Here is a 135,592-nt window from a genome sequence, read left to right as displayed (position 1 = left end):
CAGCCCCCTGAGTCAATACTTTGTAGATAAGGCAAGATCTGAAAACTGCTGTTCACAAACGCTGTCCATCTAATCTGACTGAGCTGGAGCTGTTTTGCAAAGAAGAATGGGCAAGGATTTCAGTCTGTAGATGTGCAAAGCTGGTAGAGACATACCCTAAAAGACTGGCAGCTGTAATTGCAGCAAAAGGTGGTTCTACAAAGTATTGACTCAGGGGGCTGAATAATTACGCACACCCCACTTTTCAGTTATTTATTTGTAAAAAATGTTTGGAATCATGTATGATTTTCGTTCCACTTCTCACGTGTACACCACTTTGTGTTGGTCTTTCACCTGGAATTCCAATAAAATTGATTCATGTTTGTGGCTGTAATGTGACAAAATGTGGAAAAGTTCAAGGGGGCCGAATACTTTTGCAACCCACTGTATATATTAGTATAATATTTAGTCAACCACCAATTGTGCAAGTTCCCCCACTTAAATGACAGAAAAAAAAGATGAGAGAGGCCTGTAATTTTCATCACAGGTATTCCTCAACTATGAGAGACAACATGAGAAAAAAATTAAAATCACATTGTCAGATTTTTAAAGAATTTTTGTATTTGCAAATTATGGTGGAAAGTAAGTATTTGTTCAGTAACAAAAGTTCATTTCAATACTTTGTTGGCAATGACAGATGTCAAATGTTTTCTGTAAGTCTTCACGAAGTTTTCACACACCATTGCTGGTAGTCCTCCTTACAGATATATGTTCTCTTACAAATATATGTCTATATAGATAGATAGAGATGAAACCAAAAAAAGAAGATAAAAATCACTAGTAAGGAAAAGCAACAAGCTGAAGAGATTTGTTTGGGCTTTGAAACACAAGCGGAAATCTGTACTTTGGCCGGATAAGTCCAAATTTGAGATCTTTGGTTCCACCCACTGTGTCTTTGTGTGATGCAGAAAAGGTATGGTCTCTGCATGCATGGTTCCCACCATGAAGTATGGAGGAGGAGGTGTGATGGTGTGTGCTGGTGACACTGTTGGGGATTTATTCAAAACTGAGGGCACGCTGAACCAGCATGGGCCTTGCTTGTTCTGTTTGCCCTCAATTTTTGATACTGTCAACTTTGAAACTTTTTGATACTTCTACCTGTGGCAACCATACTGCAGTGACATGCAATCCCATCTGGTTTAGTTGGACCATCATTTATTTTTCAACAGGACAATGACCCCAAACACACCACCAGGATGTGTAAGAGTTGTTTGACCAAGAAGTACAGTGATGGAGTGCTGACCTAAACATGCTTTCATGTACATTTTTACCTCTTTTTTACATCTTACCTCTTCAACTTCCCCTCGGGTCAACGGCAGGTACTTCTACAAAAGAGAGCTTATTTTTGTTGTTGTTTTTCTACAAAACTCAAATTTCAGTTATAAAATAAAATATTTTAGGATAAATGCTTAAAAAGAAAAGTCCAGGATTATACTGATGAAAATATTAACTTCAGGTTGTGCATTCAAATTGCATTAATTTTCAAGTGAAAGCAAAAGCACACTTTTCAGTTTTATTTTTGTTTTCTTTTTTGGCAACTTTGTGATTTTTATCTTGAAAGGTGCTATATAAATAAAATTTTACTTACTTACTTTACTTTAAAGTTTCTTCATTTTCATTGATTGCAGTCTTTGTTTCTCCCCTCATTTGAAACATTTCTCATGATAGTAAATGGTGAGAAAACCACAATACATTAGTCACTGACAGTCAGGAAAGAGGAGGGGTTAAAAAAATTAGTTTTAAAAAACTTTAACATCTCAGTGTATGTCAGGTTTCCACCAAATTAAAGTTAGAGCTAAAACTCTTAGAGAGAAGAACTGCAAGGCCAGACTGATTCATTAAACCACAAATTCTGGTTTCTGAAAATGTACTCGGTGAAACTACACTGTAAAATCTAATTAGTTCCCAGAACTCAAAAAAATTATGGAAACTCGTTGCCTCAAAAAAATTGAGTAAAGCTTAGCTAAACATGACTAAGTTAGGACAACTTATTTACTTTGAGTACTCTGTACAAGCTCATTTGTTCCCAGAACTCAAAAAAATTGGATCAAGTTTACATAAGATGACCAAGTTAGGGCAACTTACTCATTTTGAGTACACTGTACAGCCTTGTTAGTTCCCAGAACTCAAAAAAATTATGGAAACTCGTTGCCTCAAAAAAACTAAGTAAAGCTTACTTAAGATGACTGTTAGGACAACTTATACATTGCAAGTCTGCAGTATTAACAATAACTTGATATTTCTGACTGTACAATACTAATTGTTTACCTACTGACAAACATGTTAAGTTCAACTAAATGAAAAAACAATTTGTGGTAACCTGAATATGATTAAAAATAATTAACAACAATTTTTGTAATGATGTTAAAATCAGCCCAACTTTTATTTTCAAACACAACAAAGTATAACAGCCAACATACTGGACACTGTTCTGCTGAACAAGAAACAATTATATTGCCATCACTGTTATAATCTTACAATGAAACAAAGTCTCAGATGTAATTATTCTGAAAATAAGTTTAGGTCTACCACAGTTTGTTTTGTACTTACATTACTTATATAATCAAAATAAAATATTTATTGTTCTGTCACAAGTGCAGTCTCTAATTTAAACAACACATTTGTTTTCCATTCCAACACATGAGCTTGGTATGTTGTAATATTTTAAGGATGGCTTGTTTCCAGTCCAGGCATTACTGCCTGAATGACTGTCATGGATCGAGGTGATCCAAATGTAGGTGCAGAAGAAAGTCTTTAACTTCCCTTAAGTACAGTGGCAGTGGATGTGGGTTGGAGATGCAATGAGCTTGAACCTGCAGGCGACCATCTTCACTGACCACACCATCTGTGACGGAGGACTCATCTCTCCTGGTGTCCTGCAAGCAAACAATCATATTTTTTGGAACATGAACTTAATTGCTTTCTTAAAACATTTTTTTCTGCTTTTGGTATAGAACAGACTCCAATTTAGACGATCTCAGGCTCCCTCCCCACCGCAGAGGTGACATTCAATGTCCCAATTGTCAGTCTGCATAGCCCTGACCACCACCCAACACACAATAATGTCATGAAAGCATCATTTTAAAAAGGCTATGCAAACATGGCCAATAACTTTCATTCTAATGATGTGCAAAATGATTTTGGGCACAAAACAGATTTTGCTGTTAGAAAACTTGCAGACTTCACTATATACAGTGTAGACCCCCTAAACTAAGTTTGGGGGATGTGATCTTTCAAGAAATGCAGACCAAACTGTTGTTGTTTGTTTACTTACACAGCATGTCTTGTAGAATTAACTGTGGTCACCAGCAACAGCATAGTGCAGTCATATCTCAAGTCTAATAACAGAAAACAGGAAAAGATCAGTAAAGAAACAACTTCCCCAAACCAAAGCACAAATAAAACAATAAGTAAAACAGGCTGATCTAAAGTATGATTAAAGTTCAGCCTGATTAATATAAATGTCACTGACAGTTGCTAATATATTGGAAAACCAAAATACTTACTGATGTCTTTCTGTCCAACAACAGGAGTGCTGGTCCCGAGCCTCAAAGACAGTAAGAAGCCAGCAGAGGAAGAAAAAAACAGAACATTTTTCAGAAACTGATTTGATCCTTAATGGCTGTGCAATCATTGTAACATAGAGTTTGCTTATGTTGTTAAATAAAGGCTAGATTTGACATTAATAGATGCCACAGATGTTCTAAAGCTGCCACAAAGCATGAAAAAAAAAAATAGACGTCTCCGAAAACGTCGGGGCATTTTTGCCAATATGTGATGTCTTGATAAATCGAGCAGATATTTGAAATTTACACAGCTACATTGTCACCTGAAAATATCTTAAAAGTTTATTTTGTGACCCAGAAAAAGTAATAAGTTTTTCAGCGGCGCTCCTCCGCCATTGCCGCGCTTACAAGTACGCACAGGCTCCGACAACCGTGCCGACAAATGCGATCCTCCTTTTCCCCAGACTAACCTTTCTGGGTCACAAAATAACCTTTTAAGATATTTTCAGGCAACAATGTAGCTATGTAATGCTCAAATATCTACTTAATTTATCAAAATATCACATATTTGCAAAAGTGCTTCCATGTTTTCGGAGAGCTCTGTTATCCACCCCCCACACCCCACCCTACCCCTAACGGCTGCACCTCCCGAAGAATTTTGTCTGGGCTCTTACCTCACTTATTTATTTCAAACGATCAACAGAAAATTTCACCACATAGTTTTATGTAAGGTTTTTAAGGCTGTGGTGTTAATTTTTAAGTAACATGAGCCCAGCGGCAGCAGCAACGCTAGGCTAACACTAACTAGCTAGTAAGATTTTAAACCTAGTGCTAAACTAAGAGAAGCCACAAAATCAGTTTGAATAAGAGTAAACATTTACTCACCAAGTCAGTGTATCAGGTAAAGATCCACAGCAATGACAACAATAATATCTTGAGCTGACGCTTCTCCAGGTTTGCTCAACATATTCCATAAAAAATGCACCGTGAACATGCGGACTGATCCAGAGGGAGGAGGACGGTAGTCACGTGGCATTTTCAAAACACATCTTTCATCCTTCCGCACTGAGAAGCAAAACTTCCAGCTTACTTAGTTTTTCTAAGTTAAGACAACTCAAATAAATGGAGTTTATCAGCGTTTTTGCATAAAAAGTACTGGTAACTTATTTAAATTGAGTTCTAATAACAAATTGATAAAAATTGAGTTCAGCCTATTTAATATTTTTAATTAAACACAATATTACATTTTACAGTGTATAACCATAAGTGTGTCTCTTGAGACCAGACGGTGGTTAAGAGGTTAAAAGCTTTTATTTTAAAAAGAGTAAGATGAGTGAAAAGCTGGATTAAGCCCCCCCCCAAAAAAGAACAACCAAAACACAGTCCCACTCTAACTTTAATCTGACAGAAGTGGAAAGAAAAAACGTTGGTGCTGTTTGAGTGTGCACATGTTGCAGACTTGCAGAATGCTTGCTGTGCATTAAGTAATCATCTGTTGTGCCAAGTGTGAAACCTCAAACTAACCTGAATTTCTCTTTAGTTCTGACCTCACTGCTGAGCTGCACAACACACCAAGGTCAGTAACCTTTTGTCACAGTTTGAAACCTACAAACTTTGATTCTGTGTGAGACATTACTGATGTGGTTTATGCCATGTCCACACTAATACGCTGTGTTTAAAAATGCGTCTTTTTCTCTCTGTTTTGGCCTTCTGTCCACGCTGAGACGGCATTTTTGGTCAAGGACATTGGATACATTTGAAAACACTGTTTTCACTTCGCAGTGTGGACTGTGAAAACCATGGCTTTCGAACACGATGATGCATTTTAGTCATATGATGCAGTCATGTGACCAATTCAACTAAGATGGTGGATGGCATTGTACAGCAGTTGTTTTGTTTGCTCTGAATTTTGACAGCCCTATTAAAGATTAATATCATTTTGTACATGCTCCAGGTAGCTCCAGATAAAACTCAGCACTTTTCCTCTGCATTTTGCCGCGACATTTCAAAGAGCCGGAAAGTAAATAAACCACAGGTAGGAGTGATGCAGGTCGAATCTTCTTACGTTGCACGCATGCGCAGAACTGGAACGAAGCGTTTTCATTGTGGATGAAAACGATTAAAAGTGATAGTGTGGAATCGAAGCGTTTTTAGAAAGATTTATCCGGATTAGTGTAGATGTAGCCTTAAGGTACATACACTAGGTAGCACTGTACTGTTGGTCTTTCTAGCTGAGGTGCAGCTCAGAGACATGACATCCTACGCCCTATTGTCACTTCATGTAAGAACAATAAATCATGACCACTTTTTTAAATAAAACAAGCTTGTCTGCTTATGTCTGATAGTCATTTAAGATAGACATCCAGACATCAAGACACAGATGTCTTTGAAGGCATCCAAAGAACACAAATAAATGAAATAAAAAGAATACAAAAATATTTCTGAAGTTGTCAGCACATTCACAGCCAAATATTTTTAACTGGGAGTAAACAATTCAATTCAATTTTATTTATATAGCACCAAATCACAACAACAATTCACTCCAGGCACTTTACATTGTTAGGTAAACATCCTACATATATACAGAGAAAAGCCCAGCGATCAAATGGCCCCTTTGAGCAAGAGTGGGAAGAAAAAACTGCCTTTTAACAAGAACAAACGACCAGCAGAACCAAGCTCAGGGAGGGGCGGCCATCTGCCACGATTGGTTGGTGATGAGGGGAGGAAAACAGAACAAAGGCATGCTATGGAAGAGATCCAGAGATGATTAAATTCAGAAGAGTGGATAAATGCACTAGTCACACACACCATGCTTCCACACCATGCTAATTATAGAGTTCCACAGGGTTCTGTGCTAAGACCAATTCTCTTTACATTATAAATGCTTTCCTCCAGCCTACATGTTATCTGCTTTAAGGTACACATTTGAGAGTTATGCCAGGGATTCAACTCCTTCTGATCTGAGTTTTTTTTTTTAAGTCATACACAGATAAGCTGTAAAATTAGTAACAAATGTCAAAGAGGGCGGACATACAGGCAGGGATCCAAGTGACCACACTACATTTATTTACAGTGAAAGTTTAAAGGTCCAATCTCTTTTAGGCTTAAATCCAGAAAATGTCAATTTTCTCCCAGAATCCACACCAGATTTTGCTCATCACTTTGTGTCTCATAATCCTTAGGGATGGGAATCTTGAAACAGTTGTTTCAAGACCGTGTTGAGCTTCTGAAGCACAGATGTTTCAAAACACTGCACGGAAGCATGGTTCAACACACCCAGGTCACATGACTATGACTTAACAAAGTTTTGATGTGTTTCACGAGGCAGTATGACTCACCTCAACCTCGAAGTGTGTGGAGCAGCGGCTCCCCATAGAGAGCATTTTTCACCTGCACAAATGCCACCTGGCACTGATCCATCCATGAGACCAGATCTAGGTCAGGTCCACGAACCCAGGCATGAACCGATGACCACCAGCCAGCTCCATGAACCACCTCACTTCCTTTTTTGTCTTGGGGTGTGGGCAGGATGCAATGGCGGCTTACTTCTCTACCTGTAGACACACCTGCCCACCCTCCAAGTGGTACCCCAGATACTGTACCTCCCTCCATCCAACTGCACACTTCTTTAGGTTGGCCGTGAGGTCTGCCTGCCTGCTTTAGGGACTCCAGAACCACGGCCACCTGCTGCACATGGTAAACCTAGGTGTTACTGTGGATGATCACATCATCAAGGTAGGTGGCAGCATATGCAGCATGCAGCCGCAGCACCCGGTCCATGAGGCTCTGGAAGGTAACTGAAGTGTGACAAATTGGTACAAACCGTACAGGGTAGAGAAGTGTCTCCTCCCCAGAGTCAGCGACCCAAACAGCTGTTCTGCTTCTCCCAACAGCAGCGGTAATAGCTGCAGGCCACTGATATGCCTCTGTGTTGGGCTAAAATAGGGGTCAGCAACCTTTAAGACCCCAAGAGCCATTTGGACCCGGTTTTCATGGAAAGGAAAACACTGGGAGCCGCAAATACTTTTTGACATCTAAAATGAAGATAACATATGTATTTTGTTGTGCCTGAAATGAACAAATTAAAAAAAAACAAACAAAAAAAAAACACTGCATACATTGTTTTTTACCTTTGTGCTTTATATAAACAACTATAGTGTGTTGTTTATGAAATCCACAAAAGGCTACAAAGTAAATGAAATTTTATTTATGTAATGAACACATTTTAAAGTCTTTTAAATGAATTAAAAAGCTGGACTTTAATTATCCATGTAGCAAACAAAAACTGATCCTTATATCGCCTTTGGGCTTTCGGAGTGTGTAGAGCAGGGGTGGGCAATCTCAGTCCACGAGGGCCGGTGTCCCTGCAGGTTTTAGATCTCACCTTGGGTCAACACACCTGAATCACATGATTAGTTCATTACCAGGCCTCTGGAGAACTTAAGGACATGTTGAGGAGCTAATTTAGCCATTTAAATCAGCTGCGTTGGTTCGAGGACACATCTAAAACCTGCAGGGACACCGGCCCTCGTGGACTGAGATTGCCCACCCCTGGTGTAGAGCCTTGACCTGAATTTTAAAAATAATTGGAAAAAAGCACTATGCTCCTAAAAAATGAATGATAAATATTCACAAAATCTCTGAATAAATATTTATTTTACCTGGTTAATGAGTATGGCGGGGCGTGGCCTGCAGTGCCGCTGCAGGAGAGGTGGTTGCACCTGAGCGTCATCCGCAATCACGCCTCGCCGCCTTAAAGTCTGCGCTCTCTCTGTTGTTGTGTTATGTGTCGGGCTGTGTGCTGGAAAGCTAAAGCCAGCTGCATGTGTACAGCAACCGTGTGTGAGAAGTGGTCAATAAAGAGAAGCTGTAAAGCATGTTCATGCAAACATCATCAGGTATGCCATGATATGTTTACAATGGGATTCTGCTCCTGAACCTCTGCGCACAGCGTCTGCAGAAAACACAAAATATTAGCTGGAAAGGTTCAAGGGTTTATCACTTCACAACACTATTCATCTTGAAGTACTTATGTAAAGACCCGACAAAATGAGTTTTAATCTTAACATACCTAGAGTTGTAAACAGAAGTTTATATACACTCATCATGGGCATTTTAAAAATTTTAAAATGCCCATGATGTTTTTAATTTTAATTTAATTTTTAATTTTAAAAACTTTTAATAATTTCTTTGACTTATTCATTTTACAGAGTGGAATGATTGAACAAAATACATGTTTAATGACTTAAAAATGGGTGAAAAATTGTCAGCACTCATTGAACTGACCAATACTACGTACAGTCCAAGGACTCAGTGATGACAGTAAAGATCTCAGAAGGAAAATTATATATTTAAAGAAGTTAGGAAAATCTCTTGGAGAGAGAGAAATAGAGCCATTCCTAAACAACTCCACATTCCAATCTCAACTGCTCTGACGTGTTATTTGGATATGTAATCACTTTGCCAAGGCTTGGAAGAAGACAAAAACTTTGAGCCTTAGTTGAGAGGAAAATAGCTAGGCCACAGTCAAATGAGTTTTACAGCACCAGGGGTGCTGACCAAGAAAGAAGCCCCTGATCAAACACATTCAAACTGGACAGAAATGTGCAAAAACAGAACAAAAAAAGCACAGAAGTAGTTCTTCATTTGTAATAAAAAGGCATGGGTGGTATTCAGCTAGCATTTAAAAAGGTCCAGTTAGAGAAAACTTCTTGAAGCAAAGGACCCAATAATTATAATGTCTAATTAAAGGAGTAAATATTCTTATGGATCTGCTTGGTCTCTACAGAGTACTAAACAATAAGAGGAAACAGAGCCATTCTGAACCCTTCAAAATAAAAATGTTAAAGAAGCATAGAGGCTGGTGCAGATGCTGGATGAACAACTACTGAGTATTAGGGACACATTAAGAAAAAACAGTATTATTGATCAGTTTGAGAAAAAAAGTCAAAATGTGGATATTACAGTAATTGTTTCAAGACAAACTGCGATGCTTGCTGTACCCTCATACTTCAGAATCAGTTTCAGGTACAAGGAAGGAAATTGGGGTTTTTTTCCTCCCGGAGAGTAGATCAGAGTGTGGAAATTCAAAGAAAGGTTGGGCTTGTTAGACGGCTACCTGTTAAAGTGGGAGTTATTAAGTATCTTTTGTGTTCATCCTCAGTTGTGTTCGAGTCTGTCTATGACCCAACTCTCTTTGTTTTTGCCTATGTTTTGTCAATTCTGTCTGTGCTGTAAGAGTGAACTTATTTTCAATAAACTATTTCTGCAATTTGAAGTAGCATCTCCAATGGTTTTTGCATATGTTTTTTATTATACTTGAAATAGATGACAGTTAGCTTAGCAAGTAAAATTTGATCTTCAGCTCCTGTATTTGACAAAACTCTAAAACATGTGAATTTTGTTTTAGATTACTCAAATAGAAATGAAATGCAATTAACATCTAATCTTTGTGTTTTTTGTTCAATAATCAGCGTGACCTGTATAAATGCATAAACTTTATTATAGATAACATTGGTGTTTCCGTCATGTGGTAACTGTTAGGTTTAACTGTACAAAGCTTGGTCGATACTATGAGAAACATACAAACTTCACGATGTTCAACTAATATTTTTATCTTAATGAATAATTTGCATGACTTAATATATTTATTTATTTCATTTTTATTCTGATAATCGTTTGATCAGTCAGATACATTTGATTATTTTCAAACTGATGTTTCCTGGGTCATTATTTTAATTTGCTGCGGGATGAGACAACATTTACATATTTACAGGTGAGCAGAGTTGAACATTTTCATGTATATATTACGGTCCGGAGAGTAATGATTCTAACAAATACATACAGTTAACAAGTGATTACTTTATTTAATTTATTAATTTTAATTAATTTATTAATGTTTAGGAAATAAAACCATCCCTATCTTAATTGATTAAATCGATTCAGGTCATTTTTAGATCTCGACATAAACACGTGTATTTCAATGAACTGAAGCCCCGCCCTCAGCGTCTCTTGCCATGGCAGCGTGTCAACAGCGCTCCATGGAGACAGCGAAGCCTGAACCGGGGCTGTTTTTCCGCGTTTCTCCGTGATTTGGACACAGCTGCCTGCAGATGATAGGACGGCCCAGGTACTTCACTCCCTCGGAGGTGGCGGCTCACAACACGGCGGAGGACCTGTGGGTGTCCTTTCTGGGCAAAGTGTACGACCTGAGCCCGCTGATGAGCCAATACAAAGGTGAGCCGCAGCAGGTAGATTACTGCGTCACCAGTTGAAGACAGGGCAGGCTGAAAAGCACAAAGTGCCTCTGTGAGAAGTCAGAGTCAGTGAGAGTGATTCCTGTTTTTGACTCTTTAGTTACACAACAGGAAAAAGAGTTTCCGGAAGTGTCTGTTCCTGCTGCTAATCCACACAGCCAGCAACCAGAAGGAGTTGCATGAAGACTGGCAGAGTACAAAGACACAAAATGACAACAAAGGGGAAAAAAATAAATAAAAAATAATCCCTGAAAACGTGGATCACAGTTTTTCCACTCAGTTCATTGATTTAATCCATAGACTGTATGCAATAGATGGTGCTTGCTGCATATTGTTCTTCTTCTTCTTCTTCTTCTCATCATCATTATTATTATTATTATTATTATTATTATTACTACATTTATTTATTATGTATTATGATGGCGCTCGTGGATGAAATGACACACCTCAAGTCATTTTACTGAAAGAGGGTGCCCTCTGGTGGTCATTTCAGGCATTTCTGCACTGAAGTGTCAAAGACCTTTTTTTTTTTTTTTTTTTTTAAAGTGTTTTTGCTTTTGATATTTTAAAGACACAACTAATGATTGACTGTAACATCTAAAGATGAACTAGATCAGCTACTGTTAAAATGATGTATATAAATGAAATTAGATTAACTGAAAAAGCCGAAGGTGGGTAAATGACCCAAATAGTTTGAAAGAGAATATTTAAACCACTTGGATGAATTAACTTTGTGTGGAAGTTAATCTTAATATTTCAAGGCATCCTGTTTCCTCTGATAACTGATTTTACTCTGACAAAATTACACTTGTAAGCATTTTGATGCATTCATATAACTAAAGGTGGAATTTCAGTTTGAAAATCAGAGATTTTAGAGCATCCTGTTACCATCCCCTATCTAATACACTTTTATTTTGAAAATGATGAATTATTTTAACTAACTCTAGGTTTTATTTTGAAAATGTGAGATTTCATAACATTCATTACCTTACCTCACCTAACATTACCTTACAATTACTAATTGGACACTTTTATTTTGAAAACAAAGACACTAAAATAATCTTTCCTTAAAGTTGACTCGCTGCTGCAGTCTCAAGTGGACATTAGAGGAACTGCAGTTTTTGTTCCATCAACACTGGCTTCATGCTTTAGACTATGATCAGCTTGTTTTGTTGCTGTTTGAAAGCCTTTGTAATATTAATTTGAAAGAGTATAAGTAAATATCTGTGTAGTATTTCCTCCTACAACTTTCTTAAAATGTGAGTGGGTTAAAATCAGACACCACTGTGGGAGTTCTCAGGTGGAGAGTATTAAGAAAGATGGTGTTTATGAGGGTAATGTGTGTTTCTGTCTGCAGGTGATGTTCTGCTGTTGCCCATCATGGAGTTCGCAGGGAAGGACATCAGCAGCTGGTTTGACCCCAAAACTGAAGACGTGAGTGCCGATCAAACTTATGTGGACTGGTGTTAGACTGTGTAGAGCTTTTCTGCTGTAGCACAGACCCAAGAGTTCATGTTTACTACAAGCTACATTTACGTCTTAGATTTTACTTCATTTTTCAACTTTAAGCACTTCCTCACTGCTTGTATGGATGCTTCTGGGACCATCCTGAGCCACAGTCACACTCAGTCATCTCCTACACCTGTCATTAAGGGCAGCTTGAGTAATAGTCGTGCATTCCTAATCCTGCTGAATAAGAGTGTTTTCACCTGAATGTACTCGCCTACTACTGAGTTCTGATTTGGAGAAAATTGAAATACTGTTGTTTAATCTTCTCTACAGGAAGCTTCACTTCAGGTTTAAGCCCAAGTCACACAGGCCTCGAGGCTCAGTCAGCCCAAATCCTTGCAACCTCGAGCAACTTTCAGGAAAAAAAAAAAACACTTTTTCCTAGAGACCTGTGGTTTCCATGGGAGTGCAGACTGCTCTCTAGGCTTGTGTGAGTGGTCAGAATCAGTTTCCAGGTCACATCATTTTCTTTACATCTTCTTGTATAGAAAATGTAGAGAAATAAAAATTCTTATCACAGTTCAGCTAAAGATAACCAGATAGCATTTTCTGTTGCTTTGTACTTGGACAGTTAAAGTAAACACACTTCACTGTTTTCTCCAGCAGGTTTTGCTCTTACTTCATGAGGACATTTCAGTTCTCTGATCTGGAGTCTGTGGGCAGTGGCCCGCCTCAGACCTGAAACCTGAAACAGCATCTGGTGGTTTTATGCTCTTGTGCTGTCAATGTAAAAAGATAATAAATTAATTTCCCATCTTTCCTCAGATCCTGAAGTACGTGGACCCTCTGACCTGCTGTGTGGCGTACTACACCCCCAGGGGGCGTTTCCTGCACATCCCCCCCACCGGTCCGCGCTCCGACTGGGACAACGACATCGGACAGCCGTGGTGGAGAGATAGCCGATACGAGGTGGGGCTGCTGTCCACTAAAACCAGGTGGATACGAATCATCAACACGCTGACGTCACAGGAGCAGCAGATGGAGGTGAGCACATCACCTCAGCCAGATGCACTTTGGGTAACTGCGCCTTCATGATGTGGTCACAAAGACATTTAGCTACAAACACAATGTGTGTCCTGATGCCCTCAGGTGTGCTCAGAGGAGACTCTGAACGAGATCCTGCAGCGCTACCTGCGATACAACTCGCATGCCCGCAGCTACACCTGGAAATATAACGGTGCCGTCCTGGACATGAACAAGACGCTGAGTGAGAACAATGTCCCAGACAATGACCTCGAGCTCGAACAGCTGCGTCTGGACCGAGACGCATTCACCCCCGCCATCCTCCTCCACTACAACGATGACCTCACCGAGGGCTGACCTCTGACCCTGAACTGTGGACTAGAACATACAGTAACAGTTATTTTATTAAAGCTGTGCTAACAGGTGCCTTTTCTAACTGTCGTTTGATGAAAGTTTTAACCAAAGAGAGACCTTAAATTCTCTTTAAAGGCCAATCTGAGCTGCACATTAGCACAGATGGACTCCCACAAAGTCACCGGAGACTCAGTTAGGGTCAGCTGAGTTCCCTGATGGCTAACTGAGCTAAGCAGTTTGCAAATTTTGTGCATAAAGAGGCTGATCCAGAGCCAAACTCTGTTTGGTCTATATGTCTATATGTCGTTTCTTTGCATTTAACTTAATTTTACATCTTCTTTTACATCTATCAGTTCAGCCCCTCACATCTTTAAATAGCCCTAAATTTAAGTAAATATGACGAGATGAATATGAAGAGAAAATGTTGGCCACCCCTGGTTTAAACCTAATTCATTTGCAATTCCTTCAATGTCCATTCCAGTGAGTCAGGCCCCATAGACTCCCGTGTTAAAATATTCAACTCTTCAGGTGAAATTAACATGTTTACAACCTTTACAAATAATAGATTTCAGGTAGAATGAGATATATATTAATATCATATAACGTACAACAATTAAAGGCTTAAAAAAGTGGAGGTTAACGTCAGTAAAACACATGTATAACAAGCCTGTAAAAGTCAGACCTGAAGCTTTTTAGCCTATAGTTGGTGTATCTCTGGATGGCATAACCATCAGAGAACACTGTGAGTAACAAAACCTAGAATGGGGTGTCACAGAGTGTTTTCTTACAGGTCATGGAGTTCCACAGGGCTCTGTTATAGGTCCTTTACTTTTGTTCAGATTTAAATTATAATCTAAATTCACCTGTTTAAATTGTATTAACACTTAAAGTTTCCATTAATGGTAGTGTGGCCTGTTTGCTGCTGTTGTAACATTATGTTTAACGCAAACATGTGACTAAAATTTTACTTGAGACCATCCCCTAAAACCTTGTGAATGTTAATGTGATTATGAATTAATGTCATAGAAAAACTGATCCAGATGGTTTTCCACAGTTTAAGGTGTTTCAATTAAACCATTTAAGGTTTAGATGAATGCTGTGTCCTGAGCATCTCTTGTTTTATATCGAGCTTTGTGTTTATGGTTATCTTGTGTTAAAGTTTAAGACCACATGTCTGTGTTTGTTTGTGATCTTGCATTTACACATAGTTTGAATTTGTGAACACTGTGGTTGATTTTAGGGAAGTTCAGACTGAGGAATGCTTCCCTCCCTGGAATAAAATGTTTCTGAACAAAAGGGAAATTCTGAGGCTCATTTTACAGAAAATACTAAAATAGGATGTGAGACCAGGAGCTAAATCCTCAAAAATAATTATGATACGCTTAATAAAACGGGTACTTGCACATAGTTTCTTACTTGGTGGGTGGGAGGGAGGAGGTGATGTAAATTTTTATCTGATGCTTTCCAGCTGAGTCTTCACAGGCAGAGCAGAGGTGAGGAGCACTTTATTTCTTTCTACATTATTAGTTTGAATTAGCTTTAATATTTAAGTGAGTTTGGTAGAAAGAAACAATTTGATTTTGTTGAGATTAGCATAGGTGTATTTATATACTGAATATCTACATAAATCCAGCTATAGGTGTATCATTTAAACTACTTTGATGTGATTTATATTTAATACGTTTAAAATAACTTTACGGTTTAACCTGAAAGTAATAAAGGGAGGCATCACGAGGTAGTTTTTGAGACTTTTGTTTGTTTTAACCACAGTAAGAGGTGAGCAGAATGGAGGAATCATATTATGAGAATTACTGGGACAAGACAACGCTCTCTCTCACAGGTATCCATTTCATTTAAGTTGGGAATGTCTTGGTTGTAGCGTGCACCTGTAATAACTGAGAGTCTGTCAAGCAGACAGTCCAGCACCCTCATCTGCATCCAGGTTCAGACGGTGGCTGTTTCCTGGTTTGATTGTCATGGTCCTGCTGATTCTGATCATAGTGATGGGAAGTACCAGTAAGTACACACACACACACACACACACACACACACACACACACACACTCTAGTTTAGGTTAAATGTGGTGGTCATTTGCGAGGACCCCCAGTTTATACTTTCATAAACAGACACAACCACAAAACAGTCAAGTATTTTGTCACCCGGATGCCTCTAGCACTAGAATTACTGAGCCTTTTTTCCCTGGTGCAAGTCCCTACTACTAGATTTACTAGCCTGCGCAAATTTGCGTAAATTCCCCCCGACCTTAACACCTCTTGGCACCCCGCTGAGATTTTCACAGGTCTTCAGCTCCATTGTTCTCCTGCTTTTGTTGTGCAAACATACCCTCCCCCAACCCCTAACCATGAGAGATTCAGGTCTTTCCTTCCCTGCAAGGCTACTTTCCTTCCTTACCTGCAGCGTACTGTACACCATGGTAGTTTCTATGTGCAATATTTCTCATATGCAATATTAGTTCTTGTCAATCCTTGTCACTACATTGGATGCCTGGCCATAAACATATATACACAGAGTTGTACATATATTTATATATTTATATAGCCACACCTTATATAATATGCATAAAGTCTAGTTATACACACAGACACATCTATATCATATATATATATATATATATATATATATATATCTATATCTATCTATATCTAATCTCTATATATATCTATATATCTATATCTATATATCTATATATATATCTATATATATATATCTATATATATATATATATACACATATATATATATATATATACACACACAGATAGATGTGTGTGTATACATACACCAATATTTTTGAATACTCGTGTCCATATATATGTTTCCAGATTGTTTGTATAGTGCACTTTCTATACCGTGCTCTGTCCACTTTTTTGCAATGACAATGCAGATTTTCCACTTGTGGGACAAATAAATGCAGATTTGCTGTGTGTGTGTGTGTGTGTGTGTCAAGGACACACTGCCACTTCTAAGCACTGAAGTGGAGAATACCTCTCGCTTTGCAGTATCTTTTGCAAGTTGAGGAAGTTCACGCCGGACTTTATTCACCGTGCCCAGTAACCTTGTTTTGCGCTGCAGCAGTCTGTGCGACAGTGACAGTGAAGTAAAGAAATTGTCCGTTGTGACATTTCTCCCATCATCCAAAAACGGCTCCATCAGTTTCATGACCACGTTCTCTCCCAGCCTCTCTCCCTTCTGACGACTGGGGTCCTTTCCCAAGTAAGGAGATGCACTGCAGACATATTTGGTGTCCAAATCCGTGGCCATCCAGAACTTGATCCCAAATTTGTCTGGCTTGGTTGCCATATACTGTGTGAATGGACAACGAACCTTGGTAGGGAACAGCTGTTCCCTACCAAGCATTTCTTGCAGCTGGCAACAACAGTCGTGCATTCAGTATAGCTGTGACTTCCGCAAGAAATGTGGTCAAAATCTCATGAGTAAGTTGAAGCATTTCTACCAGGCATTTCTGAAAGTTGTAACACAGAGGTTTGGCCTGCCTTGGATCTGAGCAACTCTGAGTGAGCAAATGCAAATGTGCCAGACCTGAAGGATAATGGGTGGTTTGCACAACAAAAGCTGTAGGAGAAACAACCTGACGACCTGTGAAAATCTCAGCAGGGGTGCTTAACACCTCGGGACTTGCACCAGAAAATAAAAAAGCCAGTAATTCTAGGGGGTGTTGGGTTTAGGGAAGTTACGCAAATTTGCGCAGGATAGTAAATCTAGTGCTAGAGAGCTAAACTTTTAAAATCATTGCAGCACTAGCATCTTCATCTTTTTCTGGCTTCTGTCTTTAGAAGTTGCTACATCTCAGCCTATCCCAAGGATCCTCCTCTATCACACCAACTCTCTTCATGGTCATGGTCCTAGGTCACTGACACAGTGTCTTGACTTCATAGTTTTGTTTTATTTTGAATATTTTCTGGTGATTCTAGGTTTCTTTTGCTTTTCGCTTCATGTCTGTAGTTTTGGTTATACTGTTCTTTTCGTATTTTGTTTGTTCCTGTTCTCAATTCCCCTGTATTATCTTTATTCATGTCTCTTTTTCTCATCTTGTAACAACATTTCACTTCCTGTTTTATTGCATGACTGTGACTCACAGTGGATGCTTATCCCCTCCTGGCATGTTTCTGTTTGGTGTGGTTTTCTGTTTTAATGATTCTCCTGAGCATTTTTATACCTTTTTGTATTCAGATTTCTTTTGTATTTTCCCCCACACACACTACCAGTGTTGGGCAAGTTACTTTGAAAAAGTAATTAATTATTGTTACTAGTTACTTCTTCAAAAAAGTAAATGAGTTAGTGAGTTACAATATTCTAAAAGTAATTAATTACTTGAAAAGTAACTATTGCGTTACTTTAACAAAACGTTTAACCCTCTGGGGTCCAGGGTATAATTGGCCATTTTTAACTACTTTTGATTTCCCCTCCACATTTTACCTTTAAAAACTATTTACTTTGCCTTGTTTGGTATCATTCTTTTCAGCACAACCTCTCGTGTCTGAATTTACAGTTATGTTTTCATGTTGACATACTTTATTAACACAATTGATCTAAAATCAGACAAAAACATAAAATCAGAGTAGAAAAAGTTATATTTTTTACTGTAACAACCACAAATATGTTTAATGAATTATATTTCAAAACTTTAAATGCAAAAATAAATTGTCAATTTTAAAATCCTATGCACAAGTTTTGCAAACAACAAAGTTATTTGCATCCATTTACCTTTTACCCCTTTTTTAATAACCATTTCAAACTATTTACAGAACAATCAGCTGTTCTGCATTCAATAAGATGCCACACAAATTATTTGTGCCACTCCAAATATTTCTGTCCACTATGGAGAACATCACAGCCTGATACCTGCAGGTCTGACAGCAGCAGGTGTATCACTGCTGTTTCTACCTGGAGGCAGCAGTCGCCTCATTGTTCTGACACACAACACAAAACTATCCACAACACTGCACACTAACTACACAAGACAACACATTAACTACACACTCCAAACACACTAAACGTCACAAATCTCTCACATCTCAAAACTCGCTCTCCCTCTTTTTCTACTCTCTCTCTCTCTCGCCGTCACTCCTAAAACTTCCCCTGTTTTTTTTGTTGTTTTTAATTTTTTTTTTTTGCTCATAAGTAGAGAGTGCTTGCTAGCGCTGTCCTTAGACATTAAACGTGACGAAACTATTGAGGAAAAAACGCCGCGTATATATTGTTTATCATGACTCTGGTTTTACGTGGCCTATCAACACAATTTAAAAACTGGTATATATCACTTTTATTTTTAAGTGGTCATGTGATTGACTTACCACGACTACTTTATTCTTCTGCTTCAGTCAAACAGCAGCACTCATGCGATTGTTTTGCCCCCTGAGCTCCAGGTGTTGTGCTGGACAGTGATGGTGATTACCGTCCGCGGGAGCGCGCAGCTGCTTAAAGGTGTAGCGCCCAGATTACTTACAGCTACTTCCGTGCAACTGATATAAGATGCGGTAAGATGAACACGGCTTCAACCGTCTGTTTGTTGAAAAATAGTAACGGACCACGTTTTCTTGTTAGTAACTGTAACCAATATTATAAGTAGGCTCTGCGTTTTCAGTCTGCCTTTTAAAATAGAATAGAATAGTCTTTTGTCATTTTTAATGTACAACTAAATTCTGGGTGTCCCACATCAACTGTGTTGGAATAAAATATAAATAGTAGAAAAACACAAAAAGGTGCACAGTAGTTGGAAGCACTGTGCCCAGTAGCGGTTTTAGATACGGGCGACACGGGCGGTTGCCCGGGGCGGCATCGTGGTGGGGGCGGCATCACTGGCATCGGCAAAAAAAAATAAAAAATTGCTCGTACTCATGCTGCCCCGACATCATGCCAGCGCATATTGGGAATGGCATAGGCACCGATCGGTTTTCTATCGCCCATTTGCTGGGAGTAAGGGCGCCCTCCGTTTGCGAGGTGCGCCTGCTGCTTGCGGCACAGGGAGGAGAGGGCGGGGCGGGGCGGCGGGGGATTCTCTGGCTGGCTGGAGCAGCATATAATCAACTCGCAAAATAAAACAAAATAAAAGCAAACCAACAACACGAAAACACCAGACATCATGACACAGACTTATAATTTGCACCGATGTTTTTCTATATTTCCCTCGGGATGAATAAAGCATAATCAATCAATCAATCAATCGATACACGAAAAATGAGCGCGAGAGCCCTCGGTGCGCCTGCTCGCTGCTGAAGTCAAAGTAAACTTTATTGTCATCTCCGCTACATACAGTCCAGTATAGAGAGAGAGACGAGACGACGAGGCTCCAGTTACAGCAGTGCAAATAAACGAACAATAAATATTTAAGAGTAAAAAAATAAATATACACTTTTGGACTCGGGGTAAAGGGATCAATAACAATTTAAAATGTATATTTTATATTTTGTTGATTCAAAGTCTCACACACAACACGTTTTTAAAGTTTAAAAAAAGAGAAAAGAAGAGGAGGAGTGTAGCGACTTCCACAGTCGCTAGAGGCCGGGGACTGAGCCTATTTTACGCAATAATGCGAGAGGTGGAATTGCTTGCTTGTTCATTAAAGTGCTTGAAAAGTTTACAGAGCAATGTGATCGGCTCGCGATTCAAACTCTTAAAACATCACAGGCTCTAATGCAACAAGGGGAAACTCGTTGTGCTGCGGTCAACAAAAACTACGGCTGCCCAGCCCTCCTCTCAGCCCTCAAACCAGTGAAATGACTGACTCTTAATGTCACCACTACCACCCACTGACTCCCGTTACACATCACCATAGCAACCAAACAAATAAAAACCCAGTGATCATTAAAATTCAATACATTTAATTATGCCTCCTACAAGGAGAAACAAGCAAAAGATACAGGTAAGCAGATGTGTCATTGGATAATGGCAGGTCATGTATCCTAAAACTTTCAGAATACTTTCTTAATTATGTGGGTTACAGCTCCTCCAAGAAGAAATGGTAAAAATAGTTACAGTAACAGACTAAACTCCAAACAATATATACAATAATATAGTATTAATATAATACTAATTAGTCAGTGTCAATTGTTGATTTGTCCTGTTCTCATTGTATGACGAATTATGATGTCTGTTTAGTAGCCGTTTGCATACTATATTTTCTCTGTCTTCATACGTGTGTGTGTGGGGGGGGCAGAGGGAGTGTTCGCCCAGGGTGCCAAATAGGCTAGGACCGCCACTGACTGTGCCACTGCATATGTGCGTACATGCCACCATCTTGAGCCGTCCATGTCTAGGTCTGCATTTGGGGTCCAAATCCACATGCTAAATCCCACCTCTACATCCATAAACATCCTTTGAGGTCTTTCTCTTTTCCTATATGTCCAATATATCAATGATCCCTCCACTGCACACTTTCCAACCATCTCAGCTTTCTAGTGATGGGATTTCCGGCTCTTTTTAGAGAACTGGCTCTTTCGGCTGGGCTCACTAAAAAGAGCCGGCTTTTTCAGCTCCAAACCCGCTCTTCAGGTTGTTTTGTTGCTTTAATTAATTTATTATTAACAATAATATAAAATTATGCACAAAAGGAATTACTAATGTAAAAAAACCTCTAATCACACAATAGATATTTACATGATATCATCTTGAAATTATATTATTATTAAATAAATACAATTTTCACCCATAGAAAGATAAAAGTAATTTGATTTACAGTTTTTGTTATATTGAATCTACATTATGTAATAGAGCCAGTTTTTAAAATCAGCTTTTTATTTTATCATCTCTAGTTTTGTTTCATTTTGTTCTTTTAATTATTTTGCTTTACAGAACATTTTTTATTTTTGTCTTACTTTGTTGAGCAAATTTCATTATTATACTATTAAGATAAGATAAGATGGCCTTTATTAGTCCCACAGGTGGGAAATTTGTTTTGTTACAGCAAAAGTGCAAAGTTATGTAGCAGAAATTAGAAAACACTGGAATGCAATAAAATAAAATAAAATAAAATAAAATAAAATAAAATAAAATAAAATACTATGTACAATAATTATTGTATTATAGAGTGTTTAGTTTGCTATACTACAACAATTTCCTCTTTTTGGGGGATGTGTACAGTAGACCTTGTCCATCTCTTTTTTCAGACAGGAAGATGTCAAATCGTCTGGGGACTTTGGAGCAGAGGGTTTCCAACCTCAGTAACATCATCCAATCACTGAATGCCTCACTGCATCACACTCAAGGTAGTTAATGTCTTTTTGGAGAACACTCAAAAAACAAAAAAACAAAACAAAAACAGGACACAGTTTTAGCACATTACATTACACTTAAAATCTGAATGTGGTTAGCTTATATAGATTTTATACGTCAAACTTAAAGGTGTTTAGATCCACAGCATAACTAGTTATTATGCCAGTTCTGGGTCATTTTGACCCAGCATTTTCAGTTTCTTGTGTTTTGGTATTCTTCCGTTCCTCTGTATTATGATTTATGTTCTGATTCTTTAGTTGTGCTATTTTAATTATTATTATTCTAGGCTTTAGTTTGGTCCTGGTTATGAGTTTAGTTTTTAGGTTTTGTGTGAAGTCAGTGTCAAGTCTGCGTCTTGATGTGATTTGTTTCTTGTTTCCTGTTATACTTTGAAGGTCCATGTCTTATGTCAGTGTATTCCGTTTTACTTCCCCCTGTCGCGTTAGCCCTAATTTCTCCCAGATGTGTCTCCCTCCTGTTTCCTATTCCCTGATTACTCCACTGTGTATTTAAGCCCTGTGTTTGCCTTTGCCCTCTGTCGTGTCGTTAATGTTTGCTACCCTCAGTAAGCTGTGTGTTTGTCTTCTACTTCTGTTTAGTTGCTCTGTTTCAGTTCCTATGTTCAGAGTTTTGTTTTGTTTTTTTGGAAGTTTTATTTATGTGGAGTTTTTTTCCGAGCAACAAAGCTGTGCTTTAAGTTTAACCTGCCGGCTCTGAGCCCTGCTCTTGGGTCCACCTTTCCAGCCTGCCTGCCACACAGCCTATCATGACAGTTACAGCTATGTAGTAGAGGTGGAAAATGTAAACAAAACAAAACAAAAATCAGAACAATGTGGCAGCGTGGAGACAACAGCATCCATGAGTGTAAACAAAATGAAGGTCAGTTTTTATAAATGAGCTACCCAATGCAAAATGTAAGTCCTGGATCTGAGTCCAGGAGTGGAGCTGGTGTCTCACCAGAGGTCTTTTTTTTTTTTTTTAACACTAGATATTGAAACATTATATATTTAAATTAAAAATGACACATTTATATTAAAGCACTGCTTATTTATAGTGGAGTAGATTCGGTACCTTTGTGTCAAATTAAGATATTTGGAGGGATTTTCTTGTTTCCCTTGTTTTCCTTAAAACCACCTGATTTAAAGGTTTAAAGTAATTCCTCTCTATTTCTGAAGTAGGACCCAAACGTTAAACTCTTCAGTTTAGACAGTGTTTATTTACAAGGTGGTGAAGTAATTCACCAATAAATCCCCGTGTGTCCCAGACTCCCGTGCCGTGTCTTCATCCAGTGTCAGTGCATCTGCTCCGTGTAACCCATGCTTGCTGCCCTCTCATCCCGCAATTCTCCTGAGAAAATAACAGAAGGAGCCGTAAATGCACTACACTGCGACAAACTCACACTCACTGACTACCAGCTGGGAAACTAACAGGAAGTCTCACAAAACGATCCAGCATCGGAGGGAGCTCCACCACACTGCTAAGTAGCTCCCTCGACAAGGCTTGATCATCTGCAGGTTTGTGTGAACAGCTTCCTCAGGTGTGGCCAGCCACCTGGCAGGGCACACCCACCAGGCCTAATGGTGCCCGTAAACCAGCCTACCAGATGCACCCACACCCATATACACACCCACACACACATACCTGCAATCAGGGAAACCAGTGACAGCCATACCATACATCAAATATACTTATAACAAGTAATATAAGTCCAAAACTGCAGAGGACACCTGGGTCATCAGACCCAGGTCCCTGACACTAAAATATTTATCTCATAAGGGATTTAGGCAGACTTACATTAACAATGTGAAAGTCTAAACCAAACCTCATCGTTTTAAGTGTTCCAGTTGCCAAACATGCTAAGTCTTCTTGTTTCTAGAAACAGCTAAACAAGTTCAGCAGCTTCAGTATGCTGTTGAGAACAACACGAACCAGCTTAACTCAGGTTTGTCTGCCCCCCTGTATATTATACTGCTGGTGATGACTCTAAACATCATGTTTAACCTGTGTTTGTGCTGTGTGTTCAGTGTCAGAGGCGCTGAAGCAGCTGTCGGTCATCAACTCTCTGAGCAAGAGCATCGCTGCCATCAAATGTTCCCTTGAACACGTCATCAACAACAGTGTGTTTACCATATTTATATCAGGAAAATACACATCTGCAGACTGAAGCTCACACCTGTGTACCTGTTTCTCTCTGTCAGGTTCAACTACAGGTGGTTGTTGTCCTGTGGGTTGGACTGTGTTTGAGTCCAACTGTTACTTCTTCAGCAGTGATTCTCGGTCCTGGAACGAGTCCAGAGACTGGTGTGAAGCACAACAAGCTCACCTGCTCATTCTGCACAACGACAAGGAGTGGGTAAGACCTGCCACACCTGTCACATGATTCAGCATGAAATGCATGAGTCTTTAGAATAGAATGCCTTTATTGTCACTATACAGTTGTACAATGAGATACAGAGCATCTCCTACTCAGTGTAAACATGCTCGGGGGGGGTACAGTTCTCCAGCGCTATGTACATATGGACAGTATTAACATAGGGAAAAAGATATAGATAGATAGATATATATATATATAGATATATATATATATATATATATATATATATATATATATATATATATATATATATATATATATATATATATATATATATACATATATATATATATACATATATATATATATATATATATATATATATACATATATATATATATATATATATATATATACATATATACATATACATATGTACAATATACAAGCCGTATTTTTAAGGAAGAAAAAAAAAGTTATGTATATACAGTTGAGTTATTGCACATAGAATTGGTATTGCACAGTGGTGGTCCATAGAGGAAGTGGGAAGTGGGGGGCTGTGTTATCGGTGCATGTGTGAGTTCAGGGTGGTTATCGCTTTGGGGAAGAAACTTTATTTGAATGGTAACGTTTCCTAATTTGTAAAAATGTGTCTGGTTAACAGCATCTCAAAGATTCAGACAGCAGAGACTTCAGAGCCTCAGAGGTATCAATGGACAATGTCACGGGCATGGCACACTTTTTAAAACATAATTTAACTCTTTCACCCATAAAGACAACATTTTGAAACCAACCCTTACCCTTAACAAGGAATTTTAACACCTGAGCATTAGAATATATTCTGGGTTTATCCAAAGGAAGCTGCACAGGCAGAGACCACCCTTACTAACTTCTGATGCACAGTCAGTTATTTTTTTTTGCAAGCAGGCCTGAAGTAGGACAGAAACACTTAGAAAAGAGCTTCAAAATGACTCATAGATAAAAGAGTCAACGTTTAAGATTTAAATGCACTGTCTGACATTTTCTGGATTTAAGAAAAGATTTGAAAACTTTATGTGCACACAGTCAAATACATCTTCAACTAAGCAAGTAAGTTCTTATTTAAAATGGAAGACCGAGAAAAGGCAAAGTCACATGAGGACATTGCACCAAGGCTAATGTTAGCAAATCCACTGCTTAAATGCTGCCCCCTAGAGGTAAAAGTGGAATTTACACAAAGGACCTTCAAGTTATGAATATCCTGCATTTTATTATTTTTTTCTTTAGTAGTTGGCAGACAAGTAAATAACAAGAAATTACTTTATACTTCTCTCTGTCCAGGACTTTGTGACCCGCAGGAGCATGCCTCGCTTTTACTGGATCGGTTTGTCTGACTGGAGGACTGGGAGCTGGGAGTGGGTGAACCAGACGCCGTACACTATGGAGCCCAGGTCTTTAAAAAACAAAAAACAAAAAAAAAAACGATGTGTGACCTCTTTTCTGTCTTGCATTAATGATATGGAAAGAATCAAAATCAAACAATTCCAAATGAAAGAGGATGAAAATCATAAAGTCATACTGGCATCATACTAGCCAAACCAGCCATTCCAAACTTTTTAAAAATTCTTTTCCATTTTTCTTTAACTTATTTTTTACATTTACTATTTTTCTGTACTGTGCTTTGTGACTGCAAGTCTGTGAGTCTACAAGTCTTCTTTACTTATTTACTTACTTTCCTTTTTCCATGTTTCATCCTGCTTTTTATTGAATTTAATTCCCCAAATGTTTGGGCCATACTCAAAGACACACCATCCCTTTATTAGCATTTTTTTTTCAAATAGGTTTTTCAGAAATTGCAAAAACATGCACACATGTCCACAGATTGCCCTTAAAGAGACTGACTCGACTGAACAAAAAAAGTGATCCAGAGTTGGCGGGAATTTTATATCAGGTTTCCAGCTGCAAATCCCTCCTGTCAGACACTGTAGCAACAAAATTAGCATGTTAGCAGAAGCAGCATTTTCCCTGTAGATTTACTCAGTGTTAGCACAGCTTTTAGTGCAGAAATGAGCCATGCCAGCTTTGACAAAAGCTGCTGTAACCCTGAAGACGAAAATAGGACAGTTATGCTCACTTCTGCATAGAATTTGCTCACAAACATAATAAGTAATGTATGTGTGTTTTTCCAGGCGGTGGAAACCCGGGCAGCCGGACAACTGGACCGGTCTCGGTCACGGAGATGAAGACTGCGCTCACCTTTATGATGATGGACTCCTGAATGATGTGCACTGCTCCACCAAGATGCAGTTCATCTGTCAGAAACCTACCGCGAATGCCTGAACACACCTGCTTCCCTGGCTTTGCCCACATCTGCTCTCAGATTACACCGCATCATAGAAAACTTGTCATATAATGAAGATATCCCACTTTCTGGACTTACTGCTCTACAGGGGGCGCTCTCCAGCAGAAAGACCTTTAATTGCAACACATGAGCTCTTTAATGAGCGTCCTGATGCCCTCAGGTGTGCTCAGAGGAGAATCTGAGGAGATCCTCCAACATTACCTGCGCTACAACTCTGACGCTCAATGCTACATCTGGAAATACAACAGCACTGTTCAGGACATCATGAAGATGTTGAACGAGAACAGCACTCCAGTGAGACCTGCTCAGCCCCGCTGTCCTCCTTCCTCTTAAATGACAACCTCACTGAGGGCTGACCTCTTGAACGTTGGACTTTCACTAGGTCATGAGTTGGGTTTTGTTTTAGCTACATACTAATGAGGAACTTTATTTTAAAAAAAACCTACCTTTTGAATGAATAAAATTATGTATAAAGAGGTTAATGTTAGCCAAACCCTACCCTCAACTCTTAATGGGTTGCTTGTGACCAAGCGTATGCTAGGACATGACATTATTATTTTAGCTATTTCCAATCATTTGTGGCTGCGCATTTGTTTTTCTTGTTAGTTTGCTTTAATCCTTTTGGTCATCATGCTGTATTGTGCACATGTGGGTAAAACACACATCAAGGGCTGGACTAGGCCATGTAACATCTCAGTAAGGTGTTTCATCAGTGCCAAATAATTAGCAAGATCTAATAATATTTTAACAGTATTTTCACTGTAACCTTTAACCATGCTTCCAGTCAGTTAACCATGATGTGGTAATTTTTTATAAACTTATCTAAGTCTGTGGTCCTGAAGTAGAAATGCTGGCCACTCCAACCTAGGGGACGAACCTAGTGGACATTAAAGGAGGACATCCTTACCCATAGACTCTCACATTCAAATGTCCAAGTTCAAAGCAGAAATAAACATTGTTACAGCCTGATTACAAAAAATTGTTTTGGTCTCTATATCTACACCCCTGCTTTATAGCAATAAACTTACTTTTTTAAAGCATCTGAATAAAGCCGTGTCAGTGTCAGATATTATGATTGTATCTTCACACATATTGCATACAGTTTTTGTAGGTTTTGGTTGATTTTAGGGAAGTATCAACTGAAAAGTGGCTCTTTGGCAGGGAATGGCTGCCTGTTTCCCATTAAAAAGGAAGTTTTGAAAGCAACTTCTGTAAAACTTGGGCTGATTCACAGAAATCTAACGAATAGGATGATAAACACGAAGCTAAGACCCCCAAAATGTTGTGACATACCCGTAAAAATGATGACTGAGTATTTTCACACAGCTAGTTGCATGAAGGGCAGGAAAGAGGAGGACATATCAATCTTTATGTCTGAGAATCCCTGCTACTTCAGAGGCAGAACAAAGGTGAGAAACTCTTTCATTATTAATTTGTTTGAGCAGAAGTTCTCCAGGCTTTCTTAAGGTCTTTTTTTTTCTTCCATTGGCTGCTTTTTCACCCATTTTCAGTCCAGTTCCTTAACATTTTCAGCATAGACACAGGCTGGATACACACACACACACGACAGACAAGCATTTACCGATGGGGACATAAAGAACTTCCATCTTTGGGCACATTAAGGCTCAACAAATGTTGCTGACTTCTATAATTAGAACAAGGGTCTAACGAACCCAGTTTGAGATTAGGATAGGGGAGCATACGAGACGTGTACCCTGTAACTCAGACCATTTCAGGAACAGCAGGCCCGGGGTAGGTTGAGGTCAGGAGACCTCCAGCAAGAGAAGGGTCTTCAGCATACTCATATATGGTATCAAAGGTGAAGCAACAGCAGGTATAAATGTAAATGTGGAGTGGATGTGTCTTTGTCACATGGGAGCAATAAGACCCACGCATGAATAAATATCTCAAACCACATTGGAACTATCCTTTTGATTGTCTCCTTCCACAACTACATCACCGTCATTATAGAACGAACCAATTTTAAAACTGTATCTTTAGGCACATTGTTACTAGCAGCCTGCTGCAAAAACACACCATTAGTTCTCATTTCTGTGGCTCAATCTATGAAAATTATCTGATATAATACAGTTTGACAGGAATCAAGTATTTTTGCACCAACAAGGTGATTCCCAAATAACTATTACCTGAAAATTTTGACTTAAGAAAATCAGGAAACTGGCTGGACAAAGAAGTGGCAGGTCTAAAAAACAACAAAAAACGGTGTGCTGCAGATAAACAGTATCTGAAAATCAAATCATTGAGAAACATGAAAAAATTAAACACTTCATTTTTCAGCATGACAACAATCCCAAGCACACTGTTAATGCAATAAGATTAGAATAGCTATTTTTTGAGAATCTTTTTGTGCGGAATTCTTTACTTTTTTAAATTTCTTATTTAACCAGACTAGGTGGCCGCGATGTCTGACGTACCTTATGAGAATAATTGGGACACCACTGTCCTCTGGACCAAAGGTATCTGTTTGAGCTTGAGTAGGCAACTTTTTTGATTTTAGGATTTTAAGATCTAGTTGTGAAGCAGTAAGTATGTCTGTCTCTGTCTGTCAGATTCTCCACCGTACTTCGTCTCACCGATGTCCAGGTTCAAACGCTGGTTATTTCCTGGTCTGACTGCTGTGATCCTGCTGATTCTGATCATAGTGCTTGGAGTTACCAGTGAGTATAAAACAGACACAGACACATAAACAGAGATTTCTTTATGACTAATTTTACTCCACTGACCTTTTTGTGGTTATGCTGATCTGCTTTGTAAGGCTGTCACTTTTATTCCATTATAGGTTATGCTCACTGTTTTAGTTACTATAACACAAGCTTAGCTAAATATTATTTTTATTTGCTGTCGTTTTGTGTGTTCAGACACGAAGACATCAAAACATCTGTGGTCTGTGGATCAGAGAGTTTCCAACATGAGTGACACCATCCAGTCATTTAACACCTCACTGCATCAAGCTCAAGGTAAAATGCCTGTTAGTCAATGTCTTAGTAGTATTAGAAAACTAAATGTGGTTAGTTGATATGTAAAGACTTTATAAGTCAGACTTTCTAAGTTAACAGATTTGGGGATTTACAGTGTAACCCACAACATCCAGAATTTTATGGCTCCCTAAAGACAAGCCCTGCTCCAGATCTTTCCAGTCATTTGGGACAACTGGGTCTGACCAGCAGCATTCATCTAATCCAAGTCACCAGAATGTAGTGATCACTTGACAGTGCTGCTTTTCTCTCTGAGTGTCTAAGACATAAGATCAGAATATATGACAACAAAGTTAATTACTGACCCTTAGCCTAAGGTGCTCAAACACCATATGCACTTATGAGCCACCTTGAACATGATGTTTGTACCCATGCCTGGTACAGAAGTGAAATAACAAAATACCAATCTGGTTCAAATCAGACTGGGTAGTCCTTGCAATCTACAGGTGTCTACTATGTCACCCACATGAGCTTTTGAAGGCTCCACAGCAATTTATGTAGTCCCCAACAAGGACTGTAGGATTCGATCAAAAATTCACCAAGAAGGTTTGGTGCTCTCAACTGCTGCACAAGTATGCACACTCAGAGGATTACCCTCTGTGAGCTAAATGTTCATAGAGGTGACTTTCACTTTCTGAGATTGTGATTCCACAAACCTTCCTTTAGAAAGAAGTGAGGCCAACTATAAACAGCCCATGCCACTCCACCTTCTTAACAAGGTCAGGTTTCTTCCTTACGACTGTAGTGATGTTCCAGATACAAAGAAGTCTGTTATTCTGAGGGTCAGCAGGCCAATGGGTCTTTGCTAAGCCAAACCCCATTCAGGCCTAACCACCCAAGGCTACCAGTTCCCTTGAGGCCCCGGTTAGCCAGTACTGACTCAGTACTAGGTGCTTTTAAATAGCTGCCTTTCACATATTCCATTTCATATTAAGACATTTTTAGGGGTTTTCTCATAGCCCTTGTGTTCCTTAACAACATCTTATGTAAAGGATTTTTGAGATATTCTAATTTAATCAGTGAACTATCCACAGTGTCAAACATGCTAACATGCTAAATCTTTTTGTTTCTAGAAACAGCTAAACAAGTTCAGCAGCTGCAGTTTACTGTTGAGAACAACAAGGACCAGCTTACCTCAGGTCTGTTTGCCCCCTGTAGATTTTACTGCTGGTGATGACTCTAAACATCATGTTTAACCTGTGTTTGTGCTGTGCGATCAGTGTCGGAGGCCATGAAGCAGCTGGCACTCGTTGACACACTCGCCAAGAATATTGCAGCCATCAAATGTTCCCTTGAACACATCATCAACAACAGTGCGTTTACCATATCTTACCATTTTACACATCTGCAGACTGAATTTCACATCTGTGGTAACTGTTTCTCTCTGTCAGGTTCAACTGCAGGTGGTTGTTGTCCTCTGAGTTGGACTGTGTTTGAGTCCAACTGTTACTTCTTCAGCAGTGATTCTCAGTCCTGGACTGAGTCCAGAGACTGGTGTGAAAAACAACAAGCTCACCTGGTCATTCTGCGTAACGACAAGGAGTGGGTAAGACCTGCCACACCTGTCACATGATCTACTATGAAACACTGCACACTGGGAGTTAACTGTCAGTAAACATCTTAGACTTATTTTGACTGTGACGTATCCTAGTTTCTGAAAATGTGCCTGATGGATGTTGAGAGGTTAACGGCACCCGAAAGTTTCCAAAGACACACCTGGGGATTCTTTAGATATTAAAGACTTTTCAGAGCCTAAATTAATTTGACCAAATTAGCAAACACTCTGGTCTTTAAAGAAATCACCACGGTTGATGCTTTTTAATATTTACAAAGGAAAACCTTCCAAAATTTAAAGAGAATTTTAAACCTTCCAAACTGCCATAACTTTTATGGCAAAAGTGTATTCATTTTGTATAACTAGAGCCTTTGTGCAATATTGTATTGTACCACAAGATGGAGTAGTGAGTCAATGGAATTTTTATTTAAACAGGTTAGTCATCAAATACAAATTCTTATTTGCAAAGATATGCTGGGAAAAGGCAAACACCTCCTGTTGGATATTTATCTGTCTTAACAGAGATAAATATTCAAAACAGCAGGAACACATCTCACAACAAATCGAGACACACACAAACAAACAATAATTTTTTGGGGTTTTTTTGTTTTTTTCAAAATGCTCTCCCTGTCTCTTTATACAGGACTTTGTGACCCGTAATGCAATCCCTCAATTCTACTGGGTCGGTTTGTCTGACTCCAGAACTGGGAGGTGGGAGTGGGTGAACCAGACACCACAAAGGATTGAGCGCAGGTCTATTTAAGTAACAAAAAATATAAATTCTCTGTTATTTTCTCCTGTCATGCTGCATTAACTGTGTACGGCCACTTAATATCAATTAACTCAAGACACAAGGATAAATATGACTATTTCTTGCATTTATAACATATTCTCTAACCTGCAATTTAAAACTCAAGGTCCATGTGGAAATCTGAAAACTTTGTTACATTTTCTCCTGTTTACCTGTGTTCCCCTTAATGAATGTGCACATTTTCAGGCGATGGAGACCTGGGCAGCCTGACAGCTGGACTGGGCACGGTCTTGGAGGGGATGAAGACTGTGCTCACCTTCACAGTGATGGACGCCTGAATGACCAGCACTGCTCCACCAGGATGCGCTTCATCTGTCAGAAACACAGCCTGAATATTTGAACACATTCGTTGTCCTGGCTCCGCCCATAAACTGCTCTCCATCTGTTGTTTATTAAAACAGAAAATTTCTCTTTAAACTATAGGACAGAAAAAAGTTATCATATTAAGTAGAATTCCTCTAATGTGGACTTCCTGTTCCATAGTGGGGCGCTGTTGAGCTTGACCAGAATGAATGGGACTCCATGATTTTACAGGTTGTGTTGTTGTGGTAGTAAAATACCTTTCTGTGAATATTAGGGACATCACACCACCAGCTCCAGTTTATTCCAGATCACTAAGCCTAACCCTGTTTAGGTTTGTCACAATCTCTTATTAACTAAAATATACTGGATTGGATATTTACTATAGAAAATAGAAGAGCATTATGTTAGCTCTTTAAAATGAACCTTTATATTCAAGCGCTGAGCAAAAGTATCAGAAGGCTTCACCCACCACCATTCAAACTGAACAGGCTTACTGTGTGCATGTTTTAGATAGTATACAAGAGTCACTGTGATGTCACACATGGATAATAGACTCACCATGTTGGGTTTTTGGTGCCAGAAACAATATGCAGAATGGGTGGAGTGTTAAGTTATCAGTTGGGTGCATCACACAGGCACATATGCCTGTTAATTACTGCCGAGGAAGATTAAGATAAAATCCTAGAATTTCACTGACCAAAATTGGAGCTCTGACTTCTTGGATGATTTGTTAACTGGAGCCTTGTGTTTGTTAAGATAATTTCATCAAATGCTCCACAACACAACACAAACATAATCCAGAGCTGGAGTTCAGAGTGCCTAGCAGACAGTAACTGTTTATGAAAGGGCCCACCTTGAGATAATTTAAACAGGTGAATTACAAAATTTTCCATTCTACAGTAGTTACAAAAGGTCAAACATCTTTACAAACAAGGATACAATTTCAACCTAAATAAAAAGTATCCTGCCATCCATCCATTCTCATCCATTCTTCTCAGGGTTGCAGGGTGGGGGGTTGGAGCGTATCCAAGCTACCACAGGGCGAGAGGAAGGGTACACCCTGGACATGTCACCAGTCTGTCATAGGCCCAACACATACAGACAGACAACCAGAATCACCAAATTAACCTAACCCCACAAATTGAATGTCTTTGTACTGTGGGAGGGAGCTGGAGTCCACGGAGGGAGGATCAGCAATTGAACATGAAAGTTATTTGTAGTTGTGGTTGCTCATTTTCCTTTTGTTTTTCTTTGTTTATTTGTCTCTTTTTAATTCTATGTTGTTGTACTTTTTCAGCATGTTCAAAATAAAGATTCAATCAAATCAATCAAATCAAATCAAATCATACCCTGTGGAACTCCACAACCTGTGAGAGAACACTCTGTGATGTCCCATTGTTTTCAGTAGGAGAAAAACAACATCAAGATGAACACAATCAACTTTCTGGGACTTCCTTGCGAGGATGATTGATAATTGCATCAAGAAATTCTGTGGGTGTTTTTCTTTTTTAGGATTTCTTGAGTTTTGGCTTCTAATTTCCTTTGTTAGATTTCTGATGTTCTTAGGTTCGCTCAGTGCTTCCCTGTCTTTGTTTTGTCTGTTGCCTTTGACCTCTTCTCTCGGTTATTTTGTTTAGGGCTGTCTTCATGTCTCATTATTATCAAAGTTAGTCTCTGATGGGTTTTTTTTTCTAGATTTACTTTGCTTTGTGTTTCTTTCCAGTTATATGCCCTGCCCTCATTGTCTCAACCTTTGATTGCTCTTACCTGTGCCCTGCTCCCTCCAGCATCCAATTGCACACTTAAACTTCAGCTTACTTTAAAAAAAAAAAAAGTCTGTCCTTCGTTTTTGTAAAATTATTTGTCAATATTTTTTTCAGCTTGCATCCTTTCTATGTTGGATGACCCGAGTCACCTGACAACTTTTGCAGTGTTTTTAGTTTACATTTTCACTTGTAATAAAGTTGCTTTTGCATCTCTCCCTCAACATCCTGATAGTTTTAAAATTCCTTTACTATGATCATAACAAAGTAAGTGCTTTAAGTAAACATTTACCAACCTGCTTCTAGATTCTCCAAATGTCTCTGGAATTACAAAGTTAGAGGGAAGTTATTCCCTCATTTCTCACTGAGTGCTCATATTTCTTCTTATTGTTTATTGTTATAGGTGTGTTAACCTTACAGAGCTGTGATGACTTGAAGCTAATTCAAATCACCATCAACAAGCTGCAATGAGATTATACTGAAACTTTTAGTGACTCCGACACAGTGACGCTTTCAGCTGACTTCTCCCAATAATATATTATTCATTTATTAGTTCCACAAAGCTGCAAGCTACTTAACTGCTGAGGAAATTTAATAAATATCTACTTACAGTGAGCATATTATAAATCTACTGTAGTCTGACACAACCAATCCTACCAGCGGGAGGTTTCTTTCTATTAAAAGGGAACCTTCGCTCAAGGGGGGTTGTTTATTGTTGGGTTTTTCTCTGTATTATTGTGGGTCCTTAAGGTGATTTGAGGTTGTTGTGATTTGGTGTTATACAAACAAATCTGCATTGAATTGAAAACAAAAAAAGGCTTTTTATTAATTTGATGTTTTCAATAATTTAAAATAGGCACACCAATCTCATGGAAGTTCCTATATCAGATGTTATGGTGTCATTATTTTGCATAGGAACAACATGGCAATGGCTTATTTTTACTGTTGTTTAGTTGTCATGCACTTATAACACTTCATAAAAGCATCATATCATAGTTATAGCCACAAGTTATAAAACCTGGTATCACTGTAATGAAAAAGCAAAGTTAAAGTTTTTATAATAGTCATAAATAAGGTAAAAGATTTGAATTCTTTTAGTAATTTTTTTTGTGTGAAAGCTTAGGGTGTGTTTGTGAACTATAGTGTTCTGTTTTTTTTAGGGAAGCAAAACTGAGCATCAATTCCCTTTCTGGAAAAAAAGTAAAATGTCTTACAAGCTGATTCATAGGACTCGGAATGAATAGCATGTGCAACAGAGAGCTGATATTCATTACTGCATGGAGCCAGATTGACTTAAAATTATCATAAATATGGTAAAAGACTAATTATGTACACCTATACATATGGAGGACCACAAGAGCCACGCGCATCGAAATAAAGATTTCTGTGCTTAAATAATGAATTGTAGAATAAATTCTGCATTTGTAATTTCATTTTTGAATTCCAATTTAATAAATTTAATAATCCATTTCCCTTTCCTGTTCGCTCGGGGATTAATTTCTGGATTAGCTGTTGGATTAACAACTTCATTTTAAAAATCGTGCGGCTATTCAAATTAGCCACACCGTGGGATGTAAGGAGCTCTTTTTTTTTTTTTTCTTGTCCCGTTTGGCTCTTTTGCCATCAGAATTATTGTCTAAAGGTGAAGAAAGATGCCCAACGGATTTACTTTACCAAATGGACCATCCCAGCCTTGCCGTAATGGTCCATTTGATTCACCTTTTATTGTTTATTTTATTTATTATTTTCATTTGTTAAATATGGGACAGACTTAACAGAGGAAAAGAAAAGGGAGAAAGAAAGAGGGGGTAAAAAAAAACAGCGGAGAAGAGGGACGGGGATAAAGGGCAAAAAACAAAAACCAACAAAATAAGCAGACAAAAAATACATATATCAATCACCTGGATCACCTGTTGAGAAAGAAAAAAGAAAACAAGCAGAAGAAAAAGAGAGCAACAGAATAAACAACATCACGATGATATATGGGAATATAACAGCAAATACTAAATATTAAACATTATTGTGCAGCACGTATGATCGACAGCGCACAGTGTGCTTTGAGGTAGGAGCCAAAAAGGGTGTCGTTTGCGTGTGTGAGCACCTGTGTGTACACCTGTGAGCATGAACGCGCTTGTTTTTAAAAGGTTTCTTCATGTAATGATCTGCTAGAGGGTGTGGGGGGCCACAGCCCCGTCCTCCAGGGCATGAAGCAGGTATGGAGGAGATCAAAACTCCAGACATCCAGAGGCCCTCAGAACACAAGAGACCAAGGAAGACCAACAGAGGGGCAGCCGCGCCACTATCCCAGAAAGAGCTGAGGAGAGTCCCAGATGAGGGGTCACTCAGCAGCCGCGGAGCAGAAGCCAGGGGGGGTTGCAGTGACGTGCCCGTGAGCTCCGCCGACAGCCAGCTGTGCCAGAGTGACCGAGCCCCAGGCCGAGAGGCTGAGGGCACCCCACCCCTGAAGTGGCCGGAGCGAGCCCCAGGCTCCAGGCCTGTAAGGAGCTCTCTGATTGGTTGGACAGTCAGGTGCTGGTTTTCCAGTGTGTACATCTGATGCCCCAAAGCTGACTCAGAGCTGTAACACCATCAATGGCTGCAGTATGGAACAGATGTGGGTGTGTCCTCATCTCCCAGAGGAGTCCAAATCGTCATCAAACAGCCCTACAGACACAAAAACGTGAAAATATAAACCACCAGACTATCAGCAGTGATTTAAGTACTTTAAGACCTCTGTGAAAATCATTTACAGTATATATCACAGAATTTAAGGCCTTTATAATCACAGAGCATACAGAGAAAAGTAACCTACTAAACTGAATCAATTTCAGCTTGTGTTTTTCATGATGTATATTGTATTAATAATTAAATTTCATTATCTGTGTCTTTACCACACATTTGCCACACAGGTGTAGATACTGTAGGTTCAGTGAATGCTTAAATTGCACTGATTAGAATATACTGGACATTCAAAGCTAAGATTGAGTGCACTGTTATGCCGGGCTCACACTGTGCGATTTTTGGCCCATTTTGAGCCGATTTTTGAGTCGTGCGACCGTTTTGGTGATCAGCCCGAGTTTGTCCTTCATCGTGCGTCGTGCATCGTGTAGTGTACGTGGGGTAACGAGAAGCGATTAACACCTCACGACCAGCTCCCGATCATCAATCGCTTGGTCGGGAGGATTTCAAACCTGTTTGAAATCCTCGCGACCGTCGTGAGGGTGTCACCTCAGCTTCTCACACTGCGCACGCGCAAACACAAATGTCAGCGAAAAAGACGGCAGCACGGCAGTGCAGCGTGTGATCTGGACACAAGCGATGGAGGCACAACTTGTAGAACTTTGGAAAGCTCACCCGAGCCTTTTCGATGTGGCCTCACAAAATTATCACGACCACAACAACCGTGAAAATAGTTGGATTTACACTGCTGCTCAATCACAGCTGCCTGATCAATGTTTTTCATAAAGTTGATGGTGGTGATGTGCGTGTCTGTGTGAGTGAAAGACAGAGAGGGAGAGCGAGCGGCAGAATTTCTGTTATAACCTTCATTTTATGAAGGCAGAGTTTGAGCACTCAGGTCGCATCAGAGCATCGGGCCGTATAGTGTGAGACCCTGCATCGTGACCTATGAACTTCTAACCCCTGCGAGTCAATCGTACAGTTTGAGCAGGAGCTGAATCGCGCGACTGAAAAAAATCGCACAGTGTGAGCCCGGCATTAGAGGCTGGGATTTGATGAATTCATCATATATACAACCTTTGATCATCATTTATGTCCAGTTGAGAATGAATCTGTGCACTCACATATTAAATGAACTGAAATCAGTAGTGTGATCTCCAGTCTTGCTATAAGGAATGAGAGAACTGACAGCTGTTATTTTAATCAGCCTGTCTCAGTTGTTTTAACTGTAAGTATCATAAAGTAATGTGGTAACATTTGGACTGACGAGTTTACTGTCAGCATTGTAATCGCTAGTTTAAAGGCTGTAGGTTGCAGCCATTGCTCTAACACCATATAAATGTAACAGGGCTCAGTGCTGGTTCTAATAGTCTGAGCTGCTTCCAGCTTTATTTGTGAAGAGCACAGCAGCTTACAAAACACGTAGCGAGCTCGTACAGCTGCGACGTAAAATTTTCAAAAGCTAAGATGACCTTAAAATAACGGGGCTACGTGCGGAGATGCTAGCGTTAGCCAGGTTAGCACGTTACCTTCAACAGGTGGTCAGACTGCGAAAACAGGCACTCAGTCAGAGGTTGGGCTCTCCGTTTCGCTGCAGGGTCCCTTCATTCTTCACATATCCGTGTCGAGCCGAGTGTAAATCCCGACGTTGAACGCACACACGCTTCGTAGCAGGGCGAAGCTATGAGCTAGAAAAATCCAGGCTGGCAGACAGCCTGTGTCTGACCAACCAATCAGAGAGCTCCTTACATCCCATGGTGTGGCTAATTTGAATAGCAGCAGGATTTTTAAAATGAAGTTGTTAATCCAACAGCTAATCCACATGTTAATCCCTGAGTGAACAGGAAAGGGAAATGGATTTTGAAATGCAGTTTATTAAAGTGCAATTGGAAAAAGGTTTTTCAAATGCAGTTTATTAAAGTGCAATTGGAAAAAAGGTTTTTCAAATGCAGTTTATTAAAGTGCAATTGGAAAAAGGTTTTTCAAATGCAGTTTATTAAAGTGCAATTGGAAAAAAGGATTTTGAAATGCAGTTTATTAAAGTGCAATTGGAAAAAGGTTTTTCAAATGCAGTTTATTAAAGTGCAATTGGAAAAAGGATTTTGAAATGCAGTTTATTAAAGTGCAATTGGAAAAAGGTTTTTCAAATGCAGTTTATTAAAGTGCAATTGGAAAAAAGGATTTTGAAATGCAGTTTATTAAAGTGCAATTGGAAAAAGGTTTTTCAAATGCAGTTTATTAAAGTGCAATTGGAAAAAGGTTTTTCAAATGCAGTTTATTAAAGTGCAATTGGAAAAAAGGATTTTGAAATGCAGTTTATTAAATTGGAATTCAAAAATGAATTTACAAATGCAGAATTTATTCTACAATTCATTATTTAAGCACAGAAATCTTTATTTCAATGCACGTGGCTCTTGTGGTCCTCCATATTGTGGTTAGCTCAGGAAACGGAGGAGACAGAGGTTTCGTTCGGTCTTGCTACCCGCCGTGTTAGCCCAGGAGCACAGCCGTTTATTAAGAGTTTTTGGGGAACACTGGCTCGAGCCCACTGCTCAGCGCGGCAAAACAGAACAACAACAACACAAAATGGCGCTCTCTCACCGGAAACACACACAGAGGGAGCGACACCCGTCACCATGACAACATGACAACAAACAGAACTGTAAAACATAACATAAATGTCCATAACATCCCCGAACAGCCCTGACCCGCTACATAGCCCCCACCTAAGGGGTCAGTCGTCCCCGACGACCCCATTACCCAACACAAAGTCCTGCAAATGTCCATGTGTCTTCCTTCGGCGCGCAGGCCGATCTCGACCAGCAGGGGAAGAGTCACTTGGATGAGAACCTGGGGTGCCACCAGCATCCCCTGCCCTGGCGGCTGCTGGAGCGGGCGGGCAGTACACCCAAACCTTGTCACCAGGCACGAAAGCTCCCCCTCGGCACCTGGTGTCGCAGGCTCTTTTCTGTCGTACTGCGGCGCTGACCTGGGCCTGGTGGGTGTATTCATGAACCACTCCCGGCCGCTCCCTCAGCCTCCCGCAGCCGTCCCTGGCCACCAACACGCGCCGGTTCTCTGCCTCGGGGACGGGGAAAGGCTCTAGGACGTCTCCTCCCACTCTCTCCATCGGGGCCCCCACCCGATGCTGCTGCAAGGGGGCAGTGGAGCGTTGAGTGGGGCCCTTCCATGCCGTACAGGTGTCACAGCAGTGCACATGAAGTTCCACTTCCCGTCGACAACCAGGCCAGTAGAACTGTCCCCTGAGACGGCGGAGAGTTTTAGCATTTCCATAGTGGCTGGCCCTCACTGAGCCGTGGACAAGCTCGAGCACCTGCGACCGCAGCGACCGAGGCACCAACAGCTGCAGTAGATCCTTGCCCTGTCCGAGGGCCCGCCATCTCCGGTACAGGAGGCCGTCGTGGGTCTCCAGGTTGTTGTACTGGGAGTAGTAGGCCTTCACTTCGGGCTCCTGTCCTGACACCCCTGTCCAGCCTGGGCGTCGTGCTACCTCCAGCCAGGCCCCCACCTGAACCAACGTCGCATCAGCCTCCTGCTCCTGCTTCAGCTGCTGCATGGTCAACGAGAGCCATCCCCTCCGCCGGCTGTGGCCCGAGCAGTAGCCACGCCCCGTGCCTCCCGGGCCCGCTCTCCCTGCCGTTTCGAGAGGGGCAGCTGGCGTGGGCGCAGACAGGTGGGTTGAGCAGAGCCGGTGTCGATGGTGTGCTGAACCAGCCGCGTCTGCCTGCAGTCTCTGGTTCCCTGCTTTTGCCCGCACTGGAGGGCGAGAGTCTCTGTACCAAAAGTGATAGCCAGCTTCGTGGTGTCAACGCAGGCCCCCCAGCGGGTCAGCAGATCAAGGCCGATGATGCACTGTTCTTGGATGTCCGCAAGCCAGAAGTCGTGCACTAGCTCCGGATCCTTCACTCGGATCCGCAACGGTTTCTTCCCCCGCATGTCAGTTCTCTCCCCCGTCACTGTCATCAGCTGGGTGTTGATGGGTGACCAACCCATCACAAGCGGCCCAGATGTTCCAGGAAATACACCAGGTCGTATTAGGGAAATGGTGGACCCCGTGTCCACCAGGGCCTGGCAGGGCTGGTCCTCCACACTGCAGCTCAGGTAGAGTCCCTTGAGGTGCCCGACTAGGCCCGCCACCGTGCATCGTTCTTGGAGGGGGGCAGGAAGCTGGAGCGGTGGTCCCCTCGCTGTACCGCTCCCCCTTTCATCCCCCTGAGGCCACATGGCTCTGGCCTTTGGGGCGGGCGCCCGGCAGTCGCGCGCCACGTGGCCACGCTCATCACACCAGTAGCAGCGGTCGGTCGGTCGACGGGGACGCCTCCAGGGCACCGAGGGCTGCGGCTGGCATATCTCCGCGACCTCCCCCTCACTGTCGCAGTCTGCGGCTCTGATTTGAGGGTAGTTTGGGGGGCGCAACTGCTGGTGAGGTTCCGATGTGAGCACAAGCTCGGCCCTTTCAGCCTCAAGGAGCGCCTCACGGAGAGTCTGAGGCATGGCCAGGCGGACGTGTTGGCGTAGTCGCTCTGGGAAAAGTCCTCGCAGGAAAGCATGCAGGCTAAGTTCCTCACGGGCTGCTGCTGGGAACTCTGGGTAGCCATGACGAGCATACAGCAACACATCCGCTGCAAAGGTGCCCAGGCTCTCCCCCGGCCTACGGCTCCGGTTGGTCAGCTGCTCCCTGCTCTGATCAGTGGAGTGCCGCTGCCCAAATCGCCTCTCGAGTGCTATGGTGAGGGCCTGGAGCTCATGCTGCTCTGACGCGGCTAGGTCAAGGAGTACCTGCAGTGCATCCCCTTCCAATGCTAGCGCTAGGTGTGTAGCAGCCTCTTCGTCGCTCCAGCCATTATGTCTCGCGGCTAGCCGTACTTGTGAGAGGTAGGGCTCTAGCGGGGTTAGCCCGTTATATTTCGGTACCTTAGCTGGCGTTGCAGGCATCACTGCTCGCTGTCGGGGGCCCGGTGTGTCGGTCGACGGAGGCAGCCCATCAAGCATTGCCCTAGCATCGGTCGCAGCGGGCCGCCGCCGCGGTGCGCTCGCGCCGTCGGGACCCGTCGGAGGACTTACATGGCCGCTAGCTTCCTCTCTCTTCAATCGCCAGCTTCCCAGGCGGGTAATGTTCTCCTCGATAGCTTGCTCTAGCCTCCGAATGTCTCTCTCCATTCCGGCGAGGGTGAGCTATCCCACTTCTGACACCAATGTGGCGAGCTCAGGAAACGGAGGAGACAGAGGTTTCGTTCGGTCTTGCTACCCGCCGTGTTAGCCCGGGAGCACAGCCGTTTATTAAGAGTTTTTGGGGAACACTGGCTCGAGCCCACTGCTCAGCGCGGCAAAACAGAACAACAACAACACAAAATGGCGCTCTCTCACCGGAAACACACACAGAGGGAGCGACACCCATCACCATGACAACATGACAACAAACAGAACTGTAAAACATAACATAAATGTCCATAACATCCCCGAACAGCCCTGACCCGCTACAATATATACAGACTCTGGTTTGTCAGATGCAAAAGTAGCCAACCCCTGGTTATGATTCACACTTGCTGAATGATGCTCCTGAAGGCCAGCATTAGGTCAAGCTCTGTGTTTGAAGTGAGCAATGATGGTAATTTTTTGTGTAAAAGGTGTTTGTGAATCTTAATGTTCTGGTTGATTTGGGGAGGTAAAACTGAGAATAAATTCCCTTTCTGGAAAACCCCAAAAATGTCTTACAAGCTGATTCATAGAATCAGAGAGCAAAGAGCTGATAAAGAGACATGACTGACTAGCAGAACAGAGGGAACATGAAACACAGAGACAAGATTAACACAGGGAAGAGACAGGGAACTAGAAATATAACACAAGCAGAAAACAATAAAGAGAACCAAACCCATGAAAATCAATAAATCAAAGAATATAACTTAAACCAGAATTACACAAATTGGCTCACAGACCAAGCCTGTGACAGCTCAGGTTTTACAATAGGGTTAAACTCACTGTTTTTTTACAGTTTTTTCTGAATGCTTAAACCCTAACTGTGATTCTTATAGCACAATTTCTAAAACTATTAATACTTATAGCAAAACCACTCACTGAGTTTGCAAAACTAAAAGCACAAACACTGCTTTGCGCTCAGTTTGCCATTTTGTAACACACACTTTGCAAACCTGTAGCTACAATCCACTGCACAGCACTCTTTTTGCAGAACTGTAAACACAACTCACTGCTTTACACTCAATTTCCAAATGATCAACGCACTCCTAGCAAAACTATACACATTCATGGCTATTATTTACAATATTTTGCCAACTGTCTGGCACACTGTCACATGTGAAAATTTTTTTAGATAATTAGTTCACTTTGCAATCAGCCTAAGCACTATAATACAGGTAAGCTCTGTGTGTGGAGTACAATGGAGGGAGCAGGAAGAGTGAGAAGTAGAGGAGGCCGAGGAAGAGGACGTGGAGGTGAAGAAGTAGGATGAAGAGGACGACAAGGACGAGGAGGAGTAGGGATGGGTATCGAAAACCGGTTCTTGTTGAGAACCGGTTCCCACTGTTTCAATTCCTTGGAATCGTTTGCCATTTTTGCAAACGATTCCCTTATCGATTCCAGTCGCCCCGAATGACGTCACCACGTTGCGGAGCGTCGGAGTGTACCTGGCAGGAAACACGGCGCCTAAGCGGCTCAAACGCTTAAAAGTTTGTTTATACTTTACGAGAACGGATGACAACAGGGCAACTTGCAATACTTGCAAAGTAGATATTTCATTAAGGGAGGAAACACTACGAATATGCAAAAGCATTTGCTCACAAAACACGCGATGAACTTAAATGAATGTCTTTAATTCCGCTCCGGACTCGTGAATCTCAACCCAGCAGCAGCAGCGGTAACGTTTGCACGTCATCTCCCGTTAATGCGGCAGGTAAATAATCAACTAACTGTGCATATTATGTTAGCGCGATCTGCTTTATTACAAAACCTGCCATTGTGCATTTAGGTGACCATGATGAGACAGACAGACAGAGTCTGGCTGGCGCTTGCTGGCAGTTGTCGCTGCAGTCTACCAGTAGCGTCTCTTTTCAGGCCCAAATGTCACCGAGCAGTGACTAGTTTGTGGTCAAAACCTTGCAGCCATTTGCCACAGCAGATGGTAAGTGAATGTGTTTACAGTTTTTTTCAGTCGCTAACAAGCGTTTGTCCAAACAGTTGTCACATTTGCAAAACTCTAAACACAATTAGCACAGCATCGGTCTGTTGTGGCCATACCATTCACACATTTCATGTCATGTTCACCCAATATGCAGTCAGTGAACACATTTCCACAATGCTTACATTTTCTTAACAGACAAGCTATACCTCCCAACAAAATTATGGACTGTTTTTGTAGTATTTACGAATGTTAACACACAACATCCCACAATAGCAAAAACAATATTCCAAACCTTAGATACAGTATAAAAACCTCTGCTTCTGCAATGATATCAGTACAAAAACAATATCAATATCAAAAATATATCTCAGCTGATAATAAACAAACAATTGAATAATTGACACACAGCTGATTTATGTTGGGTAAATTGGGCCAACCACAGCTTATTCCATTCTGGCTTAGACTCAGTGGGGTTTATAAGGCAAGACCTTGAGGAGTGATGTTTTTGGAAACAAAAAAAAGACAAACACTGTAATGTCTGGTCGAGGAAGAGTAAGAGCAAGGGGCCCAGGGAGAAGAGCAGGCCCAAGGAGAGGGCAAGGTAGAGGTGTAAGAATGCGTGGTGGTGGCATTCCAAGGGCTGCAAGAACAGTAGTCAGTGATGAAATTCGTGCCACTATCATTGACCATGTAATCAACCATGGTCTTTCACTAAGAGAGGCTGGTGAAAGAGTGCAGCCCAATTTGAGGCGGTCAACGGTTGCCTCCATTATACGCATCTTTCAACAAACCAACAGGTAAGTATTGCATTTTACATGGATTGTTTCTATTCTCACTTGACATGTCAATATGGTCATACAGTAATGCATATGTTGAATTTTTTGTCTTTCTAAAGAATACAACGTCTTCCACCCTCTGGGGGAAGAGGAAAGCTCCTCAGTAATGATCAGGAGCTTGCCATTGTAGAAATGGTTGCTGCAAATAATGCAATAAAACTGCGTGAAATTCAAACTAGAATTGTGGCGGACCATGAGATATTTGACAATATCGATAGAATCAGCCTCACAACCATTACGCGGACATTGTCCAAACACAGAGTGCGGATGAAGCAGCTCTACACTGTTCCCTTTGAGAGGAACAGTGAGAGGGTCAAGGAGCTACGACGACAATATGTCCAGGTATAGTGTATATTCAATCCAATGTCCAGTTCTATAAGCTTTGCACTTTGCAAGTAGGTAACCTACACAATACTAGGTTACAGTACAGTATGGTATACAGTAATAACATGACTTACATAAACTTTGTTTCAGAGAGTTATGGAATTGGAGGCCAACCAGGCCCCTCATGAATTCATATACATCGATGAGGCAGGATTCAATCTGGCCAAAAGGCGTCGACGTGGACGAAATGTAATTGGAAAAAGGGCCACAGTTGATGTGCCAGGACAGAGAGGGGCAAACATTACCATGTGTGCAGCAATTGCAAATGCAGGATTACTTCTTCACAGATGTCAGGTTGGACCCTATAATACAGAGCGCTTGCTTGCCTTTCTCAATGATCTCCACCAGCGCCTGGTTCCAGAGCAGGGTCAGGAGGGTGAAAACATGAGGACCTTTGTAATTACCTGGGACAATGTGGCTTTCCATCACTCGCAAGCAATAACAACATGGTTTGAAGTCCACCCAAGACTGGTAAGTCTCTTCCTTCCACCCTATTCACCTTTCCTCAACCCCATAGAGGAGTTCTTTTCTGCATGGAGGTGGAAGGTTTATGACCACCAGCCACATGACCAGATGTCCCTCCTTGAAGCCATGGATGCTGGCTCCAGGGACATCACAGTTGACGATTGCCAAGGGTGGGTCCGACATACCAGGCGGTTTTATCCCAGGTGCATCGACTTGGATAACATCAGATGTGATGTTGATGAAAACATGTGGCCTAACCCTGAAGATCGCAGAGATTAGATGCAAATTTTTTGCCTTTTTTTAGCCCCCCTCCCCCTCCCCCCCTTTTTATCTTGGCTTTTTGCTGTTGTTTTTTTGTTCAGAATGCTCTTGTGTGTTTCATGGATATTTTGTTCACTGTAAGCAATACTGTAAAACTTTCTCTGTCCTATCATACCGTGTTTCTACTGTACCTCCTGTAGTAAACAGTAAAGAAACAAAAACTTGTTTGCTTTTTACTGGAATGCTTTTGAATGTGAACATTACTGTACATGTGGACATACAGTTACCAACCAAGACATTTCTGGTGTCAAAATGGTGGATTGCATGTTTCGCATGCAAATACCTGTAAAACTGAAACATAAAAGTCTATGCAGTTTTTGTAATGTCAATAATAGCCAGTATTTTGAAACCTGGTGTACTTTGATTGACTGCATGTACCTTGTGAAGTGAAAACAAGTGTTATTCTTTGACAGACTAATTTCATTTTGAGTCAGATTTATAGTGTTTTTGTACAGTTAGTGTGTGCAGAGAAAGATGTGTTCTATTTTGAAATGAAGAGTTAGTATATATTTAACAAAATGTATTTTTGAGAAGAAAATTATCCATTTGGCCAATTGTGTTTTGTAGGTGTGAGTCTGTGTTAAGGGTTTAGAAAAAGTATCTGAAGTATGGGTAGGCGCTTGTTAGCGATTGAAAAAAACTGTAATTGTAGGCAGGGACATTACTGGATATTCTTGTGTAATTGCTACAGAATAATTTATGTTATACTTTGTTATTGCTACAGAAGAATATTTATTTTATTATTTTACGTTTACAATTTTCCCCGGGGACCCTGTGACACCCCATTGAAGAGCCGTAGGCTGTGGATCTCTTAAGATCTCACTGTTGGGTTTGTAAGGCCATGTTACTCCTAAATTTCTATCTTGTTGAAAGAGAAGATATAAAACAGTTCTAAGCTAATCGACCTTAGTGTTCTCCTTTTTAAAAACAAGAATGGATAAGAGAATCGATAAAGAATCGAATCGTTAAACAGAATCGAAAATGGAATCGGAATCGTTAAAATCTTATCAATACCCATCCCTAAGGAGGAGCAAGAGGAGGACGGGGGGGGGGGGGGGGGTAAGAAGAGTAAGAAATAGAATTGCTGATGACATCAGAGCTTCAATAGTGGACCATGTAATCAACCATGGAGTGACCCTGAGGGAAGCTGGCCAACGGGTTCAGCCTAACTCGAGCCGCTACACTGTAGCAAGCATCATAAGGACATTTTGAAATAGGAATCGGTTAGTACAGTCACTTTGCACTAAGATCTGTAGCACTGCCATATGCCAATGAGAAACACAACAATACCATAGATGTAAAATTCCAGAAGATATTTTCCTCTGTGCCTTCGACTAGAGGACATCTACATGTGATGTAGACAAAATTTTGTGGCCAGATCCAGAGAGACGACACGATGTAGACTGATTTCTTTTTTTTCTTCAGTGAAATTACTATTTCGTTTTGACTTGGAAATAAACACTTGTGTTTGTTTTGATGGTAAATGATGTGATGTGTGTGTGAATAAACACCAGTACTTGAAGTTTGGATCTGTCTATGTTTATGGACCTATGACAAAAGTATGATCTCAATCTGACATGGCCTACCTGGTGCACAGAGAAATCAAAAGCCAGATGTGTTTTTCATTCATACCATCAGTGTGTAGTTGGTGCATTGTGTGCTTATTAATTTGATGGCTTGTGTTAACTGTTGGATACCAAAATACCTTTTTTACAAAAGTGTGGAGAGTTAAGCAAGGGTTATTCACTTTTACAAGAAAACTACAATGTTTTGCTGATTGGGTGAAGAGTTTTCTTATTTTTGTGTAGAGTTTTGCAAAAATAGCCAATAGTTACAAAAAATGTGCTCAAGCCATCAGAAAAAACTGTAAAGGTTTTACTTTGTGCTTGTTCTAACACAGAGAGATCTAATCGTCTATTATCTGTGGAGCAGAGAGTTTCCAACCTGACTGACGTCACCTAATTGCTGAACGATTCATTGTGGCATGCTCAAGGTAACACATTAACACATTTTTTGGATTAAAACAAACAATCAGGGCTTGTTTTACATGCACATTACAGTGAGCACAGTAAAAAATTAAATAAAAATAAACTAAATATGTGGTAGTTTGGACACATGTTACAGTTTTTCTCAAATGCTAAAACACAAAAGCCAATCATCTAAACCAAATGACCAGTTGTCTAAACACATTTACTAAATCTAGCCATCATTTACCAATATCATAAACACGTCACATGAAGACACAATTCACAGAACACAATCCTCCGTTGTCACAAATCTAACCACAGCTTTCCTTGCTAAAACACAAGTTGCAAAAGAACTCTGCTCATATTCTCAAATGAAAGCTCATGTGATGCAACATGCTTGCCACAGTCACCAATATTTGAACACAATGAACACACCTGGCGTCATTCATTACACACAACGACTCAAAATTGAAGACACTTGTTGCTAATGCTGTGACCACATGTATAAAAGCAAGTTCAGAGTGCGCAGTTTGCTGAAGATTCCAAACAAACACAATGGATGAAGGCAGAGTCAAGGGAAGAGGAATTCCATGCAGAGGAGGGAGAAGAGCTGGCCCTGGAAGAAGAGGAGCAGGCCAACGAGGAAGAGGAGTTCAAATGAGAGGAGGAAGAGGAGCAGGCCAACGAGGAAGAGGAGGAGGCCAACATGGGAGAGGAGAAGGTCCAGGAGGGAGAGCAAGACAACCTCGCACCATCATTACGGACGAGATGCGAGCAACAGCCATTGACCATGTCATTGTCCATAGCATGACAATGGCTGAAGCAGGACTAAGAGTCCGTCCAAACCTGAGTAGGTTCACCGTGGCCACCATTATCAGGGCATTCAGACAACACAACAGGTATTGTACTCTATTGCTTTCTTTGTCACAATACAGTTTTACAAACCTGTGAAAGTAGTCTATTGGTTTCAAATCAGTTGTGACTGTATTGTAACACGTGTCAATTGATAACACGTTTCTTTCTTTAGAGTTGAAAGAATGCCACATAGAGGTGGGAGGGTTGCCATATTTACAGCGGCACAAGAAACCCTCATTGTGGATATGGTTCGTGGGAACAACCTCATCAGACTCCGGGAGATCAGAGACAAAGTCATTGCCGATAATGTCAACTTTGAGGGCATTGACGATGTCAGCTTGGCCACAATAGACCGAGTTCTCCGGCGCCAAAAGACGCGGATGAAACAGGTCTATAGGGTTCCCTTTGAGCGCAACTCTGCGCGACACAAAGACCTACGTTACAAGTATGTGCAAGTAAGTATACATCCATGTTCACAGTACAGTTAGTGGACATACTGTGTTGCTCAGTGGCCTACATTACTTCTGGACAATACTGTGCTACCTGATTGACTGTTGTTCTGAACACCTGTGCACTTTCACATTTACACAGAGGATATTACAGTTGGACGCGATGGCCAGACCTCATGAGTACCTCTTCCTGGATGAGGCTGGCTTCAACCTGCAGAAACGAAGGCAAAGAGGCCGTAACATCATTGGCCAAAGAGCCATCACTGAGGTCCCTGGCTAACAGGGGGGTAATATTACCCTTTGTGCGGCCATGGGTTCAGAGGGGCTTGTCCACCGGCATGCTGTCCTTGGGACTTACAACACCCACCGTCTCCTCACCTTCCTAGAGGAGCTAAAAGACATCCTCCTGGACCGCCAACAACACCATCCTGGGCCCACACATCACATTTATGTGATCATTTGGGACAATGTCCGCTTCCACGGAACAAACCAAATCAGAGAGTGGTTCACCACCAACAGTGACCACTTTTTAAACGTCTGTCTGCCACCCTACTCCCCTTTCCTGAACCCTATAGAGGAGTTCTTCTCATCGTGGAGATGGAAGGTTTATGACAGACAACCATACACAAGAGAGAACCTGCTAAGGTCAATGGAGCTGGCCTGTGTTGACATCCCAGCGGAGGCCTTCCAAGGATGGATTCGCCATTCCGGGGCGTTTTTCCCGCGGTGCCTGGCAAGAGACAATATAGCCTGTGATGTGGATGAGGTGATGTGGCCCGATGCAGCTCAGCGACATGATGCCGCACAGTGATTGTGGTGTGTGTGTGGTGTGAATAAAGTAAATAAAAAAACTTCACACCCTGATCATGTTTTCAAGAGTACTGTTGTGTGCAATAGATTCTGTTTTTGCATTGAGTTGTGTTACAGTAGTGTACGTACATGCAGGATTTTCTATAGATTTATACTCTTCATATGAAACTCACAAATCTAAATGCCTAATCCTCTGCAGAGATCTACGGCGATCCGTTACTGTATAGTTTCTAAAAATATGCATTGGCAGTTATGAAACAAAGAACCTTCTCACAAATTGAGCATTGTGTTCTCAATTTTTTGCTGTAGTGTGTAATGATGTGTATGGTGTTTACATTTTTGAAAGCTTCGAGCTGCTCTTTTGGTGTGAAAGTTTGAGTTTTGCAGTGGGAAGGTGTGGTTGTGTTTATGTAGCTTTAGAAAAGGGTGTTGTGTTCAGACATTGGGGAACATGGTGGGAACGTTTGTAAAATGTGTTTTAGCATTTGAGAAAAACTGTAAACACCCAAATGAAACAGTTGCTTATAACTCAGCATAACCAGTCTAAAAGGTTTTGCTGTTGCACTTTGTTATATTGTAGTGTTTTTTTTTTTTTATTGCAATGCATCCTTTTGGTTTTCTTTTATTTCTAACCAGAGATAATTTTTAAGGTTATTTTAAAACTTGTTATAAGGGTCATTTATAGAGTACTTGTAGAGTAGCTGTTTATGCTAATAATGTTAATCTTAAAGAATGATTTGATGCATACTTGTTGGGTGTCTTAGCCAAAAAAACTTTTGATCTGTATTTAAAAATAGGATAACTCACACATTAGGATTCCTTCATGTGCTGTGAAAAAAAGAAAAAGAAAACAAAGGGGGGAAAAAAAAAACTATATTCAACAATATTGGACAGTAGTTTTTCAGGCAACAAATGCCTCAAACTATCTAAAAGACTAAACTGTGAAATTTATTCATCATAAGTCAAAGCTACGTTTTGTCATAATTTTAAAGAAGAACTTTCACCACTCGGGGGCAGTTTTTTCTTCTTCTTCTTTTTTTTTTTTTTTTTTTTACCAATGAGGATTTATCAGTATGATTAATGTGCTGTTAATAACTCGCCTGGTTAAATAAAGAATATATTGACTTAAAGTTATAGTTTACACAGCTGAATAAACATCAAACAGAAAACTGATTAAACAGAAGTGTGAAATGATCGAGAGTTTACTCCAGCGTCCTGTTATATTTTAGATGGCAAGGAGCAGACGGCTGAGTTTATTAAACTCCTCCGAGACAGCGGTGACGCAAAACTGGAGGCTAGAACGTCCAATTTCACAGCCGCTCACTTCCGGTCTACTCGGCCTGCAGCCTATGAATTTGAACACCCCAATAGTGAATGCTGTCCTGTATCCCTTGTTGGTCTATCTCCATGTCAACCTTCATGTTACCACTGTGTTTTCCCTGCCTGCCCATATGGAAAAGATATATATAAATCTTATAAAGTTTGTATCTGTCTTGTGTGAAACTTGTATGAAAAGCATACAAGAGTCAAAACAGATATAAGATCCCTTGAAAAATTATATAAATGAAACTTGTATGTTTTGGATACTTACTAAAACAATATATGAAAGTGGCCACTTTCATGAGTAAATCATATAAGCCTTATATGATTCACTATATGAAGTAGGCCACATCTTATGCAAGTCTTTTATAAGTTCTTTCTATTTCTTTTCCATATGGGTGTTCATGTCTCCTAGTTCCTCATTCTGTGCGTCTGTTTTTCTGTTTTTGCATGTGTTTTTCTTATCTTTTCTTAGTTCTGGTTTTGTTAAATTCTCTGTACCTCCAGTGGCCCAAATAAAGACTCACTTTTGTCATTATACTTTTGTATATTATGCTGTCTGCCTCATCAGACGTGACTGCTCTGTGTTTTAAGTGACTGATGATGGTAACTTTTTGTGTGAAAGGTTAGGGTATGTTTGTGAACTTTAGTGTTCAGGTTGATTTAGGGAAGTAAAAATTAAGAATAAATTCCCTTTCTGGAAAACCCCAAAAATGTCTTACAAGATGATTTGTAGAATAAGAGGGCAGCGAACTGATATACATGGTGGCATGGAGCCAGATTCACTTAAAAAAAGATGACAGGATATTTAAACTCAGTTCTGTATTTCTTGGGTGGGACAGAGGAAACATTATACATTTTGCCATCAGGGGAAACAGACGGCAGATTCTTCTTCTCTGCTCATTATACCAACAAAGAAAAGAGGTGAGGAACCCCTTTTATTTTTTACAATGTCTAAATTTTACCATCAAAGTATGAATATTTTCTATCATTAAAGTAAAGGTCAAAAAATATTAATATTTTTTAACACACATTTCATAATGCCTGTGCTAACATTTTATGCTTTTTAGTTTGTTTTTTCAAGCAATTTTGTTTCATCTTAACTTCATAATTACAAGAGATATGCCGATAAAATTTGCAAGGCTGCAAAACACATTTCAATTCTGTTTAAAAACTGCAGCCAAAGCATTTTCACAGCCACTCTGGGTGTCTTATTCTAAAGCCTCAGTCTGTTTTGTTCTATATCCAACTCCTCTTGGATTTAGTATCATAGTCGTAATAATAAATGTATATAATACAGATTATAATGTAGTTGATGCACATTTTTTGTTTTTTGTACAACAGATCACTTCATAACATATTTAATGAAGTCATCCTGACTTTTAGCTTCCACACCATCAAGTGGATTCAACCTTAACTTGTGTTTTTTAACCAGTTTTCTTTTCTTTTTTTTACTTTTAAAAAATTATACTTTCATATTGTCATGATTAAGACTGAGCATGTTGCCGATAAAATCAGCTGAATGTGGAAGTTGTTGGCTACTTACTCACTCAGTGTTATCATGGTTTTATTATCCAGTAAAAACAGCAAGCAATTGACAACAATGGACCAATACCATTATGTGAAGGATGAGGATGGTGGTGCGCTCCAGATCAGTGGTAACTGTTTGTGTTTGAGTTGGTAATGTCTCTGTTTTGACACCATCCTTCTGATTTATGAAATTATATTTGTCTGTCAGAGACTCCACCCACTCCCCGGTTGGCTGTCTCTAGGTTCAGACGCTGGTTATTTCCTGCTGTGACAGCCGTGATCCTGTTGACTGTGATCATATTCCTGGGAGCTAACAGTAACTATGCACATGTATTCTTGTTAATGTTATATGTGGGGACTACTGCTTTTGAGTCACTATTAAGGCCCAACCTTTGGCAGCTTCACAAACAGTCATGTATCATGTGGTTTGTGGATCTCTGAAGCGCACTTCAGCATGCTGGTGCAAATAGTTACAACATGATAAGTCCTGCAAGATTCAGACTAATATCAGACATTTTCCAGACCTAGTTACACAATAATATGCCATATGTTTAGTTTATAGCTGCTAGAAAAAAAGGGGAAAAAAACCCAGACCATTGTGACTGCACATAACGCTAACAGAAATGCAGTCACAGTAAAACTTAGCTAAAGCTAAATCTCAGTCTTGTAGAAGACTTGAAGAAAATTTTGGTCCAACATGACAGCCAATAAGTGATGATCGCTAAAATTGTTTTCAGCGTTTGCAGTTTAGGGCTGCAATTATCAGTTATATTGTCATTTGTTTTCATTTCACTTTATTATGTTGTGTTATATTGAACAAATTTACTTCATAGAGACCTTTTTTGTATGTTATTGTTGTGCTTTTTAATTTTACTTGACATTTATATTCATAACTTTTCTTCATAGACCAAAAATAAAAAAGCCCATTACCTTTTTAGCACTTTGAGATTTTTTTCCCTTAATGTTAAAATTTCGTTTTCAGTAACACAATCATTTTCCAGCATTTTGGATGAGTATATGTTATGTTGTGCTACACACTCTGTTAAATTTCTTTGTGTTTATGTTGTCTGCTTGTTCAGACATGAAGGTGTCAAATCACCTGTGGTCTATAGAGCAGAGACTTTCCAACCAGTCGCAGCATTCCTCAGTGCCTCAGGTTCAAGGTAACACACCTATTAGCTATGATAAAATATTAAAAGTAGGTTACCCTCCTGCTCTGGTGGCCTCAGCCTTCGTGATTCTGATCACAGAGTCCACACAAATATTTCTTTTATGTTAAATGTCGGCACTAGTTTACTGCAGAGCTGTGAGGCCCAGGGTTCAGTGGCTTGATAGCAGTAAATACAAAAGACATAATTTGATGTTAGTAAATGTTTTAACTATTTCATGCCCCTCTATCATATTTATACAGAGGTATGAAGTATTCCAGTTTTAAAAGCATTTTCTGTCAGTTATTTCATGGTTCAGACTTTGCAGGGTTGAACACAATGTTTTTGTTTGTTTGTTTGTTTTTTGTTCAGACGTAAACTCGTCAAATCGTCTATCATTTGTGGAGCAGAGAGTTTCCAACCTGATTGATGTCATCCAATTACTGAATGACTCACTGAAGCATATTCAAGGTAACAACATGTATGTATGTATAATCAGAGCAAATTTGACTACACATGAGAACATTAAAAAAAATAAATTTGTGTTTTGTTTTTTCCATTTCAGTCACACAGAACATAATATTTTGTCTTCAGTAACAATAATTTTTACTTTTCAGATACGTATATCTTAGCTTATCTTAACTTGTGCTACAGACTATGTTACATTTATCTGTCCTTTCTGTTGTCTGTTCATTCAGTCACAAAGACAGACACACACACATTCAGTGCTACAGTGAGCCACAAATGTCACAAATAATGTCAGAAGTAGCAAAAATGATATAAATTAAAACTCATAATGTTCAATAAAATTTCCTGTTTCAAAACATTCATGTGTGGCTGTGTGGCAGGAAGGATGAAGGACCCAATTGCAGGACTCGTATACTGAATGTAAAGTAGCAGCTTTATCCACTTGGAAAAATCCTCTATAAAATAACTTGAACATGGAAATTGAGAGCTAATCACTGAGAAACTAGAAACACTAGGAAATGAGGAGCACAGAACTAAGAATGACAGAAACCAGATTGAGAAACTTACAGCACTTAGGTTGGTATGACACGACAACGGATAGAGGAAAACACAGGGCTTAAATGCACAAGGGACCAACGAGGGAATAGGAAACAGGAAGGACAGGTGGGACTAATCTGACATAACGAGACGTGGAGGAAGCAAAACTGAATGAACTGAATTTATCAAAATAAAACAGGAAACATGAGACCTTCACAAAGACACAGACTGAACACTGTGACATGGAGACATGACTGACCAGCAGAACAGAGGGTGTAAATGACCTTTAAATTTGGTAAAAATTTTTACGTTTGTTTGAAAGGTACTTCGGTTTTATTTTGAAATCCATGCTTTTATTTTGAAACAGGAAACTGGCGCAAAACCGTTAAAGGGCTTGTTAGTAACGTTTGTTTTAGGATATGGTAAATAGTGTGCCTTAAAGTGAAAAATATGTACGTTTCCTTTGCCAATTAGAACCTGGCTGACAGTGGCACAAGGTTTGTTAATGTTTCCTTTAATGGAATAAGTTATGTGCAATCAAAATGTCGTTTAATAGAGTTCATGTGTTGTTAACCTTGACCTTTATGTGTAGTTGTAAGTTAGTGAGGTGATATAATGAATTGAGTGATGTAAATTTGATGTGTATGCTACATGTGAGCAGGAGAAATTTGTTTCCTTGATATTTTGATGTTATGGTAGTAATATTGTTGGTTTTGTTTTGCTCCTAGCTCTTACGGTGTCTTCACCGAATGTTTCAATAAAAACTTTTCCAATAAAACCTCTGTGAAGCATCAGTATAAGAGACCATCATTCAGCCAGGGTTGCTACAGAGGGAACATGAAACATGGAGACAAGAGTAACTAAACATGGAACACAGGGAAGGCACAGTGAACTAGGAACTAGGAACTAAAAGCAAAAGAGAGCCAAAAACATGAAAAACAATAAATGAAAGAATATAACTTAAACCAGAATTACACAAAATGGTTCACAGACCAAGCCTGTGACAGGTTAAACTTAATTTTTTTAAAAAGGTTTTACTTTCTCCTTGTTCAGACACAGACACATCTAATCGTCTATTATCTGTGGAGCAGAGAGTTTCCAGCCTGACTGATGCCACCCAATTACTGAGCAACTCAATGCGGCATACTGAAGGTAACACACCTATTAGTTGATATACTTCACATTGGGATTCCTTCATGTGCTGTGAAAAAAAAAGAAAACAAAGGAAAAAAACAAAATTCAATGGCAAGTAATTGGAAAATATTTTTCAGGCAACAGACGCCTCAAATTATCTAAAAGACTAAGCCATGCAATTCATCCATCATTCATCATAAGTTAAAGCTACTTTTTTTCATTATTTTAAAGAAGAACTTTCACCACTCTGGGGCTGTTATTTTTATTTATTTATTTATTTTTACCAATGAGGATTTATCAATATGATTAATGTGCTCTTAATAACTCGCCTGGTTAAATAAAGAATATATTGACTTACTGTGTTATAAAACATTTATAATAACTTCTACTGCACCACCTTGTGGTACATAAACATACCTTAATGCAAAGAAAATGGCAATGGTGTATGTCAACTGTAGATTGGTGTTTGGACATGAAGTTATAGAAGTTGTTTCATCAATTTTTTCTTGGCTTCAGTTAATTTGGATTGTTTTACATGTAGCAGTATCAAGTTTCATTTCAGTAGCCATGCTGCTAAAGTGCTAACATGCTAAATGCTTTGGTTTATAGAAATGGCTAATGACCTTCACCAGCTAAAGCTTGCTGTTGACAACAACAAGGATCAGCTGACCTCAGGTCTGTCTGTATTACTGCACTTTCTTCTGCTGGTGATAACTTCATACGTCACTGACTGGTATTTGTGCTGTGTGTGTGTTCAGTGACCAAGGCGCTGAAGAAGTTGTCGGTCATTGACTCTCTCAGTAAGAGTGTTGCTGCCATCGAATATATCATCAACCTCATCATCAACAACAGTACGTTCACTCATATTTGGCCATATCAGGAAAATGCACATCTGCACACTGCCCACATATGTGTATATGTCTTTTTCGATCGGGTTCAAATACAGGAATCTGTTGTCCTCTGGGCTGGACTGCGTTTGAGTCCAGCTGTTACTTCTTCAGCAATGAGTCTCAGTCCTGGAATGAGTCCAGAGACTGGTGTGAAACACAGCAAGCCCACTTGATCATTCTCCACACTGACATGCAGTGGGTAAGACAGTTCGTCGTAGTTTTAAGTGCCTGAGTTAAAGAAATGTGGTCTTCTGTTTAGGTTGGTGAAGATGGTTCACCTCTGATTAGAGAAGCATATTCAGGAGAAAAAGATGAAGGGGAGTCACAAGTATTTAACTTTCTGGTAAAATGCTGTCATATGTTTCTTTATTGCTTTACTAAAAACCTACTCAACCTTACCCCAAAGCAAAAGTTAAGACTGAACCACAAACTTTATTTATTATTACACCCTTTGCTTTACACACACTCATGCTGCCCAGAGGATGAGACCTTCTTCAACAGCATTCTTTCTTTTTGTTTAGGACTTTGTGATCAATCAAACAATCCCTCAGTATTTCTGGGTCGGTTTGTCTGACTGGAGAACTGGGAGTTGGGAGTGGGTGGATGAGACACCGTACACTGTGGAGCCCAGGTCTGTCTCAGTCCACTCTTGTCTCAAAGCAAAACATGCACTGGTTACGAAATGCTTTTGGTTTTTATTAAGATTTGTTATATTACCTAAACCTAATATTAAAGTTTTAAATGCCTAAATATAACCAAGAGGTTTCATATCCTAAGTCAAACTGTAAAATGTTTGTCCAGAAACAGTAATCAGTAGATCAAAGATTGTGAGTGTCATGGGAGCAGGGAGCTTTCAGCATAAAGAGGAATTATTATCAGTCAGTGCTCCACAGAAATTACACATAATGTGTGTGTGCATGCGTGCATGTGTGTGTGTGTTTCAAGGCGGTGGAGACCTGGGCAGCCCGATAACTGGGCCCATCATGGTCTAGGGAACGAAGACTGCGCTCACCTTCACAGTGATGGACGCCTGAACGACCAGCACTGCTCCGTCAAGGAACGCTTCATCTGTCAGAAAGACAACCTGAGAGTCTGAACACATCTGCTGGCCAGGCCCCGCCCACTTCACAAATAAGGAACCTCTCCAATTAAAGAATTCAGTTTATTTGCTTTAAGCTTCAAAATAATGCTAATACATTGAAAACCCAAATAAATGAAGATCAGACTCTTGCTCATGTTGACAAAAGCCACGTAATGTACATAATGAAACATCCCAAATGTTCTTTAGTAGACATGAAACTGTGCATCCACTTTCACCGTGAACATAAAGAGATGTCAGATGTACTTTGTTCCATACAGGCATCCAATGAATCCTCCTATTGATCTTTTATATTCTTTCTCTAAAACACAAATCACATTCATTGAATCTTGCGATCATGTTATTTTGTAAATCACACCTCATTTCTTAATATTTTTCTACTATGATGGGTAACAGGTGCAATTGATTAAAACGTGTCAGGGAGGAAAGTGCAAGATCTCTAAGATGTGTTGCAGTGAGAAGTCATGACATACAATAAAAATGAGAACAAATCTGTGTCTGTCACTGCTTCTTTATCTTTATTGCCACCGCCACTCAAAAAATATTTGAATGATTACCTATGAAATCTTTTTCATTGTCTTTTTGTTGCTTCTGTTCAGCCGTCGCTTCTTTTAAAAAGTCAAAGTCAGCTTTATTGTCAAAGACCATATCTACAGATCATACACAGGAATTTAAAATTGCAGCGCTCCCATGGCCCTCAGTATACACTAAAACAATATAAAGATGAAAAGATAAAAATAAAATAAAAGTATTTTGTACAAAACAATACAATGCTGAACAATTATATAAACAGCAGTGTCCAACACAATCATAGCAATTGTGGCAAGTTCGTGCTAAAGTAGGCGTGGGACAGTCAATGAAAAGGCAATGGTGGTGGTTCAGAGTTTTGTATGTCTGGGGGGTTCAAAGGGAAGAGGTGAATGCAGGTCTGAAGTTCATGTGTGTGAGAGCAGGGAGTGAATTCAGCATCCTGACAGTCTGATAAACAAAGCTGTCTCTCAGTCTGCTGGTTGTAGCCCACAGGCTCTTCGATCTCCTTCCTGATGGCAGCAAACTGAAGAAGCCATTGGACCGATGAGTGGAGTCACTTGTAATGGAGAGGAGTTTCTGGCATTACATGCCGTACTCACCTGGACCTCTGTCTCCTGCCTTCCCCCCTCCAAGCAATCTCCACCTGCAAGCACAAGGAAATTACTCTTGGATTAACTCGCAACTCTCTTTTGGGTCCCGCTGATTTCCTCTCCTCTGTTTCAGTGCCCTGGCTGGCCATAGTTTCCCCCGACCAGTCTCTGCACCCAGTCGTCACAGTGAATTTGTCTTAATTTAACTATAGTCTTAGTCTCCTCTGCCTCAGACGTGTAGTTTATGTTTCTTCTAAATAATAGTCTGAGTCTTCAGTTGCTAACAAGCATTGTGAATAAAAATTCTTTTGGTGCACCGCACTTCAAGCCTCTGGTTTTGCATCTGCACTTGAGTCCATCCCATTTCCACGGGCCACTGTGCCGTGACAGATGTCCTGGATGGAGGGAAGAGAAGTACCCACGATGTTCTCCACTGCTCTCACTACCCGCTGCACTGGGTCTTGTATGGCTCCTACAGGACCCAGTACAGGAGCCATACCACACGGTGATGCAGCTGGTGATCATACTCTCAACGGTACCTCTGTGCCTCTTTTATTCAAACATCTGAAAATATTCAGGTATTTTCAGATGTTTGTCCTTTTTTTCCATGAAAGTTTAGTTCTTTGTAGTTGTTGATGTAGGTTATCTCAGTGTAGTAATCAGCTAACACACACACACACACAGGTGGTGTTTTCCAGTGAAAGTGCAGCTCGTGGCCAATGACCTGAGGCTCTGTGTTTGGACAGTTCGCCTGTTTGTTCATTGGGGACTGGACGAAGACAAAGTCAGATGCACGCCATTTCACACAGAGACAGACCCAGAGACCAGAATTGCCATGACGACTGAATACCATGACAATGTGGACGAAGAAATGAGCAATTTCTGGAACAAAGGTGCCTGTCTGTGTGTCTGTCTGTCTGTGCGTTCTGTAAAATGAAAAACTCATGTCCTATTTGTCTGTCCGCAGAGCCTCGTACTGTCGATTTCTCCAGGTTCTCCAGGTACAGACGATGGCTCTTTCCTGCTCTGACGGCTACACTCCTCGTGATTCTGATCATAGCTCTGGGAGCCAGCAGTGAGTACACTCAGGACACAACAGGGCCTTAAGGTCACTATTTATCAAAATAGACACCTAAAACACAAATGTATAGATTTTCCTGTCTGGCCTGCAGTGCTGTTTATTCTTTTGGATTTTTCCAAGTGTGAGCTGCCCACTTTAGGAGATATTGACTTTAGAGGTGTCTGGCTTCACTTCAGCCACAATATAATGAAATGATGCTCAGGTTGTGGATCTGAAGGTGTAAAACAAACATGTAAAACATAGTTTGTGGGCAGTAACTGACCCACAAACCAGCAGTTTCTTGTTTCTTTCTTGAAACTCTTTTCTGTCAGTTGTCTACCTCAATCAACCAAAAGAGGTGTGTTTTTATCTACACAGTCATCATTTTCCATCCAAATGACCGGAAACTTTCTCTCTCAGGAACTTTGTTCTCAGATACTTGACAGTTTCCTCCTGACTGTTGCAGGGCCGTGCAGAGATGTTTAAAAGGGCGAATGCTCAAAGTTAAAAATCAGCATGAATAACAACAACCCACATTCATCAACAAACTAATATTGAATCACATCATACTATGTCACTGTCATCAGGTGGGGACAAGGCAAAGCAAACGTAGCCTATGTTTACCTGATGGGTACAATGTTGCTGTTGAGGGGTTGCTGCTGCTCCTGATCTGAGACTGTAGACATTAAAAAGTCCATAGGAGAGATGGTAGCTGATTAAACAAGTGTTATGAGATAATAATAAAGTGCAAAGATTGATGACAGCGCTCAGAACCATAAGGCAACAAAACTGTGAGAAATAAACTAGACTCTGCCTGTGAATCACTCTTTGCCTCTCTTCCTCCTTCATCTCCTCATCTCATCTATCACTGTCCACTTTCTGTCCGTCTGAGAACAAGGCACAAGCTGCTACTGAGTTAAACTATGATTACGGGGCGACCGTTGCTCAGTGGGTTGGGAAGCGTATCTGCAACCGGAAGGTCGCCGGTTCGATCCCCGGGCTCTCTATCCTTGTCGTTGTGTCCTTGGGCAAGACACTTTACCCTACCGCCTACTGGTGTTGGCCAGAGGGGCCGATGGCGCGATATGGCAGCCTCGCTTCTGTCAGTCTGCCCCAGGGCAGCTGTGGCTACAACAGTAGCTTGCCTCCACCAGTGTGTGAATGTGAAGCGCTTTGGGTGCCTTGAAAAGCACTATATGAAATCCAATCCGTTATTATTATTAATTATCAACACTTAAACTCTTGCACCTAATCCATAATAAAGTAATGATAGAGAAATGTTATAGAACCAGAAAATTGTGTTTATTATTGTTTTTATGCTTGAATACCTCTGCAATGCAAAAACTGGTACATGTGTTATTGTGACCTGTGCTCTTTTTAATCCAGCTGCTGAGGGATCCACTGCCTTTAGTTTCACACAGCTCCTACTGTTTCCTCCTCATATATATATATATATATATATAGATAGATAGATAGATAGATAGATAGATAGATAGATAGATATAGATATATATAGATATAGATATACATATATAAATGCCAGTATCCAGGAGAAAAATTATGAAGTATTATGAAGTATTTCTTGTTGGTAATGATTTGAGGAAAATAGTCATTTATTAATAATTTTTTTTTATGTCTGTGTGTTTGCAGACACATCGACATGGGGCCGGTTGTGGTCTGCAGAGAATAGTATTTCTAATCTGACTGAATCACTGAGGGACACACAGCAGCTCACCAAAGGTAGCTCAGATGTACTCATACTGTGATACTGAGTTACTCAATTGCTGTCCTTTCTTCTTAACACTCTGTAATTTCCTGTTCTTCTGCAATAGATACAGCAAAAGAAGTTTTGTCAATGAAGTTTGCAGTGGAGAACAACAAGGACCAGCTGGCATCAGGTGGAAACTCTGCAAAGCAACATTTCATATCCATAAACACCAAAAAGTACTTTTATTAACACTGTGCATACCTGTGCTTTGTGTGTGCAATTCATCAGTATCAGAGGCACTGAGGCAGCTCTCAGCTCTGGACGCTCTCCGCAGGACGGTCACCGAACTCAAATGTTCTTTTGAACGCTTGGTCAACAATGGTACACAGCTCCTGTCTAATCCTCTTCCCTCTTCGTCAATTAACAAGGCTGTTCTCACAGTTTCAAGCTTGTGCAACACCTTTACTAGAGAGGAAACCTGTGTATGAATGGTAGTGTCATTGGCATAGACGTACATTTCGCTTTCTTTTTATTTTTGTTTTTTTTTTGTTTAGTTTTTTTTGTTTTTTGCCTGTCCCATTTGGTTCTTTAGCCGTCAGAATTGTTGTCTGAAGACCAACAAGGATACCAAATGGATTTATTTTGCCAAATGGATCATCACGGCATTGCCGTATTGGTCCATTTGATCAACCTTTGTTGTTATTATTTATTTTATTTTCAGTTGTTACAGATGGGACAGAGATGACTGGGGGATAGGAAAGGGAGAAAGAAAGAGAGGAAGGAAAAGAAAAACAGAAGGGAAAAGGGACAGTGAGAAAGGGCACTTACAAAGACAAAGAAAAAAAATCTCCTGGATCACCTGTTGAGAGAAAAAGAAGAGAAAACAAGCAAAAAAAAACAAAGCAACATACTAAACACAACACCATCACATTAATCTAGCTAAGTGTGAACAGCAGTAAATACTAAATATTGAAAGTTGTTGTGCAGCACGCAGGACAGACAGCGCACAATGTGCTTTGAAGTAGCAGCTAAGAAAGGTGTAGTTTATGTCTACGAACAGTGAACACCCATGTGCACACCTGTGTGGATCAACGCGCTTGTATACAGAAGGTTTCCCCATGTAACGGTCTGCTAGAGGGTGTGGAGGGCCATAGCCCCGTCCCCCAGGGCATGAAGCAGGCATGGAGGAGATCCAGGCTCCAGACATCCAGAGGCCCCAGATTGCGAGAGCCCAAGGAGTACCACCGGAAGGGCATCCGTGCCACCCTCCTGGGAAGGGCTGAGGAGATCCCCAGACGAGGGGTCACCGAGTAGCCACGGAGCAGAAGCCAGAGGGGGCTGCACTGGCGTGCCCGCCGGCTTTGCCGGCAGCCAGCTGTGCCAGAGTGAACCGAGTTGCAGACCCCGAGGCTGGAGGCTCGAGGGCCCCCTTTGCCCCGGAAGAGGCCTCACCGAGCGACAGGCACCAGGCCCCGCCAAGTAGCCACCGGGAATGAGCTGGTGCATACCTGAGCGCCCAGCCCCGGACACCAAGAACCACCAATGCACCAACCGCTGAGGGCATCAGTTACCGGCAGGGAGTGTGGTGAGGGGATATAGGCCTCCACACTTTGGAGGGCCTGGGAGTTCCCAGGGAGGTGGAGTTTAAGACCCGACCTGACATATAGACACAGATAAACAGGCACACACAGACACAAACATGCATTCCCACCCTCATGCACACATATACAAACACTCAGCACTCACCCAACGTAGGGATAAACATACATGGACATGTAAACACAATCACACTCCCCAAACATACTCTATACCCCGGGTCCAGGTACCCTCGCCCCAAGAGGGGGAAACGGCACCCAGACCCAAGAGATGTGACCCTTTCCCCCAGGGTGAAGGCAAGCAGACCGCCCCAGGCTCCGCAGCAGCAGGGAGGCCAATCGGACAGCCAACATCTCCTCCCAGCCCCCCGCCCCGATGGCTAGTAGAGAATGGGGGTGTGTGAAGACCCCATACCTCCCTCCTCCCACTCATGTGTAGTGTTGTTGCGTGTTGTTCTAAAGTGCATTTAAAACAAGGGAGGGCATGGTGCTGCTGCCAGAGAGCAGCAGGTGTTAGCACGGCCCCTCCCGAGAACCCTCAATGTCTACATGGATTTAAAATTGAGAGGTGGGCACCGGCGCCAGAGGTAGGGTTGAATACAGAGACCGTTAACGTGGTCACCCTCAAGGCCCTATATATATGTGTGTGTTATGAGAGTGTGAATAATGTGGATGTCTAAGTTGTGGAATAAAATTGAGGCACAGGTGGCCAGAAGGGGACGGGGGGGAGGGGGGATGCCTCCCCTGCACCCTGGTGACACACCCGCACCCCAAGGCCCTACCTGTGTGGGTGGGTGTGGTGGAGCGGGAAGAGGGAGGCAGCTGGGGATGGGGAGGAAAAGAAGGGAGGGGCAAGATGCCCCTCCTTAGGGCCAGCTCCCCCGCTGACCCCAGTAGGCACCCCCGTCCTCTGGTACCCACCAAGGCAAGGGAGCCCAGGCCCATTCAGACCGGGGTCTACGGCAGCAGCACCGCCAAGCCCCACAGGACCCGGGGAAGCCCACCCTACCCCACCCCAGAGGAAACTGTATCCACCCCAACATTCAATCATCTCCCAGACTACACAAGACAACAGACACCAAGGTTAGGTTTATTCTCCACCTCTCCTGTGTCTCTCCCCCACCTGCAGAGTGGACTTCTGCAAGGACGGAACAACCTCCCTGCCAGTTGAAGAGCCCCCCAGTTAGGCCGATGCACCAGAGGCCCCCTGCGCCAGGGCTGAGCCACCGTGCACCCACCGCCCACAACCTCGGCGACACACCGACGAGGACCGAAGACCCCAAGGCCCAGCCAGAGCCCCAGCACGGAGACAAAGCACCCCCGAACCCCAAGCCCCCACGCCTGCCCCGGATCCACTCAGGGGCAGCCAGGCCACCAGGCCAGTAACCTACGTCCGCCAGCACAGACCATCCCCCAGCCCCGCTGCACGCAGCCACGAGGAGAACACCCTCTAAGAGCGACCAGAGCCTCTAAAGAGGAAACCTGTGTATGAATGGTAGTGTCATCGGCATAGACGTACATTTCGCTTTCTAGGTTTTGCAAAGTTGTTCCTTCCTTCACAATAGTCCCCCCCATAAGCATCTTATCTCTGAGTCTGAGGCATCTAATGAGCTCAGACCAACTTCAAACACCTGCAGGCATTACTGGAAGGTTTAAACAGGTTCTTGAAGCTAAGAACCAAAATTCATGTTTCTTTGTATAAACTGTAACAAGCTAAGGCAGAAAGGTTTTCACTCTCTGGGGGGGAGCGAGGTCTTATGAGGAAATTAGTAACTAAATCGTGTTATTTCCTAATTTAAGATTTGTATTAAGCTCTCCAATTGTTCCATTTGTTTATTATACTTATTTGTTATTATTTGTTTGGCCTTTTTTTATTTTAGAATTTTCTTAACCATGTGATTGTGTGCTTTCATCCACTGATCTTTCTTGAAAAGGATGATGTTAATCTCATCATATTTCTTCACCAAAAATATGTCGTTCTAAAAATAGTGCTCACAACGACTGTCTAATATCTCCTAGGACTGTCCCCTTTTAAAGGTCTCCAATATCTAAAAGTGTATTTTTGAAATGACTCTTATAAAACATGGAAACCAGACACTTTCTGTCTGTCCGTCTGTCAGGCACAACAGCACACGGCTGTTGTCCTCTGAATTGGGATTCTTTCGGCACCAACTGCTACTTATTCAGTACCACGCCATTATCGTGGCACGATGCCAGAGACTGGTGTAATGGACACGAATCTCACTTGGTCATTCTTCTCACTGACGAGGAGTGGGTGAGTTGGCTGTCCCTCTCATCTGTTTGCACTGACACTCAAATATGTGATGCAGCTTAAACACACTGTCACCTCAATAGGAGCTCTTTTGTGATGAGCTAATCAATAGAAGCCGAACTATAGCTCATGTATGTGACTGAAAAGGGGAGGAACCTGTATTGATTCTTGATTGAAACTGAAAATTTGAGTTTTCTGTCTGTCTGCCTTTAACAGGATTTTGTGATCCAGCGTAGCATGGGCACCCTCCGCTGGGTGGGCCTGACTGACGAGAGGACTGGGCAGTGGGAGTGGGTCAACCAGACACCCTACATCATGAACCGGAGGTAAGCTGTTACACTTAAAAAAAAAACCCAAAAAACAACTGATGGTATACATGCGAGAAAATGAGGCGTTGTGCTTTTTGTTCTAAGTTCTAAGAGAACTTTTAGTGTTCCATAAGGCAGTGTTTTCCAACCTTTTGGAGCCATGGCACAGATTTCACATTATAAAACTCACAGCGCACCACCAAACAAGCGTCACAAAAAAGATATTGATACATTTTCCCTGCGGACCAGGCATAGCGGAATTGGCTCGGTTTGTCCCCAGTATACCTTTTTTGCTTTCTTCTGACCAGTGCTCATGTTGTTGTTGTTTTTTTGTTTGTTTTTTAAAAATTGGGGATATTTCTAATAGTTATTCTTGTTCCCTATTAGAACCCACAATGCTAATAGTTATTCTTGTTCACCTCTCTGTGAATCGCTACCTTATCGTGGTGGAGGGGTTTGTGTGTCCCAGGGATCCCAGGGGCTATGTTGTCTGGGGGCTTTTGCCCCCTGGTAGGGTCTCCCATGGCAAATTGGTCCTGGGTGAGGGACCAGACAAAGAGTGATTCAGATGACCCTTATGAAGAAAACATCGAGGGAACAGTTTACCCTGCCCGGGATAGGGTTACCGGGGCCCGCCCTGGAGCCAGGCCCGGGGAGGGTGCCCGAGGGCGAGCGTCTGGTGGCCGGGCCTTAGTCCATGGGGCCCGGCCGGGCACAGCCCGAAGAGGAGACATGGGCCCATCCTCCCGCAGGCCCACCACCCGCAGGAGGCGCCATAGAGGTCGGGTGCATTGTGTGCTGGGCGGCAGCCAGGAGCGGAGGCCCTGGCGGACTGATCCCCGGCTGCCAAGACTGGCAATAGGGACATGGAATGTCACCTCTCTGGTGGGGAAGGAGCCTGAGTTAGTGCGTGAGGTTGAGAGGTACCGGCTAGATATAGTCGGGCTCACCTCTACGCATGGCTTGGGCTCTGGAACCAGTCTCCTAGAGAGGGGCTGGACTCTGTCTCAGTCTGGAGTTGCCCCTAGTGAGAGGCGGCGGGCTGGGGTGGGTATTCTAATATCCCTCGGCTTGCTGCCGGTACGTTGGGGTTCTTCCCGGTGGATGAGAGGGTTTGTTCCCTGCGCCTTAGGGTCGGGGAAAGGGTCCTGACTGTCATCTGCGCTTATGCGCCGAGTGGCAGTTCAGAGTACCCAGCCTTCTTAGAGTCCCTCGGGGGGTGCTGGAAGGTGCCCCACCGGGAGACTCTGTTGTCCTGCTGGGAGACTTCAATGCTCACGTGGGTAACAACAGCGAGACCTGGAGGGGCGTGATTGGGAGGAACGGCCTCCCTGATCTGAATCCGAGCGGTGTTTTGTTATTGGACTTCTGTGCAAATCACAGTTTGGCCATAACGAACACCTTGTTCGAACATAAGAGTGTCCATAAGTGCACGTGGCACCAGGATGCTCTAGGCCGCAGGTCGATGATCGATTTTGTAATCGTATCACCAGACCTGCGACCATATGTTCTGGACACTCGGGTAAAGAGAGGGGCTGAGCTGTCAACTGATCACCACCTGGTGGTGAGTTGGATCAGGTGGCGGGGGAGGACGCTGGACAGACCCGGTGCACCTAAACGCATAGTGAGGGTGTGCTGGGAACATCTAGCAGAGGCCCCAGTCCGAGAGATCTTCAACGCACACCTCCGGCAGAGCTTCAACAGCATTCCGAGGGAGACTGGGGACATTGAGTTCGAATGGACCATGTTCAGCGTCTCCATCGCTGAAGCTGCTGCATTGAGCTGCGGCCGCAAGGTAGTTGGTGCCTGCCGTGGTGGTAATCCCCGAACCAAATGGTGGACACCAGAGGTGAAGGGAGCCACCAAGCTGAAGAAGGAGTCCTATCGGGCTTGGTTAGCCTGTGGGACTCCGGAGGCAGCCGACAGGTATCGACAGGCCAAGCGGAATGCGGCTCGGGCAGTGGCTGAAGCAAAAACTCGGGTGTGGGAGGAGTTCGGAGAGGCCATGGAAAAAGACTTTCGGACTGCCTCGAAGAGATTCTGGCAAACCGTCAGGCGTCTCAGGAGGGGAAAGCGGTGCTCTACCTGCACTGTGTATAGTGCTGGCGGAGCGCTGCTGACGTCGACTGAGAAAATTGTCAGGCGGTGGAAGGAATACTTCGAGGACCTCCTTAATCCCACTGACACGTCTTCCGAGGAGGAAGCAGAGTCTGGGGATGAGGGGAGTGACCCGCCAATTTCCGGGGGCGAGGTCACTGAGGTAGTTAAACAACTCCTTGGTGGCAGAGCCCCTGGTGTTGATGAGGTCCGCCCCGAGTTCCTGAAGGCTCTGGATGTTGTAGGGCTGTCCTGGTTGACACGCCTCTGCAATGTTGCGTGGAGATCAGGGGCAGTACCCCTGGACTGGCAGACCGGGGTGGTGGTCCCCATCTTTAAGAGGGGAGACCGGAGGGTGTGTTCCAACTACAGGGGGATCACACTCCTCAGCCTCCCTGGGAAAGTCTACGCCAGGGTGCTGGAAAGGAGAGTTCGTCCGTTAGTTGAACCTCGGATACAGGAGGAACAATGCGGTTTTCGTCCTGGTCGCGGAACACTGGACCAGCTCTTTATCCTCTCAAGGATACTTGAGGGTGCATGGGAGTTTGCCCAACCAGTCTACATGTGTTTTGTGGACTTGGAGAAGGCATTCGACCGTGTCCCTCGGGGTGTCCTGTGGGAGGTGTTGCGGGAGTATGGGGTGTCTGGCCCATTGCTACGGGCCATTCGATCCCTGTACAACCGTTGCAAGAGTTTGGTTCGCATTGCCGGCAATAAGTCGGACTCGTTCCCGGTGGGTGATGGGCTCCGCCAGGGCTGCCCTTTGTCACCGGTTCTGTTCATAATTTTTATGGACAGGATTTCTAGGCGCAGCCAAGTGGCGGAGGGCTTTCACTTCGGTGGCCTCAGAATCTCATCTCTGCTTTTTGCGGATGATGTGGTTCTGTTGGCTTCATCAGGTGAAGGCCTCCAGCTCGCACTGGAGCGGTTCGCAGCCGAGTGTGAAGCAGCGGGAATGAGGATCAGCACCTCCAAATCTGAGGCCATGGTTCTCAGCCGGAAAAGGGTGGAGTGCCCACTCCGGGTCGGGGATGAGTTCCTGCCCCAAGTGGAGGAGTTCAAGTATCTCGGGGTCTTGTTCGCGAGTGATGGGAGAAGGGAGCCGGAGATCGACAGACGGATTGGTGCTGCGGCTGCAGTGATGCGGACGCTGCACCGGTCCGTCGTGGTGAAGAGGGAGCTGAGTGTAAAAGCGAAGCTCTCAATTTACCGGTCGATCTACGTCCCTACCCTCACCTATGGCCACGAGCTGTGGGTAGTGACCGAAAGAATGAGATCGCGGATACAAGCGGCAGAAATGAGCTTCCTCCGAAGGGTGGCTGGCCTCTCCCTTAGAGATAGGGTGAGAAGTTCGGCCATCCGGGAGGGGCTCAGAGTAGAGCCGCTGCTCCTCCACATCGAAAGGAGCCAGTTGAGGTGGTTCGGGCATCTGACAAGGATGCCTCCTGGGCGCCTCCTGGGTGAGGTGTTCCGGGCATGTCCCACCGGGAGGAGGCCCCGGGGCAGACCCAGGACACGCTGGAGAGATTATATCTCTCGGCTGGCCTGGGAACGCCTTGGTATTCCCCCGGATAAGCTGGAGGAGGTGGCTGGGGAAAGGGAGGTGTGGGCTTCTCTGCTTAGGCTGCTGCCCCCGCGACCCGGCCTCGGATAAAGCGGATGAAGATGGATGGATGGATGGATGGATGGATGGATGGATATTCTTGTTCATTTATAAACACTTTTAGAAATAAAATAAATTTCTAAAAACATGAAATGTCATGAGTCAATAATATCAGGACAGCATCAACAACATTTTCTATTTACATTAACAGCTTACCCTGTGTCAGGTTCAGTTTATGTTTTGAATTCTTATTCAATTTCAATTCAATGTATTTATATAGCACTCTTCACAGGATAAAAACCACAAAGTGCTTCACAGTAATATAAAAACAGAAATACATAAAATACATCAAAATACAAAAATAAATAAATAAATGAATAAAAAAATACAGCACAAATCTAATTAAAAGACAATCTAAATAAATGAGTCTTAAGCTGCTTTTTAAAAGAATAAATGTCATGAATCGGCTGTGTAAAGGCAGGAGAAGGACCCAAACGCAAAACTCACCGAGACAAACGTGAACTCAAAACACTGCTTTATGGCAGGCTAGTACGAAAAAATATAACAAACCCAAACTGGGACATGGATAACTAGAGACACACAGGGAAACACAGCCATGAGGGAGAACGCGACACAGAACTGAGGGAGACACAGACATAAATACACAGAGGGTTAACAAGGGAAGTGGGAGCACACGGAGAACACAGGTGACACTGATAATCATAACAAGACACGGCAGGAGTGAACGCAACACTGACTTGAGACTGACAAAGTAAAACAGGAAGTACAGAGGTTCAGACAGGAGGAGAGAGGGCACGGGGAGACAGGAGAGCACGGGCATAGCGGGCTGGGGAAAACATGGAATAAAACACAAGGAGAGACGAGGGCTCACAGATACACAGAGGGACACACAGGGGGTAATCAGATAAGGGACATCTTAACAGAACCTAGGAATCATGGCGTAATGAAAGAACAAAAGTACAAAAACACATGAAAACTAAGAATACTGGGCCAACGTGGCCCAGGACCATGACATCACCCCCCCTCAAGGGCTGGCTCCCGACAGCCGAAACCCAAGAACCGAAAGACCAGAAAAAAAACAAAACAACCCACCCAGGGCGGGAGGCGGGGGACCAGGACGGAGGGAACGAAACCAAACAAAAGACAAGGAGCATGAGACAAAAACAGAGTCCACAAACACACAAAACAGGGAATCAAAGTCCAAAAAAGGGCAGAAGGTCAACTCAGGAGGCGATGGCAGAAAAGTTCAGTTCGGCTGTTCTGGAGGCCGGCCACGCGAGAAGTGGCAGCGGCAGCAGAATGGGTCCGGAGGCCGACCGCGTGGAAGACGGCGGCGGCAGCAGAGCGGGTCCGGAGGCCGACCGCGTGGAAGACGGCGGCGGCAGCAGAGCGGGTCTGGAGGCCGACCGCGTGGAAGACGGCGGCGGCAGCAGAGCGTCGGGCGTACTGGTCGAACCTTGGTGGGCACAGGACCAGACGAGGCGGGACCAGACGGTGGCGTGGCAGCCACGGGTGACGATGGAACCGGACCAGACGGTGGCGTGGCAGCCACGGGCGACGATGGAACCGGACCAGACGGTGGCGTGGCAGCCACGGGCGACGATGGAGCTGAAGCAGAGGCTGGACCGGACGGTGGCGTGGCAGCCACAGGCGACGATGGAGCCGGACCAGGCGACGGCGAAGCAGATGCCGAGGCTGATGCAGAGGCTGGACCAGGCGACGGTGAATTGGACCCCCAGCGGAGACGAGGAGCGGCTGGAGAGGTTCTCCTGAACCCCCAGCGGAGACGAGGAGGTGCTGGCCGGGTTGACCAGAGCCGCCAGCGGAGAGGAGGTGCTGGCCGGGCTGACCAGAGCCGCCAGCAGAGACGAGGGACGGCTGGAGAGGTTCTCCTGAACCCCCAGCGGAAATGAGGAGGTGCTGGCCGGGCTGACCAGAGCCGCCAGCAGAGACGAGGGACGGCTGGAGAGGTTCTCCTGAACCCCCAGCGAGAAGAGATGCAGAGCCAGTAGGTGCGGAGACCTCTGGCTCAGCGGACGCTAATTGTAGCGGCACAGGGCACACAGCCGGCTTAGGATGCAACGGCTGGGGCTGTGCAGTACAAACAGTCTGTCCAATTCTTGTCAGCGCGATGCTGTCCTTAACTGGCTGAGTGAGCACACAAGAGCTTTCAGCAGAGGATGGCAGTGACTGAGCTGATAACTGAGCTGGTGGCAGAGTTAATGACTGAGTTGATAATGACAGAGCTGATAACTGAACAGGCAGTGGAGCAAGGAACTGAGGTGGTAACAAAATGGATGACTGGGCAGATAATGGAGGTGATGACTGTGCTATAGGCAAAAGTGCAAGTTGTAGTGGTGGTTGTGACAATGGCTGTAATGTTGGTGGATCAGCAGGTAGTTGAACTGGTGACTGAGCAGGTGTCTGACTCTTGGCTGCTCTCCTCCGGGGAACAGGAACGGGTGCAGGGCCTGGCCGAACACCAGCCATCCCCACCCGAGGAACAGATACGGGTGCAGGGACGAACTGGGCTCTTGCAGCCTTAACCCTGGGAGCCGGCGTAGGTGCAGGAGCTAGCTGGACCTCTGCTGCTCCCACCCGAGGAACTGGGACGGGTGTAGGAGTCGGCAGGGTCACAGCTGACCTCACCCGGGGAGCCGGAACAGGTGCAGGCAACGGCTGGGTGTCCATCAACCCCACCCGAGGAGCAGGTACGGGTGCCGGGATGAATGGAGCCTCTGCCAAGCTGGAGACCGATGCAGGGACCAGCTGGACCTCAGCCACCCTCACCCGAGGAACTGATACGGGTGCAAGGGAAAGCTGGGCCCGCGCTGCCCTGGGTACAGGAACTGGAGGTGGCAAGCGGAGCATAGGAGCAGTAACAGTCACTGGGTGAACAAGATTATTGGTGCCGAACTCTGTTTTAGGAGGTCTAGGTTTAAAGCAAGCAGGTCCTAGAAAATCCACTGCTTTTAAACTCTCCAAGATAGAGCTAGCGGTCCTGGAGGAGATTAGCTTAGAGACAGTCACAGAAGCAGTTTCAAAACAGACAACATCACTAACTGTCTCTTGAGGAACGGCGTGCTGTCTAACACAGGTCAGGGACGGGAGAACGCCAGAGACCGTTCTTTTCAGTATCTCGGATGAAATGAAAATCACAGGTTGAGAAACAGAATCAATTTTCAAACAGTCCATAGGTGAAGCGACACGGCTGGCCGACTCAGAACTAACTGGATGGGGAGCCACACAGTCCAGGGACGAAGTAGCACCCACAACAGTTTTCACAACAGCTGGTTCAGAGGAATAGTGAACAGGATCAGGCATGCATTGCCGTGGGTCACAGAACTTGACCTGATCAGCCAACTCTGCAACGCTTAACCCCAGTCTCTTGGCTAGCTTAACAAAGGAAGCGGCCATCTTGTTATCACTCACTCGAAAAACTGAACGATTAATCACTGGTTGTCGAGCTGACTGGGCCACACTGGACAGGTCAAAAGACAAAACTGGTTGGAACATGCAACCGTCACTAGAAGGAGCATCAGCTACAGAACACTCAGTCTCAGATGGTTTGTGCTGCTCATTATGCATGGTTACATCTAGAGCCGATGATGGTGATGGTGTGTGGCTGAGCTCAGACTGGGAAACCTCGGAATGTACAGGCTGATTAAAACAGTTCTGCGGGGCTACAATGCTGGTAGCAGTATGTAGGTGAGTCTGGTGTAAGATAACAGTCTTTGGTTCAGCTAACTCCACAGGTGAAACATTCATATTGGCCAACTCAGGGAGATCACTGCGAGCATTACAAGACTCTGAGGGCTCAAAAACACAAAGATCACTAGTGAAAACAACCTGTGAATAATCTGACACTGAGGTGCCTCGCTGAATACTATCTTTAGAGTCCAAACACAAAATGGCAGAATTGTCTGAGTTAGGCAGCACAATATCCACGGAGGACCAAGCAGTGCTACTCACAGTGGTGGATAAGTCATGAAGTCCGGGATCGGAAAGCTTGGGCTGAGTGAGTGAAGCACAATCACTCTCTCCCACGGGTGCAGCCTGCTTGGCTGTACGGGAGCGACGGCGGCGTGAATGCCGTTTTCGCCGAGAAGGGGGAGGAGACGAGCCAGGCCGCGAATCCTCCAGCGGACCGGGCTGAACGTCCTCCGGCTCTTCATACTGGAGCGGCAGCTCCGGGCGAATGCGTATGGTGGAGATGAGGAAGTCCTGGATGTGGGGATGTAGCGCGCCGAACAGCCATGGGAGTCCGGACGCCATCCTCTGTAAACGGATGGCTACGGTCTCCCGATATTCTGCCCCTGGCAGCACTGCCCACTCCTGACAGTGATACTCCACCGTGTAAATTAAATCCTCGCGAAGTTCAGCGGAGGGATTGTGAGCTGCTGGGTCCATGTCGTGGTCGCGTTCTTCTGTCATGAATCGGCTGTGTAAAGGCAGGAGAAGGACCCAAACGCAAAACTCACCGAGACAAACGTGAACTCAAAACACTGCTTTATTGCAGGCTAGTACGAAAAAATATAACAAACCCAAACTGGGACATGGATAACTAGAGACACACAGGGAAACACAGCCATGAGGGAGAACGCGACACAGAACTGAGGGAGACACAGACATAAATACACAGAGGGTTAACGAGGGAAGTGGGAGCACACGGGGAACACAGGTGACACTGATAATCATAACAAGACACGGCAGGAGTGAACGCAACACTGACTTGAGACTGACAAAGTAAAACAGGAAGTACAGAGGTTCAGACAGGAGGAGAGAGGGCACGGGGAGACAGGAGAGCACGGGCATAGCGGGCTGGGGAAAACATGGAATAAAACACAAGGAGAGACGAGGGCTCACAGATACACAGAGGGACACACAGGGGGTAATCAGATAAGGGACATCTTAACAGAACCTAGGAATCATGGCGTAATGAAAGAACAAAAGTACAAAAACACATGAAAACTAAGAATACTGGGCCAACGTGGCCCAGGACCATGACAATAAATACAATCAAGGCAACGTAATGATGGAGGGAGAGCATTCCACAACCTGGGGGTCACCGCTCTAAAAGATCTATCACCTCTGGTCTTAAAACGTGTTCGGGGACTACCAACAGCCTTGGATTAGATGATCTCAGGCTGCGAGAGGGAGTGTGAGGTTCTAAGAGATCAGAAATGTAGCCAGGGGCATCACAATTCAGCTTTAAAAGTCAGTACCAAGATTTTAAAATGAATTCTAAAATGTAACACTGGTGTTACGTTCATTACGTAATTCGTGTTTCAGTTTAAAGTCTTGCAGCAGCATTCTGGACTGACTGGAGATGGTCAAGATTCCTTTTGCTCAAACAAAGAAAAAGACTGTTACAATAGTCTAAGCGAGATGAAATAAAAGCATGAATAACCATTTCGAACTCAGATTTAGACAGCAAAGTTTGCAGTTTGGAGATGTTTCTTAGCTGAAAAAGGCCATTCCTAATTAACTGGCGAGAGTGTTGTTCTGTGGACATGGCAGAATCAAAGATCATATCAAGTTACCTGAGGTCTCGGGTGAACAGATGAGCCAAGAGAACCAAGATGCTGTTTGATTAGAGATATCTGGTTGTCGGGGGCAATAGTTAATGTTTCTGACTTCTCAAAGTTCAACTGTAAGTAGTTGTCACCAAGCCACTGTTCAATGGAAGCTAAACATTTAATTAAAGAGGAAAATGTATGGACTTCCATTGGCTTAAAAGAGCAATAGAGCTGAATATCATCAGCATAGAAGTGATAAGACACCTCAGGGAACTGCCTAATTATAAGTCCTAGAGGTAACATGTACAAAAGAAAAAGAAGAGGACCCAGAACTGAACCCTGCGGTACCCCACATGTCAGATTCTTAGTTTGTGACATAAACTGATTTGCAAAAACACTAAAAGTTCTGTTGGAGAGGTATGACTGAAACCACTTCAAAGCCAGACCGGACACACCCATATGGCGTTATTTCAGTGCCACTATTCTGAGCGCACGTAAAAAAATATTGCAAGTGCAAGTGTTGCATTTTGAGGAGAAATTTATTTTGAGCGTACAAAAGCTGAATTTGAGTGAACAAAATTCATTGCTGCGTGCAAAAAATGTATTTCAGTGTTTGCGCTTATCCATATACACACACACAATAGCACCCCCTCTCGCTCAGTTTTTTCATTTGCGCTTGCTCGCAATGTGTTGCTTGCGCTCACAACATTCTCTGCTGCAAGCGCTCAACTCTCTGTACACCGTTATAAGTGTGCCACAAAACCAACCAATCACAGACTTGGTTTCAAAAATTCTGATTGGCTCTTACAGTCTCCAATCAGCTCGCTAGCTGCTGCATTCCGGAAACAGTCCGAAATGTAGCTAAATCCAGCTAAACTCAATTTAACCCCAATTTGCGGATAATATCTTTAATTATTTTATTTTAAAATATATTATTTGTTAAGACTATCGTTGGTGTAGTATAATGTAGTTGCATTATACAACCATGCCAACTGACTCTCCAAATTATATTTGAGTAGCTCTCTTTTATGTCGTCGAATACTGAACAGCAGCACGAAAACAACATGTCCCGGCCACATGTAAGTAATATAAAATCATTTTGTACATTATTATTCGCTTGATAACTGACGTTAGCTAATTTGCAAACTATGCAAACTTGAAAAATGATGTACCTCATGTAGTTCGTTTTATGGGTTGTTTATTTTTGTCTGAGATACGTCATTTCATTGTATTTTTCTAACTACTTGTCCATGTTTGCTGCTTTTAACAGGACATACTGAGACAGCAAATGATGCATAGACTCCTCTCTAAACTGGAAGCTGCTTTAAACCAACAACCACTAAATCTGGATTATTTGGAGTTCTTGACTCGTCATGAGCTTGTTCTGTTTGAATCTTTCTCTCAGCAAATAGGTGGTCTGTCAGAGATTACAGAGGCTCTACAAAATGTTCATCATCTGGTTCAGTGTGAAATTAACATCACCTCTGTGGGAATTATTGAACTGGAAACAGAAGTTGGTCTGGGACCTGGCCACCCCAAAATCGTACTAGAGAGAGAAAAACTGAAGAACTTGTTGGACACTCGGCTGCCAGTCAGCTGCATCGCTAAATGTCTTGGTGTTTCAAGAAGAACAATCTTCAGGAGGATGCAAGAATTTGACTTGTCTGTGAGAGGAACATACAGCACAATGAATGACCAAGAGCTGGACAACATCATATCGACTATCAAAAATCAGATGCCAAATGCTGGCTATCGAATGGTTCAAGGACATTTGGTTTCTATGGGTCTCCGTGTTCAGTGGTGGAGAATGATGGCCTCCATGCATCGAGTTGATGCTGTTGGGATCTTCACACGGATTACAGAACTAGGCTGTGTTGTGCGAAGAAGCTACTCGGTGCGAGGCCCTCTCTCCCTTGTCCACATAGACACAAATCACAAGCTAATAAGGTAAAATACCCACTTATATAGCTCTAATAAAAGTTGGGCAGAAAGATGCACGTTATACTTTAAATCTGTTTTAATCAACCTTATCTGATAGGTCTTTCAGTGTGTTTATAATATTTTAAAAAGCACTTCATATTGTAATATTAAGTAAAAGGATTACAGGATGTGTAACAAAAGCAGTAATATTGTTAATTGTAAATTTTCTTGAGCAATTATTTACACTTTGTATATCGATATTTTCCATGATAACAAGCCTATCAACACATAATATGGTAAGTGCTACTGAAAACTTAAAAAAAAATCATGACAAGGGAACTAAAATATTTAGTCTCATTGAACTTATCCACTTTCACATATAAAAATGTTGGTATTATTTTCAGCACACCTGACAAGTGTCCAGTTTAAATCAGTGGCAAGTTTGGTTACTGAAAAATGTATTTTCAATGTCTTACATGTTCTGCAAATCAAGCCTTAGTGAGATTGTTTTCCCTCTGAAACAGGTACAATGTTGTGATCTTTGGTGGAGTGGATGGCTACTCAAGGAAGGTAAAATTTAAACTGTTATGTAGAATATTTGGTAGTTTTGAAATGAGAGCTGTATTAGGTTATTTTTTTATGAACATCAATTATTCAGCAAGCCAACATAGTGGACGATTTGCAATTTAAAAAAAAAAATTATAATCAGTTCTTTACAAAAAAAAGGTTCAACTAAAAGGCCATTTTTATTTTTTGATAAGTACTACCAATATTGATATATAGACTACTCAAGCTTTGAATTATGGTTTTGAACATAGAACCGTACAATGTTCCTTGAACACTTATTATGGAACTGCATTATTAACTGAAAAACTATACATGATCTGAAACCAGATCTTTAATTTTCCATTTGTTTTTACTGCAGGTCCTGTACTTGGATGCAGCAACTAACAACAGGGCAAAAACTGCATTCTCATTTTTCCTGAGATCAGCCCAGCTTCACGGCTTGCCATCAAGGTTTAATGCCCTGATCAAATTTATATGCTAGCAACAAGTTTCATTAAAGACAACTTCCTTAAAAATGTATTTTTATCATAGGGTTAGGGCAGATCAAGGAGTAGAAAACCTGGACATTGCACATTTCATGTTTGCCACAAGAGGAACAGGGAGAGCGAGTTTCATATCTGGAAAGAGTGTCCACAATCAGAGGTTAGTCTTTTGATGTTTTTTTTATATTATTATTGACTGCATGGGTAGATTGTTGTAGCAGTTCTGATATTGATTTAAAGCATATAATACCATAAATCCAAATTCAAATGTATTTACAGAGTAGAACGACTTTGGCGTGATGTCTGGATTGCAGTCACTAGCAAGTACCATGATGTTCTTCACTCACTTGAGGAGGATGGCCTGCTTGACATTTCAGATGTCATTCATCTCTTTGGTGTCCACTACATCTTTGTCCCTCGACTCCGAGCAGATCTTGTCACCTTTGTTGGAGGATGGAATAATCATCCCCTCAGGACAGAAGGTGGTCTCACTCCTGAACAGCTCTGGTGTATGGGACATCTACAAGAGCTGGACGACGGCGAGAGACTTGAGGTACCAGATCATAGTTTTTTGCTCTTCTGAAACTCTGCTCTTCTGAAATTAACATATTAAACACTTGTGGCACATCTGCGAGATGCTTCTGGTGATTTTATACATTCTTGCCTATCAATTACCACTAATGTAAATCACAGTAAGAAGAACATGAAAACAAAGGCATTCTTTTTAAATTGTTGTATTTATTGGAAAAAACGCTTACACAAAATAACATTACTCCCAAAAGTACCTATTCTGGAATAATGACTATTATATATGTTTGTGGATTTGAAGGAGCTTCAGGATCCAGGTATTGACTGGGAGAGTGCTGTACTGCAAGAAGAATCTAACAGCACAGTTGTGGTTCCTGAAATTGAATGCCCACTGGATGAGGAAACCCTGGAGGGACTTCAGAGAACAATTAATCCCTTGGAACATTCAGAATCTTACGGTCGTGACCTGTATATACAATTCTTGCTACTGGTGTCAAACCAACAGTGACACTTAAGATGGACGTGAAAGTCAACGCTCTTTTGTTCTCAAATACTGGATTTCTTTGTTTCTTTGTTCAAAGATTACAGATTACAATTCAGATTACAAGTAGACAATCAAACAAAGCACTTGCTTATTATCTATCAACGTAGGACCCTACACAAAGTTTTGAAGTCTTATCATTTTCATGAAACAGCTACGAACATCTTAACAGCTAATGTTTAGAAACATTTTTACTCATTTAGTTTCCAAATTACAAGACAACAATGTGTTAAACTCTGTGGAATCCACCACCATATCTAACTGCTGCACTCATTATGGTTTTAAACATTGTGTAAGTGTCCAGATGCTGCACTGGAAAAGTCACAGTACAAGTGCATGCACTCACAACTGGGTAACAAATTGAGTGATCTCCCAGCCGCTCCTTACATTCGTGGTCAAACTTGCATGTTATTTTGAAATGTCTCTTTTCATCAGGAAGGATGGGAACATGGGACTGGCCGGTCATCCACTGGAGCACATGCTGGACAGCAAGAGACTCTGATTTTTCACCACCTGCACCGCCTGTGTTTCCATCTGTGATGTTTGAAAATGTTTCTGAAGTCTTTTCTAAATAAAAAGCAATCTGGATTACAATGTTTTAAATTAACAACTAAGAATACTTCCTAGTGCCCTGTATGTTAAAGCAAAAATATTTAACAGATGCATACGGTATATATACACAATACTATAGGTATATACAGCTAATACTATATAGTACCTGATGCTTCAATCTCCTGCAAGAAATCTTGCAAAAAATTTATGATCTTCCTCTCAGTTCTCTCCCTAGATGTCCCCTTTTCACTGAAATGTGGTTGGCAGCTCATCATAATGAAATCAGCGTCTGGCTGTAAATAAGGAAATAAAGTAGATTATATTATAGATATATTGTTCATTCAAAATTAATAAATAAATACAGGATAACTACAGTACAGATAAGTGGACTGTCTTCGGATCAGACTGAAGCTGCTATGTTAATACTTACTTTGAGGATTTTCCCAGGCACAAACAAACTGTGGCAAGCTTCAGGATTTACAGCCATCAGGTTCACAAGACCATACAGTTCCATGCCCTTTCTGAGCTGCTGTAGCATTGGAATCAGTCTTGTTGTAGAGTGTAAGACAATGGCACTTAAAGAAAACAAAACAAAATGAAAAACTAGTTGGGGATGGGTTAATGATCTCTCTGACTTTTTCTCGCTTACCGTATCATGCTTTCCTTACTATCCATCTTTATCTGGTTTGTGTATCCACAGGTGACAATTTCATCAGCCCACAACATCAGAGACTGTATGTCTGCTGCATCTTCAACCTGGAAATGTATAATGTGAAAGAGGAAATACAGAAGGTTAAAAGTGTTTAAAAACACCATACTCATAATATATCATGTGCCAGAGCTAAACCAGGTGCTCACTTTGCTGATGAGCAGGGAAGATTCCACATCTGCAACATCCTCCTTAGACAGACAGCTGAAATCAACCTCTCCTGAGCAGAGGAAATTGTAGCACCATTCTTTGAAAAAGGCAGGAGATGGGCCTCCTTGGGCGAGGCTGACTGCAATTATTTCACCAACAGTTCTGTGTAGACAAATGATTATAATTCATTTTCAGGTAACATTTACAAAAATATCGGATGCGTATTAAATGTAATACACAAAGCTCGTATGTAACCAACCTGAAGTTTTCATTATCAAGATCGGTCAGAGAATACTTGGGGTTTTTGCCCTTGTTCTCAGGTCCTTCAAAGAATCTGCTTTCAATACCTGAAATCATGTCTTTCATACAAAAAATATCCGCATTTTTAAGTTATCCATTATTTTTTGACACTAGGACAAAACAGGTAATAGGCAACTCACCACTCAAAAACTCTTTCCTAAGTGCTCCTGTATCCACGCCTGCCTCTCCAATGAAAACCACCCTAAGAACACTGGTGGGAGATGCAGATTTTTTTCTCTGCCACTGGAGAATGCCTCTGTCTGGAAGGTCTTCTCTGTCCACACACAACTTAAATTCTGTTGTGGTGTCGACTTGTTGTTCAAGGCAACGCAATACATCTTCCACGCTTAACAAAAACAGGGTAGAAAACATCCTAAGTTCTCAAAGAAAAATAATCATCTTTAGATTAAAAGAGGCTACCACATTAAACTTGATTAGAACTTATCGCAGCATGTTCTGTGCAACAATCTTTAACCATAATTTAAAGTAGTGTGATCATAAAATGTTTTATATGAAATTAAAACCCAGCTATTGTTTAAAAGATCTTACACATAATTTTAACAAATGGTTCTGCATAATAGTGTGTATATGAACTATAATAGAGCAAAGATTACCTGTCTGTTGTGCATACTGAAGTTTGAGTTGGTGTGCATGTAGTTCGGTCATTTTCTTCAGGCACCATGCATTGAAAGCTGTTGACGAAACAAAGTAAAAAAAAAAAAAAAAATACATATGCTTGCGTGGACTGTTACTGATTAACATTTTTTCATAAACGGCTGAAAAAAGATTACCTATCCCCACACAGACTTGCGTGGACTGTGATCTCATCTTCAGGAAAGTCCTTAGTGCATATTGGACAAATAACCTACAATTTCAAAAAGGGGGTACATGTTATGCATAGTGGGAAAAAGATCATTACCGATACAAAATTTATTGTAGTTACTATGGTTTTTAGTAATTTGCTAGGTTTACCTTGCATTTGCTTTTCACAATGCATAACTCAGATTCCTGCAGAATTAAAAAACAGTAATTGTGATACTATATTATTTAATTAAAATTGCTCATTTTGACTTCATCAAAATTGTCTCACCTCATCATCAGTCTCATCAGGAGAGAATTTTCCTTTGCACGTATTGATGTGTACTGCAAGCATCTGCAGAGGCATAACTTCATTACACTGGTAACATAACTTCTTTGGCATCTTTGAAAAGTGCTGTGAGTCGGGAGGTAGAGGAGATGTGTCTAATGTTTCCTGAAGAGGTACAATGTAAAAAGTGGATTTGCCACCTCCTGACACAGCTTTCAGTGTTTTGACAGAATATCCTTCTGTTTCAGGTGGAATTACAGTGAGCTTTCGTCGACCACTCCCACCTTTATTGACAGAAAGATAGCACAAACAATCAAGCAGCAAAAGTATCAACTACATAATTCTAATGCAGTATGAGCACGCAAGAATGCCCAAAACACACATAAAAACTGAATTAACAACAAACCTGTTGCCTTATGCAAGAGCCATCCTCCACAAAGATATTCCATTTTTGGAAAGGTTTCTTCCAGAAGTCTTGAAATCTTAGTTAAAAACACAGTTAAGCAGAATGAAACACTAAATGGACTGTGGCATATGATTCAGGCTAAATGCGTCTGCCAATGACTTATTTTAATACTGACTATACAACCTTACCTCTGCATGGTCACCATCTTCTGGAAGAGACACGGTTTGTCTCCCCATGCCAGCTTGTAGGAGTTCAAGCTCCTCAGCTGGCAAAGGAGTGTAGGATGTGTTTTTTGACAGCAAATAAAAACTGAGGCCTGTGGTCTTACTGCCTGCCTTGACAAGCTGTTTAGTAGATGTTAAACATCTCTTTTTACCACGGCTCAAGTTTGATTTGAAATGTCCTGGAAATGATCTGTGGGATGAAAATGCATGAGTTTAAAAAAATGCAGTGTTGCATAACATAAGGGTTATTGTTTAATAAAGTTATTAAATATGACACCAGTCCTTAATAGCACATTTTAATTTAGAAATCAATGTTGATAAATCGATAAACCAAATAACTGTAACAGAAAAGATTGCAAAACGTTTAGAAAAAAAAAACACACACACAAAAAAAGCTAACACCTTGTCATCTCTTGCTGGATAGTCAGAGTTCTAGGCTCCGGCTGCCCACTCTCTGTTGGCCTCTCTGAAGGATTTGTGGATATGTTGTTAAGCAGCAAAGACACCAGATTTCTTACTGCTGACTCAACTGCACCATTACCCTAAAAAGCATGATTGGGATACACTGCCTCAGTAAGACAACTACGCTGGTAATTACCCATTAGGCTAGCTTAAACTCTACAGCTGCATCTGTAACTACAATTTCACGGCATATTAAACAGAAAGGACAGCAAATTACTAAATTCACACAAAAAAAATTAAACTCACCTGATACTGTGGTGTAGTATTATTGGAGCCATTATTTGATTCTGCCATCTCTTCTTTGGCTGCAGAGTAAATCAAAACTCCCTCTATCTGCAAGAAGCGAGGCTGAGTGGACAGTGTTTCCGGTGTCCGGAATGCAGCAGCTAGCGAGCTGATTGGAGACCGTAAGAGCCAATCAGAATTTTTGAAACCAAGTCTGTGATTGGTTGGTTTTGTGGCACACTTATAACGGTGTACAGAGAGTTGAGCGCTCGCAGCAGAGAATGTTGTGAGCGCAAGCAACACATTGCGAGCAAGCGCAAATGAAAAAACTGAGCGAGAGGGGGTGCTATTGTGTGTGTGTATATGGATAAGCGCAAACACTGAAATACATTTTTTGCACGCAGCAATGAATTTTGTTCACTCAAATTCAGCTTTTGTACGCTCAAAATAAATTTCTCTTCAAAATGCAACACTTGCACTTGCAATCTTTTTTTACGTGCGCTCAATATTTTTTTACGTGCGCTCAGAATAGTGGCACTGAAATAACGCCATACACCCACTACGTCCCGGAGCCTGTTAATCAGGATGGTATGGTCAATGGTGTCAAAGGCAGATGTCAAGTCCAACAAAAATATGACTGTGGATGCTCCGGAGTCAGCTGACATCATAATGTCACTAGAGACTTTAAGTAATGTGGTTTCTGTTGAGTGACTTTTACGGAAACCCGACTGAAATTTATCATAAATTTTATGTTTTAGTTGCAAAAAAAGTAGTTTTTGCAACTACTTTTTCCAGAAATTTGGACAGTAATGGGAGATAGGCCAGAGATAGGCCTATTATTCTTAAGCTGAGTTGGATCCAAACTGCTCTTTTTCAGTGTGGGCTCAACAACAGCATGCTTACAGAACGTAGGGACCACCCCTGTTAAAAGAGAGGCATTGCATATCTCTACAATAGAGGGGCCCATGGCAGAGAGAGCATTTTAAAACAGCCCAGCAGGTAGAATGTCATTTACACAAGTGGTAATTTTCATTTTATCCACCAGGAGTGAAAGGTCATGTATGTTCATTGGGTTAAACACTGACAGTAAATGAGGGGGAGGTGGCCCAGAGACACAAACACACGGTAGTGAAGAACCAATGCTCATACGGACATTATCAACTTTATCCACAAAGAAATTCAAAAAGTCATCACTCTCAGATATAGAGGTCACAGGTACTTAGTGGACCACGGGGGAAACAATAGAGTTTATGGAGTCAAACAGTACCTTGGAATTTCTCTTGCTTGATTAGATGAGAAAACTATCCTGATCTGGATGTTTTTATGGTTTCATGTATGGAAACTCAAAGTTCCCTAAGGTGGAGCCTGTGAACTTCGAGTTTAGTTGATTTCCAAAGGCGTTCTACTTTCCTACAGATTCTTTTGACCTTCGTTACATCATCATTTATCCATGGATGAGCTCTTTTTGAGGCAGCAATGACAGATTTCATAGGTGCCATCGAATTTAAACTCTCCAAGAAGTGATTCTCAAAACACTGTGTAGCAACATCAGCATCAGTGCAGCCACTGATCACATGAGGGTCCAACAATTTAGAAAACTCCAAAGCAACATCCTGATTTATGAACCGCTTATGGAACATGAAATTAGAAGGTGGTGTGTACAGAGGGAAGCTAAGATTAAAAGTGACACAGGAATGGTCACTCACTTGTACGTCCTTAACACAGACATTAGTTATATCTAAGCCAAGAGAAAACACAAGGTCCAAGGTGTGGCCTTTAACATGGGTGGGTCCAGAGACATGCTGAATAAAATTAAAAGAGTCTGTAATAGATAGAAAGTGAGAGGCCATGCTACAACTAAGATCATCCACGTGCAGGTTTAATCCCCAAACATTAAGACCATCTTCAGTTTAATAATGGAAGATAAAAAGTCAGTAAAATCTTGAATAAAATCACCAGCGGGGCCGGGAGGACGGTAAATTAAAACACAATTAAATATATCTGTTGAACCAACCTTAGGAGTTGTGACTCAAAGGAAGGGAAAAACTCAGAGTCCATAGCCCTGCAAGCGAAATTGTCTCGGTGAACAGTGACCAGACCACCACCACGACCGTCCAAACGCGGAGTCCCGATGAAGTGACAGCCGACCAGGCAGAGCTCATTAAGGTGGATACATTCATTCCCCTGCTGCCAAGATTCTGTGAGAAACATAAAGTCCATACTAATACTGCTAAAAAAAAAAGTCACTCAGTACAAATGATTTGTTGGCTATGGAGCGAGCGTTTAGGAGAGCGATCTGAAGCAGAGGTTACAGGCTGACATCATCAACAGCTGATTGACGGGGAATTGACAGCAGACACCTGGAATGAGGACGTAGTCTCCTGGTACCTCTGATTGTGACAACATTCATTGTGGGACAATGATTTTTAAAGAATACTAATTGTAGTATGAATAGATTTAATAGACATTTTACATAGACTCACCACTGCCTAAATAGAACAGACTGGCAGTATTCATTCCCATCATCACCAAGTTTTTGCAGAGGCTGCTTAAAAAATCAATATGAGCTTAAGGAAACAAAGACGTGCTTTTTTCCACTAACTATCAAAGAGTATGAAGTGGAGAGGGTGTCCTGATTTATGTTTATGAGGACCTCACATGGTCTTTTTAAAGGCACCTACAAAGAGTATGTCACACATAGTACGCAAAGGACAAAAGGAAAAGAGTCCAGAGAGCTATAATCATGGAAAATGATCAGACATCAGCATTAAGCGGCATCTTCGGGACTACCACTTCCTCGTCAGCTGTTCTCGCTGCTGACATCTGAAAGTCTTTTTGCAGGACCTTCATAGTCCAGACCTCCAGGCAGGAAAAAACAGCCTCTTCATTTCGTTACTGAACTGAAGTCCTAGAAAACCTCAGGCGCTTCATGTCACATCTACATTATTATAATCTCAGGGGTACACCACTAACGATTATATTTACATTATACTGGTCATACTTTTATGTGTGTTTGGGGATAACTGTACCTACATAGTTATTTGGCACGATTGCACAAGTGTTTGAGGATTGGGAATGGGTGGATGAGCGGAGCCCAGGTTTGTTTCAGTATGCTCTTGTCCCAAAGCAAACGTGCACTAGTTACAAAATGACTTTGGTTTTTTCAAGATTTGTTTTTATTACCTAAACCTAATATAAAGTTTTAAATGCCTACATATAACCAAGCGGTTTCATATCCTGAATCAAAGTCTAAAACGTTTGTCCAGAAACGGTAACCAGTAGATCAGAGATTGTGAGTGTCATGGGAGCAGTGGGCTTTCAGCATAAAGAGGAATTATTATCAGTCAGTGCTCCACAGGAATTACACATAAACATCTTTGTGCATGTTTTTCAAGGCGGTGGTTCCCTGGGCAGCCCGACAACTGGGCCCATCATGGTCTAGGACCTGGGAATGAAGACTGTGCTATCCTTCACAATGATGGACGCATGAACGACCAGCACTGCTCCATCAAAGAACGCTTCATCTGTCAGAAAGACAACCTGAGAGGCTGAACACACCTGCAGGCCTGATGCCACTCACTTCAGAATAAAAGGAACCTCTCCAATTAAAGCACTGTGTAGAAAAACAATGAGAACTTCTAATACAATCAGGAAATTCCACTCTGTGGACTTGCTCTTTAATGTAGAGTTCTTTCAAAATATTCCAGAATTAATAAATGCAACATAGCCTATTTAGAAACAGTCCACGCATCCTATACAAACACACTTCAGACCATCTTTACATCTCTCATTGTAAAGCCTAATTTAAAAAAAAAAAAAATCTTAGAACATTTCCTCAAATTTCCAGAATATGATAAAGTTCCACATTATTGTCTGAGAGGAACTCTAAACATTGGAGTTGTAGCCAGAATTTAGTTTATTTGCTTTAAGCTTCAAAATAATGCTAATACATTGAAAATCTAAATAAATGAAGATCAGACTCTTGCTCATGTTGACAATATGCATATAATGTACATAATAAAACATCCCATTATTTCTTTAGTAGACATGTAGCTGTGCATTCATTTTCATTGTAAACTTATATGAGATGTCAGATGTACTTTGTTCCATGTAGGTGTAACAGATTTCGAACGGTTGACTGCGTTGTGACGACAGACACAGACTGGCTGGAAACTGGATTTATTTCTAAAACACAAAGTGGAGCAGCAAAATCAGTGTCACACAGCAACAGCACACCTCTGCTCATCCCAGTGTGGAGTCCATGCAGCACTGCTTACAATATATAAAAGAAAATACAATCTATCAAAACAACGGTGTGGTTTTTCTCAACAGCCACATTTAAATCAAACGTTATAGTGGGGTAAAACAGAGACAAAGATGAAGCAAGGTGCAGTCAAAAATAAGCCACTAATAATAACTTATAATATTCAAATTCCCACTAAGATGGATCAAATACACAATACATATTCAAACAACTTTAACTTTTACCAACATGGCTGAAAATGCTATTCAGTGTGCAGCCTCAGATCATGAACTCATTATACACAGAAAACAAAAACTATACATTTACACATACCTAAAACACAAAGTGGAGCAGCAAAATCAGTGTCACACAGCAACAGCACGCCTCTGCTCATCCCTGTTTAGCACAAGTAAGGAACACATAAACGGATGGTGTAACAGATAAAAGGCAGTTCCAATTACTATTTTCCTTGTTCAAAGTAATCAAAAACACTTTGGGAGCTTTAAGCCAAAAGAACTAATACTTATTAAAGAAAAATACACCAAATTTAAGCGTATAATTTAATACAGGGAGAGGAGCTACAGAGAGTGTGCCTCACCAGTGTGGAGTCCATGCAGCACTGGCTGGGAACCCCCACACATGCAGCATGTTTACAAGTGGTGTCACACTGATCAATGCCTCACTTCAACAGTGACATGTGGAACCTTAGTTTTACAAAAATTAAATTTACACAATAAAAAAAAAAAAACTATATACAATACAGTTTTGAGAATGTTCACACTCAGTATATTATATCCCAGCTACATAGGCATCCAATAAATCCTCCTATTGATCTTTTATATTGTTTCTCTAAAACGTAAATGACATTCATTGAACCTTGCGATCATGTTATTTTGTAAATCACACCTCATTTGTTTCTATTTTTCCAGTATGAAATGAAGTTCCAGCTGAACTTCATTCAACCATGGCCTGCAATGACTTTGCCAAATTCTTCACAGAAAAAATCCAAAAGATTAGACAAGCAATTGGTACATCAACAGCAGATTCAGGATATGTACTGTGTCCACCGAAAAACTGTTTAAACACCATCAAACAGTTTCACCCTATAAACAGCAAAGACCTGGAGGACATCTTAGGTCAACTGAACTCTTCCTCTTGCTGTTTAGATGTCCTGCCTACAAGTTTTTTCAAAAAGGTCTCAAAGACCTTGGAGTCAGACCTGTTACAGATTGTCAACTTTTCTTTAATGTCAGGTGTGTTTCCAGAATCACTAAAAACTGCTGTAATTAAACCCATACTGAAAAAGGACAATCTTGACAAGACACAAATGAACAACTACAGGCCGATCTCAAATCTCCCATTTTTAAGTAAGATCATTGAAAAAGCAGTTTCTCAACAGCTCAATTACTTCTTAAAACAGAATAACTGCTATGATGCCTTCCAGTCAGGTTTTAGACAGAACCACAGCACTGAAACTGCTCTGACCAAAGTGTTTAATGACATATGTCTGAATACAGACAGTGGAAAAATGTCAGTCTTAGTTTTACTGGATCTCAGTGCAGCATTTGATACAGTTGACCACAACATATTACTCAAACGACTGGAGAATTGGGCAGGTCTTTCAGGAACTGTACTAAACTGGTTCAAAACATACTTAGAAAACAGGAAATACTTTGTATCAATAGGTAACTTCACATCTGAGCAGACAAGTATCACATGTGGAGTTCCCCAAGGTTCCATCTTGGGACCCCTTCTGTTCAACATTTACATGCTCCCACTGGCACAGATTATAAAGAACAACAAAATAAACTATCATAGCTATGCAGATGACACACAAACATATAGCACAATGTCACCAGGAGACCGAGGCCCTGTACAGGCTCTTGGTAAATGCATTGAGGAAATTAATGACTGGTTGTACCACAATTTTCTCCAGCTAAACAAAAACAAAACTGAAGTAATAGTCTTTGGTGCCAAAGAAAAACGATTACAGGTCACCAGAGAACTCCAATCTATACACCTAAAAACCACAAATCAGGCGAGAAATTTGGGTGTAGTGATGGATGCAGACCTAAACTTAGAAAAACACATTAAGACAATAACAAAATCAGCTTACTATCACCTCAAGAATATATCAAGGATAAAAGATCTGATGTCTCAACAGGACCTTGAAAAACTAGTCCATGCATTCATCTTTAGTAGGCTTGATTACTGTAACAGCATCTTTACAGGTCTACCTAAAAAATCAGTCAGACAACTACAGCTCATTCAGAACTCTGCTGCTCGAGTCCTCACTAAGACCAAAAAAGTGGACCACATCAGTCCAGCTCTGAGGTCTTTACACTGGCTGCCTGTCCGTCAGAGGATAGACTTTAAAGTTCTGATGCTGGTCTATAAAGCTCTGAATGGTTTAGGACCGAAATATATCAGTGACCTCCTGACCCAGTATGAACCTTCCAGATCCCTCAGGTCATCCGGATACGGTTTTTTATCGGTTCCCAGAGTCAGAACCAAACACGGAGAAGCTGCATTCAGCTTTTATGCTCCATATTTCTGGAACAAACTCCCAGAAAGCCTCAGATCTGCTGAAACACTCAGTTTATTCAAATCCAGGTTGAAGACCCACCTATTCTCAGCTGCATTTGAATAAAACACCAAATCCACACTCTTAAGCTTAAATTTCAAAACTTAAATTTTAACTACTGATTTTACCTACTGTTCTGATTTTATCTACTGTTTTTTAAATCAATTCTAATCATGCTTTTTATTTGTTTTCGTTTTTAATGTCTCTGTAAAGCACTTTGAATCACCTTGTTGTTGAATTGTGCTATATAAATAAACTTGCCTTGCCTATGATGGACAACAGATGCAGCAGTTGATTGAAAAGTGTCAGGGAGGAAAGTGCAAGATCTCTAACCGCTGACTGACATGTTGTAGTCAGACATTATGACATACATTAAAATAATTGAAAACAAATCTGTGTCTGTCACTGCTTCCTTACCTTTATTGCCACTGCTACTCAAAAATATTTTAATGATTATGTGTTCATCCGTCACTTTTCCTTTTAGTCTGTTTGCAGCTCCAGACTCAGGTATTTTCTGATGTTTGTCCTTTTTTCCATGAAAGTTTAGTTCTTTGTAGTTGTTGATGTAGATTATCTCGGTGTAGTAATCAGCTAACACACACACACACACACACACACAAACACACACACACACAGGTGGTGTTTTCCAGTGCAAAGTGCAGCTCGTGGCCAATGACCTGAGGCTCTGTGTTTGGACAGTTCGCCTGTTTGTTCATTGGGGACTGGATGAAGACGAAGTCAGACGCACACCATTTCACACAGAGACAGACCCAGAGACCAGAATCGCCATGACGACTGAATACCATGACAATGTGGACGAAGAAATGAGCAATTTCTGGAACAAAGGTGCCTGTCTGTGTGTCTGTCTGTCTGTCTGTGCGTTCTGTAAAATGAAAAACTCATGTCCTATTTGTCTGTCCGCAGAGCCTCGTACTGTCGATTTCTCCAGGTTCTCCAGGTACAGACGATGGCTCTTTCCTGCTCTGACGGCTACACTCCTCGTGATTCTGATCATAGCTCTGGGAGCCAGCAGTGAGTACACTCAGGACACAACAGGGCCTTAAGGTCACTATTTATCAAAATAGACACCTAAAACACAAGTGTATAGATTTTCCTGTCTGGCCTGCAGTGATGTTTATCCTTTTGGATTTTTCCAAGTGTGAGCTGCCCACTTTAGGAGATATTGACTGTAGAGGTGTCTGGCTTCACTTCAGCCACAATATAATGAAATGATGCTCAGGTTGTGGATCTGACGGTGTAAAACAAACATGTAAAACATAGTTTGTGGGCAGTAACTGACTCACAAACCAGCATTTTCTTGTTTCTTTCTTGAAACTCTTTTCTGTCAGTTGTCTACCTCAATCAACCAAAAGAGGTGTGTTTTTATCTAGACAGTGAGGTCAGAATAGAGATCCAGCTGTGTCATTACAAACTATTGCATTACATAAACCTTAAATCTGTGTGGAACAGCTGACCTGTATAATGTGTAGAAGAAAACAAAACATTTGTTATTGAAGATTCAGTTACCGTGCCATATCAACAAAACAATGACCTTTAAAAAAAACTTCAGAAAGCCTGGAGAACAATAGTTCAAGCTTTTTTAAAAGATTACAAAAAAGGCTGGCTCTGTGGAGGCAAAAGATAAAGAAAGTAATGATGCATAATGTGTGCTACGCCATAAACAGTTAAGCAGATGTAAATAATCACAAAATAAAATGAACAACAACAGTAAGTACTTTTATTTAATGGTGAGAATCTTTTTGGTAATGATTTGAAGAAAAAAAATTTTATTTTATAATTTTTTTTATATGTCTGTGTGTTTGCAGACACGTCAACATGGAACCGGTTGTGGTCTTCGGAGAAAAGTGTTTCTAATCTGACTGAATCACTGAGGGACACACAGCAGCTCACCAAAGGTAGCTCAGATGTACTCATACTGTGATACTGAGTTACTCAATTGCTGTCCTTTCTTCTTAACACTCTGTAATTTCCTGTTCTTCTGCAATAGATACAGCAAAAGAAGTTTTGTCAATGAAGTTTGCAGTGGAGAACAACAAGGACCAGCTGGCATCAGGTGGGAACTCTGCAGAGCAACACTGCATACACATTGACACTAGCAAGTAGTTTCATTAACATACCTGTGCTTTGTGTGTGCAACTCATCAGTATCAGAGGCACTGAGGCAGCTCTCAGTCCTGGACGCTCTCCGCAGGACGGTCGCCGAACTCAAATGTTCTTTTGAACGCTTGGTCAACAATGGTACACAGCTCCTGTCTAATCCTCTCCCCTCTTCGTCATTTAGTCATCCAGTCTAATGTTCTGCCCTCTGCTTCATTGACCAAAGATGCCCTCACAGTTTTAAGCTTATAGAACACCTTTACCGTTACTAAAGAAGAAGCCTGTGTATAAATGTGCCTTGGTTCATTGGCACCCAAGTCATTTATCTCTGAGTCTGAGGCATCTAATGAGCTCAGACTAACTTCAAACACCTGCAGGCATTACTGGAAGGTTTAAACAGGTTCTTGAAGCTAAGAACCAAAATTCATGTTTCTTTGTATAAACTGTAACAAGCTAAGGCAGAAAGGTTTTGTCTCTCTGGGGGGGAGCGAGGTCTTATGAGGAAATTAGTAACTAAATCGTGTTATTTCCTAATTTAAGATTTGTATTAAGCTCTCCAATTGTTCCATTTGTTTATTATACTTATTTGTTATTATTTGTTTGGCCTTTTTTTATTTTAGAATTTTCTTAACCATGTGATTGTGTGCTTTCATCCACTGATCTTTCTTGAAAAGGATGATGTTAATCTCATCATATTTCTTCACCAAAAATATGTCGTTCTAAAAATAGTGCTCACAACGACTGTCTAATATCTTCTAGGACTGTCCCCTTTTAAAGAAGGTCTCCAATATCTAAAAGTGTATTTTTGAAATGACTCTTATAAAACATGGAAACCAGACACTTTCTGTCTGTCCGTCTGTCAGGCACGACAGCACACGGCTGTTGTCCTCTGAATTGGGATTCTTTTGGCACCAACTGCTACTTATTCAGTACCACGCCATTATCGTGGCACGATGCCAGAGACTGGTGCAATGGACACGAATCTCACTTGGTCATTCTTCTCACTGACGAGGAGTGGGTGAGTTGGCTGTCCCTCTCATCTGTTTGCACTGACACTCAAATATGTGATGCAGCTTAAACACACTGTCACCTCAACAGGAATTCCTCTGTCATGAGCTAATCTATAAAAACAGATCTATAGCTCATGTATGTGACTGAAAAGGGGAGGAACCTGTATTGATTCTTGGTTGAAACTGAAAATTAGAGTTTTCTGTCCGTCTGCCTTAAACAGGATTTTGTGACCCAGCGTAGTGTGGGCACCTTCCACTGGGTGGGTCTGACTGATGAGAGGACTGGGCAGTGGGAGTGGGTCAACCAGACACCCTACATCATGAACCGGAGGTAAGCTGTTACACTTAAAAAAACAAACAACTGATGGTATACATGCAAGAAAATGAGGGGCTGTGTTTTTTGTACTGCCAGTTAGGAAGAGAATGTAATTGTTCTGCCCATTACTCATGCCGGTAGCTTAGAATACCAATCAGGTGGAACAAGATAACCTTCCTAGCACACCTGATCATTTCTCACAGCACACCTATGTGCCATGACACAGTGGTTGGTTACTAGGGGAAAATGGATATTCCCTGAGTAGTTGGTGAGCAGTTATTGATGGCTGATAGTTACTGTGAAATTGGTTGCTAAAGCAGCGCCCTCTTTGCGATCACTTCACTTCTAGGCAGCAAAGAGAGGCCTTTAGGATGCTGATTTTTTGTTTGTTTGTTTTTTTTGCTAAAGGCACCACAGTCCAAGTATGATGAACCTTTTGTTAAAAAAGATGTTTCTTTTGTTTTTTTTTCTAATTGGGCATATTTCTAATCTTTATTCTTGTTCATTTATAAACACTATAAGGTATATAATTAATCATGAGTAAAATATCATGAGTCAATATTATCAGGAAACCATCTGCAACATTTTCTATTTACAGTTAACCCAGAGTCATTGTTAGGGATGGGGATTGTTTAGGTTTTATCCGATACCGGTGCCAAACCGGTACTTTTGAAACGGTGCTGGTGCTTAAACGGTGCTCGAACCGGTGCTTAAAGAATGGAGAACACAAACTTTGTCCTAAAACCTCTCATGTTTAGCTGTTTTTTTGTAAAAAGATAACAATGTTAGCCTTTTCTGCAGCTATAGGGCATATATGGTATCACTCTTGGCTGGAAGCAGTGCTTAAACAATGGAAAAAACACAAACTTTGTCCAAAAACCTCTCATGTTTAACGGTTTTCCAATTTTTCTTTGGTCATTTTAGCCTTTTTGGCCAGGGTGAAGGGAGTATCTGCCATCAAACTAGAAGACAGCCGCATGTAACTACGACGGTGTTTGCTAGTTCACCTTACATGCATTAATGCAATAATGTGGTTAGCGTACTCAACGTTAATTACACACGAACAACATGAAGCTACTCACGCAGAGAAGAACGGCTGCTGCTGCCATCATCATCCATCAGCATTTCTGCTACACTGACAGGGCTAGGGGCCAGGACTCTCCTCTTCGGGTTTTTGGGGGATGTTGCTAACTCCGGGTCCGATAACAGGCACCACACCCGTTAGTAGGTACAGTGCATTACTCGGCTTTAAAAAAAATGCTATGCGTCGCCAGGTGTTTCATCAGATTTGAGGTGTTACCTCCTTGGCACAGTATTACAGTATCAGCGTAAAGCACTTGTTGCAGGCTGCTGAGTTTGCATCTTTTGCTGTGAAGTACAGCCAGACTTTTGACTGCTTCACCTTGGGCATTTTTAATCTGTAGCTCTGCTCTAAAAGAACGTACGTACCTGGGCCCGCCTACTATCCTCGGAAACATAAAATGATTGGCTAGAATCTGAAGTGTATCACATCTCAGGGAAAAAAATCACCGAAATAAAGTACCGAAATGTGTGCTGCTTTTCGGTCTGGTTACTACCGTTTATGTCAGAACCGGTGCCATACCGGTACCCATCCCTAGTCATTGTGGGACAATGATTTTTAAAGAATACTAATTGTAGAATGAATAGATTTAATAGACGTTATACTCAGTCCCATCATCACCATCATTATGAGCTTCAGGAAAAACAAAGACATCCTTTTTCCAAAATCAAAAGGTATGAAGTGGCGAGGGTGTCCTGCTTTATGTTTATGAGTTCACATGACCTCACATGTTCTTTTTAAAGACACCTACAAAGAGTATGTCACACATAGTACGCAAAGTGTTATATTTCCACTGTAGTGTCAGTACACTATTAGAGCTTATGCTGAGTCAGACTGCACACACGATAGTTTGTTTACTAGTTGACTTCTTCTTTATTCCTTAACACAGACGTAACACACACACATAACTGGGCGTGGTGCCCCCTACTGGCGATGGCTTGCATAGCACACAATAACTCTTGGTCCATACATAACACAAAGGACAAAAGGAAAAGTGTCCAGAGAGCCATAATCATGGAAAATCATCAGACATCAACGTTAAGTGGCATCTTCGGGACTACCACTTCCTCGTCAGCTGTTCTCGCTGCTGACATCTGAAAGTCTTTTTGCATGACCTTCATAGTCCAGACCTCCAGGCAGGAAAAAACATTTCGTTACTGAACTGAAGTCCCAGTCCTCAGGCGCTTCATGTCACATCTACATTATTATAATCTCAGGGGTACACCACTATTATATTTATATCATACTGGTCATGCTTATGTGTGTTTGGGGATAACTGTAACTACAAATATCCAAAACTTGATTCTGTTCATCTGGACATAGCGTTTTCAGTGGGAGAAACGTTGAACAGAATCAAGTTTTGGAGATTTCCTTACCTGGATGATTGAGCATGCATCAAGACATAACTATAAATAGTTATTTGGCATTATTGCGTTTGTGTTTGAGAATTTTTGTGCGCATTTTCCCATATAGTTCATTGTATGAGCTGCAAAAATGTTTATAGCGGCTGTAAAGTTGGACTTTTTACCTTGAAAATTTGTGGGAACTGAGTGACTGCTGGAACGAGCCTCAATTGGACATTAGAGGAACTGCAACTTCATGTGCTTTGACGCTGGCTTCTCTTGTCTGTCATGGTGGTTGCAGCTCACCTTAAGACTCACTTTGTATCATTCTTTTGTAGGAGGTGGAGACCTGGGCAGCCTGACGCCTGGACCCATCATGGTCTCGGTCCCGGGGATGAAGACTGCGCTCATCTTCATTCTGATGGACGTCTTAACGATCTGCACTGCTCCAGCAAAATGCGCTTCATATGTCAGAGGCACACCATGAAGAACTAAACTCAGATGTGAGCTGTGAGCTGACACCATTGAATAGTGTGATTACAAGCTACCAGAATGATCTGTTTCTGCTGTGCTGAGGGAAAGTTCATTAGTGCTTTGCAGTTTGTATGCTGTATCAAAATCTTGATGTACCTAATTTTCCAGAACTCCACTGGTGCCCAAAAATCTAATAAAACACATCATCAATTTCCCTGAAACCTTCCTTCATTATCCCGAACAAACCAAGAGATTAAAAGTTCTTTAAATAGTTCTTTGAATTCCTGAAAAAGTAGCCCTAAAGGAAAACTCTCCATGTCCTAAAAAAGGTATGGTTTCACAGATCAAGTGTTTCTTAAGCCAAGTCACTTTTGAGAATTCCTTAATTAAATGATCAGGTTCCTTAAAAAAGTTTTGAACTTGAAGTGCATTAAAAAAGCTCCCAGGATTCTTGAAAAAGTCCTCGAGTTAATGGATCATTATCTGTGTTGCAAATGTGGTGAAGAGAACTTGCAGTAATTTGCTTTCCACGGAGCGACATTTAAATTTATGCCTGCACATTCAGACTTGAGCTATGAAGCATCATACCTATGTTTTAATGTTGGAGGAGTCTCCTACACTAAAGAAATTAAACAAAAAATGCCATCCTCACTTCAAGACTTCTCTCCAGACATGAAGTCAGGGCTGTAACATATGAAAACATGCATAAACATGTAGCAAAGTCCAAAGAAGGCCATAAAACTTTAGTCTAAAGTAGGCATTGACAGCTGAGGTACACAGTTAACATTATAGGGAAAAACAGTTTTTAAGATGACTCAAAATGTAAAATACTGTAAAATATTTATTTGAACATGGATTGTGTCCATTTTTAAAAAATTTCCTCATTATAGCGTATTTAAAACAATAACTGTTGACCAAAGTGCTATGCATATAAAATCATCAAAAGAGATAAAAACATTGGAAGAAAGGACAAAAATGTAAGAAAGGAAGCACAAAATTAGAATTTGTTTATTTTTCATTTCCTAATTTTTTGCTAAGTGTTCATATTTTTAGAATATTGTGTACATTTTAAATGTGTGCGTACATATTTTGTACACTGTATGGGGTTATGGGCTACAGTCTAAATGGCTTAGATCTGTCTTGGCTGACTTAAAACATGTTGGTTCTACAGCCACCATTATAGCTAGGATTATGAACTTGAATTGGGAGGGGTAAGAAAATATAGAACTCAGCTGTCTGCAATCTACTGACATGTAGGGGTGAACACGTAACAACATTTATATAAGTTCTCAAGTTAATCAGAGTTAATTTAGGTTTTTAAAATTAAGTTACTGAAAAAAGTTCAAAAGGTTCTTACAGAAGTTCTCTAGTGGTTTAAAAAGTTCTCGAAGTTTAAAAGTTCAACAGTTAATTAAATAAGTCTAAGTTCTTATAGATTATCAAGTTCCTATGGAAAATTTGAGAGTTCCTTAATTGTTAAACAAAGATGAGTTCCTAAAAATGCCCAAGCTATTTAGGAAAGTAATCAGGCTCCTTGAAGCATGTACTACATGTTGGTACATACTGCTGAAGTAGTTCGAAACACTGACAACTTTATGAAGGTGAAACTTTTTTTTACCTCCTCTTTCTTATATTTCTTCTTCTATGTCTGGACAAGGTTGTTCAAGCTCTCCTCCATCAGCACCAGCCACAACTGAACTAACTCTTTAAGTCATTATCCAGTCATTGTGGTTTTGTCTTTTCCAATCAGTCTAATTTCTGCTTCCAGACCAGTTTTTTATTTGTGTCACTATTAGTGTTAATGTTTTTTTTATTATTAATATCATTATTATTATTTTACAGAAGGTGTTGGTCAAGGCCATGTTTAGGAATACCAGAATAGAAACTGCACTTTATGAACTCAAAGTGATACAGACCTCCCAATCCTCAAAAAAGATAAATAAAATAACCATAAAATAAAACTACACATCTGTAAGGTGGTTTAAAGAAGTAGATATTCAGATGATCCATGATGGGTTTGAAGATCCAAGAAACTGGTAGTGGAAAAAACACAAAAAGCACTGGAAGATAAATTACTGCTGTCAGTGAGAGAAAACAGCTTTTTAGGGAGTTAAAAACATCAGTCGGACAATATTCACATTCACATGAGGCGACATTTTATTGGGATGTTAAATGAAATATATTTGCTTGAAGTATAAAAACTTCACATGTGTAGAAATCCAAAGAACATTCAGTGAAGAACAACAATGTTTTCCATACTACAGATACAATGTCCCAAGCTGTGAATCCAGGAAAACAAAAATTTATCAAGGTTAACAAAGCGGTTTGGCATATACTAAAATATAAAATATAATTTAAAGTTATTAAATGCTTTTTGTTGGCAAGAACAGATAACAGAAAACAGGTAAACAAAGACAGGATTTCAAAAACACTGCGGACCTGACATTGTAGCACAAATGTTAATCCTATTTCAAAGCCTCCTTCACAGAAAACACACTGAATGTAACAGTGAATACTTTACAGAAATTTTACAGTAAAAAGGCAGAAAATACCACAAACAACGAAACAGCAGCAGCAGCAGTGAGAAGCACAGAAAGTAACCACATCGCATTAATCGCCACATCAGCTCTTCTCTCCTTATAGCTTAAATAAGTTAATTTTTAGTTTAGTTTTAGTTTGAAAAATGTTAAATATTATGTCACAGTCCACAAGAGGAAAATGGGGGATAAAATAAGGTCATAAATCTGAATTTTAAGGGAAATGAGAAATAATTTTACACTGTAAATACAAAATGGTCCAAACTGAACCGTACGAACATGAACCAACACAATCTTAGAGTATTATTCAAAATAAAAGCAAAATTAGTCTTAAAAAGGACTTTTTACGCCTAATTTTACCCTAAACAACAACACTTCTAACTCTTTACCTCCTTCTATTAAGCTTATAAACCCTGCTATACACATTTTATTAATACCTCGTTATATTACTGTACTCTTTGAGTACTTTGATGAAGTGGTACTACAACTCCCAGCGTTTTGTAAATAAGAACAATGAAAAAAAGAGAACAGCAATAAAGTGTATAAATTTGTCACTGGAGATGTTACAATGTAGTTAAAATTAGTGTAAAAAACTACAACTCTCAATAGCGTTTGTAATACTAAGTGTACATACTACAGCTCCCATCAGGCATCAGTGGGTCAGCTGAAAGGCTCTGCTTAGGACGAGTTCAGTTGTAGCTCCACCCAGATGACATGCCTCTACAATGCACACCAGCCTCTGATTGGTCAACCGGGACGCCATAGCGATAAGGTCACCTGAGAGGCAAAGAGAAGACCCTTCACTATCACATCTTTGTGTGTGGGAAGGTGTGACTAGATATGCTCCGTGGGAACGTATCTAGTTCGTGAGGACATTTCTGAATTAAGAAGATATTTCTGCTTTGTGGGGACGTTTATGCATTACAAGGACATTTCTGCGTATTAGGACGTTCCTGCATTTTGGGGACAAGTCTGCAATAAAAGGACATTTCTGTTCTGTGGGAACCTTTCTCCTTTAAGAGGAAATTTTAATTATGAAAGTGTTTCTGCTCAGTGTGGACATCTTTGCACAAAGAGGACATTTGTATATTTGATGACCACATTTCCGCATTATGAGGACATTGCTCTCTATAGGAACAATTTTATGGGTTAACTTTTATTTTTATTGCTGTTCTGTGGGGACATTTCTGTTTTAAGGGGACATCTCTGTATTCTGAGCACAGTCTGGCTGGATGCAACACTGGATTTATGAGGACATTTCTGCATTAAAAGGATACACTGCCCAGTCTGAGTGTGTTCACTGACCTGGTGAAGGTGGAGGTGTGTGTGAGGAGAAGGCTCCGTGTGATAAGATGGAGGTCCAGGTGTTGGAGTGAGACGAGAGGAGAGGAGCAGGAGAGGAAGATGAGGCATGGGGGAGAAAGACGGTGTCGATCAGCACTCCGTCTGAGAGAGCTGAGGGGACAGAGGGGTTCATTTACATTTGGAAAATCTGACCGTGTCTCAATAAGATATCATGACAGTCACCATGGTTACCAGTGCGCTTATTAAAGTGTACCTCTCAGTCTCAATGTGTAGTAGCCATCGAGGGTGGAGTCAAATCTCTCAGGCGTCACCCGCCCTCCCATTGCCACCGCAGCCACCTGCTCCTCTCTGTGGGTGTGGTCGTAACGCATCGGGAGTGTCTCCACAGCAACAGGCGAGAAGGCCGGCAAAGTGTGGGCAGTAACAAAAGACGAGGTGTCTTCATCATCATTATCATCGTCTTCGTCGTCTTCATCATTGTTGTCATCAGAGTTTGTGTTTTCAAGGAACTCCATAGAGGCTTCAAAGAGAATCACTGCAGACAGACAGAAAATCGAGTAACATCGTACGGCACCTATGAGGAACGCGGTCCCCGTGGTCACTTATGAGGACCGTAGCTCCTCTGTCTGATTACCAGGTCCATCATCTTTTTGTGTTCTGTCATCTGTGAGGTCCTTGGGCTATTCTGGTAGACACAAGGAGCACAGTTGGGTCTATTTTATGAAAAGTTGCTTTTTCTGGTCTCTTGTGAGGACCTCTGTCCTTTTGGTTTTTTTGTTAGCACCACATTTGATTATTGTTTTTTCTCACCTACGAGGGTCGAATCTTGTGAGGACTAATATTTCTGTTTTTTTCCTTTTAAATGATTACAGTCTCTCTGGTCACAAAAAGGTCCTACTCACTTGTGAGGAGCATAGATTTTCTGAGAACTTCAGTTGATTGGTGGAAACGCCTTTGGTCATTTTCTTTTTTTGCCCTTACGATGATCCTTCTTTTTTCTAGTCAGATGTGAGTAACTCAGGCTTTTTGGCTTCTTGTGATGATTAAACGTTTTCTGGTCACTGCTAAGATTTTTTTTCAGAGTGTGTGTGTGTGTGTCCCATAGGAGGACAACAGCTTTTAAGGAGTCCTTTTCAGGACCAGGTAAAATTTATTTAATTTTATTTACATTTTTATCCCACCTGAGGACCATACTTTTTGGGAGGACCTTTATGTTTTTATTACATGTAAGGAAGAAAACCTCGCGAGTAGACTGAAGTGGTCAGACCTTTTGTCTTAATTATCAGGTAGAGCTGCTGAAGACAAACATTTAAATGAAAAACTCAAAAAACAAAACTACTTTATCTGACCTGGATGCTGAATGTGGTCTCCACACACCTAGTATGAACATTCATTTAAACAAAGGCTCTCTATTATATTTAGATTCGGTCATACAGAAACTTCCTCTCAGCAAAGTGCAGGTTTTTTAAAACAACATTCAGGCTTACCCGTCTTGTTGTTCTGCTCTGGCTGCAGTGTAATCCGGGGACTTCTGAAGGGACAAAACAATTCAACCTCATTCGATTAGACTGTCAGGAGGAGCTCTGATTAGTCAGACACTGGAATAGTGCGGTATGCAGTTTATAAATGGTAAATGGTAAATGGCCTGTATTTATATAGCGCTTTCTAGTCCCTAAGGACCCCAAAGCGCTTTACATATCCAGACATCCACCCATTCACACACACATTCACACACTGGTGATGGCAAGCTACATAGTAGACACAGCCACCCTGGGGCGCACTGACAGAGGCGAGGCTGCCGAACACTGGCGCCACCGGGCCCTCTGACCACCACCAGTAGGCAACGGGTGAAGTGTCTTGCCCAAGGACACAACGACCGAGACTGTCCAAGCTGGGGCTCGAACCGGCAACCTTCCGATTACAAGGCGAACTCCCAACTCTTGAGCCACGATCGCCCCATCAGGTTATACATTAATATAACCTGATGACCTGGAGTCAGTGACATCCCCCTCAGAACTGACCTCTTGGTTGGCGTGTCCGCCTGCAGAAGCTGCTTCCTCTTCCACGACTTCCTGCTGAAACAAACATGGTGAGTGTGACTCGCGGTCAGAGCTGAGCGCTGCAGTCAAAGCCGGTTTAAAGTCTCACCCTGCTCTGCGGTCCGGAGGACAAGGCGTCGACTTACTGACCAGTGAGGACGGAGAGGCCAGAGAGAGAGAGGGGGATGAGGGGGAGGAGGAGAGGGGAGGTCTGAAGGAATGAGGGGTGGAAAGTAACGGGAGTTGGGAGAAGTAAGAGGGGGAGGAGGGGGGAGATGCGTAGCGGTGGCGAGAAGAGGGCGAGGAAGAGGATGCCGAGGAGGGGCAGAGAGATGAAGCTCGGTCTGTCCAGAACAAGCAGCGATCCTCCTGAAGGAGAGATGAGGAGGTGTTAAAGGAGGAACAGAAGGAGGTCAGGTGATCAGGGGAGTTTACACTGATGGAGACGCTTTGGACAATTCACACAAAGAGCTGATCTTCTTTTAATTAAAGCTGCCGGAGCTCGAGTTTTTTTCCCGATGTTCACTGTGGTGAATCTCGAGAGCAGGAAAGTGATACATGATTTATCCTGTAACCTGTGGTCAATGCTAGCACATTCGTATTCACGAGGCTACACCTGCTTTGTTTCTGAGCATCTTTCCTCACATCTATCCTGAATGTTTACACCAATAATTGGAAAAAAGAGCGTTTAAATTAGGAGCTCCCACCTCATGAACTAATAAGAAAGTGTTTGTTGGTCTGTCTGTTTTCCTGTAGATATGTGACCCATGTCCAAACAGGAAGTTTTAAGTTTTGAAAGCAAGCTAGTTACTTTACAGCAACCTGCTTTTGTCCCTTCCTGAAAGCTTAAAGTCACTCGCTGTTTAGTTCAGCTTGAGACTAAGAGAGACTTTGGCCACCAAAGTCTGTGTCAGAGGAATTAAGACTCACACTGGGTCTCATTTGTATCCGTCACTACTCAGCTCTTTTCTTCATAACTCATGCAAAGGATTAATAAAATAATAAATTATGTCAAATCTGTCTAACTATCTATCTCAGTCATCTGAACCTTCATGTGAACTTTAAACTAAGCGCTGCAAAAATCAAACCTTTAATGTAACTCTCGACTGAAATAAATGAGGTGCACTTGATTTATAACACAAGAGAAAACGAGAGATATGCAGTGAAAATAAACACCAAAAAGTTGTCACATTTTCATCACCGTTGAAGTCATCTCCACCCTTCTACACGCAGCTATCTCCCTCTAGTGGCCATTATAAAGAATACAGGTTACCTGCCAAACCCAGTCTCTGTTATGCTGAATATGAGTTAGTCACATGACCTCACCTCTGCATGTATTTTCATTAGAACAGATGAGAAATGGAAAATAACTCAACTGTTTACAGATCAAATCACAAAGTAAAGCAGTTTACATTTACATAACGAATAATTGTGCACTTTTTAAGCTGTTACCTCTCCTCTGCGGCTATAAGTAACCATGGTGATGGTAGCCTGGATACAGAAGGTGTGTCTCTCCCTGTAACAGAGCCGCTCCACCTCCCTCTTAAGCTCTGCCCCTTGCAGGAATCCCAGCTCACCTGTGTTTTAGATTCAGCACAGGTGAGACGAAAGATCATCATTGAGATACTCGAAGCGGAGAAAAATGAAGATCAGAAAAATGAAACTGCTCTGTGGTCAGGAGCTATAAACACAGCACGCTGACCTCTCCTGTCCTTCATGTATGTTTCCAAGGAGACCGGAGGGGGTGGGTAGATGAAGAAGCCTCCAATCAGGGCCCTGTTCAGAACCTCTTCATCGTCCTGGCTCCTCAGCCACTGCAGGAACTGCCGAACTGGGCGGAGCCTGCGGTAACTCATCTCTGAGTGGTGCCCCTGGCCTGCCAGTCGACCAATCAGGAGAGAGGACAGAGTTGACACACGCTATTGACCGCCAGGAGGAGTCAGTAGGAGAAATGCTGCAACTGAAAATGAAAATCTAGCTTCGTACACAGCGTGTTACCTGTGCAGTACACCTGTGTGTAGGTGGTGTTGGTCAGGTAGAAGCAGTTGTGACTTTGATCCGAGGACCTGACCACCTTCAGTCGTGTACAAACAACCACGGACACTGCAGACAGAGGATGGGTAAACAAAGATAAAATATGCTGTAGACACACATTCACATGTTTACGGATCAAAGCTACTGTGTCTCACGTGGGTACAGCCTCAGGTGGGTTTCTGGCTGAGACGTGGAGAAAAGTTTCACCATGACTGGCTGCTCACTCATCCCGTCCTCCAATCGTAGCCAGCGATACTCCAGAAGCTCCACCCCTCTGCCATCTTCAAATTAAAATAAAAATTAATAATTAATAATAAAACGCCAATTTCTTTGTGGCTGAACGAAAACTGAAAGAAAATCAGCAACTTGTGTTGTCATTGTGTGTTTTTATCGCCATGGTAACTCCCTCACCCTTGCTCCTGATTCGCTCCGGCCGTCCTGAGAACGTCAGCAGGCCAATAACATCACATTCAGCACCATTAGGGCGGTCCAGCAGCTCCTTACTGACAAAAAGAGTCAGTCTGTGCGCTTGTCTTGCACACCATGACAGCACATCAGCTTTAAACGATCAAAATGAGGACATCTTTGAATTATGGGGACATTTCTCATTTATGAGGACATGCTTGCCTGTTTCAAGGGTAAAGTTTAGTTTCACGGTCAACTGTGAGGGGGAAACATTCAGCTGCAAGGCCCAAGGTTCCCGACAGGAGCAAGAAATGCTTTATTTAAACTAGAAGAGTTTAAATACTGTGCCACGACACATAAGATAATAAATAAAATAAAAAGACTAATACTAATACTAAATAATAAAATACTAATAAAAAGACGAAGAAGAAATACTAATGTACATAGTAGTACTATAGTACGACTGCAATAAAGAGGAAAAAAGAGACTCAGAGCTGTTGAGGAAGAACTTCTTTCTTCAGTTCCTGCAAGAATATCAGCTTTGTGTTCAACTAAGCAGGCCCAGGTTTCACACTAAGTAAGTAAATTGATAGCAGATTATCATTATATTTCAATAAATATGGTTTTTGTGACATTTTTGTTTGGTAGTGTGCCTTGTGATTTTTCTGATGTGAAATATGTGCCGTGGCTCCGAAAGTTTGGGAAACACTGCTCTAAGGGTTTGAGTAGAGTCCTCATGTGCAAACAGGATCATGTACCTGTTGTAGAAGCTGTAGGTGGGTGCAGGGGGCAGATAATCAGGTGAAACAGAGGATTCTTGGAGGACAGAAATCTGTGCAGCAGGATTTCTGCTGTTCACACTGATCTCTGCACAGAAAAACAGAATCAGAGCGATAACTGTGAGTCACAGGTGTCCACGTATACAATGTTCAGTTAGAATAAGTCTGCCTTCTAACCTGTGGTGAAATTTAAAGGTAACTGAGAAGTTGAAAAGGCTAAAATGAAAGATTAAATATAGACGTGTGTGAATAACACAAGTGGGAAAACTCAATGAGAGGCCCACTGGGCACAAAAGCAAAGAATCCCCAGTTCAAACTGAGTTTTAGGGTGAAGTTAATATAATAATATGTTAAGCTTTAAAATCTGCACATCATAAAACACTTTTTACCCCAAAGTACAGGAGTTCAAAAAAAGACTAAAAAAAAGTCTCATTGCTTTTGTCCTGTGTACCTATGTCGTTGAGCTCAGCCTGGTAATGCTGTTTGACTCGATAGCGTCTAAGGCTGATGATGTCACCAGGCTTGAGGCAGCGGTACCAGCTGACACATACACTGTTCCACAACACCACCCACACATTTCCTGTTCGATCGTGCACTTCCAGCACCGCCTGAAGCAGAGGGAGCGAGAGAACAGTTCAGAAAGTCTGGAGTTCCTCAGGGATCAGTATTAGGTCCTCTGGTAATTACATCATTTGTACTACTATGAAAATACAAAGACGTGTTCCTTACGGCTGTTACACTGTGTCTTTATCTGTTTCACTTGAATGACTCTTTAAAACTAACTAAAATACTTTATCAAACCAACATCACAACTAATATTCAATTCTTCCAATCTGCAACACTGAACTAAAAATGAGACTGAATGAGCAGTTTTCCCCTTCTGGCATAGCAATTAATGCTTTTTTACATTGTCTGACGTTGTTTAAGTTTGAGTTAGTTTAAACAGTGAATAGGTAAATAAATAATAGAAATCTTTATCAATGTTTTTACCAATCTCAATAATAGTGCACATGCTCACTGACCTTATAAGGACACTCACAGTTCCTGTCTGTTCTCCCATAATACATGAGATGTGATTTGTTGATGATGCGTACAATCAGTTCGTGCTGGACGGCCCCTCTGGTGATGCCCCGGCGACCGTACAGGTAGGACTCACGCAACTTGGATATGGTCACAGCAGGACATCGTCCTGTTAACACGCAAAGCCAATAAGAATGACATGAATCCACTGAACGGATTTGTCTTAACTCACTTTATATTTTATAATTCTATAATTTACTATTACAATCTTCTGTCATATATCTACTGTTCTAGCGGTCGATGATAATGTTAAAAACGGCAATCACACTGTTTTTTTCTACTCTTATATTTGTGTGATGTCATTGAGAGACAGATACCACACCCACCTGCTCTCTGGGGGACAGGCAATGAGAAGAAAGGCCTACTTCCAGATAAATGGTAAATAAAAAATGGTAAATAAAAGAAAGAATCATGAGTCCTTAAACCTGAAATTGAGAGCACTTCCTGTCTTGAAGTCAGCGGGTTTGTTTGAAGTGATGTTTTTTTTAATGAATACATAGGTACCTTCCTCTGGCTCTTCTTCTGCTTCCTGACCCGCTCCCTCTTTATCAGTGGCTGGAGCTTCCATCCACACCTCCCCGCTGTAGTCCACATTGTTCCACAGTGGGAGAAAGACGCTCCTGCTGGCTCTCAGAGGAACCAAAGGACCTGCTGGTTAAACAACATCAACAAGTCAGAAGCTTTAAAACTGTAAAAGCAAAGTTCAAACTTTAGTTCGCTGTTTAGTTCAGCTTGAGACAAAATGACTAAAGAAGACTTTGATGACCAAAATCTGTGTTAGAGAAATGGACACCATGTCCATCACCACCCAGTTCTTTTCTTCACTACTCATGTAAAGGATGATTCTATCCATCTCAGTCTGATTGAAAGTGACTGGTGGCTGCCATTGCAAGATGTTCTTTAGGGTCAAAAACACCAGAAAACTCTAAAACTAGTTAGAAAGAACAGGTACATTTATCACACTAGTGCACTTTGAAGAGGCCAATGGTTGTGAGCAGAATAACATTTGTGAAGAAGTGAAACAGATCATTTTTTGTGTGGTTCACATGCTTCATATGTGCTACGAGAAGAGCCATCGTGTCAACCTTCTCTTAACTAAGAAGCGCTGCAGAAATCAAACCTTGACCAAAATGAAAGTGGTGCAGTTCATTTGTAACACAAAACAAAAACAGAGATCAGCAGTGAAAAAGAATATAAATTTTTTTTTTCATGTTTTCAGAATTGTTTAAGTCATTTCCAACCTGAAATCTGAAAAATCTGAGAGTCAGAATCTCCTAGTTTCTAGCCTCTTACCTTCAGTTTTTGAGGATCCAAACCAGGGCAAAGAGTCCCAGTCCACATCCGACCATCTGACCCCTACTTCTTCATCCTCGTCCTTCACCTCCAGGCTCACCAGCCTGTAGCTGCAGGAGCACACACAAGTCAGCTGGTCTGACTGCATCACAGCTCCATCTTCTTCATTGTCCTCACTCACCTGTCTCCTTCCCCAAAGGCCCCGGAGCACTCTGGGAGCTGTGCGGTAATGGCAGTGCTGAAAGTGGCGTGTCTCACTGCAAGCCCAGGCCGCAGGATGTTCCTCTCCACCAGCCGGTTCAGACCGGGATCCAGAGTCACCTGAACCCGGCAGTCCCCATCACTCAATGTGGCGTCGTACAAGTCGTCACCTGAAGACATCAAACTGGTAAAACCCAGAGAAAACCAGTATCGTCATCAGATTGAAGTATCAAACAACCAGTTAAAACCGGGTCCGACCTTTGAGGACGGCCTGGGGGAAGTAGACGGGGAAGCCCTGGTCCCTGGTATAACGCTGCAAGTCCACCACATAGAGGAACTCCCTGCAGACGACTGAAGAGGATGGAGATGCCTGCAAGGCAAAAACAAGTGTTAAAAATGTAATATACTCTTCTTTTACTTCTTAACATAGCTCCTGCTACACCTGTAGACGTTCATAACCAACTATGGGCTCAGTGTATGTACTTGCTGCTCCAAAAGCTCAGTTTATCACTGTTTTTTCTAGTCTTGGATCTGTATGACATCACATAGAGGACAGAAGGGGCAGCCAATGAGAAGAAAGTTGTTTTAAAGGAGGAGGAGCAGGGGGGAGTTTAAAGGGCCAAAATAAGATTAAATTATTATTTTAAACTGTCATTCAGGTAAAACTGAAGAAAGTTTTAGTGAATAAAAAGTGAATAAAACATTTTGGAGCTGGAATTGAGCAGAATCGTTTCTACTTTAAGTCTGAGTGATGATAAGCAGTCTTAAAAACAACATACAACAGGTACAACATAAAAACGGATTGATTTTTAAAGGATAAAAACAGGTTATACTCTAAATCCGTCATTTACTGACGCCTTCAGGCTGAGGTACGTCACACAAACCAAATCCAATTTTAAAAACGTACTAATCAATGATTTTCGTATTCCACGCCTTCAAATGAACAAACCCAAAACACATCTGGCTTTTTTTCTAAATACTTATGATCCTAATTTGATTTCGGCACAACATTCAGTCACCGGACGGGTTGCTGTTTCTTTTTAGAAAGCGCGTTTCAAGCAGCTCATCCATTATCTGACATTTAAGCATGTTTCTTACAGGCTAAAAGCTAACGGATATAACACAGTTTGGACATGTTTCTACGTCTCTATTATGTAATATTAATTTAGTAATCGGTCAGTAAACATGGCGGATCCTTTTCTATATCACATATGTTTTTTTAATGTGAGAATCATTCAGCAGCGCTAACACGTCATACTGACTGCGCTGGTCAAGATAAAGCTGAAGGTTTTTGAATGGAGTCTGGTGGAGGATAGGGTGGCGGCAAAAAAGGCGGGAGATTTAGCAGCTGTAGGAACCGGTTAATCAATCAGACCGATCAAGATCGTCCTGGCGGCTGTATGTAGTGGAAGCACACCTTGTTAGTACCGGGTCTGGACCGGGCCAGGGTTCTGTGGAAGAGGCAGCCCGCGGCTGCCATGTTGAAGAAGCCCAAACAATAACAGTGCGGTGCATTGTGGGAGGAGGGAGGAGACGCAGTTTTTTTTTTTACAGCTTAAAATACTAATAAAACAAAAGAGGATTATTTGTTAAATTAGTGTTAAAAATCTAAATGTTTAGAAGTAAAACACACCTAAAGAAAACTTCTGAAAACGTCTTTTAAAATTATATTTGGAGCTTGACCTTTGACCTCATGTAACCAGTGTGTTTCTGCGTTGTGTCTGACAAAGAAAGGTAAAAGAAAGAAAAACCTCAAACTAAATAACTGCTCGCTCCAGCTCCTCTCCCACAGGGGAATTGTAGAAAAGGCATTTATTTTTACATTAAACATAAAGTACGAACTGATATGGACCATATTTGACATAAGATAAGAAAAAAAAACACCAACAAAAAATCCGACATACCTGACAAAGAAAGGTAAAAGAAAGACCTCCGAGTAAATAACTTGCTCGCTCCAGCTCCTACAACCAAATACAAACAGTGGGGGGAGAGGGTTAGCTCAACCCATCACAACTTCCAAGCTAGCCATAATTATATATTCGTGCTAGCATTAATGGCGCCTAAAACACATTTATGGCACACACGTACTACACATTTATAGCGTCTAACAAAAAACAGGCATAATGATGACAATAATTGAACTAAAATCACTATCAGAAACATCAGGGTGCCTAAATATGAATTATATGTGTGTTGTACACGGTCTGGAAAGAAATGACAGCCACCTCTCCCACGGGGGAATTGTAGAAAACGGGAGAGACCAAAGGGGTACACTGTATTTATAGGGTTGCACCAACGAAGAAGAACAATGAGAAGGGGCTCTAACCGATAATGAATATAACTACAGGCTTGAAGGTCCTCACAGTCAGGTATAAAGAACACAGTTTGTGTAATTATAACAATATGTAATCTATGACTGGGTTACACTCACAGAGTTTACTTTATTAGTTACATATGTAAATATTTAAGAAAAATTGTGTATGTTTCTGTTCTGTGTCCTGTTTGTTTGTATATGTGTCTTTTTGGCTGCTGTTACAACCAAATTTCCCCTTGTGGGACAATTAAAGGATTATTCTATTCTATTCTATTCTATTCTACATATAATATATATGGGCATCTTTGAGTAACATAGACGGTTTTTGCAGGCTCAGGACTTTACAGATGTTCAGACAGTGACCTTGTTCTGAGCAGCTGGTTTATTACAGTGTTTATCAAGGACCTTCATCTGGTTCCTGAAGTATTCAGGCTGCTGCAGGTGGCACAGGTTCACAGTGAAAGTAAGCTTAGGTTAGATGAAGCTCGAAAGCTGTGTTTTTACAAAGAGCTTGAACATGGCTTTTATTTCAGTGGACAAACAGAAAACAAATTGAGGAAATAAACAAAAGCAGAGCAACAGGTTCTCAGCACAAAAGAGTCGAACATCTGGCACATCTGGGGTTAGTTTTCAGTTCCTGAACAGACTTTTGTGACCCTCTGGATGTCGTACTTCCAGCCACTAAGCTCTGCGTGTGAAGTGCTGCGAGTCTCTGAACTCCAGGTAGAGGCTGAAGAGCAGGTGCAGGGACTGGACGTGGCTGCCATAAACGGGGATGTCGAGCAGGCCACACACGATGTCCGCATACTGCGGCAGGTCACAGTTCAGGCGGGCGGACGGCAGCTGCAGGCGGTCCAGCAGCTCCTCCAGCTCGGTTGGCCACTCCTGCATCAAGCTGTCGATGTCAGGCATCGGTCGGCTGTACTGGACGCTCGCTGGCGGCTTGGAGCGGTGCAGCGCGCTGATGCTCTCCACCCAGCTGTCCACTGCCCGCAGGTTGCTCTGAGGGTTGGCAATGCTCGTCACCTTCTTCACCTGCAGGAGAGGAAACAATGAGGAGTGACTCTGACTTTAATGCTGAGTGTGTGTGTGTACAGGTGTGTGTGTGTGTGTACCTCGGTGGCGCCGTGCTGCTTGGTCTCCTCCGACAGAAACAGCGACAGCACCGTCGGGTCCGACTGCTTCACGCTGGGCTCATCCAGAACCAGCAGCCCCAGGTTGTCCGGTTTGTCATCGGGCCTCGGCACCTGTGGGATTACAACATGAGGTCACTCTGAGGTCAGAGGTTGCGCTTTCTGTGCTATCAGGTGTGATTGTGTTCGAACCTTGAGGAAGGCGTCAATGTCTCCCACCGCGGGGATGAAGTCCGGGATAAATGGCTTCAGGTTGTGCTCCAGCTCAACAGACTCGGGGGTGTATCTGAGACAAAACATGGAAGCACTCCAGATGTGTGCGTGACAACTACGTGATTTACTGCAGGGCTTAACAATATAAAGTGCTTTGTGGTGACTGTTGTTGTGATTCGGTGCTTTATCAATAAACTTTGATAAGGTTTTTTTTAGCAGAAACAAGCACCAGATGGTGTTAAAAAACATGAGTTGGCACGTGTGTCTCTGCTCACCGTGTGATGTACTGGAACAGCTCTTTGATGTCGGTGCTGACAGGCAGGCTGGCGTAGTCGGCGGGATCATACAGGCCCTCCGGCGCCTTGTGGAGCTTGCTGTCCTCCTCCGACTCGTCATCTTCGGAGTCGTCGTCGTCGTCGTCATCATCTTCTTCGTCATCATCCTCTTCTTCCTCTTCTGGCCGCCCCCCTGCCGGCTCCTTCCCCCTCCCGTGGTCCTCGTCAAACTCGTCGCTGCTGCTGTGGGCCGACATCAGGCTGTGAACCCTCCTGCTGCTCCTCCTGAACTCCACCTGAAAGACGAAGGAACAAAACCAGGACCTGAGACCAACCTGGAGCATGGCAGGAGTGACTCAGCTTACAGTTCAACTCTGATGGAAGGAAACTTTATTTACTGTTTTAATAAAAACTAGGGTTTAAAACATGATGCTCACAACTTAACATCACCGGATTCACTCTTCTGTCATTTCTACACAGCTTCTTATATGAGACGAGTTTGTGACTGGAAACACTTTGAGCTTTAAATAAAGAAGAAACACGAGCAGGCGTCACGATCACCGGTTAAACCGGAGCTCTCCGCAAGGACAGGAGGAGATTACCTGGGGCTGGCTGCGCGGAGTCGGGCTGTACACGCTCGGTACCTCCTCGGCGTCCGCCACATCCAGGCTCTCGTCGTACGGCTGGTTCTTCAGCAGGCGGCCTCCTCTGTCCCGGTCAGCCCGCTCCATCGGAGTCCGGCGGGTCAGCTGCGGGCGGACACAGTAAAACCTCCATCAGAAACAACGGTTTACAGTAGCATTAGCCGCCTAGCAGCAGACAGCTAACAAGAAGCCGACACCGGCGGTTTTAAGCCGGTTAACCCACCTGAGACAGCACACACTCGGCATACAGAGACAAACGACCTGCCGGCAGAGCTAAATTCAAATCCGATAAATGTTTTAAATGTCTTACTTGACGTCTGAGTTCAAGCCAAACTCGCTTTTCGGCGTCAAAATGGCCTTTGTGGAATGTTACGTATCCTGGCAACGGGACGGGAAGGGCATCATGGGTAGTGTAGTTAGAATCAAATGAGAGCAGAAGCTCCAGCTGCAAGGCATATTATATTATATTATATTATATTATATTATATTATATTATATTATATTATATAGAATAAAAAATAAGTGCTTTAAAGTAACTGGAAGAAAATGAAACAGTGGTGCATTTATTATTGGATGGATGGCTGAGGTTCCTCTAAATCTGGAGACTGAATGACTGAAATAAAAACAAATAAATAAAAATGTTAACAAAACCATTTTAAATCCAAAAAAATCAAATCTTTTTAAAAAGAAAAACTATTGAGGCTCATTGTCATCAATATATTTCTGATGAACACACAGGGAAAGGTTTCCTGAAGTGTGAAGTGACGATATTTATTCATCTGTTCTCAATAACAAAGGGTTTACACAAACAAGGCCGTCCACAGCTGTTTGTGGGGTGCCGACTCCTCTTAATAAAGGTACTTGAGTTATTTTGTTATTGCGGTGCTGTGGATGTTTTCCACCTACCTGAAACAATTCAGGTTTCCTGGCAGCTTTTCACAGTCTCTCAGGAGAGTTTTTAAAGATGAACGAAAACAGCAAATAATCATAAAATAATATTTCAGGGCTTTGGTTTTAGTTGTGCATTATTCTTTTTTCATGCTATCTTTTGTCTTTTATCCTTGTCTCATCTGGTGCTGTTTAAATCCTATATTAAATGAAATTGATGTTTCTCATAAATCAGCACTGGCATTGATGATTATAAAATCCTGAGGCAAAAACGATTCTTTCATTAAACTTTATTAAAGCGTTTGGGTCATTGCAGATTTCCTTTCGAGGTCGTTACATTTTGATGATCTTGATTTTATGTTGGTTGGAAGTCACAGCTGTGCAACCTGTATGTGTCACCACCACTCAACATCATCCTCATCGTTTAGTGCACCTTTATTCTTCAGTTATGCTGAACAGGTTTTTACTCCAGAAAACAAGAGGCACTCGCGCCCTGAGGACACGTTCCCAGATAGTTACCACCTCATAAGCTGTTATTTGGTTCAGAAGTCAATTAAGAAAACCTTTATTTAGAGAGCACATCTTAATCCGGGTGCAAATACAAATTGTGAAACCCTGATAGGTTTGTAGCTTGAACCTATTCGCTGGAACGTCGAGGACAATGTAATTACACAGCAAGCAAGACTCGAGTAGGCAAGTTCTTTATGTTTCACGTGCACGGGAGAGAACTGGACAGGTGCCGTTCCTTCGCTTGACCCCAGTTGCTCTCGTCCGCTCTCCCGTAACACTGCTCTTTTATTGTGGTTACATGAATATGCATAGGTTCATTAACATATGACCTCTTATATAGGTATACATGTGAACAAAGAATACCCTGTGTGTGTGTGTGTGTGTGTGTGTGTGTGTGTGTGTGTGACTCCCCAAAGCTGGTGCCAGGAGTCTAGCGGTCCATCTAAACAAAAGGCTCTTAAACTCAAACAGAGTCTAAGAGCCACAGATATACGTGTGTTTGCTATACCATATATCAGCAAGAGAAAATACGACCTCTCCTAGGAGGCGTGTGATCTATGCCACAACACTCTGAAGAGGAGTGAACGCACTCCCCTCTTCATGCTACACAGAGTTGTTACAGACCTCCTGGGATGAGACATTCTTTCAATCTACAAATGATTATATACTTCTAAGCATATATGAGTAAATATTTCTAGGCATAAATGACAATAAACAATACAAAAACCTAACACCCCACATGTAAAGCCTCACAGTAAAGCCATGAATTAAAAAAAAATCAGAACAGCAAACATGAAGAAAAGAACACAAGAAAAAAAAACAGTAACAAAAAGACCTAAAACTAAATCCTTCCATCCATCCATTCGCTTCCGCTTATCCTTTTCAGGGTCGCAGGGGGTGCTGGAGCCTATTCCAGCTGTCATAGGGGAAGAGGCGGTGTACACCCTGGACAGGTCGCCAGTCTGTTGCAGGGCCAACGCACATAGACAGACAACCATTCACACTCACATTCACTCCAGCATTCACACCTGTGGGCAATTTAGATTTTTCAGTTAACCTATCCCCACAAAGTGCATGTCTTTGGATGGTGGGAGGAAGCCGGAGTACCAGGGGAGAACCCACACAAACACGGGGAGAACATGCAAACTCCACACAAAAAGACCCCGGCCTGATGGTGGAATTGAACTCAGGACCTTCTAACCCCCATGTTGCCAAAAATCCCTAAACAACAAAATAAAATTGAAAATATAATGCAGCAGAAAACGATTAGAACGATAAACTTAAAATAAGAAAAGGAGTAGGAATTAAATCAGTTAAGATCAACATCAGTTCACTAAACAGGCCTCACAAGAGTGTTTCAGTCATTTCTTTATCAAGCTGATAAAATTGTGGTTGAAAAACATTAGCAAATATTTGGCAGAAAAAAAACAGGGCTGGGTATCTGATTTCTATAATTGATTTGATTCGATTCAATTTTGACTCAGACAGAAAGATTATAATTCGGATCATTTATCTGTACATATCCATATTTTTATGTCTGTGTATAAAATAAAATCTGACACTAGTGAGATTTCATCACAGGTGTAAACATCACAGCAGATGCCTTTGTGTCAAAGTTAAGCTGGACATACAATTTATGGCCCATTTTGAGACGATTTTTCACTCCTGCGACTGTTTTGGAGATCGACTCTTTATAAATCTGACTTTTCCTTTTGTTTTACTTAGTGCTGTCAGCATCAACTCGCTAACGGAGATTTGGGGAGTTTCACCTTAATCGTGTGTCATGCATCATGTAGTATACATGGGGTAATGAGAAGCGATTAACACCTCACGACCAGCTCCCAGTCAGCAATTGTACGGTCACATGGTTGCCACTCGTGAGGGCACACTATAGATGCGATGCGAAGAGCCAATTTAACGCAACATCTCACACTCCGCATGTGCAAATACAGAAAACGAAGTGAAAAAGATGAATCAGTGCAGTGTGTGATCTGGACGCAAGCAGCGGACTTGTAGAACTTTGGCAAGCCCATCCAAGCCTTTTTGATGTGGGCTTAGAAAATTATCATTGCATCCGCGAAAGAAGTAGGATGGACATTGCTGCTCAATTGCAGCTGTGTTGTAAGTCAGTGTTTTTTATTAGCATTTTAGTTGATGTTGTTGGTGGTGTGTGTCTGTGTGAGTGAAAGACAGAGAGGGAGAGAGAGGAAGAGCAAGAGACAGATTTTGTGTTATATCTTAGCTATATAATATAAGCTTTGGTAACACTTCATGTTACCAAGCTAAAATTTGGATGCACAGTGTGAGCACTCAGGTCGCAGAGCTGAGCATCGGGCTGTATAGTGTGAGACCCTGCATCGTGACCTACGAACTTCTAACCCCTGCGATTCAGTCACTTTGAGCAGGAGCTGAATAACGTGACTGAAAAAAAATTGCACAGTGTATGCCCAGCTTAACTGGGGATAAAACACAGAAAAACATAAAAGTGATTTTCCTGGCCTGGCTTTTTATAGCAGACAACCTTAAAAATATTCTGCAATACAATAAAAACGAAAGAAAATCAACATATGACCTGATGTTGCTGAAGTGAAGCAGAGTAATGTTACAGAGGTTTTATTAGAGACACAGCAATTTGTAATTTGGCATAATCTTTTTTTTTTTTTTTAAGTGTACATTTCTTCAGTACAGAAAAGCAGAAATTAGGCTTTCTTGTCGGAATTTTTGAAGAAAAAAAGGTTCTGATCTTCTTTTCTGCTGGTTCAGTGAATTTTGGTCGGAGAATAATGAAACCTGCAGAGAATCTGCGAGATGTCGGCTTTCAGCTCCAACGGCGAGTTCGTGTAGCTTGGTGAGATTCTGATGCATCAGGTCTGCATTTTGTGCTGAATCTGTTTACCTGCTCTCATTTGCCGTTTTAGCTGTTTGGCGTTTGTTGAAATAGTTTTATGAGTTTTAATCTGAGATTCTGGCATTTTTGGATTTAATGAATTGATATTTAAAAAAAAGGATTTTAATCATTTCTCAAAGAAACAACTTCATATCCTTCATACTATCTGCTTGAGCTGGACTGAGGTCAGTTTTGACATTAGACAGTGAGTCTGAAGGTCGTGGCCACAAGCCAGTTCTTATTGCCCCTGCTACAGGGGCAAAAGCTTAAACAAAAACACAGGGTGGGTGTTGATTCTCAGCCTCAGATTTCATTTGCATTGCTCTCTTGACCTGTTTGTCTCTCCACCTGTGACCAAGGTTGTGATTGTACAGAAGACTTCGATCAGGGAACACGTCCCCGCAGCGTCTGCACGGGTACCCTGTGTGAGAGAGTTGATGCTCCTTCAGGCTGCGTTGCCAAACAAATGTTTTCCCGCACGTTTCGCACCAGAACGGTCTCTCTCCAGTGTGCACACGCATGTGGTGGGTTAGAGTGGACCGATTAGAAAAGGTTTTGTTGCACTTGTCGCACCAGTATGGCTTCTCTCCAGTGTGGCTACGGCGGTGGCTCTTTAAGGCCCCCAGCTGTGCAAAGGTTTTGTCACACAGGTCACAGCTATATGGTTTCTCTCCAGTGTGCACCCGTTGATGGCCCCTGAGGGCGCTGGACTCCGTAAACCGTTTGCCACATTCTTTACAAACATAGGGTTTCTCTCCAGTGTGAACACGGAGATGCTTTTTCAGTGTACTCGAAACTGCGAAGGCTGCGCCACACTCTTCACAGCTGTAGGGTTTCTCTCCTGTGTGGATGCGCTGGTGGATTTGTAGAGCGCCTAAAGTGTTGAAAGCTGCTCCACACTCGTCACAGCTGTGCGGTCTCTCTCCGGTGTGAATTCTATGGTGAAGCTTTAAATTGTGTTTGGATTTATAGGTCTTGTTGCAGTCCTGGCACTGGTGCACACTACGTCCAGTCTTCTTCTTCTGTTTCTGAATAAACAGCAGACAGAAAGAGAGAGCGGTGACGTTAGACTCCATGAAGGAACAAAAAAATAAAACACAAGCACTCAGAGAGATATATACTAAAACTGTGATGTTTTATGGTGTTTTTCTTAAACATTAATATAGTATATCAGTCTTTGTGTGTCAGTGTGAAGTCGTATGCTGCTTTGACATTTTTAAATACCTCAAACCAAGAAAGAGATCATTATGAATATCATATTTAATAAATCAAGTTTGGAGCTGATCCTTCATCTTAATCAGTGTGACGCTGACCTTTGACCCAGAAGATCATATAGTTTTTTATCTTTACGCATATGACCGGAACAGATTTTTTTTTTGGAAGTCTTTGGTTTCTATAAGCTGCAGTGTCTAACTTTATGAGTCACTGTGACATCACAGGGTGATGTATTGAAAAACTCGCTTCGGTGATTTCCTAATTGTGGTCATAAATATTTTGCGTAGTTGTGAACTGAATTTTGTAACCTTGTAAACCAAAATATCTGAAAATTTTAGGTTTGTGCATTTATAGATGAGAATTATGAGTGTGCAAAAAAAGATTTGTGTAATAAATTATTTTTGTTAAGTTCTACTTACCGATACAAAGCAAGAAACTACATGTAAAACTGCGCTCAAGTTCCCTGGCTGTGTTGGAGTTTCAACTTGCAAGCACAAATTTTGACCCAATTTTTCTTCCTTTCACCTAATTGGTCAATGTCATGTCAATCACAAATTTTAATATCCAATCTGCATGTCGGAGGGGTGCTTTTGAAAGGAGCTCAGTAAAGAACCCCTTCAACTGATTGACATGAGTTTGACCAACCACTTTGCAAAAACAAGTGGTTTTTTTTGCTTTGTACCTGTAACCAGATCAATTTTTTTTAAAGTAACTTGTGTAAATATCTTTTACAAACACAAATTCTCATCTGTAGATGCACAAACATAACATTTTCTGATTTTTTATGTTTACAAGGGTACAAAACTCACAACTGCACAAAATATTTATGACCACAATGAAACCCTATGCTTTCGTACCGAGTTTTACTGGACGTGTGACACTTCATTTCCTGCAGTCTGGTGAATTTACTCCATCTCTGCATCACAGCAAATACGTCTTTATTAAGGTGAACACAGCAGTGCTGATGTGACAGCAGATATTACAGGTTACTGATGTGGATCTTTTTCTGTTCGATTTGTGTCATTAGTTTTATTTCAAAGACATTTAAGGACAACAGACTTTTTACAAACCCAACAGATAATCTGAGCTTTAAAAAAAACAGGATTCATGTCACGAGATAAACGATGTGTATGATGGATCATACAATTCTTTGATTTCATTTAGAATCGCAGTGATCCTCTGGACAGTGGAAGAACATATGAACAGCACAGACTGGATTCATACCCGCGACCCTCTTCTTGTACAGCACCACCATGTGGCACGTGTGCCGGCTCACCTGTGAGTTTATCCACATCTAAGGAAGATGCTGAGCCCTGCACGATGACCCAGAGGGGCTCCTCTGGATCATTAACATCATTGTCACTGTCATTACTTTCCCTCATGTTTAAGGCTGCACCACCCCAACACAAGAAAAAACATATTATGTTACAGCTTTAAAGGATATTTATTCATTTATAACATTTTTTAAATCTGTATTTTACGTTGATTTTTAAAAAATAATTTAAACAGTTTATCATGTTTATTTAAACATTAATTTCACTGGAAATGTTTTGGATTTCTTAAGAAATTATTTAAAAGCAGTGAAAATTATTTTAATGACAGAGACCCGCTGTAGGAGATATTATTCAGTTTGCTTCGTATTTATTAGAATATACTGAATATTTGGCTGTTTTATATGTTTATTGTTAGCGGAACACGGGTTATCCAGACCAGTTGGCATCTGCACTACGAGGGTCTTTGCTGTTTAACAGCAGGACGTATGAAGCTCTCTCAGGACTTCTGCACTGGACTGAATCAGAGGGCTGAACAGCGGAGAAAACGCTTCTAAACATTTCCACTGGGGAAACACGTGTTACAGGCATAGACCACGGATGAAGCCTCAGTTAGAAAAAAACTTGTTGACTTGAAAAATGTATTTTTAAGAGTAATCTGGCCAAGAGGACAGCTAAAATTGCAACAATAGTTCAGCAAACATATTTTAAGTGACAAAAGGGAGCTGATTGATTATAATGTAAATACAATAACACAGTTATAAAGATACTTGAGAAACAGGTAATTTTTAAATTTTATATATATCACCCCTTTGTGTTTGCAGCTACCAAACAGCCGTCATAATTCATCATACAATGAGAACAGGACAAATCAACAACTGACAATGACTAATTAATATTAAAATCTGTAACATAATGTATTGTTTGGAGTTTAGTCTGTTACTGTTACTATTTTTACCATTTCTTCTTGGAACAACTGTAACGCACATAATTTCCTTAGGGATTAATAAAGTATTCTGATTCTGATTGTTTCAGGATGACCTGCCATTATCCAATGACACATCTGCTTACCTGCATCTTTTGCTCATTTCTCCTCTTCTTTTCTCTTTTTTCTAAACTGAGCACCTGATGGCTTTGAACTTTTCTTGTCCATCTTGGTTTTAATTTTGCACTCCAGCATGAACACCCATCCCCCAACCCGAGAATCACCACAACATAACCTAACACACCTACACTTTAGTTCACAGATTCACTTTGTCTAGGGTGCATTTCTGAGATTTCACACAACCCAGGATTCAAATCATGAATACATAATGGGCTTGGATTTACAACAATATGAATGAAATGCGCTCTATTTGGAAGCAGCAGGGCCCCCCCCCCTTTCGACAGGTTGTGTGTGAGCCTTTAAATCATCAAATAAATATAAATGTTAAATTGTTATTGATCCCTTTACCCCGAGTCCTAAAGTGTATATTTATTTTCTTACTCTTCTTATATATATTGTTTGTTTACTTGCACTGCTGTAACTGCCCATATGGAAAAGATATATATAAATCTTATAAAGTTTGTATCTGTCTTGTGTGAAACTTGTATGAAAAGCATACAAGAGTGAAAACAGATATAAGATCCCTTGAAAAATTATATAATGAAACTTGTATGTTTTGGATACTTACTAAAACAATATATGAAAGTAATGAGAAAGTGGCCACTTTCATGAGTAAATCATGTAAGTTTTTACTATTTCTTTTCCATATGGGTGGAGCCTTGTCGTCTCGTCTCTCTATATACTGGACTGTATGTAGCGGAAATTTCGAAAAAACATCGGTGCAAATTATTAGTGGTGTGCGATACTGCATATTTTGGTATCGATCCAATACCAAGTAAATACGGGCCAGTATCGCCGATACCAATACCGATACCAATACTTTTCAATAAACAAGGTGGATGCCTCATTGAATTGCTAAATCGCAATTAATTTTCATGACCTTAAGTGTTTTTTGTGATTTTTCCTTTTGTATTATTTATTACTTAAAATCCGGGACATAATTAGGAGAAATAATTAATTTATAATTAAATAAAAAATGCTTTATTATTGTGGCAGCCGTCTGCGATGCTGCTGCAGGTGAGATGGACTCACCTTCATTGCATCTACAATCATGCCTCACCGGCTTAAAACCTGTGCGCTGCTTGTGCTGTTGTTGTTTTTGGTGTTGATGTGTATAGCTGGCAGCAGGAAGGCTGCAGCCGTTGAATGTAGGCTACTGTTACAGCAACCGTGTGATCACTGTAAGGGTGGACAGCGCGCGGCTCGGGGTGAGCCGGAGGCTGGCGCGCCAGCGGGACCTGCCAAGCTGGAGATGGAGGTCGAGGTGCGCGGGGGTCCTGCCTGAGGGCGGCATGCTGTCCGCTTCGGCCGTTTGCCCAGCTGCCTCTGAGCCCCGGCTCACTTCCACTCCTGCTCCGCCGCCTCTGCTTGCCATATGGGTGGCCATCAGGCCAGCTCCCGGGCTTCCACTGGAGGCGCGGGCGACCGCCAGAGTGGACACTTCCCCGTCGCTGGGCCGGGGAATGGGGCGCCGACGGTCCGGGCCGATTCCCTCGCCTGCTCGTGGGGTGGGGTGAAGCTGGCAAGGGGGTATGTGGCAGGGCGTGTTCTGCGATGCCGCTGCAGGTTTGGTGGTGGTGATGTGTACGGCTGCCAGCGGGAGAGCTGCAGCCGTTGAATGTACTATTACAGCAACCGTGGGATTATTGTAAGAATAAATGATGCGCGAAGCACGAAAATGCCATCGGGTCTGCCGTGGTGGCGATCTTTTTTTTTTTTTTTTCTAAATCTTAAGTGCACGCAAACCAGTAAACAAATTAAAACAAATACTGTTGATAAACTATAATACAAAAATGACAATTAAAATTCTCAACAACAAAAACAATATATATTATTAATATGTAAACAACTTAACAACCCCCAAAGTGTCTAAGTCACGTGATGTGTCAGCGCAACACCGAAACATAAGAAGGGGGGGGGGAGCAAAGTGTGCCTGCTCTCCGCTGTCACAGGAGCGGCGAGTCCAGCGACCTGGCTGTTTCGTTTTTGCGAAAGCACAGCGTAGCAAACAAGCAGAACTCAAAGTAAAGAATCGATCTAACCAGGCCAGTATCGATCCGATACCGATCCCGACTTGGGATCGATACTATCGATATTTGGATCGATCCGCCCACCACTACAAATTATAAGTCTGTATCATTATGTCTGGTGTTTTCGTGTTTGTTGTTTTGTTTTTATTTTGTTTCATTTTGCGAGTTGGTTATTAGATGCTGCTCCAGCCAGCCAGAGAATCCCCCGCAGTCCCTCTCTTCCCTGTGCCGCAAGCAGCAGGCGCACCTCGCAAACGGAGGGCACCCTTACTCCCAGCAAATGGGCGATAGAAAACCAATCGGTGCCTATGCCATTCCCAATATGCGCTGGCTGATGTTGGGGCAGCATGAGTACGAGCAATTTCTTTTGTTTGTTTTGGTTTTTTGCCGATGCACGTGATGCCGCCCTCCACCACGATGCCGCCCCGGGCAACCGTCGCCCGTATCAATAACCGCTAATGCAGCCCAGAGTAACATAATAAATAAAACTAATTTTGTTGGATGCAAGAACAACTCAAGCTTCTTTTTCGGGAGTTGAACTAGGGCTTACAAGTTTTGCCGTGCCCCTGGGGCCAGTGCGAGGTTGTGCAGCAGATCCCGGCGTGGAAGCTGAGGATCCAGCCGCACCACCCCCTCAGCGCAGACTTTGCTATTCGCACAGAGCGTTTCTGGTGTGGCTTATGCAAAAGACAATTGCAACAATACAGCGTGTTTCTCTGCTCCCTTTAATACAGTAAACATGTCTGTTGTAGCCCGCGCTTTCAAACAGTGTTTAAAATGTTACTGATGATGATGTCACAGGTCCGGAGTTTTTACTGCCGTCCCCTCTTAATGTAACTGTGAGCAACAGTATTTTTACTTTACTTTACTTGTATTTTTACTCAATTGTATATAGCATTTGTACTCTATTTTTATCTTATTGTATATTTTATTCTATTTTATTCTGCTGTATATAGTATTTTATTTTATTCTATTCTGTACAGTTGTGTACTGTATTTATTCTTATTTTATTTTATTCTAATTTTTGCTTCATAACTTTTGCACTGTCCACTTCCTGCTGTGACAAAACAAATTTCCCACGTGTGGGACTAATAAAGGTTATCTTATCTTATCTTATCTTAGCAACATGTTATGAAGCTTAACTTTAATCACAGCCAAACCGGTTTACTCAGGAACAAATACAACACTCAAATAAACCAAACATTAACATTTGGAAGTGATCTAAGTGACTTATATATCATTTTTAACCTCAGTAGTGAAACCTCTAATAATAAAAATAGTGTACATGTACATACGTGTACATACCTTAATAAAAACAAGCAGGTGAGATGTTAGAACGCTTTTATTTTTATTTTAGTGGACACACAATACTAGGCCTGCACAATAAATCGAAAATTTATTGTCATCGCGATATCAGCCTGTGCGATGGGCCCATCGCAAAAGACGGCGTAAACTGCGATAATTGGGTACCTTAAAATGTTTACACACGTGCTGTAAAGAATTTACCAATCAAAGAAATCCATTTACACATTTGACCAGTCGAATAGAGCCCTTCACGGCATTAACCAATCAAATGGATTAGAGGCCCGCCTCCTACGCAGGTCGGGCGCGAACAACGCTGCAGCAAAGAGTCAGAGTTGTAATGGCTGAGAGCGAGACGCGTGACGAGAATGCTACTGAACTCGTGGCTAAAAAAAAAAAATAGTACCTCACTTATTTGGAGGTACTTTGGATTTGATAAAGACGACGTTCTCCAAACACAGGTACTCTGCAAAACTTGCCGAACACTCGTGGCAACCACCAGAGGAAACACGACTAATCTCCACCATCATCTTCAATACAACCACAGAGAACTGTTTGAAGACTTCCAGAAAGATAGGGCTAGCCAAACAAAGGTTGCTAATGTTAAGACAAAGAGCGCAGCAGTCCAACAGCCGTCTCTGTATCAGAGTTTTTCAAGTGGAACTCCTTATGAGAAAACGTCGAAGCGGTACAAAGAAATAACAGAGGCCATTACACATTTTTTGGCTAAAGACATGATGCCTATAAATACAGTTAGCAGAGAGGGCTTCACCAGTCTGATACATAAAGTGGACCAGAGATACCGCATCCCCTCACGAAACTACTTTTCCCATGTCGCCATTCCACAAATGTATGAAACATGCCGCAAGACCGTCATGTTTGAACTGAGCCAAGCTGAAAACTACGCAAGCACTACAGACCTATGGTCAAGTCGTACAACGGAACCATATATGAGTTTCACAGTGCACTTCCTCACCGAAGACTTTGAACTGAAAACACGGTGTCTAGAGACTGTGTATTTTCCAGACTCTCACACTAGTGAAAATATAGCCCATGTATTACGTGAGGTGTTAGCCAGCTGGGATCTTAAAGAAGATCGACAAGTGTGCATCACCACAGACAACGGTGCCAATGTTGTGAGAGCCACAGAGCTAAACAACTGGGTCAGACTTCAGTGTTTTGGACACAGGCTGCACCTTGCAATCGGTAAGTTTTATTCAAGGCAGATCTTTTTAGCAATGAAAATGTGCTATACATTATTATCAAATTGATATTGATAAGGATAATGTTACCTTTTTAGACAACTTTAGTTATAAATTTCAATTAGTTTAAAAAAAAAAAGGTTTTAAACATGACAGTTTTTTTGTTTCCTCTTCTTTCTCCAGAAAATTCTATCAAAGATGATGCCCGCATTGCCCGAGCCATTGGACTTTGCAAAAAGTTAGTTGGACATTTTTGCCACAGCTGGAAAGCAAAGATGGCTCTGAAAAAAGCACAGCAGAAGCTCAACCTCCCAGAGCACACACTGATCACAGAATGCCCAACCAGGTGGGGTTCCAGAAGATGATTGAGAGAGTCCTGGAGCAGCAGCGGGCCATTTCTGATGTCATCTCAGCAGACAAGAAATCAAGACACTTGATTCCTACTTGGCAGGATCTTGAGGTACTGGAGTCTGTCAACCAGGCATTACACCCCCTGCAAGACTTTACAGATGCCCTGTCTGGTGAGAGCTACGTTAGTGTTTCATATGTAAAACCAGTCCTTCATCTGATGAAGACGTCGGTGCTTGCAGAGAAGGAAGAAGACAGTGATTTGACAAAATCAATTAAGAAGAAAATCCTCGAGTACCTGATTACTAAATATGAAAATCCAGCTACCCAGGAACTTCTGGACATGGCGTGCTTCATGGATCCCAGATTTAAAGTCAGCTACACCAGCACTGATCGAGTCTCAGACATCAAGACCAGAGTGATGTCAGAAATGGAAGCAGTGGCACAGAAGGTATTCATGCATGCTTATATATAAAACCTTTCAATTCATATTTAGTCCAAAATGTTTACTTTTCTTATAATCTGCTTTCTGTTCCAGGAGAGAAACTCCGCTGAACCAGAGGCCCAGACAGATGATCCACCCAGTCGTCCCCTGAAGAAGGCAAAAAAGTCACTGGGCAGTTTCTTCAAGGCAGCTCCAATCCCTACCTCCTCTTTTATGCATCTCTCACAAGCTGTTGAAGCTGAGCTTAACAGCTACTTGCTATCCACGGCCATAGACAGTGAGGAAGACCCCTTGGCATGGTGGAAACTCCACAAAATGACATTCCCACAGCTAAGCAAGCTTGCAAGGAAGTATCTCTGCATACCTGCAAGTAGCTCACCTTCAGAGAGACTTTTTAGTACATCAGGAAACATAGTAACATGTCAGTGCACATGTTTAAAACCTTGGAGAGTAAACATGTTGGTTTTCCTTACCAAGAACTTGCCATAAAAAACATTCACTCAGGAAGGATGAATGCAAGATAGAGAAACCTTTTTTTTTTTCAAAAAATTACAAAAATACACTACCTACATTGTTCTTAATTGTTGATAATATTAGTCTTGGCCAGTACGACCACAAAGGTAGACAATTGTTCTTTGGTGTGTTCCCACAGCAGACAAGTTCTTACCTATAGTTTAATCTAGTAAAGTTTCCACTCCAGTTTTGACTTGCATCATAACTACTTGGTGAGTGGTAAAATGATGAACAACTGCATAGAGATAATTTGCAGTATAATTTAAGTTATGTTTATTTAAAACTAATTATAGAGACCGGGAAGGATGTCTTTCAGAATTCAAGCCTCAGAAATTTTTTTATGGGGGCAATGTTTCAATGTTTGACTGCACTTTGTTGTTACACTGCTAATACAGCAGCTTTCTTTAAATAAAACTGTTGCAGTAAAATGGAAATTATGTATTCGTTTTTTGTTTGTTTGTTTTGCTATTTATTTTATCGCAAGTCATATCGTTATCGCAATATTGATCACAGTTATCGCACATCGCAGGTTTTCCTAATATCGTGCAGCCCTACACAATACTATAGACAGCTGCTGGGGTTTCTTTAACTTGAGTAGTGAAAAGACCGTGGGGGGCGGGGGTTGAAAACGATGTGCCGGGAGTCCGCTGTTCTGGACGAAATGCATTCTGGGATATTTAGCTGTACCAAGTCCACACAAGTCACCACCGATGCATGCTCGATAAAACGGGCGGAGCGAGAACACATCCGGGACTTTTTCGCGTTCTTGGCTTGATGCGTACTTCGAATTGGAACAGTACTTGGTCTCCGACTGATGACGTATCACGAGTACACGAGAACGCAAGTACGCACAAGTACGCATATTGAGAAACGCCCATGGAGAAGCCTTTTGATTACAAGCGTGCTGATCCACACAGGTGTGCACACAGGTGTACACACGGGTTTTCACAGACACAAGCTACACCTTTCTTGGCTGCTACCTCAAAGCACATTGTGCGCTGTCGACCTTGTGTGCTGCACAACAACATTTAATATTTAGTATCTACTGTTATCTACTCTTAGCTAGTTTATTGTGATGATGTTGTATTTATTATGTTGCTCTTTTTTGTTTGTTTTCTCTTCTGTTTGGTTTTCTTTTTCTTTCTCTCCCTCTCTTTCTTTCATTCTTTCTTCCTGTCCTATCCCTCAGTCATGTCTGTCCCGTCTGTAACAACCAAAAATCAAGTAAAAGAAATACATAATTATGATAAAGGTCGATCAAATGGACCAATATGGCAAGGCCATGATGATCCAATTGGTAAAGTAAATCCGTTTGGCATCTTTCTTGGCCTTCAGACAACAATTCTGATGGCTAAAGATCCAAACAGGACAGGCAAAAAAAAAAATGTCTTTAAACTATTGTTGTTCCTACTTAGTGAGTACCCTAGCTACTTCTTTACTATGTGAATGGACTATTTGAACAAAAAACATATCATAGATTTAAAGACACATCTTAATGGAAGAAAAGGCAAAAAATTTGGGATACATTTTATATGACTGTTCATCTAAAATCCAACAGAGAGTGAAAATCTAAAAGCTGCTGCAATCCTTTGCATTAATGATCTCTCTGTCTCTCTCTCTCTCTGTCTCTCTGTGTGTGTGTGTGTGTGTGTGTATTCACAGAGGGGAGGTCACGGCAGCAGCTTCCTGAGTTGACATTAGTGAACCATAAAGTCAGTTTGGACTGAGGACTTCCCAAACAGTTGGTCAACACAGAAGTACATTCAGTCTTGACACAATTACTTTTTTATCTAGTTCTTGGTCTCCCTTGGTTTGGAGAGACTAAACAGCCACTTCATAAACAAATGGCACAACATAGAAGAGCCTCCTTCGTGGGACAAGACTCAGCGGCCCATCTGCATCTAAAGGTCAAAGGTCACTCTTTCGAGGATGCCAATGAGAGACAGAGAGGCGGTGGTTTACGACACCAGCTGTCTGCCATCTATAATCCAGTTTTGAGATCCCTTCCCAGAAACCTTAACGTGGGTTTTGGTCAGTGGTTGTTGATCAATGGTCATGAGAATTTGCATAATTATGATTAAGGAACTGACCTCCCCGCCCATTGTTCCTTCAGTGCAGGGGCGGATCTAGAGAAATTTTCTCGGGGTGGCATGAGGGTGGCAAAGAAATCAAATGGGGTGGCAAAATCAAAGCCTTTCCCCCCCCCAAACACATATGCAGGTGGTTACATATGGTTAAAATGATTCAAATGCAGTAAGTATACATGTTTTTCATATAAATATAGTCTATAACTTAATTATTGTCTGTAGCCCACATAATTACACACTTTAGTTACATAAAACATGTGAGTTTTGATTTTATGTACTGTATAGCCTGTATAATTAATAAATATGTAGCCCAATGAGTATAAAATCCAGAAAGCTACACAACATGGGGCGGTTCATTTACAAACACAAGTCTAACTTAAGTTTCAAACTGTTTTTTGTTAGAAAATAGTCACATTGTTACAGCTTAAATTACACAAAATGTCAGAAATCTGCACTGTCATGAACAAAAATTTAAACCTAATTTTTCATGATTTGTTGGATTAACCCACTGAGGTCTGAAATACAACCGGCCATTTTTGACTCCTTTTGAGTTTACGTTTGTATTTCACCCTCAAATTGTTTCATTTTATTTTTTCCTCCTTGCCTTGTTTGGTTTCATTCTTTTCAGCTCAACTGAATTTAGTTGTTTTTTTTCACTGACAAACTGCATTAGTATTACTATTACTATTAATAGTACTATTACTGATCTGAAATCACACAAAGAACTTAAAATCCTAGTAGCATTTTTTTTACTGTAAAAAAAACCAGACATGCTGAGTAAATTTTTATAACTTGAAATGCAAATATAAAATGTACATTTTGTAAACATATACAACTATTTATCTAAAAATGCAGCCAATACACCTGCCGTTTTTTTTTTCATTTTGTACAACCATTTAAAAATATTACTAAAACTAAAATGAGAGAACAATCAGGTGTCGCAATAAGATGCCCCACAAATGATGTGTGCCAGTAAAAAAAAAGTTTGTCCACCAAAAGACAGAGGAGAACAGCACAGGGATAAACCTGCAGGCCTGACAACAGGAGGTGTATCACTCTGCTGGTTTTCTACTTAGTGACAGTGTTTACACTGCAATGTGCCTTAGTGACATTCATTAGTGCCCTCACTGACACACAAAACAAAACGACTACACAACAGAACAGCTACACAAGACAACACAACACACTAAGTATACACTCCACACTAAACGTCACAAATCTCCCACATCTAAAAACTCTCTCTCTCTCTCATACACTCGCTCGCTCTGTCTCGCTGCCGTTACCGTCATTCCCAAAATTCTTCCTAAACAACCACATCCCACGTGTTGAATTTTAAAAAAAAATTGGTTTACATGGTGCATTTTTCCACCGATAGGAAAGAGGTGGCTTCTTTTCCTTTCTTTACTGTTTTCGCGCTGTCCTTAGAAAACGCTTAAAACACACACACACACAAACGTGACGGCAGTATTTAGAAAAAAGCATGGCTTATATATATTATCATAACTCTTGATTTACTGGCCTGTAATTAAAATGTAAAAACTTTGAAGTCCGAACTTTCAATGTGGGCTGAAATAGAGACTCAGCCTGGCTGCAGCTTATTGCTATGTTGTGGAGGTAAGAAATAACGACACGAGAGGTTCCTGTGTCTCACTCCAACTGTTTATTCACACACTGTCTCTCAGAACTTAAGATACAGTAAGCGCCAAAATCTCCACCCAGCTCTTCCCTTCAACTTGGGTGTGAGTGGAGCCATCTGGTGGTCCGCCACACATACCCCCCCTTGAACACACAGTTAGGTCTCTATTCAGTCCAGGACCCTGGGCCTAAGCAAACGACCCGAACGACTGAACCTGGGAGGGAGAGAACAGGCAGAGGAAGGTCCATCCTGTGAACGAGGCTGGTGAAGGCGAGCAGGAAAGGCAGAAGGAGGCTCAAACGTTGGTGGTCCGGGGGTAGTCCTGCGGGGGAAACCAGAGTCTGTCAACCCCATTGAAGGAGGGCGGCCACGGCGAGGGGCCTGGGCCGGCACTACATTACTGTCCGGAAGAACATGTGCAGGCTTAAGTCTGTCAACACACACAGTCTCCCTTCGACCCCCAAAATCCAAAACAAAATGTTTCTGGCCCGGTTCGATAACCCGGAATGGGCCGTCATACAGCGGCCGCAGCGGTGTCTTGTGGGCATCGTGCCTGACAAAAACAAACTTAGCAGTCTCTAAAGTCTTTGGAACAAAAGTGTCAGGCACGCAATGGTGCACAGGACCAGGAACCCGAAGCGAGCGCAAAAGTGGGTTGAGCGATAGCACTGATGGATCGAAGCAGGGGGGAGGGTTCTCCGGCAAGAATTCTCCAGGCACGCGGAGGGGCTGACCAAACACGAGCTCAGCTGGGGAAGCGCCGAGATCCTCCTTAACCGCACAGCGCAGCCCAAGCAAAACCCACGGGAGGCGGTCAACCCAATTGCCACCTTGTAAGGAGGCACGAAAAGCAGCCTTAAGCGACCGGTGGAACCGTTCACACATCCCATTAGCTTGCGGGTTGTATGCGGTTGTGCGGTGGACTTTAGCCCCCAGTCCATCAGCCATGGCCGACCAAAGCTCGGAAATGAACTGGGGGCCTCTGTCTGACGTAATGTCCGCGGGCGGGCCGAAACGCGAGACCCAGGTTGACAAAAATGCCCTGGCCACCACTGCTGCAGTAGTGGATGCCAGGGGGACTGCCTCCGGCCACCTGGTGGTCCGGTCAACAACTGTCAAAAGGTGCGTAAAACCTTGTGACGGCGGCAGAGGACCCACCAGATCGACATGCACATGATCGAAACGTTTGCCGGGTATAAAGAACTGCTCCAGAGGCGCCTTGATGTGTTTATGAACCTTCGCACGCTGGCAGGGAATGCACGCCGACGCCCATTCCTTAACTGATTTGCGAAGGCCTGGCCAAACAAATTTAGAGCTGACCAGTTTAACAGAGGCCCGGACCCCCGGATGAGAGAGAGCATGTACCGAGTCAAAAACCCGACGACGCCAGGAAACGGGAACCACTGGGCGAGGGCGGCCGGTGGAAACGTCACAGACCAGGAAAGGACCACCGTCCTGCATGGGTCTGTCCTCCAGTATGAGGCCCGTCTGGGTGGATTTAAGCTCGAGGATGTCCGGGTCACCGCTCTGATCGGCAGCCATGGCGGAGTAGTCTATGCCGAGAAAGACAGGAGAAACCAGCGCACGGGACAAACAGTCAGCCACATGATTGGATTTACCAGCCACGTGCCGAATGTCTGTTGTGAACTCAGAAATGGCTGCCAACTGGCGCTGCTGGCGTGCACTCCATGGATCAGAAACCTTGGACATGGCAAACGTCAAGGGTTTGTGGTCCACGTATGCGGTAAAGTGACGACCCTCGAGAAAAAAACGGAAATGGCGAGTCGCCAGGTGGAGCGCGAGTAGCTCCCTGTCAAAAACGCTGTAATTGCGTTCGCTGTCACGCAGCGTACGGCTGAAAAAGGCGAGCGGTTGCCAGACACCCGAGATTCGCTGTTCCAGCACCGCACCCACCGCTATGTCCGACGCATCGGTGGTCAACGCAATCGGCGCTGAGGGGGACGGGTGGGCCAGAAGGGCAGCATTAGCTAACGCTGACTTAGCATCAGAAAACGCTTGGATGCTTTCTGGACACCAGTCGACGGCGTCATTAGCCTTCTTACCTTTTAACGCCCCGTAAAGGGGCTTCAGCAGATGTGCCGCCCTGGGGAGAAAACGATTGTAAAAATTCACCATCCCCAAAAATTCCTGCAGTGCTTTAACGTTTGCAGGACGCGGAAATTCCGAAACAGCTCGGACTTTGTCAGGCAACGGAACCGCGCCCTCAGCGGAAATGCGGTGCCCAAGAAAATCGAGAACGGGCAACCCAAACTGGCATTTAGACGGATTAATAATCAGTCCATGCTCCGTCAAACGCTGAAAAACCTGACGCAGATGGAACAGGTGCTGCTCATTCGAGCTGCTGGCTACCAGTATATCATCAAGATATACAAAAACAAAGGGCAGCCCGCGCAAGACAGAGTCCATCAACCGCTGGAAGGTTTGGGCGGCACCTTTCAGGCCAAACGGCATGCGCAGAAACTCGAAAAGGCCGAAAGGTGTAATAACGGCGGTTTTGGGGACGTCCTCCGCGCGCACGGGAACCTGATGATATCCCCGTACCAAATCGATCTTCGAAAAAACAGAGGTCCCTGCAAGATGGGCGGAAAAATCTTGGATGTGGGGAATGGGATAACGGTCGTTCTCCGTGACGTTATTAAGACGGCGGAAATCCCCACAAGGTCGCCACCGACCATCAGATTTAGGCACCATGTGTAAAGGAGAAGCCCAGGCACTATTCGAACGCTGCACGATGCCCAGGCGCTCCATGGTGGCAAATTCTTCCCGAGCGACAGCCAGTTTAGCAGGGTCGAGGCGACGCGCGCGCGCGAAAACCGGGGGCCCTACTGTAGTTATGTAATGCTCCACCCCATGCTTCGTCACAGTGCTCGAGAAAGTGGGGACAGTGAGTGAGGGAAACTCAGAAAGCAAACATTGAAAAACGTCACCCGAATCCACTGAGTTAGCATGCACCACGGGCTGAGCACCCCGAGTAAAACAGGGTAATGAGGAAAATGACACAGCATCAATTAAACGTCTGTTAGCAACATCAACCAGCAGTCCGTGAGCACAAAGAAAATCAGCGCCTATTATAGGCACAGAGCTAGCAGCAACAACAAAGTTCCACTGAAAGTCACGGTCATGAAAGCAAACAGTCACCAACCTTTCGCCGAAGGTTTTGATGGGAGAGCCATTAGCCGCTGTTAGCAATGGCCCGCAGCCCTCAGCTAGCCCGTCCGAGCCAGCCGGGGGAAGAAGGCTCTTCTGTGAGCCGGAGTCCACCAGGAAACGCCTCCCCGAGCGTGAGTCCTCTAAGAAAAGCAGCCTTTCCTTGTTGCCAGCGGTCGCGGCTGCTACCGAGCGCTGACATGCCCGTTTCCCTGGGTCTGGAAACTGCAAGGCGGGAGACAGCGCCGGGCCTTCGCTCCAAAACGCTGGTGATAAAAGCAAAGCCCTTTTCCGCGGTGCTGCCGCGCAGCGATTCCGGCCACCGTGGACGAGTCGGAGGGTCCCTGGAGCATCGGTGAGGAGGCAGGGGAAAACGCTGGTGAGTCCTGAACAACCGCCTGGACGCCGAAACTCCTGGTAGCAAGGAGGATGCGATCTGCCTCTTCCGCCAGAGAGCGGTAATCCTTCGTGGCCAATAGCGGGGAGTTGGCAAGGCCAGCGCGCACTGGAGCCGGCAACTGTCGGAGAAAGAGGTGGGTGAAGAGAAATCCTCCATCATCCGCGCCCAGCAAGGACAGCATGCTCTCCATGAGCTCGAGGGCGGTGCCGTCGCCCAGGCCCGCGAGGGAAAGGAGTTTCTCGGCTCGCTCAGCATCAGAGAGGGAGTAACGCCGCAGCAGCAGCGCCTTGAGAGCGGTGTACTTGCCGTGGGCTGGAGGGTCCCGGAGGAGAGTCATCACGCGGCGGGTTGACAGCGGGTCAAGAGAAGCCACCACATGGTGGTATTTAGTATCGTCGGCTGAAACTCCACGAAGAGCAAACTGAGCTTCTACGTGCACGAACCATGAAGGGGGATCGTGAAGCCAAAAATCCGGCAATTTAAGCGCCACAGCAAACGCAGCCATCGGCGGAGGTGCAAATCCGGCGGCAGCCGATGCTTCCAGGCCGGAGCTGGCTTCGTCGTCGAGCCTTAGCATGTTCGCTACTGGGGTCACCAATGTGGAGGTAAGAAATAACGACACGAGAGGTTCCTGTGTCTCACTCCAACTGTTTATTCACACACTGTCTCTCAGAACTTAAGATACAGTAAGCGCCAAAATCTCCACCCAGCTCTTCCCTTCAACTTGGGTGTGAGTGGAGCCATCTGGTGGTCCGCCACAATGTCAGCTTACATCAGTCATGTGATTTGGAGGTGCAGCGTGTCCGTGGACCACAGAGGGTTAATAACACTCACCTTCATTACATTTCCAGAGTGTAACATCCAACCACCTGTGTAAAATCCGAAATTCCCATGGTGTTGTTCAGAATGTGCTCTGGCACAATCAAAAGCATCTCTTGCTACTGAAAACAAGAAAAAAGCCGGTCCTGCTATGGGCTGAACCATTTGTTAACGGTGGAGGGGGGGACACTATGCAATATATTCAGTTTTAGCATTTATATTCACTGTTGACTGTAACTACGCTCAAACTGTTAATGCTATCTTATTTTAATAAACAACACTGTCATATGCAAAACTGGGGTGGCACTTGGCGTGGCAAGGGATCATTTTAGGGTGGCACTTGCCACCCCATGTCACCCTTCTAGATCCGCCCTGCTTCAGTCTGCCGGTTTCAGTCATTATGCAAAAGTACTGTTTATAAGGTTTGGGGAAACCTGCAGTCAGCTGAGACTGAAGAAGTCACTTGGATGAGTGACAAAACGTTTCTCCCACAAAACGCTACGTCCATATGAACAGATTCAACTTTTGGAGATTTACTTTCATTTTAATTTTCACTTAATGTCATTCACAATATATTTTAAGGGAAACGGCCTTGTTTTAAACACACTGTGGGTCTAGATTCAACAGAGAGTGAAAAGCTGCAGCCAAAAAGCTGCTGCAATTCTTTGCATTAATGATCTCTCTCTCTCTGTCTGTGTGTGTGTCTGTTCACAGAGGGGAGGTCACGGCAGCAGCTTTCTGAGTTGACATTAGTGAACCATAAAGTCAGTTTGGACTGAGGACTTCCCAAACAGTTGGTCAACACAGAAGTACATTCAGTCTTACTTTTTTATTTAGTTCATGCACTGTCGCAGCTGTGAGACAGTGCATGAACTAAG

General features: G+C 42.1%; 13 protein-coding genes and 3 long non-coding RNA genes across 27 annotated transcripts; 9 read left to right on the top strand and 7 right to left on the bottom strand.

Annotated features, from left to right (window-relative positions):
- Nucleotides 1-10,489: 10,489 nt before the first annotated feature.
- cyb5d1 (cytochrome b5 domain containing 1) lies at nt 10,490-14,923 on the top strand. Its single transcript, XM_003446046.5, has 4 exons — nt 10,490-10,781; nt 12,159-12,235; nt 13,076-13,294; nt 13,400-14,923. The coding sequence occupies exons 1-4, from the start codon at nt 10,658-10,660 to the stop codon at nt 13,628-13,630; spliced, it is 651 nt and encodes a 216-aa protein (XP_003446094.1). The 5' UTR covers nt 10,490-10,657; the 3' UTR covers nt 13,631-14,923.
- Nucleotides 10,637-19,018, bottom strand: LOC112846223 (uncharacterized). The gene is made up of 2 exons (XR_003219091.1): nt 18,964-19,018; nt 10,637-10,831 (listed from the first exon to the last, which is right to left on the bottom strand). It is a non-coding gene; the product is annotated as an uncharacterized LOC112846223 (long non-coding RNA).
- On the top strand, nt 15,032-27,600 carry LOC100696885 (C-type lectin domain family 10 member A). Of its 2 annotated transcripts, XM_005477734.4 has the most exons (9): nt 15,032-15,120; nt 15,398-15,467; nt 15,542-15,643; nt 21,775-21,873; nt 23,757-23,822; nt 23,905-23,997; nt 24,079-24,233; nt 25,515-25,624; nt 26,363-27,600. In XM_005477734.4, exons 2-9 carry the CDS (start codon nt 15,413-15,415, stop codon nt 26,511-26,513), a joined length of 831 nt encoding a protein of 276 aa, XP_005477791.1. In that variant the 5' UTR covers nt 15,032-15,120; nt 15,398-15,412; the 3' UTR covers nt 26,514-27,600. The 2 variants fall into 2 exon arrangements, with proteins under 2 accessions (XP_005477791.1, XP_019210643.1); XM_019355098.2 differs by lacking the exons at nt 23,757-23,822; nt 23,905-23,997.
- Nucleotides 22,758-31,021, bottom strand: LOC106098295 (uncharacterized). The gene is made up of 3 exons (XR_001224488.3): nt 30,865-31,021; nt 25,494-25,626; nt 22,758-23,227 (listed from the first exon to the last, which is right to left on the bottom strand). It is a non-coding gene; the product is annotated as an uncharacterized LOC106098295 (long non-coding RNA).
- Nucleotides 27,833-34,187, top strand: LOC100702094 (C-type lectin domain family 10 member A). Its single transcript, XM_013271825.3, has 9 exons — nt 27,833-27,944; nt 28,944-29,012; nt 29,106-29,213; nt 29,415-29,513; nt 30,605-30,670; nt 30,752-30,844; nt 30,923-31,077; nt 31,730-31,839; nt 32,084-34,187. Exons 2-9 carry the CDS (start codon nt 28,958-28,960, stop codon nt 32,235-32,237), a joined length of 840 nt encoding a protein of 279 aa, XP_013127279.1. The 5' UTR covers nt 27,833-27,944; nt 28,944-28,957; the 3' UTR covers nt 32,238-34,187.
- A 14,166-nt stretch (nt 34,188-48,353) lies between these two features.
- LOC109197124 (uncharacterized) lies at nt 48,354-49,355 on the top strand. Its single transcript, XM_019352301.2, has 3 exons — nt 48,354-48,670; nt 48,799-49,081; nt 49,218-49,355. The coding sequence occupies exons 1-3, from the start codon at nt 48,429-48,431 to the stop codon at nt 49,353-49,355; spliced, it is 663 nt and encodes a 220-aa protein (XP_019207846.2). The 5' UTR covers nt 48,354-48,428.
- A 2,660-nt stretch (nt 49,356-52,015) lies between these two features.
- LOC100696619 (asialoglycoprotein receptor 1) lies at nt 52,016-58,506 on the top strand. Its single transcript, XM_003446044.4, has 11 exons — nt 52,016-52,129; nt 52,784-52,863; nt 52,944-53,051; nt 53,815-53,898; nt 54,256-54,354; nt 55,942-56,040; nt 56,632-56,697; nt 56,781-56,873; nt 56,969-57,111; nt 57,434-57,543; nt 57,858-58,506. The coding sequence occupies exons 2-11, from the start codon at nt 52,809-52,811 to the stop codon at nt 58,006-58,008; spliced, it is 1,008 nt and encodes a 335-aa protein (XP_003446092.2). The 5' UTR covers nt 52,016-52,129; nt 52,784-52,808; the 3' UTR covers nt 58,009-58,506.
- A 1,359-nt stretch (nt 58,507-59,865) lies between these two features.
- LOC102077166 (C-type lectin domain family 10 member A-like) lies at nt 59,866-87,238 on the top strand. Its single transcript, XM_005477735.4, has 8 exons — nt 59,866-60,025; nt 60,100-60,207; nt 61,843-61,932; nt 62,025-62,090; nt 62,189-62,281; nt 65,616-65,770; nt 65,984-66,093; nt 86,864-87,238. The coding sequence occupies exons 1-8, from the start codon at nt 59,968-59,970 to the stop codon at nt 87,018-87,020; spliced, it is 837 nt and encodes a 278-aa protein (XP_005477792.3). The 5' UTR covers nt 59,866-59,967; the 3' UTR covers nt 87,021-87,238.
- LOC102079085 (uncharacterized) lies at nt 75,894-79,567 on the top strand. Its single transcript, XM_019355073.2, has 7 exons — nt 75,894-76,394; nt 76,586-77,262; nt 77,760-77,805; nt 78,161-78,252; nt 78,334-78,444; nt 78,564-78,837; nt 79,114-79,567. Exons 1-7 carry the CDS (start codon nt 76,344-76,346, stop codon nt 79,318-79,320), a joined length of 1,458 nt encoding a protein of 485 aa, XP_019210618.1. The 5' UTR covers nt 75,894-76,343; the 3' UTR covers nt 79,321-79,567.
- On the bottom strand, nt 79,003-83,862 carry LOC109199736 (uncharacterized). 5 transcript variants are annotated; one of them, XM_019355052.2, is made up of 15 exons: nt 83,490-83,857; nt 83,184-83,323; nt 82,746-82,971; nt 82,558-82,633; nt 82,155-82,435; nt 82,037-82,072; nt 81,856-81,929; nt 81,679-81,756; nt 81,205-81,410; nt 81,024-81,123; nt 80,764-80,926; nt 80,555-80,661; nt 80,336-80,480; nt 80,072-80,198; nt 79,003-79,920 (listed from the first exon to the last, which is right to left on the bottom strand). In XM_019355052.2, the coding sequence occupies exons 1-15, from the start codon at nt 83,535-83,537 to the stop codon at nt 79,583-79,585; spliced, it is 2,145 nt and encodes a 714-aa protein (XP_019210597.1). In that variant the 5' UTR covers nt 83,538-83,857; the 3' UTR covers nt 79,003-79,582. The 5 variants fall into 5 exon arrangements, with proteins under 5 accessions (XP_019210597.1, XP_019210603.1, XP_019210606.1 ...); XM_019355058.2 differs by having other exon boundaries at nt 79,003-79,887; XM_019355064.2 differs by having other exon boundaries at nt 79,722-79,936; nt 83,490-83,860.
- LOC106098289 (uncharacterized) lies at nt 86,930-88,799 on the bottom strand. Of its 2 annotated transcripts, XR_002060054.2 has the most exons (3): nt 88,310-88,799; nt 88,045-88,107; nt 86,930-87,653 (listed from the first exon to the last, which is right to left on the bottom strand). It is a non-coding gene; the product is annotated as an uncharacterized LOC106098289 (long non-coding RNA). The 2 variants fall into 2 exon arrangements; XR_003217487.1 differs by having other exon boundaries at nt 87,098-88,107.
- A 2,183-nt stretch (nt 88,800-90,982) lies between these two features.
- Nucleotides 90,983-96,857, top strand: LOC100701822 (C-type lectin domain family 10 member A). Its single transcript, XM_003445983.4, has 8 exons — nt 90,983-91,141; nt 91,220-91,327; nt 92,122-92,211; nt 92,304-92,369; nt 92,461-92,553; nt 93,276-93,430; nt 93,644-93,753; nt 96,501-96,857. Exons 1-8 carry the CDS (start codon nt 91,084-91,086, stop codon nt 96,655-96,657), a joined length of 837 nt encoding a protein of 278 aa, XP_003446031.1. The 5' UTR covers nt 90,983-91,083; the 3' UTR covers nt 96,658-96,857.
- A 1,912-nt stretch (nt 96,858-98,769) lies between these two features.
- si:ch73-71d17.2 (RPA-related protein RADX) lies at nt 98,770-109,839 on the bottom strand. Of its 4 annotated transcripts, none has more exons than XM_005477736.4 (19): nt 109,727-109,839; nt 108,568-108,679; nt 108,290-108,479; nt 108,109-108,218; nt 107,320-107,466; nt 106,758-106,924; nt 106,187-106,343; nt 105,715-105,823; nt 104,963-105,054; nt 104,707-104,832; nt 104,516-104,620; nt 104,220-104,393; nt 103,970-104,094; nt 102,627-102,886; nt 102,500-102,553; nt 101,966-102,009; nt 100,732-101,013; nt 100,479-100,628; nt 98,770-99,950 (listed from the first exon to the last, which is right to left on the bottom strand). In XM_005477736.4, exons 1-19 carry the CDS (start codon nt 109,787-109,789, stop codon nt 99,826-99,828), a joined length of 2,592 nt encoding a protein of 863 aa, XP_005477793.1. In that variant the 5' UTR covers nt 109,790-109,839; the 3' UTR covers nt 98,770-99,825. The 4 variants fall into 4 exon arrangements, with proteins under 4 accessions (XP_005477793.1, XP_005477794.1, XP_005477795.1 ...); XM_005477737.4 differs by having other exon boundaries at nt 102,500-102,550; XM_005477738.4 differs by having other exon boundaries at nt 107,320-107,463.
- A 594-nt stretch (nt 109,840-110,433) lies between these two features.
- ift46 (intraflagellar transport 46 homolog (Chlamydomonas)) lies at nt 110,434-113,319 on the bottom strand. 2 transcript variants are annotated; one of them, XM_013271827.3, is made up of 6 exons: nt 113,199-113,319; nt 112,847-112,993; nt 112,245-112,540; nt 111,949-112,042; nt 111,739-111,870; nt 110,434-111,658 (listed from the first exon to the last, which is right to left on the bottom strand). In XM_013271827.3, exons 2-6 carry the CDS (start codon nt 112,973-112,975, stop codon nt 111,305-111,307), a joined length of 1,005 nt encoding a protein of 334 aa, XP_013127281.1. In that variant the 5' UTR covers nt 112,976-112,993; nt 113,199-113,319; the 3' UTR covers nt 110,434-111,304. The 2 variants fall into 2 exon arrangements, with proteins under 2 accessions (XP_013127281.1, XP_013127280.1); XM_013271826.3 differs by having other exon boundaries at nt 110,987-111,658; nt 113,112-113,272.
- Nucleotides 113,320-116,958: 3,639 nt separating this feature from the next.
- Nucleotides 116,959-134,780, bottom strand: LOC112846198 (gastrula zinc finger protein XlCGF49.1-like). Its single transcript, XM_025905552.1, has 2 exons — nt 134,730-134,780; nt 116,959-118,201 (listed from the first exon to the last, which is right to left on the bottom strand). Exons 1-2 carry the CDS (start codon nt 134,754-134,756, stop codon nt 117,440-117,442), a joined length of 789 nt encoding a protein of 262 aa, XP_025761337.1. The 5' UTR covers nt 134,757-134,780; the 3' UTR covers nt 116,959-117,439.
- LOC109196666 (zinc finger BED domain-containing protein 1) lies at nt 124,168-127,151 on the top strand. Of its 2 annotated transcripts, XM_025905551.1 has the most exons (3): nt 124,168-125,302; nt 125,482-126,097; nt 126,185-127,151. In XM_025905551.1, exons 2-3 carry the CDS (start codon nt 125,633-125,635, stop codon nt 126,578-126,580), a joined length of 861 nt encoding a protein of 286 aa, XP_025761336.1. In that variant the 5' UTR covers nt 124,168-125,302; nt 125,482-125,632; the 3' UTR covers nt 126,581-127,151. The 2 variants fall into 2 exon arrangements, with proteins under 2 accessions (XP_025761336.1, XP_019206603.1); XM_019351058.2 differs by having other exon boundaries at nt 125,482-127,151.
- Nucleotides 134,781-135,592: the final 812 nt, after the last annotated feature.

This window comes from Oreochromis niloticus, linkage group LG3 (assembly GCF_001858045.2).
Source record: "Oreochromis niloticus isolate F11D_XX linkage group LG3, O_niloticus_UMD_NMBU, whole genome shotgun sequence".
Lineage (NCBI taxonomy): Eukaryota > Metazoa > Chordata > Actinopteri > Cichliformes > Cichlidae > Oreochromis > Oreochromis niloticus.
This window is presented reverse-complemented; position numbering and strand designations above follow the sequence as displayed.

What these genes read in the sequence shown, in the direction of transcription:
- LOC109196666 (XM_019351058.2), top strand. Translation starts at nt 124,465, where the DNA reads ATGCTACTGAACTCGTGGCTAAAAAAAAAAAATAGTACCTCACTTATT. An exon ending in CAGGCTGCACCTTGCAATCG is followed by an intron (nt 125,303 to 125,481) that starts GTAAGTTTTATT and finishes TTCTTTCTCCAG; the next exon opens with AAAATTCTATCAAAGATGAT.
- LOC102079085 (XM_019355073.2), top strand. Translation starts at nt 76,344, where the DNA reads ATGTCGTCGAATACTGAACAGCAGCACGAAAACAACATGTCCCGGCCA. An exon ending in ACAACATGTCCCGGCCACAT is followed by an intron (nt 76,395 to 76,585) that starts GTAAGTAATATA and finishes TGCTTTTAACAG; the next exon opens with GACATACTGAGACAGCAAAT. An exon ending in TGGATGGCTACTCAAGGAAG is followed by an intron (nt 77,806 to 78,160) that starts GTAAAATTTAAA and finishes TTTTTACTGCAG; the next exon opens with GTCCTGTACTTGGATGCAGC.
- LOC112846198 (XM_025905552.1), bottom strand. Translation starts at nt 134,756, where the DNA reads ATGTTACACTCTGGAAATGTAATGAAG. An exon ending in ACTCTGGAAATGTAATGAAG is followed by an intron (nt 118,202 to 134,729) that starts GTGAGTGTTATT and finishes CTGTTTATTCAG; the next exon opens with AAACAGAAGAAGAAGACTGG.
- LOC100696885 (XM_005477734.4), top strand. Translation starts at nt 15,413, where the DNA reads ATGGAGGAATCATATTATGAGAATTACTGGGACAAGACAACGCTCTCT. An exon ending in GACAACGCTCTCTCTCACAG is followed by an intron (nt 15,468 to 15,541) that starts GTATCCATTTCA and finishes TCTGTCAAGCAG; the next exon opens with ACAGTCCAGCACCCTCATCT. An exon ending in CTCACTGCATCACACTCAAG is followed by an intron (nt 21,874 to 23,756) that starts GTAGTTAATGTC and finishes TCTTGTTTCTAG; the next exon opens with AAACAGCTAAACAAGTTCAG.
- cyb5d1 (XM_003446046.5), top strand. Translation starts at nt 10,658, where the DNA reads ATGATAGGACGGCCCAGGTACTTCACTCCCTCGGAGGTGGCGGCTCAC. An exon ending in TTGACCCCAAAACTGAAGAC is followed by an intron (nt 12,236 to 13,075) that starts GTGAGTGCCGAT and finishes ATCTTTCCTCAG; the next exon opens with ATCCTGAAGTACGTGGACCC. An exon ending in CACAGGAGCAGCAGATGGAG is followed by an intron (nt 13,295 to 13,399) that starts GTGAGCACATCA and finishes TGATGCCCTCAG; the next exon opens with GTGTGCTCAGAGGAGACTCT.
- LOC100696619 (XM_003446044.4), top strand. Translation starts at nt 52,809, where the DNA reads ATGGACCAATACCATTATGTGAAGGATGAGGATGGTGGTGCGCTCCAG. An exon ending in CTCAGTGCCTCAGGTTCAAG is followed by an intron (nt 53,899 to 54,255) that starts GTAACACACCTA and finishes TTTTTTGTTCAG; the next exon opens with ACGTAAACTCGTCAAATCGT. An exon ending in CTCAATGCGGCATACTGAAG is followed by an intron (nt 56,041 to 56,631) that starts GTAACACACCTA and finishes TTTGGTTTATAG; the next exon opens with AAATGGCTAATGACCTTCAC.
- LOC100701822 (XM_003445983.4), top strand. Translation starts at nt 91,084, where the DNA reads ATGACGACTGAATACCATGACAATGTGGACGAAGAAATGAGCAATTTC. An exon ending in CATAGCTCTGGGAGCCAGCA is followed by an intron (nt 91,328 to 92,121) that starts GTGAGTACACTC and finishes GTGTGTTTGCAG; the next exon opens with ACACGTCAACATGGAACCGG. An exon ending in TTCTCACTGACGAGGAGTGG is followed by an intron (nt 93,431 to 93,643) that starts GTGAGTTGGCTG and finishes TGCCTTAAACAG; the next exon opens with GATTTTGTGACCCAGCGTAG.
- ift46 (XM_013271827.3), bottom strand. Translation starts at nt 112,975, where the DNA reads ATGGAGCGGGCTGACCGGGACAGAGGAGGCCGCCTGCTGAAGAACCAG. An exon ending in CTCCGCGCAGCCAGCCCCAG is followed by an intron (nt 112,541 to 112,846) that starts GTAATCTCCTCC and finishes TTCGTCTTTCAG; the next exon opens with GTGGAGTTCAGGAGGAGCAG. An exon ending in ACATTGACGCCTTCCTCAAG is followed by an intron (nt 111,871 to 111,948) that starts GTTCGAACACAA and finishes GTAATCCCACAG; the next exon opens with GTGCCGAGGCCCGATGACAA.
- LOC109199736 (XM_019355052.2), bottom strand. Translation starts at nt 83,537, where the DNA reads ATGGCAGAATCAAATAATGGCTCCAATAATACTACACCACAGTATCAG. An exon ending in ATCCAGCAAGAGATGACAAG is followed by an intron (nt 82,972 to 83,183) that starts GTGTTAGCTTTT and finishes TTCATCCCACAG; the next exon opens with ATCATTTCCAGGACATTTCA. An exon ending in GCTCTTGCATAAGGCAACAG is followed by an intron (nt 82,436 to 82,557) that starts GTTTGTTGTTAA and finishes CTGTCAATAAAG; the next exon opens with GTGGGAGTGGTCGACGAAAG.
- LOC100702094 (XM_013271825.3), top strand. Translation starts at nt 28,958, where the DNA reads ATGTCTGACGTACCTTATGAGAATAATTGGGACACCACTGTCCTCTGG. An exon ending in CACTGTCCTCTGGACCAAAG is followed by an intron (nt 29,013 to 29,105) that starts GTATCTGTTTGA and finishes TCTGTCTGTCAG; the next exon opens with ATTCTCCACCGTACTTCGTC. An exon ending in TGCGTAACGACAAGGAGTGG is followed by an intron (nt 31,078 to 31,729) that starts GTAAGACCTGCC and finishes CTCTTTATACAG; the next exon opens with GACTTTGTGACCCGTAATGC.
- LOC109197124 (XM_019352301.2), top strand. Translation starts at nt 48,429, where the DNA reads ATGAGAGGAGGAAGAGGAGCAGGCCAACGAGGAAGAGGAGGAGGCCAA. An exon ending in GCATTCAGACAACACAACAG is followed by an intron (nt 48,671 to 48,798) that starts GTATTGTACTCT and finishes TTCTTTCTTTAG; the next exon opens with AGTTGAAAGAATGCCACATA. An exon ending in TACGTTACAAGTATGTGCAA is followed by an intron (nt 49,082 to 49,217) that starts GTAAGTATACAT and finishes ACATTTACACAG; the next exon opens with AGGATATTACAGTTGGACGC.
- LOC102077166 (XM_005477735.4), top strand. Translation starts at nt 59,968, where the DNA reads ATGACGACTGAATACCATGACAATGTGGACGAAGAAATGAGCAATTTC. An exon ending in GAGCAATTTCTGGAACAAAG is followed by an intron (nt 60,026 to 60,099) that starts GTGCCTGTCTGT and finishes GTCTGTCCGCAG; the next exon opens with AGCCTCGTACTGTCGATTTC. An exon ending in CACACAGCAGCTCACCAAAG is followed by an intron (nt 61,933 to 62,024) that starts GTAGCTCAGATG and finishes CTTCTGCAATAG; the next exon opens with ATACAGCAAAAGAAGTTTTG.
- si:ch73-71d17.2 (XM_005477736.4), bottom strand. Translation starts at nt 109,789, where the DNA reads ATGGCAGCCGCGGGCTGCCTCTTCCACAGAACCCTGGCCCGGTCCAGA. An exon ending in CCAGACCCGGTACTAACAAG is followed by an intron (nt 108,680 to 109,726) that starts GTGTGCTTCCAC and finishes TTTGCCTTGCAG; the next exon opens with GCATCTCCATCCTCTTCAGT. An exon ending in GCGGACACGCCAACCAAGAG is followed by an intron (nt 102,010 to 102,499) that starts GTCAGTTCTGAG and finishes TTGTCCCTTCAG; the next exon opens with AAGTCCCCGGATTACACTGC.